At 49.8% G+C, this 127,027-nt stretch overlaps 4 protein-coding genes across 13 annotated transcripts; 1 reads left to right on the plus strand and 3 right to left on the minus strand.

The window, feature by feature from the left end:
• Positions 1–8,114: 8,114 nt before the first annotated feature.
• On the minus strand, positions 8,115–35,464 carry C8H1orf198 (chromosome 8 C1orf198 homolog). The gene is made up of 4 exons (XM_021170714.1): positions 34,949–35,464; positions 23,528–23,578; positions 11,468–11,992; positions 8,115–10,318 (listed from the first exon to the last, which is right to left on the minus strand). The coding sequence occupies exons 1-4, from the start codon at positions 35,282–35,284 to the stop codon at positions 10,262–10,264; spliced, it is 969 nt and encodes a 322-aa protein (XP_021026373.1). The 5' UTR covers positions 35,285–35,464; the 3' UTR covers positions 8,115–10,261.
• A 7,982-nt stretch (positions 35,465–43,446) lies between these two features.
• Positions 43,447–92,234, minus strand: Ttc13 (tetratricopeptide repeat domain 13). 8 transcript variants are annotated; one of them, XM_029480663.1, is made up of 23 exons: positions 91,983–92,209; positions 85,009–85,103; positions 83,459–83,534; positions 80,643–80,713; positions 70,574–70,639; positions 68,946–69,017; positions 66,604–66,720; positions 65,803–65,913; positions 61,590–61,672; positions 60,152–60,293; positions 59,826–60,000; positions 56,696–56,852; positions 55,961–56,091; positions 55,381–55,513; positions 54,254–54,346; positions 52,233–52,316; positions 51,289–51,373; positions 48,659–48,768; positions 47,594–47,729; positions 46,463–46,542; positions 45,747–45,825; positions 45,538–45,617; positions 43,447–44,323 (listed from the first exon to the last, which is right to left on the minus strand). In XM_029480663.1, the coding sequence occupies exons 1-23, from the start codon at positions 92,206–92,208 to the stop codon at positions 44,209–44,211; spliced, it is 2,517 nt and encodes an 838-aa protein (XP_029336523.1). In that variant the 5' UTR covers position 92,209; the 3' UTR covers positions 43,447–44,208. The 8 variants fall into 8 exon arrangements, with proteins under 8 accessions (XP_029336523.1, XP_021025918.1, XP_021025917.1 ...); XM_021170259.2 differs by having other exon boundaries at positions 48,659–48,765; positions 68,925–69,017; XM_021170258.2 differs by having other exon boundaries at positions 68,925–69,017.
• A 156-nt stretch (positions 92,235–92,390) lies between these two features.
• On the plus strand, positions 92,391–103,921 carry Arv1 (ARV1 homolog, fatty acid homeostasis modulator). Of its 3 annotated transcripts, none has more exons than XM_021170347.2 (6): positions 92,391–92,588; positions 95,269–95,388; positions 98,043–98,196; positions 100,563–100,787; positions 101,527–101,671; positions 103,549–103,918. In XM_021170347.2, exons 1-5 carry the CDS (start codon positions 92,430–92,432, stop codon positions 101,667–101,669), a joined length of 801 nt encoding a protein of 266 aa, XP_021026006.1. In that variant the 5' UTR covers positions 92,391–92,429; the 3' UTR covers positions 101,670–101,671; positions 103,549–103,918. The 3 variants fall into 3 exon arrangements, 2 of the variants coding, with proteins under 2 accessions (XP_021026006.1, XP_029336880.1); XR_003837438.1 differs by having other exon boundaries at positions 92,405–92,588; positions 98,083–98,196; positions 103,549–103,921; XM_029481020.1 differs by having other exon boundaries at positions 92,417–92,588; positions 103,526–103,919.
• A 6,064-nt stretch (positions 103,922–109,985) lies between these two features.
• On the minus strand, positions 109,986–121,338 carry Fam89a (family with sequence similarity 89 member A). The gene is made up of 2 exons (XM_021170639.2): positions 121,018–121,338; positions 109,986–111,032 (listed from the first exon to the last, which is right to left on the minus strand). Exons 1-2 carry the CDS (start codon positions 121,285–121,287, stop codon positions 110,775–110,777), a joined length of 528 nt encoding a protein of 175 aa, XP_021026298.1. The 5' UTR covers positions 121,288–121,338; the 3' UTR covers positions 109,986–110,774.
• Between the last annotated feature and the right edge of the window lie 5,689 nt (positions 121,339–127,027).

Below are 127,027 nucleotides of genomic sequence, written 5' to 3' on the forward strand. Positions count from 1 at the left end.
AAAAAAAAAAAAAAAAAAAAAAAAAAAAAAAGAAGACATTAGAACCTTGGTCTATTTGAATCCAAGTCCATGGTTTTCCTTCCCAGCTTCCAGTGTAAAATGCAAGCCCTCAACCCAGCTCTTCCCTGGTCTTGAGCTTGAGTCTTCCAATCTCTCCAAAAAGAACTTGCCTAAGGCCACAGACAGGGAATTGAATGGGCAGTTGTCAAGGCCCAGAGAGCAGTCAAATAGGATAAAATGGATTGGCTGGATGAAAACTAAATAACTGGCAGGTACTAACTGGCTTTGGGAGCTGGAGCATAGTGGCTGTGAAGATAGGTGCTTCACACTAGGGTATGCTAGGGCCTCCTCCCTGGGACCTGTGCTCCCTGGGGCTGTGCACAAGGTTCCTGGAGCTTCCGACTATGTAAGAGTAGCCCCCGTTTTAGCTCTGAGACCAGCCAATGGGACTCAGTGGAAGATGGAGGTTGCCTTGTTCTCCTTGGACACTGCCATGAGAACCTGCTCACCGGGTTGACTCTCCTTCCCCAGGGAACAGGAGAGGCATACAGGTCGTCACTGATGTTCCATGCCAGCTGACCAGACATATGAGCCACTCAGGAGGCTCAAAAGAGTCTTGTTGGGATCCTGAGCCCCTGACCAATGGACAGTGAGCTCAATATGCTGGCTTGTTTCTAGCTGTGGAATTCTGGTAGTGTTTTGTAAAGTGTTTTGAAGCAAGAGAAATGGATACATTGTTTGAATAGAAGATACTATTGTTTCAGTGTATCTGGGGAAAACCAGGGTGACAAAAAACAGGAGGGGGTGGGAAGGGGGAGGGAAGGGAGAAAAAGGTTGAAGGCTTTACCAGCCAGAGCAGGCTGTGTGCATCAATACTGTGTGGAGTTTATGGCCATCGTGGCAAGTTCTGGACCATCCTAGAGGGTTCTTTGACTTACCTGCTCCAGGAAACTATGGCCTCCAAGGCTCCAGATGGTTGCAGGGTATTAGCTCATAGCCTGAGAGTGGAATACAAAACTCACACCTCTCAGCCCACATGGCAATCCAGGAGGCTGGCCTGTTGGAAGCCAGTGAAGAGCTGGCTCTGGGTGGGGTGAGAACAGGATAGCTTAAGTCTAGTGAGGAAACTGCCTGTCTAAGGTGGCTTGGCCTCCGCTTAGGAAGAAGCTCACTGGCCCGTAGGTTCTGCAAGTGTCCCATGATGAGCTCTGGGGCAGAGATCTCACAATTCCCACTTCCCCCCACCCAATTCCAGACCCTAGCCTTTCTCCATTTGTTAACACATTCTGTGGCTTGGATCTCCCCTGAACAAGAGGTCTAGAGGGAGCCTGGTCTGGTGGCACCAGCCTATCATTCCTGCTACTCAGGAGACTAGTAGGGGGATCACTAACTCAAAGCCAGCCTGGAAACTTAGAGAGGGAAACGTAGAGGGCTGGCCTAATGCTGCTTGTATTCTAACGCTGCGTGTGGACCCCCAAGACCTGGAGTCTGCACGCATGCCCTGGGATCCGGCCCCCAAGTTAATTCTGATTGGTGAATAAAGATGCCAACAGCTAGTAGCTGGGCAGAAGAGACATAGGTAGGGTTAATATTTGGTGGCCTTTGAAGAAGCAGAGAGAAGCCACCATAGAAGAAGAACATGCAGGAGAGGAGAAGGAGAGACGCCATGGGTTAGCTGAGCCATAAAAATGTGTCCATGTGGGCTGGCCAAATGAAGCTTAGAGCAGCCCAGATGAAACATAGTAAGTAATAACTTGAATTATCCATAGGAAGGCAGATTCTAACAGCGTGGAGGGTAGGCAGCTGCCCAGCTGTTGTGCTGCCTAAGGCATATTTAAAAATATAAAGGTTGTGCTTGTGCTTTTTATCCGAGACTCAAGGATCTAAGGTGGGGAAGAAACCCCAAGTCAGGACTTTTAATACTTCTTACTACAGACCTTGTATCGAAGTTAGAACTGAAGAGAGTTCTGGAAATGCAGCTCAGCTGCAGAGCACTTGCCTCGTGTGCTCTAGGTCTAACACCTGGTGCCCAGTGCTACCCAAACCAACCAAGAAAAGGCTACCCAAACCCAAGCTTCATGTCAGGGCCCCGGTCATGGGCTCTCCACTGTGGCCACCTTGAAAAATCTTTCTCTGCTTTTCACTAGGGTGTGGGATATGTGTGTATGGGTGTGGGGAGTGGGTGTGTCTGTGTGAGTATGTGGAGGTAAGAAGAGGGTACCAGGTATCTTCTGTCAATATCTGTGTTATTGTTATCCAACTTGAGGGTGACAACCAGTGCCCCCAAGTTAGGCCTAGCCACCCATCCTCATAAGCCAGTTAAAAGAGCCAAAAGTGGAGAGTAGGATAAAAAAAAAAAAGAGTATTGAATGTGGCCACATTGAGAACAGAGTCAAAGACCCATCAAACCACAGCCCTAAGGCCAACTTCGTGGTCTTGAAGTGAGATCAAAGTTTAAATAGAGGGCTAAGGACATGCACATCTAAATAGTCCTGCCCACCACCGATCCATCACTGCCTAGATAGCAATCTCATTCTGTAAGGTGGTCTGATGATCTTTAGAACTGGGTGAAATCTCTTTCTGGGAGACAAGCTCCCCTCCCCCCTCCAGATGGTGCCTTCTCTGCCAGCTGATCTACATTATTGCCTTGAGACTCGGATCCTTAGGCTTGCAAAGTAAATACTTTCACCCACTAAGTTACCTCTCCAAACCCACTTCTCGTTATCATGTGTCTCTTCAATTGGTCTATTGAGGACAGGTGGCTGAGCTGGCTTCGTAGGGCACAGATTGATTGACCTTGACAATCCCCATAACATTTTGATCCATCTCGGCGGATGCTACCCAGGGCCTGGCTGTCACAAGTCTTCTCAAGCTCTAGGTCACCAGCTTGCCTGTCTCCACGGGGACCTTTGACGTGGTTAAGGACAGAGCAGTGCTCACCCTGCCTGTCCTGCATCATGGCTAAGAGGGAAGCAAGCCAAAGAGGGACAGCTGTAACCCATATGTCTGCAAAGTACTGTGTGCTCCCTGAGCCACTGGACCAGACACGTTAGCCCCATTAGAATCATCTCTGGCTTCGGGGATCTTTGAGCAGAGCCAGCTGGCAGGGTGTCCACAGCCTCCTGTTTCTAGGTGCATCTGGTCCAGTTTTGACACCAGTAAGAGGTGACTGCTGCCAGGCGCCCGGGGCCTTGTTACTTACTGGGGTCGAAAAAGGCCACAGTTTTTTTTTTTTTTTTGTTGTTGTTGTTGTTTTGGTTTGGTTTGGTTTTTTTTTTTTTTATGTTGTTCCCCCCACCCCCACCCCGGATACTTAGGGATGGTTTGTCAGTTTTCCCTACAAAATCTTCTCTTTCTCTGCTCTTCAGCACAGGGTAGAAATTCAGGAATGGGCTGTTTGAGGCCAGGAAATTCAGCTTCCCACGCTGGGTGAGTTGGCTGGCATCTTTCTCTGAGGGTGGAGCCCTTGTAATTCTGGGTCCTCCTTACTTAAACAGGTCTTCCTGTTACTAGGTTTAGCAGGCCCAAAAGGCAGGATCAGCTACCATCCTCGGTTGCCAAGGGCTTAGGCAAGTCATAGTGAAAAGCATCTAAATGTAATCACCGTGGCCACGCTGGAGGAAGAGGAAGAAATAAAGGAGTTCCCGTGGCCAGGTCTATCTTTGGAATACTGATGTGAGGTTTAAGTTTAAAGCAAGGCCAAGAGCTAAGTCGTCTTCATCAAGGTGTGGTCCAGCTCATCACCGACCCATCCCGGATGGTCTCAGCTCCAGTCTCCTGCAAGGTGGTCTGACAGTTTATCAGAATGGTGTGAAATCTGCCTTAGAGACAAGCTCCCGCTCTGACTGGCACCAAGCTTCAGTTTTTCCCTCTGCTCAGCGTCAGACTCCTCTGTGTGTGTGTGTGTGTGTGTGTGTGTGTGTGTGTGTGATAATTCCAATTCCTTGGCATCTATTGCTTCAATAGTCTGATAGAAAAAGGATCAGAGTGGGTTGTGGGGCACAATTGTCTCTGAAATATCTGTGTTCTTGCCAGAAGCAGTAAAGAAACCCTTTGAGAACTGGGTCCCATCCTCTGGGAACTGTGACAGGTAAGAACTCACAGGCCCTTTCATAGAACTCAGGTTCTCTGACAGCCCTGGGCGTTGTAGGAGGCCCTGCCCCTGTCCCTTGAGTTGCAGAGGATGGGCTGCCATCCAGGACCAGCCCTCAGACCCCAGTACCGAGGAGTCCTTTCTCGGCACACTGCTTCTGTTGCTTGCCTCGTGCAGTCTTCTGGGCCTGGTGACCTGGTGACTCTGCCCTACAGGGACTGTGCTCCACTCCGCTTCTCCCTCTAAGAGCCTAGCCAGGCCTGGCCTCACCCTGCCTGCTTCAGGACTCACTCCAGGGGGAGGCAGCTCAGGGTCCGCTGAGGCCTGGATGCAGCGGGAGAACTAGCAGCTGTGGCTTCCACCACAGAGAACAGCATTGATGGACAGTGTGTCTTAGACGGGCTGACTGGTCCCTAGGAGGTTCCAAAGTAAACAATGGCACATTTTTCCAGTTGAAACGGAACCACCAGAGCTGGGTCAGCAGGGGAACTGAGAAAGGCATTTTCCTCCGCCATGGACTTCACCCCTCTGAGTGGGACTCTCGTGTCCTAACACCTTCTTAGGAGTGGTGGCTTGCCTCTCCATCACACACCACATTGCTCTGAGCATCCATGTGAGCAAGAGGAGTCCAGGTGCCTCTGTTCTCCTCCCATGGAAGTGGGGATGCTTCTTCTTGGCCCTTCCTGCCTCCTGCTGTGGCCGTGGCCCAGTGAATCTCTTCCACACGGGGAGGATGGGAACTCCTGAGACAGCCTTCAACAACAAGTCTGGAGAGAGAGGTACCCCAATGGAGGAGTTAGAGAAAGGACTGAAGGAGCTGAAGGGGTTTGCAACCCTGTAGGAAGAACAATATCAACCCACTAGACCCCCACAAAGCTTCCAGGACTAAATCACCAACCAAAGAGTACACACAGAGGGACCCATGGCTCCAGCCACATGTGTAGCAGAGGATGGCCTTGTTGGGCATCAATGGGAGGAGAGGCCCTTGGTCCTGTGAAGGCTCAATGCCCCAGTGTAGGAGAATGTCAGGGTGAGGAGGCAGGAGTGGGTGGGGGAGCACCCTCATAAAAGCAGGGGGAGGGGGAATGGGATAGGGAGTTTCCAGGGGAGGGGGAACACAGAAAAGGATAACATTTGAAATGTAAATAAAGAAACTATCCAATTAGAGAGAGAGAGAGAGAGAACGAGCGAGCATGTGGAGCACCATTTGAGACCCCAGCCCAGGAGCTCACATTCCAGTGGATGAACAGGCAAAGGGGCTTCTTGTCACAACCAGAGAGCAACCCTGTCAGGTAACATGGACTCGGTCATTCTTAACCCAGAACAGACACTGCCGCCAGCTGGTTTGGGTTAAAAAAACCAATCTAGAAAATTCAAAAATAGATGCGTGAGTCACCAATGATGTTTGGAGGCCGAGAGCAGTTTGCTGAGAAGAGACCCAGCTGGCTGGTGACAGGGTCCTGGCAGGTTTTGTCCAGCTATGCCCTCAACGGCAATCTGTGCTTCTCACTTGTGTTGGCTGCGAAAGGCGCTGCTGCGGTGATGCCGAACGTGACTCTGAAGGGTAGCAGCATGGAGGTCACAGAGTCCCAAGGCAAGAAGGGCTCCTGGGATCCTGATGTCAGAATGTCTCAACACCAGGCCACTCAGGTTGTCGTGAGTCCTGGTGTGTGTCGGCCCCGTGCCTGCCTTTTGGTTTCATTTCTCTGCATGGTATCCCTGTCACATGTCACAGAGTTACTGTTTCAGACGACAGTAAGGAGCCCAGGGAAGGGAAGCTGAGTGATGTCCAGGTGACTTAACAAGAAGCAGTACTTGAGACCAAAACTCTTAACCCCCATGTCACCCAGTGAGGATAGAAACCAGGGCCTGAAGAGGGTTTTGGTGAGCGCTGGGGTTCCAGAAAGCAGAGGTTCATAGTGTGGCATATTCTCCCAAGTGGCATGGCAGAGTGACAGAGCCAGATCTCAAGAGCCAGGTCACTGATCCAAGGGGAAGCAGAGGCAAGCATTCCAGAAACACAGACCCATGGAGTCCATTGATCACAGAATGTCAAGTCAGCTCTGGCTGCTTCAATGCAGGGGAGGCTGGCACTGTGGTTCCCAGAGAGATGGGCAGCTCGGCTTACTTCCGGGGAGCCACGGAGCCTTTCCATTTTATAAGTCTGTGGCAAGCACAAAAGCCAAGCAGAGCTGGGGTTCTGGGGCAGAAGGGCACACTCTCCCACGAACCCCTCCAGCTGCCTGAGGGCCAAGTGGGGCTTCTCTACACTGTACCCATCCCCCATTCTACTGCTTTAAGGCACCAGCATCTCTTTAGGAGGAGCCAGTAGGCTTGGGGGTGAGGGTGGGGGATTTGAGGGTGAAACCTAATATCCCTCAATAGAGTGCTTGCTTGAGAAGCCAGAGAACAGGATGGCAGGAGAGGCAACCCACTGCAGGAAGCCTGCAGTCAAGGAGGCCTACAGAAGGCAGGCAGACAGTAGGGTCTGAAATGGGATCAGATAGGTAAAGTTAACAAGACCTAGTGAGAGGCAGGTGAGACCCTGGACGTGGAAGTGAGGGCTATCATATTCCATTTGAAGTAAGAGCTGTATTTTACATCGATGAAAAGTGACATCTGGCCAGCCGGCAATGGCAGACACCCTTCATCTTGGCACTTGGGAGGCAGAGGCAGGTGGATCTCTGAGCTGAAGGTTCCATAGCCCAGCCTGGTCTATAGATCAAGCTCCACAACAGCCTGAGCTACACAGAGAAACCTTGTCTCAGAGGGGTAAAAAAAAAAAGTGACATCTGGAAAGTCCCCATCTACACTTGGCAACTTATCACGCTGTGCCAACAAGCAGGATCAGACTCATTAACTAGGCCAGATATTGATTTCTTCCAAAACAAAAATTCACCCGGACTGTACTCACTCGGCAGGGGGCAGGCATGGAGGAATTCAGCACTTGTTCTGGGTCCACTGCATTCTCTTTGAGTCTTTCTGTAGCTCGTGTCATCTGAGGGCCCTCTGAAAGGGCTCAGTGACAGATGGGGACACGTTTGTTCTCATATGGTGAGAGGCAATGTGTATCTATACATTGCCAGTAGCTCAGCGTGTGCACACTGCTCGTGAATGGTTTGCTGCTCTGAGTTGAACCCGAGTGCTGCCTTGAGAGGAAAGCCAGGCTCACCGACTGCGGCAGTGTGCAAACCCAGTGGCGTTTGCATGGAGACAATAATTAGGACCAACGAGAGGACAATTAGGCAGGAGATGCAATAAGAGGAGCTCCTGCACATGAGCTCCGAGTCGTGGTCAACAGGTGAAACTCAGCCTAAGCAATTGATGGCCTTCGTTTCCAGCCTCTCCGACACCTCCTGGCACCCTGCCTTCTCAGATCCCTGGCTCTCTGGACAAAGCTCAGCTTCAAGATTCATCCCTGCCTCTGCCCACAGAGATCTGTGGTGAGGGGCAGCATGAAGTCTGGTGTTCTGGTTACAGCTCTAGGACAGAGTCATCCGTCTGCTGGGCAGGTGCACTGAGCCATCATCACCTCCACTCGCTGCAGAAGGGATGGTGTGGACTCTGGCAGGCCGCCTGCCACCCACCGGTGTGAGTCCTCCAATCATGACACTCGTCACAAAGCAGTGTTGCTGTGTGCCATGACCCATACAGGTCTAGAACACAGTGGAAGCGAGGTATGAAGTCGTGTTAAAGGGCCGAACTGAGGTCCCAGTTGCCACTCCCTTCTGATGCACGTGAGCTTGGGTGGAGCTAGAATATAGAGGGAGAGGCTGACTTGGAGACTTCAGTGGTGGAGCCCCTAGAGAACCCACCACATTGAGAAAGGGTTAGTATTGGTAAGTCATCCAATAAACTCACTGGCTCACTAAGTAGAATTGGACGGACTCCTCTCTTTGGTCTATGAGTGACCTATCTAGGGTGAGCAAATATTTCTTTGCAGCTTAGAAACATAGCTTGGCATTCAACTGCCAGTACCCTGACCCCCTCCCTAAACAGCAGAAAATGAGACAGATCTGACTCTCATTTTTAAAATGGCTTTATTAAAGGCTAGAGTATAAAATGGGACCAAATTACAAGCTGTCAGTAAGAATTTACCATTTCGAAAGTAGGTGTCAAAGGAGAGGGCGGAGTGAAGGATGGAAGGCCACTCCCACACTGGCCCAAGGAGGAGCGCACCTGGCCAGGAGGCCGACTCCACTGCTCCTGACAGGATCCGATCCAACCCAGAGGGCTGGGATTCAGGGACAAACCAGACACGCAGAGCCTGGGTTCCTGAGAGCTTCTGTTGGACACAGCCACCAAGAGCAGGACGTAGAGCCCTGGAGCTGCCTCCCAGAGGTGCTGAGCCCGGGCATGTGGCAGAGCCCAGCATCATACAGCGGCTGCAGCCAAAGAATGTGCTTCAGAGAAGAATAATGAACATACTTCATCATGATGTATGGAGGAAGGGAAAATGATAGATACAGTTCTGATTTCCTGGTCAATGACACAAGTTCCCTGGGGGAGACCAAGAAACCAGTGTGGAATGGACTCCACCCAGGCACAAGGACAATTCCCAGGTCAGGCGGGTCCTATAGGATCCCTCCTAGACTCCCCATCTGCGACTTCCCACCTGCTCTTCAGAGGATTCCTTGGGACACACCACTGCAAGAGTCACCCATGGGACCAGTCACAGAGGCTGCCTATACTCAGCTCATACTCCTGCTACACCAATGCTATGGAGCGTTGACCCATGGGGAGGGAAAACATTGTTGCACAGGCTTCAATTCTTCCTCTATATCAACTCCCCTACAAACAGTGCGGAAAGATGACTCCATCAAAATTTGCTAGAGGAAGGCAAACCCCAGCACCACCAGGTACTGGGACTGAGGGAGGTTTGGGACACAAGCTAATTGGCAGGTATCACATCACTATTGGCTAAGTATACAGCTTTGGCATGTCTTCCTAGAGGAAGGGAGAATGGCCAGGGTGAGGGTGGGGTTGCCACATGCTTTACCTTGGAGCTACATAGAATATTCCAGAGGCTACTTCAGACATTAAGGAGGCTACAGCTTGCAGTACTGAAACCAGGCTCTCGGAGGAGTGCTCGTGGAGATTAAGGCTTCGGGTGAGGAGAACGGAGTGATAGCAAAGGGTAGACCACGCCACCCCGAGCTCACAGATTTGCTTGGCATCCTGTAGGTGCATGGAGGGTCCAGAGGCCATGGCAGGGCAGTGAGGACAGAGGGCATCAAACTCTGGGTGAGGCACACACTCCTCACCCAGCCTTGTTGCTGTGAGCTCTTGGGGCTGCAAGGGGAAGCTTCCGGGAACCGCCAGGAATGCGGTCAGGTCTGGGGGCGTGTCCTGCACGATACAGCCAGACCAGACTGGGGTGAAGGATGCTCAAGCCTGGGAGGTTCTACCTCAGTGAATCAGAAGAGCCCTGATGTCTAGCACAGCTGTCAACACCCCGTCTCCTACAGTGGTCAGGACTGGGACGCTAGCGGGACGGTCTTAATAACTTCCCAAAGGAATCTCCTACAGAGCCAAGGAACGCGATGCAGCTCTATATACAACAACAGGAACTGGATACAACAGGCAGCTAGCTGCTTTTGAAGGGCGACCAGAGCTCTGGGTAAGTCACCAGGACGGCTCAGAGGGCACCTGCCACCCGCCCGCAGTCTGCTTCCTATGCATTTGGGAGGGAAAGGATGCGTAATGCTTAACCTGGCTTCCATGAAGGAAGGGTACCGGGTGAGCACACTTTTTAAGGACGAGTCTTCCACAGTGACAGCCAACAGCCCATATCCACCCAGGGAGCCCTCAACGGGGAGTGACGAGAAAGAGTCACTTTGGCGACCTTTTGTGACTTGGTCAGGGAACCTCGCTGGAGGGAAGGTGGGATGGAGCTGGGAACAGGAGTTTCATTTACAAGGCTTACTGGGTTCCTAGTGTTTAAAAATCCCAAGTGTAAAACTTGTTATCAAATCATTGAAAATAGCATATTTATCTATTCGGTTTTACCCAAAACAGGGAAAACCTGGCAACATTTCCTAGTTTCCAAAAAGACTAAGAAAGGAGTAGAGAAAACAGGAAAATACGCAGGCAGTGCTGCCTTCTCCTCTGAACACCACGGTGGGCCACGCGGGACGGGCTCCTGGCTGTGTTTCTGGGTAGCACCATTTACCAGTTGTCCAGAAAATCAAAGCCTGTCTTCAAGAGGACATTACTGGAGCTGATCTGCAGAGCAACAAAGGGAGACAAAATAAGATGCAGGCAACTGTTTCAGCCACACACACACAACCTAAACATGGCACTTCGTTTACAATGACTCAGATGAAAGCAGCTACTTCTGCCTCAGGGGCCCCGACCTCAATTTACCTCAGTGCTACAGACCAGAAAGCTGCACAAAATCCTGCCAACCCCAGCCCCTTAGAGTCCAGGGAGCTCCGCGTGCTGTTCCCAGAAGCATTCAGGGAGCAGAGAGCAGCCTGGTTCTCTATGAGCACTCTCCTGCTGCTGAACAGCATTACGAAGCGGAGAGACACGTATGCCGGCCGGTGTCCGCTTCTCCCTTGGTGTGGCCAGGCCCACTGTACACTGGGCTGGACTGGAGGGATGGAAGCTTAGCAGGGACAGGCGTGTGCAGGTAGGGTCTTGGTCGGCGGTGAGTGTGCAGGCAAAGAACACACACCCAGGAACAGCTTCAGAGAAACTGGTTCAGTTTAACAGGCAGGGGTCGGGGGTCGGGGAGTGGGGGTGGAGTAGAAAGGGATATTTGTGCCACTGGAGAAGTGGCCAGGGTCTCTAGGGGAAAGGTTTGTGGGGCCGTCTACAACTGACGAGGACAGGGGTGTTGGAAGTTGCTTCACCTACATACTCAGGGGCTGGGGGGCGGGGGGCGGGGGAACCTTATAAGGTCAAACAAGGAGTGAAGCCTGATAGCTGTCAGGGCAGTAAATTATTAGGGTTGATGGTGGGGGAGCTGACTTTCTGGCACCAGATTGGAAGGAGGGGAGATCGTCAATTCCTGCTATCCTGACTTTGAGGTTTCTGGGGTTAAAGCTGTCTCAGCCCTTCCTCTGTGTCCCTGAGCCATTATGGTCCAACACCTATCTTTGTCCTAGAACTAACCAAATAGGCTAAGCTGTCTGGCCAGCTAGCACAGGGCTCTACCTGTCTTTGGCTCCCCGGGATTGGGAATTATAATTAGCACCGCACCGTGCCCAGATTCTTATTCTTAACACGGGCGCTGGAAATTGAACTCAGAGGAGGGGAAGAAGACCATGGGGACATCGGTGCTGTCCCATCCTGTGGGCTCCTCTTGGTCATCCATGAAAGACCCCCCTCTCCCAACCCTTCTGTTGTGAATTTGGCAACATCACCCACCTGAGCAAGTGCAGACTCTGAGAACAGAGCATCATCATCTTCGTCCTGCTGGACGGCAGGAGGCGGTGGCTTCTCTGGGGACTCCGTGGGGGTAGCCTTGAGCAGCAAGCTGGCAGGGGCTTGCACCGGCTGGGGCACCTCTTGCTCTGCGCTCACACTGGGGAGGGTTTGCTGTTCCTGTGGCACAGGCTTGGCCTCCCTGTCTTTCGTGGTGGGCTCTTGGCGGTAGCAAGCTGGCAGAACCTTTTCCCCCTTCTCCATGGACTTGATCTGGCTGGGTGTCAGGGACTGGAACTCAGCCTCAGGCCCCTCCCTGGAGCGCTCCGCATTGATCTTCCAGAAGGATGCTTCTTCCTCTTTTCGAGACGGTCCCAGGGCATCCAAGCTAGAGGATCTGCTGCTCTGGGCAGGTTTGGAACCCTGTGTGCCCTGAGGAGCCTTGGCCAGGGACCTGGCATCACTGGTCACAGTGGCAGCGCTGGGCTCCTGGATGGATAAGGAGGAGATGCTGAATTCCATCTGACTCTGGGAGAGACAGAAAAGAGAGACAGATGAGAGCAAGTCTTGGAATGCCCTGGGACAGACATCCGGCTCACACACGTTCTTCCTCATATACGTAGATGTTGTAACAATGTAAGCTGATTATCGGTTGATCCCAAGTGATTATTTTCACAGTAGTTCTTACTACCTACCCCAAACACTTTAGGAGTTATGAGGCCAAGCCCCGTCACGACAAAACCTGAACAGCTCTAAGACCAGAATCATAACAATGGCCAAGGGCCCCTGTTGACTCTGAGAGCACGAGGCTGGGCCCACCACAGCTCTGGCCTTTCCTGACAGGGTACTGCAGGCCAGTGAGGTAGAGCTTCTGGGGTCCTTAAGATATCAGAGTCCTGTTACCCACAGCAAACACTCAGAGTGAAGGGAAGCTCTGTGAGCAAAGCCTGTATCTCATATCTGAGCATACAGGTTGACCACTTTCCTGACCTGCATTCCGTCAACCACGACGGCCTTTGAAACGCTGCTGCCGAGTGTTTCTGACAGAAATCATTACCAAGGATCCTGAGCCTCCCATCAAAGAAGAGCTAACTGTGGGTGATGTCTTCCCCTGCTCTGGGGAACTCGCCATTTGCCATCTCAAAATCAGTCCTGAAAAGTTCACTTCCCATACGTCAGCACCGTTATACCACTTTCTTGTAAAAGTAAAATAAATGATATTGTATAAAGCTGGGAAAGTAGAGGAAAGCTCAGAAAAATATCAGTCATAACCCCTTCCCCCATAACTTCATTTTTGTGCCATATTCTCATACATATTAGTTAGGTGTGGTCTTGTCAGGTCTGTAACATGGGTGTCACTTCTTCAGTGCAGCCTGAGCATCATCCAGGTTTTCACAACTTCTGTGTATGTGTGTGTATGCATGTGCACATGTGTATATATATATATATATATATATATATATATATGTGTGTGTGTGTGTGTGTGTGTGTGTGTGTATGAGACAAAACTTCAAGTATGTCCCTCAGAAGCCAGTGTTGTATAGTAAATTCCTCTGGGAAGGAATCTTCTTGAGACTCAGGAAGTAAACAACTCAATAGCTTTAAGAAATCCCTGAAACTGACCAAATTCACTAGGCTCCTCCCTCACAAGCCTATATAAGCAGTGAGGATTGCTGAGAGATGCTATTGAACAAGTAAACATGACTGAGCTAAATGGAAGATATGTACTGTGCTCCAGGTTTCCAGCTTTGGTGAGCTGTCACTCATGCTGGGGTGGGTTTTTGCAGCTGTCACTGAGTCATTTCTGCTCCTATAAGTGACCTCCCCATCCATATTCCTGCAAATCACCCCCAATAAAACACACAGTTCACCAAGTTGGACTTTGGCGGTATCCTTCCTTTGGTCCGCGCTTGGTTCCTTATTTGGGGTGAACAGACCTTTGTTCACATTTCCCCAAGAATAATAGTCTATAATAGCTTTCTTGTTCTTTGATACAGGGTCTCTCTCACTGGTCAGACACTCACTAAGAGGCTAAGCTGGATGGCCTGCAATCCCCAGGTTCTGTCTGTCTCTATGCGGGCAGCACTGGGAAAACAAGTGCTTGTCAGCATGGCAGGCCTCATACTTGCAGGGAGAGAATCTACCGACATCTTCCTGGTCCTGCAACACTACTTTTAGGGGCTGTGGACATGTCATTCGGTAGCATTACCTTAAGGGACTGTGATCACATCTCTCCGTAGCTCTACTTTTAGAGGCTGGGATTTTAGTCCAGACCAAGAGACTCCAAGGCCTGGGTACAGGGCTGAAAATCAGAGGCCACCAAGGACAGAGAGCATGGAAATGGTAGGGTCCTGTCCATCACACGACCTGCATGTATTCATTCATAATCGGTTTCAACTTTACAGGTTTTTGTTTGGTTGGTTTTTGTTTTGTGTTTTTTGAGACTGGGTCTGATAGCCCAATGTAGCGTCAAACTCTACGTTGCTGAGGCTTCCCTTGAACTTTGGATCCCCCAGCCTCTACCTCTTGAATCATGAGATTACAGGCATGTGCCAACACTCTCTCCGCCTCGGCTCATTTCTGAGTATAGCATTCTGAACACTCCCCATATTCCCTAGTAGGACACAAAGACACGCGCGGCACAGACAGGCATAACAGTTTCTTTAAGTAAGCAACCCGCTAAAAATAGTGTGGAAGTGGCCCAGGACTCAGGGATGGGGTTGACTTTGATCTGGAAACTGTGGAGGAAAGCTCACAAACCAAAAGCAGGTTGACACACCCAGGCGTTTTTTGTTTGTTTGTTTGTTTGTTTGTTCCCCCCCACACTGAGATCTGGGATCTTTGCTTAGAGGACTGTGGATTGCAAAGCCAAGTGTTGATGGACGGGCGGGCAGCAAGATTCTGAGGAGAGAACCAGGACTGGAGTCTGAGGTTGTGCCACTGCCTAAATGACATCTGCTCCCATCATCTTCGGGGTTGGAGGGTGACCAGGTGAACTTGGACGGGGTGTGATGCCAGGTGGAGGTAACTACCTGCTTTGGGAACTTTGGAGGCAAACACAAGAAAACATGGTGGTGCAAGCCACCTTCAATTCCAGCACTCAGGAGGCAGAGGCAAACATATCTCTCTGTGAATTGGAGGCCAGCCTGGTCCCTGTATGAGTTCTAAGACAGCCAGAGCTACATAATAGAGAGACCTTGTCTCGGAAAAAAAATAGTAAAGAGAAGAAAAGAGAAAGGGCAGGTACAGTGCACTCAAGAGGTAGAGACAAAAGGATTGAAGTGGGTTTAGCACTAATCTGGGCTACATAGAAGTTACCAGGCCAACAAGCCACAGCAACACCCTGTACCCCCCCAAAAAAAAACGGCAAGAAGGGGGGGGCACTAGGGAGAGGAGGAGGAAGAGGAGGAGGAGGAAAGGAGAGGAGGAGGAAGGGGAGGAGGGAGAAGGGATAGGAGGCAGCAGATCCTAACCCATCTGCCCCCTCGCTTTCCTTGTGCTCTCTCGATCCTTAACTTTGCACATAAAGTGTGACTAGTCTCCTCTAACAAGCCCATCTCCTCCTCCTTGCTGTGAAGGACCTTTTGCTCCCCCATAAGAAGAGAAGGTATTCAAATACTATCTGGCAGCTGGTCGGGAGGAGGGAAAAAGTGGTTCCCTGTCCCTGTCTATGTTGGTTCAGCTGATGAACCAAAGAATGGGCTCAACAAGGTCACGAGTGAGCCCAAGTTCCCCATTCTGGGGGTTTCCATCATGGCTTGCTGGAAACTGACTCTACAGCTGTCTCTCACAGCTACTGACACAACCTGATAATTCCAGGCTCACAGAAGATGAAGAGGGCAGAGCTTTGGCAGACCCAGGCCCCCCAGACCCTGTGAAAGCTTATGGAACAGGGTGGTGGCTGGACAACAGAACCCATGGGAAGCATCACAGATTCAGCCCTGGGCCAGAGGAAGTGCCCAGAGCTGTACCCATAGCCCCGCTTCCCTATTCCAGGCTCAGTCTGCCCACAGGTCCACCTAGAGGAAACAGGCACTAAATCCCCAGGGTGCTGAGCAAGGTAAGAAAGAGCCCAGCTTCTGGTGGAAGGCCTCAGGCTGACTACAACCACACCCACACCTCAACTCCTGACACAGAAGTTAGCTGACTTCACACCACAGACTTGGGGAGAACGGTACAGAAGTCTCAGTTGACCGAACACGTGTTAAGTATGTGGCACCATGGGAAACTCTCCACGGAAATGACGTGAGGAACGGATTCACTATTCCTTTCTCATTACAGAAGAGCTACCATGGTAGCTCACCCGACTTTTCCAGACAGCACTGGTTTTGAAGGCCAGACCAGGCCACTTCCCCTGAGGCCCACATAGGCCAAGGTGGAAAACAGGAAGAACATACGTGCCACGGACAAGCTTTTCCTAACATGTCTTCTTCAGGAATGGGAAGGAGGTATGGCCTGTTTTCAGTGCCCAGGCTGCTGAGCCAGCCCTGCAGAAGGACCCTACATAGACGATACCTGGGAGGGACAGAGGCCACTAGCTCATGGTCATGGCATGGGCTGCAGGAAGAGATTCGGGGCTCAACTGACTGCCTTCTGTGATTTTGGAGGCAGAAACAGAAGAGGAAGACAAGAATCTGCTCAGCCTCTGGCAGTACCCACCTGCTCTCCACGCCCAGGGCTCCTGACTTCCCTACAACCTGATCAGTCAGCCCATGTGGGGAACCGGGGACTCAGCTGGATCTATCCATTCTAAAAACAGCAAGACCACGACAGAGCCCAGTGTCTATTTTTATGACCCACTCACTGGAGAAGAATGTGTGATATTCAGCAAAGGGGGGGGGGTGCATGCCGCTAAAAAGGACTGTTTGGCTTGGCAGCTGCTGGCAAAGCTAAACTCAAGACAAAGGCTGCGGGCATACAGTCGGAATCTGAACAACTCCCCAGCAGCCCGCCATACGCTAAGCATGTGTTCCTCTCTCCTGTCCTCCAAGGAGAAGGGGGAGGAGAGTGCCTTGAAAGCTTTAAGAATCGCAAAATTAGCAAAGGGACACCTTAGAGGAATGAGCCAGCCCCAGCACGCAGCCTGAGACACAGCTGGGCAGTGCCTTGAATCCATCCACCTCACCTCCAAGGCACTTGTCCAGAGTAGGAGCAGAATCACACATGCCCCTTCTTTAGAAGCCCTGAGGTGGGCAAATACTCACCTGCCAGTCAGGCTCCAGGGCAGCAAAAACTCAGTGTCATCATAAGACCCAGGAAGTGGCAGGCAGGGAGGAGCCAAGGCTTATGTAGAAGTCAATGCTATGGACAGAAGTCTTAGCCCTCAGGCGTGTGACAAGGACACAGACATAGACAAGTCCCTCAAGAGAATGGGTAGTATTGTGTTGGGAGCACAACTTAGGCAGAGAACTTCCCTGCTCGTCTTCCCCTGCCTTGGCTACTCCTTTCGAATGGATGGACGTTCCGAGATGCCATACCACATGCCCAGCGCAGCCCCCACATGAGTGTGACTGGGACAGTCAGAAATGGTAGGGCTAGAAATAAGATATATACAGCAGCTGCAGTTGGGGTAGAGGTCTTCAAGAAAAGGTGGGTGAAATCCAGCAAGGTAAGGAAGGAGAGACCGGGATGCAGCGAGAGGGCCGAGGGTTTCAGAGAGACCTCTAGGATAAGGTGTTCCGGGGGCAGCATGAACCAAAGGAACTTCATAATATTCTAACACAAGGAAAACATGGAAGGGTCTAGGGCAGAAAGCCACAAGCCGAGGTCTAAGTTTCTGGGGGTGGGGGGGTGTTTTAGGACAGCTCAGAGGGAAAGAGAGTGGGGCAAGGGAGGAAGGATCCCTGCCAACCATCAAGCAGAGGAAGAGGACTTTGTGAGGAAGAAACATGGGCCCCAGCCGTGTAGGAGTTGTGATGGGACTGAGTGCGGCCTATGGGGCCCCTCAAAACCTGACAATGAGGAGGTGCATGGGAGGCCATGGCTTAAACCAAGCAGCCCCTTCGTCCTCCACAGGCAGTGACACCTATGAGCCACAGCCATTCTCCAGCCAGGTGGTTGTGTGACTGCTCACTGAAGGCGGGATCAGGAAGGAGAAGTTCAGATGAGCATGTGAGTTGTAGGGGAGGGCCTGGTCTGGAGGATGGAGGATGGGGGATGGGAGATGGGGGATGGCGGATGGAGAATGGAGGATGTCCTGGCGTGTGGAAGGATGAGCACTGAGCACACACGGGTGCTTCTTCCTCTGGGGCAAGGCCTGGAAATCAATCATCTCCCCCCCATCCTCTTTGGGACCTCAGACAGGAAGCTAAACATTAGTAAAGTCAGAGACAGAAGCTAGACAGCTTGGGAGGAGAAGGACCTTGGGGATGGAGTCCCAAGGGTATCCTTGCTTGCCCAGCCTCCCCACACATTCTCCAACATGTCTGCAACCCAGGAGGCCTGGGAATGCAAGGAATCTTTTCCATTCCTTCCTCTCTCCTAGTCTGGGGCCTTCTGGGTGCTGGGGGTTTTCCTCTGGAAACATAGGATGCTAAAAGAAAAGTGCAGTGACCCTATGGGCCCCTCCTCACCCACCCCATCCCCCAGCCTGCCTGACAAACTGACAGAGGAATAGAAGAGACCTTAGTGGTGACCGTATCCCTGGGAGGTAGCGGGGGCTGGAGTTATGTCAGAGTAGGGGGACGTGTCTTGCATAATGGAAAATTTGGATATGTTCATTTGCTTGACCTAATTACCCTACAACATATGCAAATAGCAAAACATCTTGTGCTCCATAGACACACGAAACTGTGTAATCACACGACAGTATGGGAGACAGTCAGTGGAGGATACACGGCCACTTGAGGGTACTAAATGCCACAGAGCTAGCTGCTCACTCAAAAGTGGCTGCTAACAGGGTGCTGAAGGGGTGGCTTGGCAGTTAAGAGTGTGGACTGCTCTTTTCAGAGATTCCAAGCTCCATCCCCAGGACCCACGACTGGTGGCTCACAACAGTTTGTAACTCCAGCTCCATGGGGTTCAGTACCTTCCGGCCACTCTAGGCACCTGCTCACATGTGGAATAAGCCATACACATACACATGTAAACATTTTTTAAAGCAGTTAATTGGGGCGGGAGGGCTGTCTCAATCGGCAAAGTGCTTGGCCTGTGAGCAGATACCGAAGTTTGATCCCAGAACTCATGTTTAAAGAAAGCAAACACTGGAGCTGAAGAGATGTCTGCCACGCTGAGTAAGAGAGCACACTGCTCTTCCAGGGGACCGACCCAAGTCTGGTTGCCAGCACCCACACTGGGGAGCCGGTAACTGCCTGTCACTCTGATTCCAGGGGATCTAAGAAGCTCTTCTGGACTCTGTAGGTATCTGTATTCACACTCACGTGTGCGTACAGACTGAAATACACACACACACACACAATTAGAAATAATACTGAAAAACAGAACAGGAAGTTGGCTGAAGTGTACGTGCGTGTTACCCCAGCGCCAGGGAAGGAGAGACGGTGGATCCAAAGGGCCACTGGCAGCCTTGAACCTGCAAGTTCCAAGCCACCAAGAGACCTTGTTTCTGGAGAGATGGCTCGGTGGTTTAGAGCACTGACTGATCTTCCAGAGGTCTTGAGTTCAATTCCCAGCAACCACATGGTGGCTCACAACCATCTGTAATGGGATCTGATGCCCTCCTCTGCTGTGTCTGAAGAGAGCGACAGTGTACTCACATACATAAAATACATAAGTAAATCTTAAGTAAAATAAAATAGATTAAATAAAAGCCGGTGCCACCACAGCGTGGGGCACACAGAAACCAGTAGAGATCCAGCCCAACAGGTGGAAGGAGAGAACCAACTCCCCTGACTCCCTGCAGTTCTCCTCTGATCTCTACATGTGCACACATGCACATGGGGGGGGGGGCAACCTTGTCTCAAAAACGAGGTGAATGGGACCTGAGTACCAAACTTGAGTTTATCTGCCGGGCTCCATATGCACGAATACACACATGCACTCACATGCCTGTACACACATGCACTTGGCAACACACACATACACACACACACACACACACACACACACACACACACACACACGACAGCACACCCACATACACACATTCATTTGCCAGCACTCACACATGTGCATGCACATCCATACACATACTCTTGACAGTACATACACATATGCATAAGTGCACACATACACGTATATGCATGCACATCCATTTGGAACACACACACATACACCAGTAAGTGGGCTGGAGGCACAGCTCAGTGGCAGAGCTCAGCATGTGTGAATCCCCTGGTTCAATGCCGAGCCCCCCCCCCCCCCGAAAGCTAAGCTAGCAAATTTTACATTGTGTGCACTTCATCAGAATCAATACAAACTATAGACTGGAGATACAACCCAGCAGTAAGCTCACCTAGTATTTGTGAGGCCCTAAGTCCAGTCCTAGGTCTTGCAAAAACAAGCAGGCTAGGAGTGGTGGCCCAGGACCAGGGAGGCTGCAGCAGGATGGTTGCTGGGAGTCTAAGACTAGTCTGAGCTATATGAAAACTATGCCTTAGAAAAAGAAAGAAAAATAAATAAATAAATAAATAAATAAACAAACAAACAGGAAGGGAGGGAGGGAGGGAGGGAGGAAGGAAGGAAGGAAGGAAGGAAGGAAGGAAGGAAGGAAGGAAGGAAGGAAGGAAGGAAGGAAGGAAGGAAGGAAGGGCTGTTGAGAGACCTCAGAGGAAACTTAGTGACTTGCGGCCAAGCCTAACACTGAGTTTAATACCCAGAACTTACACCATGGAAGGAGAGAACCATGTCTCCCCGATTGTCACCTGATCTCCACATACAAAAGCCATGGTGTGTAGACACACCAAACAAACAAATAAATATATGTGAAAAAAAAAAAGAAATCAAAGGTCAGTAGATGATGCAGCTAAAATAGGAAGAAATGCCACAGAATTGACAGTGGAGAGAGAATCGCCCTAGGGGTCAAACTTGCATTAAACATACTGCAAACACTGTGGGGGGCCTCTTGCCCCACCCCTTCCTCACCCTCTCCCCTCTCACCCTCCACTCCCACCTCCTCCCATCCCTTTCCCCTGTCCCCTCCCCCTCCCCTCTCATCCTCTCACTTCCTCCTCCCACCCCCTCCACTTCCACCCCTCCCCTCATCCCTCCCCCCCTACTCCCCCACCCCCACTCTAGCATGCTAGACAGTTACCAGGCAGGCCCAGGAACAAAGCAGGTTCACTGCTGAGCTGTTCCCATCCTACCAAGAGGCCTCAGGGACACTCACAATCCAAATGTGTCACTGCCACACTGTGCTGGAAACCTGGGCTGGCTCACTGTGGCTAGCACCACCCATGTATGTGACTGAGGCTCTCCTGAGGTGTTAGGTGGCAGGGATCAATCCTAGAAGGGCCACCAAGAACATCCCTTCTGAGCCCTGCTCTTACCCACAGCATCACAGGCTGAATGGTGCTCACTGGGCCACCAGCCTTGGCAAAGTGCTTGGATGGATGACAGCTGACAAAGTGAGGTCACCATCCTTAAGGGTCTGCAGACCATGGGGTCTGGTCTCCCATCATGCACTCAGAGACCAGGGCCCAACCATCACTAAAGCCATTGCCTATGTGCAGCTATTGATCGAAGTCCCAGATCATCTTTAAGTCCCTGTAAAGGTTTGTATATGCTCGGCTCAAGGGGTGGCACTATTAGAAGGTATTACCCTATTGAAGTAGGTGTGGCCTTGTTGGAGTAAGTGTGTCACTGTGGGTGTGGGCTTTAAGACCCTCATCCTAGCTGCCTGGAAGCCAGTCTTCTGCTAGATGCCTTCAACAAGAGGTGGAACTCTCAGCTCCTCCTGCACCCTGCCTGCCTGGATGCTGCCATGCTCCTATCTTGATGATACTGGACTGAACCTCTGAACCTGTAAGCCAGCCCCAATTAAATGTTGTCCTTATAAGGGTTGTCTTAGTCACGGTGTCTGTTCTCAGCAGTAAACCCCTAACTAAGACAGTCCCTAAGAGGATCACAGCCCAACTGGTAGAAGCAGAGGTGAAGGTCCTCTGAGGTTCTGGCTGAGAAGGAGCAAGTAGGGAGGCTTTCTGCAACTCTAAAATGACTGAGGAGTAGAAGGGCCAGCCGTTCATGTCTCCATACACATTACATACCCCGCTCTGCCTCCAGAAACTTTCGGGTTAGAAGGAAGGAGGTGAGGACAGAGACAACATCCAGGCAACCCAGGTCTGCTCCCCGCTGACCACCTCCATCCCCAACCTGCTGTGCAGATCTGTGCAGCTGTCCTACTACTTTGTGGGTTCTTCTTTCTTCCACCTTTCACCCCCTTTCTTCCTCTCTTTCAACCCCCTAACACTAGGTAAGAGGGGGAAAAAAGATAGAAAAGGAAAGGAAAGAGATCCCTGAAAAAAAACTCAGGGGTTGGTAAGGGGGCAATGTTATTATTAGACTACTTCCTGCTGACTAGGGGAGTGGGGTTCCATGGGGTAGGTTTGATCTTCACCATCAGGGTATCTAATTATTTCTTCTTCTCCTCCTCCTCCTCCTCCTGCTTTTTTCTTCTTTGCAAATGACTAAACTGCAACCACCACCACCACCACCAAACAACGAACAACCCACCCTGCGTCTCAGAGCCCTAGTATTCATACACCCTCTGAAAAGTCCCCAGAATTCCAAGAGTTGCACTCTTTGCCACTGTCTGCAGCTGGCAAAACCACACCCCTGCTCGAGTACAAGGTGAATCATAGCCAGTTGCCGTGGACAATCTGAAGCAGCTCCATATCCTACACCTGGGACTAAAACAAAAGCACTTTCTATATTTCTGTGTTTTTCAAAGAAACTAAAATTCCAAAGTTATCACTACAGATCTGAGCTCTCCACTCTTCTACAGCAGAAATCTAGAAAGCCCTACAGGGGCTGGGCACGGTGACACACACCTGCGAGCCCAGCACTGAGGAAGTGGAGGCAGAGGGATATTAGCTTGAGGCTAGCCTTGGCTACATGCTGAGTCTCGGTCTCCAAGACCTGTGATACAGAAGTCAGTTTCTTTAGGATATTTGTGAACTATAAGGTGGTGTCTGGGGCCTGGAAGAACCCATATTTGTTCTGTGAACATGTTCATGGGAATGGAACACGTTTGAGGGACTGGCCTGTGTCCTCAAATGTGAGAACAGCCTCAAATGTCACACATCAGTGTCAAGACTATCTCACCCCCCCTTAGGTCAGGCACTGAGAATGATACGCAGTCTGTGGCACAGGGTGGTGCAGCCGTCCCTGTCCTCCAAGCCCTTGTGGATCCAAAGACTTGGTCTGGAGGAGAGGTTTCTCAAGGACCCTAGGATTCCATCAATGTTCCCTGACCTTTAGCCTCTCTCTTCACAGGTCCCCTGGGCGCCAGAGTCAGCCAGGGCAAGGGGCTGTGATTAGAACCAGTTAGGGAAGAATGAAAACCTAAGAAACAAGGCTTTCGAACTATCTGTGTTTGGAAGCCTGTTAAGACACACAGTCGTGTCTTCTGCTGCAACACCAAAACCATGTTGAAAGATGTAGTTAGAAAATGGTGAGCCTTTCACCTCTCCTTGGCTTTAGGACACTTGCTACTTTGTGGTTTTGCTGCCTGCTAAGGCTCTTCTCCTGGACAATGGGGGAGGGGGGGCGATGGAACATACCTGTGTTGTATATGTGTACACGCACATAAACCAACCAGAGTCACCTTATCAGGGCCTCTGAGCTGCCTCAAGGGCCATCCACCACCAGTGTGCCAAACACTGGTGCTAAAGTATGGAGAAGAAATCCCCTGACAGGGCAGCTCCAGAAGCTGGAGTTTACCAGGGAACCCATGGGCCTCAGAGATACCATGGGACATTGTGGGACTGACAGACCTACACAGAGATTCAGTCCCCCAAACTCCTTTGCCCTACCAACACGGGCTGCCAATTGTAGCCCAGCATTAAGAACCATACACACCTTTTGCACCCATCAAACATTGAAAGAAAATGTACAGATACTCATATATTTTCAAAATCAACAAATACATCTAAATTTAACTCAACTTACCCTCGTCTCCCAGGAGAATGGGGCCGAGTGTTCATCTTGCCAAGTTATGTCCTGAAATAAAAATTCAAGAATCAGACTGAGGCCCAAACTCCAACAACCCGGTATAGACATCCACCCAGGGCTGGGAGGGACCCACATGCAGGACAATCTGAACTGTACCAAAGTGGACATCTCAGTGTTTGACAAGGCCAACCCTGGAAACCGTGCAGCCCCAGCTGCCGGAGCCTCCTGCCAAAATGGCATCTTAGTGAACACCAGGGAGACCTCAGCCGACTTATCCCAGGACAGGAGCTTCAGAAGATGGAATGGGCACTATTCTCGAGTCTCAGTGTCACCAGGGCCAGCTGTGTGGTCTAGGGTGAGGACACAGCCTTCTGAACCTGTTGTCTTGCTTCAGCAAGGAGCTTACACACCCTTTTAAGTCTGGCAGCCTGCGTAGAGAACGCGCCCACTGGCCACGTGAGAGGCCTCTGCTGGCCACATGAAAGGCCCGGTAACAGAATCAATGCACGAAGCGCCGAGGTAATGCAAGTGTCTAAACATAACACTGCTGAGGTTGCTCCTGATTCAGCTTACACGGTGCAGCACAACTCTCCCGAGCAGTCGCTGGACTCCGACCCTGAGTGCGCAAGTCCTGTTTGCCAGACTGACAGAAAGAGCTTGAGGCTCCTCTCCAACCCTACAGAGCCTGTTTGTGCCTGGCTGCTACGGGTGGAAAGCGCCATGGCCTAAACCATGGAGCATCCCGGGTAATATGGAAAGTAGAACAAAATACTTTTGTCTTTTTTTTTTCTAAGACAGTGTTGCATGTATCACAGTCCGTCTTCAAACTCACTATATGTCCAGGTATAGGCTTGAACTCCCAAGCTTCCTGTTTCTACTTTCCAAGAACCTGAGATGACAGGTATACACTATGCCTGGTTTATGTACTTTTGGGGAATTGCATTGCATGCTAGGCAAGCACTTTACCAACAGGCTTATGTCTACAACCCCCAATAGAATATATAAACGGAGAGTGACACTATGTTCATATCTCACTGTCCCCAAACAACTCCAGGTGATTTGTATCATTCCATGGAATACCCAATAAATTATGTCCCTTGTCACCTAGCAGCCAGGTCACCTGGCTCCAACCTCCAGAGAGAGGGCTATTGTGTCCATAGCTCCTTCTTCAGATGCTGACAGAGCCCTGCCCAGACTGGCCTCACATATGGCAGGAACTCCTGAAGAATGCTTGCAAATGCATCAGGATCTAGGCTGCAAGCCAGCTTTCCCTAGGCACACGCCTGCTGAGCTGAGGAGAAGCTGAGGTCCAGTAAAGAGCTATAGTAACAAAGACACGGTGGCTCTGGGTGGTTGACAGCCTGGAATTCCTAAGAATGGGGGAACGAGGAAACCAAGCTCCACAAGGCACAGGAACACAGGAAGCCTTTTCCCTGGCCCATCACCAGAGGTGGAGAAGCCCAAGTCCCATAGCTGTGAGCTCAGAACCTCTGCACAAGCTAGGTCCTCACACACCCCACCCAATTTACACAGCTCCCCCATTCCTGCTCCCAGAGCATCCCAATGTGGGAAGTGGAGCCCTGGGTCTTCTGGGATGGAGGTACCAAGAATAAAGCTGCCCCAGTGAAAGTCCCTTACCCTGGGGCATGAATAGTTGGTGTCTGTACAGTAAGGGCTCTGTGGTTCCTGGAGCTAAGGGCTGGGCACAGCAGCAGGGGCTGCAAGCTTGTGCTCTGGTCCTTGCCTCCAGTGGGTATGCAGAGTGTCCGGGGACTGCACACTAACACTGGAGAAAGCCTGTTCGCTTGGATACATGTTATACCAAGACCACGTCACAGACAGTCTATCCCCAGACCTGTGTATGCTGCAGCAGTAAATGGGGCCAGGCATTAAGAGAGCCAAAAGGCACCTCAGCTACGCAGCTGATACAGCCCACCATAAATAGCCACTGGTCCCGCACAGTGGTAATTCCCATTTGGCAACATCCGTTGGGGATCTTGGCTCCAGAACTGACTTCCACTGCTTTTTGATAAAATATTTTCACAATGTCTGGAGTTACAGACATTGTGAGCCACCCTACCTACATGGGTACTGGGAACCAAACTCAGGTCCTCTGCAAGAGTAGTAAGCGCTCTTAACCACTAAGCCATCCGTCTCTCCAGCCCGCTTGGGCTATTTTGCACTACACAGTCGTCAGGAAAAACTTCTTAAAATGAGAACAGGGTCACTGCATTCCACTTTGGCATTTCGGCTAAGTACCAGTTACTTCCAGCGTCTAAATTCTGCCCCTCCAAAAATGGCCACGGCTATCCGGAGGAATGTGAATCAATGGCTGGGAGCCACAGCTGCGGCTGGGGCATGTCCTCATCTCTGGGGGCCGCTGGGGATGGAGACAGTGAGTGAGGTGACCCAGAAGTCTCGGAGATCCTAGGCTCCTGAGACAGGATGCACTGCTCTCAGAGGTAGTAAGGCTGAAAGTGTTACCTCAGTGGGAAGGGAAGCAGGTCAGTAGGACAGATGCTGTTTACTCTCTGTGACTGCAGGAGAGGTGAAGGGGATTGTCTGGCTAACACACGCCTCCACTGAGGCCACCAGCCCAAGCCACGCTAGTGGACAGAGGACGATCACAAGGGTAGGAGCTGGACCCACTCATGTGTCACCTCCCCCGACTTCTAATGAGCTCCTTAAGGTCAGTCCCTCTGAATCTATGAAGATAAGTCAGAGGCTCTGGCTGTGGGAGGCAACTGCCCGAAGGACGCCAGGAAGCGAAAGTCAGGGCAGTGCTTGGTGGGGTCGGAGCCCCAGTGGTCGCTTCCTGGAATTCCATGGGGGTCACAGACCGCAAGAGGTCACTGATAGGTCTACATGCTTTTGTTTGCTTCAGCAAGAAATGTAAGAGGCAGATTCCTTGGATTTCTGTACTTTTGAGCTCATAAAAAATAATAAAGCACTTAGCAAAAATAAATCTGCCGGACAAAAATGTGGCAGTGACAACGCCTCAGCCATAGACGGTGCTGGCACCAGGGCAGGCTACCAGCAACAAGGCAGGCTCCCAGGCCGAGGTCACAAATGGCAGCAGAGTCTCAAAGTAGCAGTTCCTGCTCCCACACACAGAAACAAACTCACACCCACACAAAGACACACTCCCATACAGATATGTTCTCACACATAGATACACTCCTATATACACACACACACTCCCACACATAGATACACTCTCATACAGACATACACATAAACACTCCCACACACAGATACACTCTCATACACAGACGTACAAACATAGAAACAGACACTCTCATACATACTCCGACACACAGACATACACATACACACTTCCACACATAGATACACTCTCACACAGAGACATACACTCATATAGACACACCCCTATACACAGACACTCTCACACTCAGACATACACACCTAGACATGCTCAGATACTCAGACACTTGCACGCAGAGATATATCTGTATAAACACACAAGCATACACATACTCACAGATACACACATATACATAGATACACTTACACAGACACATATGTGGTCACAGAAACACACACAGAGATACTCTATACAGACACATATATGGTCACAGATACACACACAAACACACATTCAGACATATATGGATACCCCACACACATATAAAGTGCTTCTTCTATTTCCACAGTAACCAGGAGGCAACCAAAATATGGGCAGGTGAAGGCCTGTGGTGAGGTTTCATTTCACTCTGGGGCTGCTTGGTAAGCCCTCTGCCTGCCTCCCAGGCTCCCAGACCTGAAACAGCAAAAGCACGCATGCGCGCGCGCACACACACACACACACACACACACGCACGCACATGCAAGTGCATGTCCCTCAGACCGCAGGACAACACAGATGGCCTTCACTCTGGCCAACCGTTACCCTCATAGTCAGAATCCTGCTTGAAAGGGACAAATACACCGAAGTCTAACTGGCCCTCTGTGGAAGACAGCACAAGACTATGCTTACCAAGTCAGAATAATCAAAGCAGAGCAGAAGCCATAAGAGACAGACCTATGAGGACACAGAAGCACCGAAAATGACCGAAAGCCCTGGAAGGCAGCCATCAGGAGCTGGTCCTCAAAGCAGAGACAAGAGCTTCAGAGAGAAGCACTCAAACTAGCCTGACCACCACTGCCACAGGTACATCTACTCTGCCTGTAAACTCCAGACATAATACGCCTCTGAAGAGAAGCAGTGTTACTGTGTGTGTGATACAGATATACATCTCTAAGTGTAATAAGCCAGACACAAGAATAAACACAGTTTTTATGGTGACATCCACATGCAGTACAGGAATATGAAAAATCACAGTGACAGAAAGAAAGCAGGCGCTGGAGTGGGGTTGGGGGATGGGCAGTTGTTAACCTGTACTGTTTTATTGCTTAATGGATACAAAGTTTCATTTCAAAGAAACACAACCAGCTGTGCAGGACAGCGAGTGGCTGGGGCTGACAATCTGAATTCAACCTTCCAGAGCAGGTAAAGGTGGAAGGAAGAGGACCGACTCCACAAAGCTTCCCATGACTTCTATATGTGGCATGCATGCTCACATACATACATTATGCATATCCACAATAAAAATTATAAATTAAACAAACAAAACATGGCTGGGGCCAAGCCTTTAATCCTAGCACTCAGGAAGCAGAGGCAGTGGCATGGCTCACATTTGTAACCTCAGCACTCAGGAAGCAGAGGCCAGAGGACCAGAAGTGTGGGGCTCTCCTCAGCTACAGTGAACCCAAGGATTACCTGGGAATCGTGAGACACCATCTTTCATTATTTCATTTGCTTTTTGAGACAGGGTCTCTCAATATAGACCTGGCTATCTTGGAATTTGCTCGTAGACCAAGCTGGCCTTAAACTCACAGAGATCCACCTGCTTCTGCCTCCCAAGTGCTAGGATCACCACTACCGGACCAGAGATCCTGTCTTAAAAAGGAAAAAGGACTGGCTGGGACGACAAGTTCTGGTTATGTGCATTACATCACAATAAAAAGGTCCTGGAAAGACAGTGCGGAACTAAGGGTGCTAGTCACTGACTGGGAGCTGACAGCCGGGCAGATTGCAGTCTGGGATTCCAAGTCTCCTGGGAAACAGATCAGAGATAGTATGACCAGGCGTGTAAAGCCTTCTTGTGTGCAAAGGTCCTCTACGAATGTCCCAGCCTCCTGTGGGCTCCTCTCTAACTCGGGGGCGCTCCTCAGCCCTGGAAGGGCGTCTTTGTTCTTCCTGGCATTTGAAGATTACACACTAACCACTGCAAAGCATGTTTAATCACAATGTTTCAGAGCTTCACTCCCTACTGCCTGCCCGCTGTACACACCCTGACCACAAAGTAGACTCCAATGTGCAGTTTAACTATCATGTTCTGTAAGGACTGTCCACTGCCCAAAAGGGAGTACCCCAACTAGTAAGTCCCAGAAATAGGGCCTGTTTCCCTGGGGACTCAGAAGCAGGGTCTGAAGTCACAAGGTGCCCTGGGGACCACAAATGGTCACTATGCCTCTAAAGCCCAGGATCAGGGAAGCATCTATGGGACATGTGATGGCACTGTGGCTAAGAGAGAGCCTGAGAGAGTAAGATCTGACAGCAGAGCGGAACAGAAAACTTGCCTGTGTTGACAGCGGTCACCCTTGGGTTAATACTGGGTGGCCAGGACACTCAAAGACTCAGAGTGCAAAGACACCAGAGACTGACTCCTGACTCAGCTACAGGTACACAAAGAACAGATCATAGCTCATTCAGGCCCAGCAATTAAAACACTGGCTCCTTTTCCAGAGGACCTGGGTTCAACCTCAGCATCCTCATACTGGCTCACATCTGTAAGTCCAGCTCAAGGGAGTCCAACACCCTTTTGAGGACTCTGTGGGCATGAGGCACACACATGCAGACAAAACATATAAAAATAAAATTAGAAAAAACAAAAACAAAAAAAGTATTATAAAACCAACAGGAATTGAGGACTAGTGAGATGGCTCAGTGAGTAAAAACTTGCCAAACTAACCTGGTCAACCTGAGGTCAATGGGCTAGTCTGGTCAACCTGAGGTCAATGGGCTAGCCTGGTCAACCTGAGGTCAATGCCCAGAGACCACATAAAGGTGTAATGGGAGCAGTGACTCCAAGGTTGTTCTCTGACTTCCACACATGTACTGCAACACGTAAGCATGCCCTGTGTATGAGCACACTTTCTTGGGGACACACACTATAATAATTAATTTAAAAGAAAAGGAACAGGAGTGAGGCTGGGGATGTAAGTGACTCAGTGGTAGAGTTTGCCTGGCATATACAAGGCCCCACGTTTAATCTTCAGCATCATAAATAAAGGAGTAAGTAAAGGGATGGAGGAAGGAAGTGATCATCCTCTCTGACAGGTGCAGTGCTAAGCCCCGCCAAGCCCAGCATGGTGGCACAGGTCTATAGTCCAAGCTACTCTGGAGGACGAGGCAGGAGGATTCTAAATCCAAGCCCTGCTTTGAGTTAACCTGGGCAGCCTAGCAAGACCTTGTCTCAAAACACACTCAGAAAAGGAAAGGGCTGGGCTGTAGCTTGGTGGTAGAGCACTTGCAGGAAGCTCTGGGCTGACTCTCCAGCACAGAAAAAAATAAAAAGGATGGGAGCTTCAAAAGAACCATTAAAATATGCCCTTAAAAAAACCCCGACTGCCTCTCTGTGGCCACTGCCCACACACTTTGAGAAGTGGCACTGCACTGAGGCTTGCTGTGTAGTTATCTCTGCTGAAGTAAGGGTTCATAACTGGGAGCACAGAGCTGCAGTTCCAAAGACAGAAGGAAAGCCCTAGTGACTTAGCTTGGGACACATGCCACAAGAGATACAAGTTCAGAAACATGGGTCTGGCCAGGGCTAGGGTCATAGAACACAGAATAGACTGGGAGGAGGGGGCAAGGGTCTAAGGATGAGCAGGAATGCCACCTGCACGCTTTTGTTACTTATTTTGATAACTTCGTTACAAGAAATGGCTACATTCTTCCAGCACTATGGGACCCTCTTAGTCAGGGTGTGATTCCTGTCAATCAAAAGATGACTCTGTCATGGCCAATGTGCTTCTGGCCCTCCCTAAATGACCCAAACTGATCCTTTCGTCTCTGCAAAACCAGTTTCTAGGCTGCTACTGGGTCACCTCCCATGGAGGCTGGCAATGGAGACACCCAGGAGGAGAGCCACGTCTGCTGGCTCAGCTCCGGGCACCAAGCCAAGCGCTATCAGGCTGGGTAGCCATCAATCTGCAAGGGGAACAGGAGGGACAGGCCCAGGCCCTCCCTCCCTTACAGCCTGTGCAGTTGCATCTGGACAGATCTCAGTCCTAGCCTGGCAACCCATCACAGGGCCCAGAGGAACACAGGACGCCAAATATACCTTGTCCTCATTTCTAAAATACACTGGATATGCCAGACTGGAAGGAATGGTGATTCGCACATTCCACCTTTATTAAACGTCAAGTAAAAAATCCTGGAAAATCAACTCTCTAATCCCCACCCCACAAAAAAAGACTCAGCTGGGGACATAACTCAGTGGAGAGTATGTTTGCTATAAAAGCGTGAGGACCTAGTTCACTCCCCAGTACTCAGGTAAAAAGGAGGGCACGGTATATGCCTATAGTCCCAGCACTGGGGAGATAGAGACAGGATCCCTGGGGTTCACTGGCTAGCTAGCCTAGCTGAACTGGTGAACCGACAGCTAGACAGAGACTCATCCCAAAAACAAGGTGGATAGGTACAGAGAAACACCCTAGATTTGGCTTCTGTATGAGTGTGTTAATGTAAACACACAGAGAGAGAGAGAGAGACAGAGAGACAGAGAGACAGACAGACAGACAGACAGACAGACAGAGACAAACAGACAGACAGACAGACTGTAAAAAGAGTAAAAAGAAATAATTTTTTTGTTGAAGTGGGAGAGGAAAGAAAGCCAAAGCCAGCCCTCTCATGTCCCAAGTTAAGCATCTGGCCACACTCACCCAATAGAAAGAAGAATTCCAGGATTTAGGAGGGGTCTTAAGCAGAGAGGGCTAAAAGCACTAGGAAGGCCTGGGGCTCCTACAGGAGGGTTGTGTGGGAGGCAGCTGATCTGCTGAATTGCTGGTGAGGTTTGGAGCTATCTGGCTCCAGGGTCTTAAAAATCTAGCCTCCAGAATCCAGGTCAAGGGCTATGGAGCTGGCTGACCTACACCATCACTCCTGCTCAGCCCCACCTACTTCATGGAGAGGTGGCAGAGGCAAGCAGATTCCACAGAAACAAGATACACCACCGTAGGAGCTCCCAGCATCCCTGCAAGGGTCTGTTTAGACCTAAGAAAATGGCAGCCTTTGGAAACCCAGAACGCAACAATGTACTCAGATCCTGCTGGGTGTGGCAAGGAGTTGGGGCTGGGGACAGGAAATAGATGCAACAGATTCCTGAAAATTCAGATTTCCGAGTTTGCTGGTTTGTTTCCTAGGTTAACAGTAGAGTATACGGGTGATCCCTTCTCAATTGAACTTTTCATCTCCCAGAGAAAGCCATCCCCAGAACTTTATTGCTGGAAGAAGAAGCCTTCCAGAGAAGGAAGAGGCTGCCAGGCTGATAAAAGCATCTATAGAAAGGGCATGCCTTAATGTTCTCAAGAAAATTCGCAAGGCAGAGAGGACATCCCCAGGGCCCTTGCCTGTTGCAAACCATTGATTCCACATTATGCCAGAGTGGTACCCTGCTGCTGACATGGCCAAACTTAAACCTGGGCCCTGGGGCTCCAAGCCCTCTTCTTTGCTGCTGCAGGGAAGAAGTGGAGGGATTCAGGCAACACTGAAGTCTGGGAAGGAGGCTATCAGCCTTGTATAAAGCCGAGTTCTGCGCACATCTCCACTAAAATCAGTTCATACAGCAGGGAAAGCTAACGGGGAAGGGGAGACACGTAGCACCCTAACCCAGGAAGCCCAGGGAAACAGTTGATTCCCAAAGTAGCTAAAAATGTTGACAGTCCCTCCTTTGCTTCAACATTAAAAGCAGGGGACCAGGTTAAATTATCAAGGCAAGAAGGGGATCTGAGTCCTGCCCAGGTCATCTAGCTTTGTGGCGATCAGGGTAAACACACATACACACATACATACACACACACACACACACACACACACACACACACACACANACACACAGGTGCCAGGTTGCTTCATCTGTCCTATGCACACAGGCAAAGGAACCCCTGAATATATCGAGGGTCACCAAGATCTGTGACATCAGTCTGTAATTAGGACCCTATTTGTTCCTGAAAGACCTAAGAATGACTGGATGATACTAAAAACAATGATAGTAGATGACAGAGAAAAAAAGACTAGATATTGTCTGTGAGGGGCACAAAAGTTTACTGGCAATGAAAGGCAGCATCCTTTGGGGCAGTAGAGAGGGCTGAGGAGCCCTGGCAACATATAAGTGGGGATGGACGGATGGAAATGCCCTACTCAATTGAGTTTCAAGTTTTTTGTTCAAATCTGGGGTCACCTATTTGGGTGTCAAATTACCTAGCTGGGAGTCACACACCTACACTATACCCCCATGTCAGCCCCTATAGCCAGACATAGGTCCTCTTACAAGAATGATCTCTGGGGTGTTAACAATGAGACCACTCCCTGACTTTGGTCTGATGCCAACCTCTCCCTAAGACTAGTGGGGTTTGGTGGTCCCTATGTGGTTAAGCCTCTCACTACTGCAGAAAGAAGCGTACTCCCTGCCTGGTGTCCTACCCACCCTAAGACTCAAAGCTGGTTGCTCGGACTTCAGAGGTGTGCTTTCTGCCCATTTGGCATTGCTGTGATTCAGGTTGGGTGCTCCTGAAAGACACGTGGATTCGCTCCTCACAAAGTTTCATTTGGTGCAAATGTTTGTGTGAGTGTAGGTCAGAGGTCAACCTTAGGCGTTTTCGCTTAAGACCATGTTAACTTTGTTTTTGGAGGACAGGATGGTTCATTAGTCTGGAACTTGCTCCCCAGGGATCTGCCTATATCTGCCTCCCAGGAATCACAAGCATGTGCCTCCCTCTGCTTCCTGGTTGCTAGAGATCCTCACACATGCACGGCAAAGTCTTTACCTACGGAACTATCTCCCCAGCCCCTATTTGCTTTAAACCACACCACACCAGTCCACGAATGCAGACTGACCCCAAATGAGAAACTGGGTGAAAAGAAAACTGGTCACATCCCTCCTTATCAATGACGCTGGCTCCAACATGGCTTGGCTTTTTGATAAACTCAGGGCCAGTGACATCCAGTCTCCAGCATCTGTTAAGTACAGACAGGGCTGCTTCCTCTCAGATTTATTTACCTAAGACACTGCCAAAGAGGAACTGCCTGCCTACTCATCACCCAGATCCAAGCACAAACTCCGTCCACGTCTTTATGGAGGTGCATATTTTTCACAATGAAATGCCTCAGCTCCAGGAATATATTTTAAGACTTATATTTTCATCTCCCACCACACCCTTGTTTTTCCTGGCAAAGCACTCAAGAGTTTCAGATGGGATGGGGAGCAGAAGGCAGTGTTGGCGGATAGCTAGCTCTCTGCCTTCACAATTCCCTGGCAGGAAAGTGGGTTCGTGACCACAAGCGTTCTGTAGTAACAAATACTGACGGATACCTGGCCTGAAAAAACCTGATTGAAATCTCATCCTTAACTGGTATTCCCTCCGCCTGACACAACTTCTCCAACAGAAAAACAACAACAACAACAACAACAATAACAACAACAACAACAAAACTCTCCTAGCTTCTCCTCCCTGAGCTTCTCCTCCCTGCCTCCACCCAAATGGACGTTCAGAACTCTAGCTGCTACCGATTTTGTCCTCCAAAACAAAGTTGAGTCCCTGAGGTACCAAGTCCATACTCTTGGTGGCACAAAGAGCTTCAGGGAAACCATCTCTTTGTAAACCACCAGGTTTCTGAGTAGCGCAGACTCCTGGGCCTCAAGAGCAAGGTCAGCCGGGAGCAATTCTAAGTAGTTTTTCTCTTCCCCCAGTGTCTAGAGCCCAGGCTAGATAATCAGGCTTGCTGGAGGCATCTAAACTTACTCTGTGTTTGGGTGGGAACCGGGGCTCACATGTCAAACCCAAACACACACCAGGGACATACCCCAGGGCAGCGGTACCTGGCAGTCCCACCTTCCCCACTGAGGTCCTTATACTTAACACATGCCGGCCACCGAGTGTCTGGTGATCAGGAACTATAGACATTATTCCTGTTTCACATCAGAAAACTGAGGCTGTACGTCGTACACTCATCCAGGCTCGCTGGTTTCCTCTCTACTGTTCCCACTTTGTCTTTAAAGGTCCCTTCTCCGGGAGATTTCTGAACTCCCCCTCGCCGCCCACTCCGCCCTGGGTGGCCCGTCCCGCCGCACCCACCTCGTCGCCGAAGCGCACCAGCTTCTGGCCCGTGGGCCCGCGCAGGCCAGGGAAGCGAGCCGGGTCCCGCACGTCCCCCGCGTCGGCGGCGGCCGCCGGGGCGCGCGGCCCCACCAGGCAGCGGTCGATAATTTCGTCCTGCTGCGCGGGCGGCAGCCGCGCCCACTCGGGCCCGTACTTCTCCCGGATCTTCTCCTTGTCCTGCATGATCTTCCTGGCCATGGGGCTCAGCGATGAGAAGTAGGTGAAGCGCTTCCGCTCCCGGTCGTCCAGCGGCCGGTTCCCGCTCATGACGGCCGAACGCGAGGCCGCGATCGCCGCCGCCATCGACGCCATACCCGGCCCGCGCGTCCCGGTCGGAGCGCCGCCTCCTGGTCCGCCCGCGCCCCGCCCCGGGGCTCCGCCTCCGTCTCCTCCCGGAGCGCTGTCCCTACCCCACCCGCTGAGCCCTCCTCCTCCGCCCCTGGCTGAGCACCGCCCCCAGACCTTCCCGGGACACCCTTCGTACAGGCCGCCTACGCCCCATCTGGTACTGGTCGGGACCACGAATCGTCCCTGAGCCGGGTCGGCACTTGAAGCCCCGCCTCCATCTGGAGCCCCGCCCCCACTGGAGCCCCGCCCCCGAGCTCCTCCTGTCATGGCCCTTCAATTTCTCCTCCGTAGGACGCTTTCCGGGACCCTAGGGCATCTCTGGGGCTGCTACAGAGTCCCCTATACAAGAGCCGCCGCGATTGGAGATGACCACAGGGGTTAACTCAGGGCGAAGACCGCCATGGCGCCACGTGGCACTGATGACAAAGGAAACTTCCTCCTGCACGTGCCCAACCTGGCTTTCAATCATCCTCTCTCTGCGCTCTCAGGCATTCATTGCATTTTCAGGTTTGCGCTCTGTTCGCTGGGCGATCCACCACACTGAGCCGGGGGCCAGGCTAGGGCACTGACCCACCAGTTGTCAACCAGGAGGTTGGATTCGCGCCCCTGGCCGTCTTACAAAAAAACTTCTTCTAAGCCTGGCATGGAAGCATCAACGTGTAATACTGGTTTGGCCTAGGTGGGAGACTCATGGCAAATTCAAGGCCAGCCTGGGTTATATGCTACCATTATCCCCACAGAAAGAAAGACCCCTGCTAAAAGCATGCAGTGTGAGTGAAGAACCCCCTTTCAGAAGAGCTACACACCAAGGCCTCTTCAAACCCTCAAAGCCCTTGCTTTCTGATGCTTGCCACTGTGAGGCACACAGTGTACACACACAGACACACACACCACTGTCAATTAAATCTCAGGACTCTGTCTTTAAAAATCACTCTTAAAAAAAAATAATAAATCCTAAGCAGGAATTAAAGAACTCTGGTCAGCAGCAGACGCTGGTCGGCGTAAGGAGCCTGTATTCCATCAGTTTAAGTGAGGAGACAACCCAAAAGCTCAAACTTCCAAAAATGGCCAAGCTAATCCTGGAATCTCAGAAATCACAAGAACTCCGGGAGGTTTGCTGACTACAAACAAACTGAAGAGGATGGAAAGTTCCCACAGGGAAGCAGATGTATCCCCAAAGGGGTCAGGCTTGCGGCTGAGACCACACGATTAAAGTTTAAGACAGGGCTGTGGGATGTTTGTGGCCCCATCCCACTCCCTGATTTTCACAAGACTAACAGGTCTCAGGTAAGCATGATGCCCTATTCTGAAAAGCAACTAAATACCAACCGTGGCTTAGTTGTCTCTAAAGTAGCCCTTGCCTAACACTAAAGGCAAGTGCAGAAATAACTTGAATTCCCTGATATAAATGGAATGTCACAAATGTGTCAGGCTCCGTAATAAAATATATCACCACTGTCTTAGTTATGGTTTCCATTGCTACAACAAAACACCATGAGCAAAAAGCAAGTTGTGGAGTAGAGGGTTCATTCAGTTTACACTTCCCAATTGCTGTTCATCACCAAAGGAAGTCAGGATAGGAACTCACACAAGGCAGGAACTTGGAGGCAGGAGCTGATGCAGAGGCCATGGTGGGGTGCTGCTTACTGGCTTGCTTTTCCTGGCTTGCTCAGCTTGCTTTCTTATAGAACCCAGGACCACCAGCCCAGGGATGGCACCACCCACCATGGGCTGGGCTCTCCCCCACTTGATCACTAATTGAGAAAATGCCTCATAGCTGGTTCTCATGGAGGCATTCCCTCAAACAGGGCTCCTCTGGCTCTGATGACTCTAGCTTGTGTCAAGTTGACACATAGAGCCAGCCAGTATAACCACCAAGACTGTTATCAGGTACTGGGGATGTGGCTCAGTTTATAAAGTGCTTGGGTAGCATGCACAAAGATGAGTTCCATTCCAGGTACCCTGAAATCCAAGCATGGTTCACAGATGAAATCCCAGTACTTCTGTGAGGCTGAGGCAAGAGGATCAGATGTTCAAATCCATTCTCAGCTACCTAGTCCGTTCAAAGCTAGCCTACATTACATAACAGTTTGTCTCCAAATGTGTGTGTGTGTGTGTGTGTGTGTGTGTGTGTGTGTGCGCGCGCCACAAAATAGGCATGGTGGTTCATACCAGTGATCCTTACTTTGGGAAGGCTGAGGCAGGAGGATTACCATGCATTTGAAACAAAACTGAACTGTACAGCAAGTTCCAGGCCAGCCTGGCCTATAGTATAAGATTATGACTCAAAATAAATAAATAAACACATTGAAGAAAGGAGAAAAGCAAAACCATGCGATGCCAGCTGAGTCTTTCAGGATGAGAAGGTGTAAGCCACAAACTTGGGGTGCTGCCTTTCTGGTATTGTGAGCAGCTATTTAAACGGGACTGTAACAAGTTTTCTTCACAAGTTCAGTACACTGGCCCTAAGCTCCTGGTTTATCTCTGCTACCCACTTTTAATAACATAGACGATGCTTGAAGAAGTGTTCCTGAACTGCGAGTGCTCAGCTACGGATGAATCACCTGTATTAACCTTCCCCATTTGAGGCTCAGGGAACACTGAAGAAGTGGAGGCAGAGACACTGTGAAGACACAAATGGATGACAGAGAGAGAGAGACAGAGAGAGAGAGAGAGAGAGAGAGAGAGAGAGAGAGAGAGAGAGAGAGCTGCAAAATGACCCAGTGGCTGCACTGGTGAACTCAGCAGTTGCAATTACCTGCACAAGACCTACAGGAGATCAGGCCAGTCAAAATGGCAGCAGGAATGGGGTAGGGGTGGGGACTGAGGCCTCAAGGCCTTCTGTTTGAAAGACCCACTAGCAGTTAGTGGTTGGGGAGAGGGTACAGTCACTGTCCTTTAGGGGCATGCTCCTGTAGGTTGGCCACACTACTGGGTAATCTCCCACACTTTCTCCTATGGACGGCACTACCTAGATACAGTTAGGAAGACACAAAGGAGGCAGGGAGACAGGAGAAAAGCAATAGTGAATGGATATTATTATAGGTGGTGTGAATTATGAAAAAATTAAAAGCAGATTAAAATATTTTCAAAATAAAAAAGAAAGAAGTGTGCTTGTATTTTTATTTAACCTCCACATGCTCACCTTGAAACTTTGGTTTCAAGAGACTCAGCTTCACACTATCGTCACAGCAGATGAGGGGCTGGCCAGAGAGGTGGTCCTATGGTTAAGAACACCGGCTGCTCTTGCAGAGGACCTGAGTTTGGTTCCCAGCACCCATATGGCAGCTCACAAACTGTCTGTAACTTTAGTTCTAAGGGGTCTGACACACTCTTACAACCTCTGTGGGCACTGCGTGCATGTGGTACATTTATATACATACAGGCAAACACTCAAACACATAAAAATAAGCAAATCCTTTTTGTAAAGCAGCTAAAAACAATAAGTGCTGTTGAAAGAAAGGAAGAAAGAAAGAAAAGGAGGAGAGAAAGAAAGAAAGAAAGAAAGAAAGAAAGAAAGGAAGGAAGGAAGGAAGGAAGGAAGGAAGAAAGAAAGAAAGGAAGAAAGATAAAGAGAAGGAAAGAAAGAAGGAAAGAACAAAAGGAAGGAAGATGTAACCTCCCCTCCTCAGCCTAAAATTTGGCTGATCAGGTTTGACTGTTAGCGCTAGGAGAGCATCAGGGGTGGAGCCTGCCACCCTATTGGTCAGACTGGTGTCTTGGTTCCATCCTTTCTCGCACCTCCTAGTTCCCTCTTTTCTTCCAGATTCCAAGATGCCTCCCAGGCTAGAACCCAGATATGTGGGCTGCTGGCCAGCCTCAACAGAAGGAAGGAAGGAAGGAAGGAAGGAAGGAAGGAAGGAAGGAAGGAAGGAAGGAAGGAAGGAAGGAAGGAAGGAAGAACACTTTGTTTCTGGTGCAAATAAAACTTATTGCCAGGGAAGTTTCTATAGTACTGTAAGTCTGAAGGCAGCTGTAACCCCAGCTGCTCCGTAGGCTGAGGTCTGAACTGGAAGTTCAGGGCTGCTTATGCTGCACAGTATGCGAGGGCTAGAAAGGAGGAAGAGGGAGACCTTGCTTTCCCCCAAGTTCTCACTTCCAAGTGCTGTGCTTGGCTATACCACTGTCTGAGCCCAGCAGTGTGTTTTACTCTTCCAGGTCAGGGTGAGAACAGGCATGGACTCACACAGCTGGTGTGTGGAGGACTCTGGGCCTTTAGGAGCTGGGTCACGGAGGGAGATGGGTCACGGAGGGTTGGTTTTCAAGCGTTACAGGCTGAGCCATTCCATCCTTCCTCTGGTTCTTGTTCCATCAAGGTGTGAACAAGGAGCCTCACTCTTCAAGTGCTGTGCATTCTCGGCCGTGATGGGTTGCACTTCAAAATGTGGGCACCAAACAGTGCTGTCAGTTACATGGTCATGGTATTGAGCAAAGGAACTGAGATGACATACAGGCCAGAGAAATGGGATGGATAGCTAATGGATGCAGGCTGGTAAGAGGCTGTTGCTACAGTAGTGCGGTGTGGGGTGGGTGGGACAGACACGCAGCCCCCGCAGTGTGCACTGCTGATCCAGGGCCAGCACAGACAGGCACGGTGCCGTTCTGCTCATGTGAGCTGCAGGATTCCTAGCACTGGGATTTTTACATCTCAGGCTTCATCTCCTTTGTCTGTTTGGACTTCGAAGAGGAGGGTTTCACTGTGTAGCTAGGATCCTCCTCCTTAGCTTCTTGATTGCTAGGATTTCAGGGTTTACCACCATACCCAGCTGGAATTTCCTTTTTGACATGGTCTTGCTGTGTATTTACTGCCCATGAACTAAGCGTGCAGACGACGGTTAACACACTGCGGCAGACATACATCATCGCGGTTGAGAGCTTCACTGTTGAGAGCTTCCCAAAAGTCCTGTGCTGCTGCCGGTCCACTGTCCTAGGACCACACGGGGAACCAGGGTCCTAAAAGCTTCATCCCCAGCCCCGAGCTTCCAGCAGCCCTGGAAGACGCATGAGGTGCCTTAGAGCAGTTTGCTCCCATTTTCTGGGTGCCCTCCATGATTAACCCGGGGGACACTAACTATAGAGGACAGAGCTCATGCTGACAGCTTTCAGGGATACTTAAAGCCAGTTTCTGCACTGCACCTGAGTTGTGTCACCAACTTCGTGGTCCAAGAACTGAGTTGGTGGAATGGCACAGGATACTTCACCTCTGGCATCTAGCCCTCACCTAAGTGCTGAAGGGCCGGACAACACGCCTCTTACTATCTCCTTGAAGCTGCTTCTCCATCATCGAATCAGGCTGTTCTTGCCAGCCTGAACTAAGGCAATCTGCCCTGCCAGTGATACCCATGTATGTATCCTTCGCCACTAGGAAGATCCGTGGAGAGAGGCAGGGCCTGGAATATTCTCTTCTATCTTGCTGCCCAGTGGAAGATGTACCACCCATGTATAAGGTGCTCCCTCAGCCATACCTGCATTTCTAGGTGAATGTATTCTGCCACCAGTGCTGGCGAAGGACATGGCATTTCCCTTTGGAGTCTGAGGCCTGAGTAATTTTGCTAATGTAGAATAGGACGGTTCTTTAGGCTGCAGGCATCTAAGGCAGCTTGCAGGGAGGCAGCAAGCACACGGCCCTGATGCTCTCAACTAAATGCATTTTAGAAGCAAATGTTGGGCCCCTCCTCTCTGGACCAGCTCTTCCCTGGAAAGGAAGAGGTGGAGATCTTCCAATAGCTACTAGTTCACATTTTCCCTGGGGTGTATGTGTGTGTGGGGGGGGGAATGCACAGACCTACAGGAGATCTGAGTATCTTCAGACTCGGACAGATTCAATTCATCTGTCATCTGATGCATGAGTTCCAATCAGCTGTTGGCGTAACAGCTGGGCACTCTGGCCTGTCAACAAAGCAAAATTAAGCAATCAAGTCTGACTGGTCCGCAGGGCACAGGCCACCCTCCTCAGCAGTATTCAAAGTGGACGTTCCTGGGCAGCTGTGGGCCTCTCTGGGTTGCTGCCAAGTGACAGCTGGGCAGCCTCTATGGCTCAGAGAATAGGGAGATACCTTCCCCAAGCCACGGGACTAAGAAGTCTAAGTGGAGATGGGTCCAGTCAGGACTGCTCAGGGCCATGGGCTGGGAGGGGCATCCCTTGCCTGCAGTCTTACTGATCCACACCACACACCTCCCTCAGACGGACTCTGTCTTCCTGCACCTACTGAACTTGCTGGTTTTCTCTGGAGGCGGCTTTTAAAGTTGGAACACAGAAACCATGTGTGTATGCCTATGTATACATGCATATATATATATATATATGAGACAGGATCTCACAGTGTAGCCAAAACTGACCTAGAAGCATATATACAGCTCATGTTGTCCCAAATTTGGAGCAATCCTCCTGCTTTGGCCTCCTGATGGCTGGGATAATAGGCTTATGCTAACCACAACTAGTGCTTCCTTTTCTTTCTTCCTGGAAGGGTCAGATATTCCACAGTGGCCTTGAACTCACGACAGAGCTGAGGATGACCTTGAACTCCCTGTCCTGAATCTGAGATGACTGGTACCCCGTGTTATTCTGACTTCTAAAATAGATTTTTTTTTCCTTTTTTTTTTTTTTTTTACTCCTATGGTCTACGTGTACATGAGGAGCTGTACCTGAGACAGCATTTCTCACCAAACCTGGAGCAGTTAGCTTCCTGCTACCTGGCAGCGAGCGAGCGAGCGAGCGCCAGCAATCTTTGCTTCCTTGCCCCAGAGACTGGGTTTAGAGGTGATTCCAGCCATGTTCCTTTTGTGTGTTAAGGGACTTGAGGTCCTCGTGCTACTGCAGCAGGTACTTTGTCCGTAAGGCTGTCCCGCCAGTCCCTTTGGGTGAAGTTCTAAGAAAGAGATTCATGTTGGGGAACTAAAAACAGGCCCACTACTGTGCCACCCATGTGGATGATTTCTCAGATAGATCCCCAAGCTGATGAGAGGACCACAGAAATGAATTCCCTGGCTGGAGAGATGGCCCAGTGGTTAAGAGCACTGACTGCTCTTCCAGAGGTCCTGAGTTCAATTCCCAGTAACCACATGGTGGCTCACGGCCATCTGTAATGGGATCTGATGCCCTCTTCTGGTGTGTCTGAAGATAACTACAGTGTGCTCATATAAATATAATAAATACATAAATCTTAAAAAAAGGAAAAAAGAAACAAATTCCCAATGTTCTTCCTAGGACAAGAGCTGTCAAGGACAGGCCTCACTGCACCGTAGGATGAAACCTTGGCTACCAAACAGAACTGCCCAAGAGGTTTTCTTGAGCCCTGGGGAAATTTGGCCCATATATTCAGGGTTCTGCTTCTGAAACATCTATTCACATCAGCTGCGTGGGCAGAAATTGGGATAGTAACCGCAGTAATTTGGAGTCAATGGACGGGTGAGCAGCCTCACCCGGCGTCTCAGCTTCCTTCCATCATGACAATTTGCTGATAATGGAAGGAAAAGTCTGAGGAAACCCAAGGTCTATGACTTAAGCAAAATGGAAGTTTAAAAGAGGTGGAGCCGGGAGTGTGAAGCAACCCAAGCAGCACATGGAGGTAGTGTTCAGGACAGCACTAAGCACTGAGTTGAGGCAGTGAGAGCTTGTGAGTCCCCTCCTCAGCTCCCAGCGAGTCCCCTGGTAGGAACCCTCCAGCGCTATCCTGCAGCCCGTTGGCCGTGGTAGGGAGTCAGAGAGCTCTCAGGGTATGGGCTTCTGCTTGGGAAACAGTGCAGTCATACTGAAAAAGGCAGATGAGGGGTGTACTCTGGCTACAGAATGGGTTCTGCTGACTTCTCAGTCCGACTCCCTCCGGTCACTTTGGGGAAGCCACTGCTGTGGCAAAGACAGATGGTGGGGGAGGGTCCCGAGGCCCACAGTGACGCTCAGGGATCAAGAGACACACAGTACAGGCTACAAGTGCCAATGCTGCCCTGCTCTCACCGAAGTCCTGCTCTCACCGAAGTTCAGGGCAGAATTGAGGTTTGAGGCCGAGTGGCTCAGTGTTTCCCAGCATGTGAGAAGCCTGGGTTCCACCTCCAGCCTCTGAACGGGAACATAAATAAAACACAGTGGCGAAAGGCCACAATGACGATAGCAAAACGACCAAACTGACCACGGTTTGAAACTGCAGCCTTTAATGGACCTTATTCCTCCATCTTCCACCTTGTCTGAGGAAACAAGAAATGTTCTAAACGCTCTTACACCTGAAAGCAAAACTAGCTCACACACAAACACAACGTAATCCAGTGCCCGAACATGGCGACTTTCAGAAATCACCTCGACTTATTTTTTCCAACAAAGAAAAGAAAAACATGGTTCAGTGATTGGCAAATACTGTCTGTCATCTGGCCAGTGCTTCTTGTCACAAGCCATGGAACCGTGGGTGCTGGGGTCCTTCCACAGTTCTGGGGGGGGGGGGGCTGGAGGGCCCACATGTGGGGGCATGGCAGTAACGAGGCACCCCACAGAGGGGCACAGGAAGGAGGTCTGAGGAACACCCACACCTCTGACAGTGAAGACAAGCCCTGCTGGTTGTTGGCTTTCTTCATCTTAATTATTAATTTTTGGTTTCTGAAGTAAACATTTTTTTGCTCTAAGGAAGGAGCAGTATACCTTAACACATGGGAACCAACAGGCTGCCACTAATACACATACTTCCCTTCCTGGTCAAGTAGCTTTTCCCCAAAAAACCCGTTTTCATGATTTCTGTTACAATTCAGAAAAAGTAAAGAAAATGTTTTCAAGTATTCAATTCCTATCAAAAATTGGTATCAAAAGTAATAAAGGACCTAATTCCATAATAATTCCATGTCTTAAAAAATAACTTAAGAAGTGAGAGGCCTGGCCCTTCATGTGTATAAATCCTCTGATCTGGCTAGAGTTTCTTTAGACACCGTGGGGTGGAATCCGTGTTGAGCACCTCGATCATGGACCTCAGAGTCGGGAACGTCTCTGATACTGATGGCAGGGTCTTGTAGGAAGGGGAAATACTGGAAGAGAAACACAGGGAAACTGTGACTATTAGCAATGCCTTATGGGGACCCATAGCCTGAGTAGATGCAACCAAAAAGGCAGAGGGCACAGCAGACCCTTCTGTAGCACCGACCTCATGTCCTGAGCTGCCTGAAAGCTCAGCCAGGACTCTGGGGAAAGAAATAATACTTTCATGTGCACTGGGCTCCATGTCACACAGCTCATATCCTGCTGTGGCTACCTCATATGCTGAGCCTGACTCTGAGGATGCTGGCTCAGGCCTGGCCCTGCCCCTCCTGATTCTGTCACTTGTCTAAGCCTGTTTCCCATCTGCAACAGTAGATTAAATCCTTAGCTCAGAATTCCCATGATCCTTGAGAAACATTGCTTACCAGGTTTGCCATGAACCATAACTGTGCAACATGTGGCTGTGTGGTTTGTGGAAAGGAAGCAGGAGCTCCACCTTGTGACCACATCAACAAACCATGTGTAAATGAGTAACCTCAAAAACAGGCTCTGGGACAAGCTAAGCAATGTGTACGACAGACGCGTATTTCTCAGTTTTAAACACAGCTCAAGTGGCCCTCTAGGTGACACAGTGGCTGGTGTCATGTAGGCAAGAAGGGATGTGGAATAAGTCACACAGTGTCTCCCTTAAGCTTGTTTGTACTCATTGCCCAGCATTTCTGGAGGTACAGCTCTAAGGCACCTTGCTGGATTCTGGCACAAGGTGACAATGTGGGTGGCGGGTATGTGTGTGTGCGCGTGTGTGTGCGTGCATGTGTGTGTGTGTTTGTGTGTGTGTGCGCGCGCATGTGTGTATGTGTTAGCCCTAGGTTGACACTGAGACTCTTCCTTGACTCCTCTCCACTGTATTTATTGCTGAGCTCAGAGTTCACAGGTACAGGCTAGCTGAGCTGGCCACCTTGGTCTTGGGACCCTGTCTGCATTCTATCCGACCTGTGACCTACCACAACCACCAGAATGTTATTGGGCTCGGGTTATCTGTACTTGGGTCCTCCAGATGGGCTTTATCCGCTGAGCTCTCTCTCCATCTCTCTCACCACTCATTTTTACCTGTAGTAAAATGTCTCCACCTTAAAACCAGGGTGCGGAGCAGCCCATGAAATGAGCACATCCCTCAGAGGTGGGGGGCGCCTCTGCCCTTGTGGAGCTAGGACCTCGCCCGTGCCTTCCCCTGCAAGCCCGCTCCAACCACAGCCATGGTTACCTCTTCAAGTTCATCCAGCTTTTTGCTATTTTGCTGAAGGCCTCTGAGCCAGGGGCTGTCATGGCTTCAAAGTCGACTAACTGGAAAAGAGGAGACACAGGACGTGATAAAAGGAAGGAAATGGTGTGGGGTCTAGCTCGCATGCGGTCCACAGCCAGAAGCCCAGGGTGAGGTGCAGCCATGCCTGTGCCTCCGCCAGCCCAGCATACCTTCCCTTTGGGGATCTTCCCAGCCACTTCTTTGCCACTGGCCATCAGCGCTCCCACAATGACTGAATACGCAATGACACTGTCAAGACAGGACAGACTTCAGCCAGCCCTGGCCTATGGCTATCATGCTAACCTCCCTGCGGGCGTCCATCATGAAAAAGAATCTTACATAGGAATTCTTTGGACTAAAACCTTAAATGTTTAGTTAACAGAAGAACTTTGTTGTGTTTATTTTGAAAATATTTCTACTTTCCTACATAAAAAGCATAAGGAACTTGAGGGTCCTTGTCCACAGGAGCATCTGCGCTCTGAGGGAAGGCGGGTTTCCACCGGGTTGCTCCCTGCTGCTTTCTCTGCTTCAGAGAGGAGCACATGAGGCCTCTCCTCTTGGCCTGACCTTAAATCCCCTTCATGGTTGGCCACGGATGTGATCTTTCTATTTTTCATTTTGTTTCCTCGAGACAGGGCCTCACTGTGTAGACTAGGCCAGCATCAAACTCAGAGACCCACCTGCCTGTCTCCTCAGGGTTACCATTAAAGGCACATGCCACTATACCCAACAAAAACAGGACTTTGGGGCAGAGGGTGGATTTTAGAAGAAACAATGGGAACTTCTTGTGATCTGTAGTGGGCTTTAGAGGCTGTGCCTGTGACACAAACATAAGCCACAGCAACAGTTTCGATCTGAAACGGTCATAGGCCGGGACATCACTTACCTAGATCCTCGAGACAGGGGCATTAAATTATAAAAGTAATAAACTAAGGACAAGATTAAGTTGCAGACAGCGTCAGCCTCCTAGGAGAAAGGACAGAGATTCATGAACTTCAGCCCCATGTCAGGAACTCGCGCTGCAGGAGATTCTGACCAGCTGCTTCCCTCTCTCAGGGCTGGCGTGCTTAGTTCGACACAGGCCGAGGATGTCAAGGAAGTGTAGAGGCTTCTGGGAGCCAGCAGACTCCACGGTCTGAGAGGAATACCTCCCTCCTGCTAGGAGCCACTTCTTGTCTCGGCAGGCAAGGGGAGAGAAGTCAGAGACCAAAGAACTCCCAGCTCCTGCGTTCTCTCACTGCCTGGAGCCAGCGTGCATGTGCAGCAGCTGTTTGGAAGGATGTGGCTGCAGGCAGGAGGCGGAGAGTACGGTGGTGCTAAGCTAACTTTCTTTCCCACGTCTGATTCAGCCCAGGACAACCAGTCCATGGAGGGCACTGCCCACTTTCGGGTGGGTCTCCCTTCCTCAGTTAAACCTTTCTAGAAATACTCTCATAGATACAGCCAGAGGTGCACCCTCGGTGACTCTAAGTCCCTTCAAGGCGCCAGTCACAATCACAGTTTTCCAGTAAGCAGCAATTCTAATGAGGGAACTTAGAGACCATGCTCACAGTGGCCGACCTGGACAAACCTCTTCGGACCACAAACTTGCACTGACGCACCGCAGAGAGAACAATATGTACTGTGTCACCCCATTGCTGTGGTTGTTAAACCCTGAGAATGTTTTTGCTCCAAGGAGTATTAGAAAGGAGGCTGAGACATTTACAATTGATTTCAGGCATAAGACATACAGCCTCAGTGAAACAGGGAAAACTGTGTGGGGGGGGTTGGGGGGGGCGGGGGGAGCATTTGCCAAAGAAATTGCAGGACTGGGGTGTGGCTCAGCAGTGAAGCATCTGCCTAGCACATTGGAGTTCTTAGTCCCATCCTCAGCAATACATACGCACACACACACATGTACATGTGCACACACACTCACAAACACACACCAGGTTCCATCCTCAGCAACACACACACACACACACACACACACACACACACACACCAGGAACAGAAAATAAAACAAAGCCAAACCTACCCCGAATTCTGCCGAGAGGGTCAGTACTTTGCCCTTCGCTGTCAGGTCTTTATAAAGTGCATCTATTTCAGCGTGATACAGCTGTGTCCTCTCTTCTGTGGTTTGAGTTTCCACAGAAAATAGGATATTGCCGACCCTGAAACACAATCACTGCTGTCAAAGGCGTAGATTAAATAATCCAAACAGAAACTGGAGAAGTGGTGTGCGTGTGTTGTGTGTGTGCTCACGGTGGCTGCCCGGAGTGCTCTGAGCCCTGTTGTCACTTTCCCAGCCACTCTGCCCAGGCAGGAGCAGAAGGTGTGGGAGGCTCATGAACACTGCTACTACCATGTCTTGTGCTTATGTTTTTGCATGCAGCACTGCTGTGGTTCTGTGAGGATAAACTCACACAGCATAGATTTATCATGACGCCATCTGCAGAACCTCCTGGTTCTCAGAACATTAGCTGGAGGAAGAGGTGAGACCAGGCTTGGGGACATAAAGGGAAGAAGTGGGGTAAAGCTGAAAGTTTCATGGGAGAAGTAGCCTGAATGTGGGTCTATCCTATTTAAATTCAGCAGGACACACACACACACACACATACAGAGAGAGAGAGAGAGAGAGAGAGAGAGAAAGAGGGGGGGCTTGTGGGAAGAGAGTTTAGTGGGAATAACTGGGGGGATAAGAAGGACTAAAAGTCACTACAGACATGAATGAAACTATCAAAGAAGAAATGATCGTAAAATGCTTCTCAGTTGGCGGCTGTTGAGAGCAATGATGGCTAGAGCCTCAGATGTGCAAACTTTCCACGAAGACATTGACACCCTCCCATGACCCAGCAATCTGCAATGCGTGAACGGCAGCCCTGGGCCCGCATGGACCCATTTTCCTGCTGTTGGACAAGCTCTCCGGAGCCTCTGAGCACCAGGCAGAGGTGCTGTGGGAATTCAAATGGGTTGTGTGCACTTAGCCAGGAAGGATGGTGCCCCAGGCATATACTGAGTGCACACATGGCCCAGACACGGCTCACATGGACACCCCTCCACTGGCTGCCACCAGCCCCACGTCACACTGGAGCGAACATACTTGTCTCCTGTGATGGTGATGGTGAAGCCGTCATATTCCTTCCCTTGATCTTTGAGGCTGGGGACTTTGGTGTTCACGGTGAACCCGTCCTTTGTTTTGGTATTAAACTGCTTTCGAGGGAAAATAAAAATCCATATTAACTGCAGTTCTCACACTGTAACATGGTTCTGTCATGCAGCACTACACACATGTTGGGCTGCATTCTCAGCTCCCCTGGGCTACATATCACCCATATGCTACGGGCTGGACATGTCTACTTCTAATCCGTCCTGAACCTTGACTTAGCCCTGGGTTTGTCTGAGGCATTCAAACTGAGAGACCATGTGCTCTCTCTTGGTAGGCAGTGGCTAAGAACACTTCTCTTTTCTTTAGATGCAACACAGGCCCTAAGTGCCTCACATCCCACAAACCTACAGAGCAGCAGAGGCCCCAGCAGAAAGCTGCAGGCGCCCTACAGCCAAGATCTGGCTCAGTGCAGCAGCTGCTCTGAGGTTGGTTCTCCTCCCAGCGCAGCAGGCAGCAGCCTTGCCAGCCAGGAGCAGCAATGCCAGCTCCTGCAACCTGAAAAAGCACTGTGTCCTGCAAGTGCTCCCCAGAGCCGCAGGCCGAGGGGTGCTCAGTGGTTCCTCTCCAGCTGCGTTTTAGGTTCACAGACTCTAACCTGGCAGACCACAGGTTGTGAGGGAACCTCCTCAGAGCCGGCCAGGGTGTCTCCTAGGAACACAGCTTCAGATGCCAGCTCTGAGTTAAAACCTGCGACACTCTGCCTTTATTCTAGAACAATGCCCTCCAACTCTGGCTGGGATGGATGGAGCTGGAATAGGGCAGGCAGTGACAGACAAAGGCCTCTGGGCTCTGGCGGGAGGGCTTCTCCTGCAGCAGGCCACAGGAGCGCTGGCTGGAGGCCCACAGCAGGGTGCAGCTGGGCAGGACTGACTACCAGGGCTTTCAGCTGAATTGAGGGAGAAGCGCCTTTCTTCAGGGACTGGCTCTCAGAAGACAAGTGCAGGTGCTTCCCGTATGCCCACTGAATCCTTGCCACAAACAGACCAGGTATGAACGCACAGTCCCAGGAAAAGGAACAAACCTGGCCAAGCTGCTGGGCCAGGAAGTGGCAGAGTGGAGGGCTGAGGGCAGGCCTCTGACTCTGGTCCATGCTCCTGGCTAACGATCTATCTGTTGGGGCCTAAGTGCTTTTCTAAGTCTCCAGTGGCACGCCATATTTTTCAGAGGAAGAAGCAAGCTACAAGTTTCCCATATGCTTTGAGAGCACAGAGACCAACACATCCATAATCCGGCTGAAGCCAGTCTGAAGCTGGAAACGCTCCCATCTAAAGGACAGGCTCCTACAGACGACACAGCAGGGCAGTGCTGCCACCCTCTGGCTAGGTGTTGTGAATGCACCTTGGCACACTGCTTTCCTTTCCACCATCTGTGTAAGCAGATTTCGTCTTCCACCTGGTCTTACTAGATTTTAGTGACTGAAATTCACAGAGGCTGACCCACCGCAGTGCCTGTCTCCTGTCCGTAGTGTGTCCTGCCGCCTGTCATGGAGGAGCTGCCGGGATACTGAAGGTCAGCACCACACAGGTGATGTTTTCTTCCGACAAATCTGCCATTACCGTGTCATGCAAGACTTCTGGCTAGTTTTGTCTCCTTCTGTGATCTTTCCTTTGGACTGACATCTTTCTTTGGTTCTGACTTTCTATGTCAAAGCCGCACCTCAGTTCCATTCTCAGAGCGCATTTCAGATAGAAACGGACGACAAGACTTATGCTGTTGCTGCTGCACAGTGCTGGGAGTCAGACACGGGCCTACTGTGTACCAGGAGAGGGTACTCCCTCTCCGTGACTCCCAGTGAGGCACCTCTGGGAGCAAATGGAGATGAAGGAGCTCAGAGCAACTTCCCACCACCAAGGCCACAGCTGTCTCAGCTCACAGTTAACTCTGAGCAACCCCTGCTACGGCACAGACTTTCACTGGAGATGTGGCCACACAACAAGGGCTCCCCCGCCCCTGCCTCAGCTACCTCCTCTTCTGCAGCTGCTGGCCTCCACACCCCTATCCTATGGGACAACAAACAACGCCCACAGGAATCTGGGGGAAATGGGGTTCTCCAACTCTCCTTTTAGGAATCCATCTAACTACAGCTGCTGTGGCTTTTGGGCAGCCGAGGAGGACTGGACTGTGGCCACAGGCCCAGCTTGAGTTTATTTATTTTCAAGTCCTTTGTTTCCTGAATTGACTGCTTCTCGAAAGTCGGTTCTGGTTGAGTCTGGTTCCAGCGCTGTACTTGATCTGGGTTACAGCTTACAGTGTGCTAATGTGGGGTCTCAGATGCTATACTTTGTAAGTTTCGAGACAGCGCAACAATCACACATGTGCTTTGGTTTTCTCTTATACAATTCCTCCTGAGATATATTTTAAATTTAAGTGTATGTGTGTTTGTATGTCTGCACACCCTACATGCCCGGTGCCTGCAAAGGGCAGAAGAAGTCAGATGCCCTGGCACAGGAGGTCACCACGTGAGTGCTGGGAATCGAACCCGGGTCCTTGGGATGACAAAGGCAGGGCTCTTCAGTACCAAGTCACTGCTCCAGCCCCACCTGAGATGCTCATGGCAAACTTACCTTCATAATTGGAAGGAGGTCTTCCACTTTGTGTACCTTCTCCAGAGCTTCTCTGACTTCCAATAAGCCCTTTGGATTATTTGCTCTTGAAGAGAGGGGGAAGGGCAGAGTGAGGTTAATGCAGAATAAGATACGCAGATCCATTCACATCTTAAGTCACTGCTCCTAAGGACAAGCAGCTCAATGCTGCAGGCCTGTATATTCCAAGGCTTCTCGCTGACAGGGTCATCCACCCAAATCAAGAATACATGTGAGAAAACCGTGTTACTGACTTCCTATCCACCTGCTCCGCATCCCCTAAGCAGCGAGCATTGGCCTGGGGCTGACACAATGCACGGGAGGCCCATGTGTGGGTCCTGTATAAATGTCATACCATCTAACGCAAAGGCCCTGAGCATGAAGAGGTCTTGGGAATCTGTCGCCAGATACTGAGGATAGACAGCATCCCACACTGGGCAACAAACAGCAGGAGTCAATGCAAGCCAACAGGTGTGGGGCTGCAGAGGCACGTGCGGTGAATCAGGAAATGCAGCAGGCCAATGCGCAGGTGCGGGGGTCTTACTGGGCCCTTGACTGTCCTGTTCCAACTCTGCACTGGCAAGCGTGTGGTTTCACTTCTAAAGCTGCTCGGATCTAAGCACCCTGCTGGGGGGGGGGGAGCACACGGTTCTCACGCTCAGCTGGTGACTCCACTTCAAAACTCAACGGAAGCTCCGTAGGCAATCGGGAGTGTCACCGTGCTGAGTGTCCTGAGTGTCGGGCTGAAAGCACTGCCAAGGCCAGCACTGTGAAGCCATTACTCTGGCGGAAGCAGGCTTTTAATTAAACTTCCGGTCTAGTTCGTTTGGTCTGCCTGTGGTTCAGTTTTCAAATCTCACGGATAGACCACACATGAAACGCATGGGACCAATGCGTCACAGCAAAGGGGAGAACTGGAGGCTTACCCGTGATAAACAAGAATTCTATCTTTAATAAAATGAAGTATTTTCTCAAAATATTCCAGATATCTCATATTGATCACTTGACCCCTGTAAGGTAAAAGTGATAAAATTAACCATCATTTTCCAAAGGCGTGTGAACATCAGTTAGTTCCAAAAACAAAGAGCAGGGACAAATATGGGGAAGTGTAAGAGAGGGGCTTGCTCTGTCACTGTGGGAGAAGCGACTCCCATTTCAGCAGAAAGCTTGGGCTCTTGGAGTCTGTCCTGGCAGAAAGTGTCCAGAAAAGACGTAGCTCCTGACAGGCCACAGAGGAAGGAAAACCCTCAGCTTCAGTGAAGTTCAGACCTGATGGCGACCACCATGAGTGTCGTGCCTGGTTCTCTGGGTTCGCGCCTGCCTATTGAATGTGCCGGCTCTCTGTGCGCCTGCGTATTGGACATGCCTGGCACTTGTGTGCGCCTGCGTAAAGATACACCAGGCTATGGATATGCCAAGCTCTCTGTACACGGCAGGCTCTCTGTGTGCACGCCTGCCTGTCTGAGGGTGCCTCTCGGGCTTTTTAGCAGTCTTCCTTCCCTCTACCCTCTGGAGACACTATACTCCTCACATGCCCATTCCCTGTTTTTTGGTTGGTTTGTTTTTTTTCTTCCCCTCTCTTGAAGGCGTTCACGTCTAGCAACAGCTGAGTCTAAGTCCGTCTACCCTAGGAAACACCACTCCCTGTTTCTGACAGCTCCCTCACATCAAGGTCGTGATGCAAGGAGGACTTCTCTCCCTGAAAGGGCACTTCAGTTTCCAGCTTCTCGCTTTTTCTCCTACTACTCTTAGACTGACTGGGACAACCGTGGCCTCAGCTAGAAGCAGAATAATGGGTGCCTCTGATGCTTTTCTGTCAGCCACCTCAGAGTGTCTGCGGCTCTCTGCTAACCCCTGCAGGGGTCTGCGTCTCTACACTTGCTCCCCGCCTGCTGCCCCCTCACAAATCTGTTCATTCATCTATTGCTACAGCGACCTTCGTTATGTCCGTCTGTCCTTGCCGTTCTTCGGCTCACCACCCAGTCTCAGTTCCTGAGACTTCCTGGGACGCAGTGGCTGGCAGCTACAAGGGATGTGTCACAGCTTCCTAGTCAGGAGGAATTCAGCAGTGGGTTGGTGCACGGCCCACCGTCTCTCTGAGACAGTTCAGGTTTGGCCCCTGGATACACCGGGTGTCCCTTACTTCTCTGCACTCCATCAAATCATGACATGGGTCTGTGACTCAAGTACCATTCAGCAAGAACATAAGCAGGTACACAGTGGCTTCAGTTACAGCACGTGACCAAAACTAGGGAAAAGTGCCACACATCATTCCGTGGGGAACTGAAAGGAGCCAGTTACAAAGGGAAAATAAACACAATTCCTAGAAATTAAAAAGGTTAAGTCTAAAAAAGACTTTTATACTAAAACCTAAATTTAAATGTCACATGTTAGATGGAGCAACAGTTTCTTGACTGTTGGCTCCTAGAGCTAGAAATACCACATCCGCCAAATTCATCTAAAGTCATGTTCACTAAATGGCAGGCAAACACTTCGAGCATCCCTGAAGTGGGCTCTTCAGGATGGGTTTACGCCTGTTGTCAGGGTAGCTAAGCCCATAAAGGATGGAAGGGCAGGCATCCACCCAGTGCCTGACTGCAGGGCTCAGGATAAGACAGAAGCTCCCATCAGGGAGCGACCTCCCTGGTGGTCCTGGCCACAGCAGGCCCATGAGCAATCTAAGGCAAATACGGAATTCTCCATCTGATCGCTTTCTTTGCTGTTTGACGACTTCTTGAAAATTGACACCCTCCATCCTTCGAGAGTCCACCCTTGAGCGGGCAGGGCTCTACCTGTGCAGGTGCACGGCAAGCACTGTGTGCAGGTGGACCAGCAGGAAAGATACTTGTGGGTGCAGAGCTACCCGGGATGTTCCCCACCAAGGCCATCAGGGCCCCTCACACTGCTCCACTCCTAGCAAACAGGAAGGAAGCACCCAGGCTCCTACCTGATTAGGTTGATGTGGTTATTGAATCCTCTGCTGAGACTTGGCGCTGGCATCTGATCCAGCCACAGCACAGGCTGGTCCGGATCAGCGATCCTGTGAAGCAGAGCTCATGAGGAGTGCTGCGGCCTTACCCACAGCTTCCGGGATAAAGCAAGGATGGGGCTCTGTAAAAGTGAGGGAGGAGCCCGACTGGCTCCGACTTGTGAAAAAAGAGCACACAGGCCATCCCAGTGCACAGTGTGGCCACATCAGGTGAGAGGCCAGCAAAGGCTGGTGAGCTATAACAGTTCGTCTAAACTGTCAACTTGGTGGGATGTTAGAGTCAACCAAGGAAACACAGCTGTAATGGTGGTTCCAGAGAGGGCTAACTGGTGGCTTAGAAATCTGGCAACCCTCGCTTTTATTTCCTGAGCAGGAGTTGAGTATGTCCTGAAGAATAAAGGCAACAGTGATTTATGGCAAGCTTTAGGGGGAAATAACTCAGTATCTTAACTTATAAGGTGTGCGGCAACAGGTGACGCGCAGACAGCCTGGTTTCCAGTCCAGGCTAGATCTTGAACCCCGGGACCCGGTAGTGACCCTGGCTCCTGTCGGAGTTACCGCCCCCATAACCCCCACAGGAGAGGCGTGGCTATCAGTCACATAGGAATAGCACCAAGCCTTCCCACATGCAAATAAGGTTTCCCCCAAACTCTCGGTCCAAGCCAATGAGAAGTGCCTGCTCTCAAACCCTGAATCACCCCCAGAACTGTATATAAAGCCATGTAGGGAATTAAAGGTATGCGAGAACTATTCCTTTGAGTCTTTTGTTCCAAGAGCTGTATGTAACACTTGGGAAGAGATCTTCTCTCCTGAAGAGCCAACCGAGGCCCCACCGCACTCCTCACTGGATTGTCAGCTTTCCGCTGGCCCAGCCTGACCCGACTCAGTTCAGAGAGGGTGAGAGTTACACTCACTTCCCTTCGCTGGAGCCTTCCCACCCCGCCTGGACAGCGATCTCGTGGAAAGCCTCGGGTACCCAGGCCCACAATAGGGTTTAATTTGGTAAGCAAAGAGGGACTGAAACCTCTCGCTGAGGGAGACATGGTCTGAGAGAACTTGCCCACTGCTGTGTGCCCATGGGTTACCTTCTCCACTTCACGGCAATGTCGAACATGTCCCTCCACTGCAGCAGCCTCGTTTTTCCATTCATGCGAACCTTTGAGTTGGTCCAGGTACGATGTACGGCCTGCATGACTTCCAGTGCTGCCAGGCCCATGGCTAAAGGGAGGACACACCAAGACAGCTCGTCAGAACCCTTTCCAAGGGGCCAAATCTCACCTTTCCTCTCAAGCCTGGGGGACCCCATAAAGAACAGGACACAGCTGGTAGGACTGAGCTTCCGATGACACGGTTCACATTAAGGAGAGCCACTGCTACCCAGCACGGCTTCCTACCGAAGCAGGCGGAGCCTCGAGTCCCTCCTCTCCCCTGTAAGAAGGAAAGCTGCCTTGGCCTGACTGGCAGTGAGGGATTGAGAGCCATGCTCTGTATCTGCACATCGGTAAGAGCCGACCGAACTGGAAGAACTCACTGAACTATCCTACACACCCGTGCTCTGGTCCTGTGGGAAGCTGAGTGCAGTAAACAACAATTTCTAAGAGGAAGACGACGTGGCCGAGAGACCCTGTTCCTGGGCTACGATTCCACTTCAAGTTTTCAGAATACCTCTGTGTATCCTCTTGTTGGGCAGGAACCCCGGTGTTTCGTACTGCATCAGCGAGCCCAGGCGGTCAGCTACACAGATCAGCTCCTGGACTTCAGCCTTGTAGCCCTCGAAATTCTGATGTAACACATCCCTGCAGGAAATATCAGGAACAAGATAAGGACTTGTGTGGCACACCTGCAGGGCAGCACACCTGCACTATCGCCCCACTGGAGCTCAACTAAGACACACACAGGACCAGGCACAGCCAGCTTCACATCCCACCACACAACTGCACAGAAGAAGCAACCACCCTTCGCAAGTCATGTGGCCTGTTTGCTACCACATGCAAGCCAGCACACCACTACATAGCATATGTAGGGCTCCAAGGCCCCCATTAGCATTTGTTCTATAAACTTCTCCAGACGCACGGTGTGCAGTGCCTGACTATGTCTTATAACTGAGAGTATAAAGGTGCCCAACATGTGTGCAGAAGTGACACAGGCAAGAAAGTGTCAAGGTGCTGTATGAACTACGAGAAGTAGCTGGTGACATACAAACTGCAACAGGAACATGGGCAAGAAGTCGTTTATTGATCAAGAAATACAAGCACTCAGGAGGCTGAGGCAGTGGGATTATAAGATTAAGTCACCTTGGAATGAATGCACAGAGGCCCAATCCTCCCACACACATGCAAAAGCAAAAGGAGCCTCCAGTTGGGTTGTGGCTGGCCACGCCCCCCACGGCACAGCACTTACCTGATGTGAGGCTGCAGGCCGGGCTGCTCTTCATAGCCGTCTATAAGGAAAGGCAGGTTCTTGGCCCAGTGGTCCTTGAAGCTGCCCGGTAGATCCGAGTCAACGTTATATTCCGTCAGAGGGGTATCAAGGTGTGCGTGCAGATATCGAGAATACTCTGTAGACAGGAAAGGAGCTGCCAAACCCAGACACTGCTAACGAAGCCCTTACTAGAGTGGGTCACCACATGGACGCTTTGAACCACATTGTCCTTAACTGCAGGAATTCTCAAAGACAGCTTCTGGACTACAGAAACCTGCTAGTGACAAGAACCGAGTGTACAACAGCCAGCGTGGGTCTGCTCTGATTACATGTTAACCTTTCCATGAATGAAGCCAAAGAGCTTGTCTCTCTGTCTTAGAGCCTGACACCCAAGGGAAGCATCAGCCCGAGCCTGGGATCTGTCAGCTCTGACGGAGCAAACGTGTGTGCGAGCTCGCCACGGCCTGACTGACAGGCGTGTTTGCCCCTCAGGCTGTCATTCCCAGTGCCAGCTCTGCTGAGCCAGAGAAGAGTAAGGGACAAACTGTCTGAACGATGGCCCTCTGGGCTGCTGATACTTGACTCAGTTATTAGGAACTTCAGGATGTTTGGAATAACGCGTGCATATCAGTCTATTTCCAACTATCAAGTCGATGAAGTCCAAACTCTGATCAAGACTGGATAATAATGAGCACTCAAACTGAGATGTCCTGTGATTGCAAAACACACCCCAGGGACTAAAGACCGAGAGCAAAAAAAAAAAAAAAAAGATTTTCACTACTTTAAAAATGTGCATGTGTGTATGTATGAGTGTGTATGTCTGTAAATGTGTATGTATATGCACATGTATATGTGTGTGCACGTGTGACTGTGTATGTGTATCTGAATGTGGATATATACCTAACAGTGTAGGTGCCTTTGGAAGACAGAGATGCTGGATCCTCCTGAAGCTGGCCACAGTGGCTCTAAACTGCCACGTGTGGTTGCTGGGAACCACACTCAGGTCCCCTGGAAGAGCAGCTTTTCCCTAGACCTAAGCCATAACATTTCTCAGAACAGTCATGGTGGCTCACGCATGCAAGCTCAGCACTCAGAAGGCTGAGACAGGAGGATCCTCCACAGAGACAGCGCTAGGCCAGCAGGGCCTACAAGATGCAATGCTATTTAAAAAGGTAAGAAGACAAAACAAACAAAAACCCTAAGAGTTTCCTAGTAATTATATGCTGAATTAAAACTTTAATTTGTTATTAGATTAGGTAAAACATATTTTTACCAAGTTACATCCACCTGCTTGTTTTTACATTTCTTTTAGATGTTTTCTCCATTTTTATTTGGGGAACTGCGTGTGTGTGTGTGTGTGTGTGTGTGTGTGTGTAAGTCTGAGGACAGACTGCAGAACTTTCTTTCCACCATGTGGGTCCTAGGGACGGAACTCAGCTGGACAGAGTTGGTGGCCAGTGTCTTTACTCGCTGACCCATCTTGCGTGTTGTGTACGTCTCTCTCTTAACGAGGCGTTTCCTAACTTAAATCTGCAAGCATGACTTGCTTCATTTTTTTCTGTTTTGGAATACTTTCAAAGGCTAATGAGAACAAAGGCAAATGTGGGTATGCAGACAACAACACCTTCCCAAGTCAGCGGGGAGGATATATGTGCGCATATGCTGGAGGACACACGTTTATATGCTGGTTAATATAAGTATGCACTGGCTGGTCTTTGTCTGTGTGACACAAACCTACATGTGTCGTGGAAGAGGAAATCTTAACTGAGAAAATGTCTCAATAATACCAGTCTGTAGGCAAGTATGTACAGTACTGACTAATGATGGATGTGGGAGAGCCCCACCCACTGTGGGTGGTACCATTCCTGGGATGATGATCCTGAGGTGTGTCAGAAAGCAGGCTGTGTGAGCCATGAGGAGCAAGCTAGTGAACATCATTCTCCACAGCTTCTGCTTCAATTCCTGCCTCCAGGTGCCTGCCCTGACTTCCTTCAGTGATGGACAGGGCTGACGAACTGAGCAGAACAAACCCTTCCTCAACAAGCTGCTTTCAGCCATGGTGGCTCTAACACCGCAATGCAAACCCTAAGACTAAGGCAATGTGTATGCGTGCTGGAAGAGGTGTGTGTGTGTGGACACTGATGTGCGTGTGTGTGCATGTGTGTGTGTGTATACAGTAAAGCAGGTATGTGTGAGGTATGTTTATGTATGCATAGGAGATATGTGTGTACATATGAAGGTTTGTGTGTGTGTGTGTAAATAGGAATTGTTTCTGTATGCGTGCATGTGTATAGGGAAATATGGTGTGTGTATAGGAAGATGTGTGTGTACATGTGCCTGTGTATGCATGAGATGTATGTGTACATATTAAGAGAGTTTGTGTATATAAGATGTGTGTACCCAGGAAGTTATGTGTGTATAGGAAAGTGCATCTGTATACATAAGATGTATGTGTGCACAGGAAGGTGTGGGTATATATAGGAAGATGTGTGTACATATGAAGACAATGTGTGTGTACAAAGGAAGATGTGTGTGCACACATAAGGTGTGCATGTGTACATAGGAAGAAGTGTGTGTCTGAGTGCGTATATTGGAAGATGTGTGAGGATGCTTTGGAAGGTACGAATATGTGCACTCTTGAAGATGTATATGGAGAAAAAGCAAGTCTGTGACTAATTCAAGAACTGCTTCCTTTCTAACTGGACTGGGTCTTTCTGACACAGGAGGATGTGACATAACAGAACGAGGGGCCAGAGATGCCAGGTCACTAACTCTAAACAATGAAACCTCCATGAAAGGCCCTTTCTTGTCCTTCAGTGAACTGAGAGGGCTTAAATCACGCTTTCAACAATGAATCTCACATCCAACTAGAAGTGTGCTTTTTACTCAGGCCAAGCTTCTCTGAGTTTTACCAGCCCCATAGGTAAGGTAGCAAGAACATCAGGCATCTCAGTCTCGGAGGCACCGAGGACCCTGGTCCTAAACCCCCAGCAGCAAGAGACGCTAGGGACAGGATGCTCACCCCCAACTCTGCCACCTCCCAGGAGCAGCAGGACGCCACAGCACTGAGCACGGATGGATGCGGAACAGTCCGCCACTGTCTGCTTACCTCGTAGGTACTTGACCCTCAGGTACTCTGGGCTGGCCTTCTGGCCTGGAAGAGGATCATTCAGCATAACTTTGGTTTGTGCTTTAATCCCTTCATAAAACTGCCCCATGGCCACATGGCTCAGCCCCTTCATGTACTGGCACACTTCGTTGTACGGTTCCAGTTGCAGGCAGCGCTGTAGTTTAGGACAAACGGCAGAGTTAGCGGCACGCGGGTCAGGACTGCTGCTCCGTCTACCCAGAGGCGCTCCTTCCAGGTTCGTTAGTGCCACTGAACTGAGGAACAAGCAGAATCCAGGGGTGGCTCTGCCTGCTGCCAAGGCTCACCTTGAAGTTCTTCAGGGCCTCCTGCAGGCTTCCGTGGTGGTAGAGCATCATCCCCCGGAGCTGCAGGGTCTGCACGTGGTTCTGGTTGAGCAGCAGGGCCTTCTGGAAGCTCTCAGTGGCTGCTTCAAAGTTGCCCAGTTCTCTGAGGATTGAACAACCGTGGTGAGCCCTGTGCGAGCCGGTCAGCCATGGAAGTCCCGGAGAGCAGTGCTGGGAGCTCGTGAGACGTGAGGGAGGGCGTGTCTCTGGCTACCTGAACACCTCACACACAGCCACAGTCTTCACACCACTCACTTAGTATGTGAAGAATCTAACACACTACAGGAAGTTCATGTGCTTCGATTTCTCTAGGAAAAATGAACTTACTGATTTCTAAAACCAAGTGTGTATTCAAACTCCTCCCCTAGTTCGTTAACAAGCGTCAACCCCGAGAATGGCACTGGGTGAACACTCTTCCCAATCTAGGGAAAAGTCCGTGGACCATGATCACAGAAAGTGTCAAACCCATAGGATTACAACTGTATCCCTCGGTCTCTGAAGTCAACTCAGCAAACAGCTAGTAAGTAAATCATCATGCAGCTTGAAATTTTGAAGGAAAGAAAAAAAAGAGAATACTTCAGACATTAAATTCTTCCAGAATGGAAACGACTGCTACCAACCAATTTCCTTTTTACATATTAAGCTTTTCCCAAAGGATAGAAACAGTCCGTATACCAATTTACTATGAATGAGAAATATTTTTTAAAGGCACAATGCATACTTCCATCTACATAATCACTTTAGATGGTTGCTTCCAACCTACTTTCAATATATATTCCTGTACTGGCCAGTTTTGTGTCAACTTGACACAGCTGGAGTTATCACAGAGAAAGGAGCTTCAGTTGAGGAAATGCCTCCATGAGATACAACTGTAAGGCATTTTCTCAATTAGTGATCAAGGGGGAAAGGCCCCTTGTGGGTGGGGCCATCTCTGGGCTGGTAGTCTTGGGTTCTGTAAGAGAGCAGGCTGAGCGAGCCAGGGGAAGCAAGCCAGTAAAGAACACCCCTCCATGGCTTCTGCATCAGCTCCTGCTTGCTGACCTGCTTGAGTTCCAGTCCTGACTTCCTTTGGTGATGAACAGCAGTATGGAAGTGTAAGCCGAATAAACCCTTTCCTCCCCAACTTGCTTCTTGGTCATGATGTTTGTGCAGGAATAGAAACCCTGACTAAGACAATTCCTGACAATTCTGTAGAGCGGGAGGATAAATAAATACCACCCAGCATCCGTGTGCCAGGCACAACACCAGTCTGTAGGGACTGACACCCTCTGAGAGTCTGAGCTGTGCAACCCGACACAGACCAGGGGTCCTGACATGGGGCTCCCTCACATGCTTTCAAAACCTAAAGTGGACATCTATTCTGAGAGGCACTCCCCTGTCTCAGCCCACTGTCACTCACCTGTAGGCCTGTCCCAGACTTTTATATGCATCGATAAAGTCAACTTTCTGTTTCAGAGCTTCTTTGAAGGCCTCAATGGCTTCCTGTGGAAAGTACGCAGAAGATGAGCCCGTTCACATAACGCCACCTGCATTCCTACAGGGTTACACATATGCTACGCCTGTCTCTGCAAGAATCATCTTAGATAAGACTGAGAAGGAGGCAGGCAGTGACCTGTGGGGAGGCTCTGACCCTAACAGTAAACAAATGTACGTCTGTAAGACAGTTCAGCAGGACCTGAGGGCTAATGATGTCATCTTCATAACAACACCATTTCTTCCATCCATAATAGTCTAATGGACCAAGGAAACTCAACAGCTCTATGAGCTTATTCAAAATTAGCCTGCTGTACTTAAACTGAGTCAAAAAAAAAAAAAAAAAGGGTTTCTGGGTTGGTAGGGATTCCTTGGATCTAACAGTGCAAGAAAACAGCCCACACGAGGCTAAAGCAGTGGGCTCAGTGGGCTCAGTGCAGCAGTGATACGTGGCTGAGGCCCTGTGCTGTGGGCTCTGAGAGGAATCTAGGACACATTGCACCCACCCAAATCCTCATGTGAGAGGTGCCTCTGAAGGGTACCACTCTGTTCATGGTTAGTCACTGCACCTGCACACGTGGACCCACTGCACCTGACTGGAACCACTGCACCTGCACACATGGACCCACTGCATCTTACTGCACCTGCACATGTGGACCCACTGCACCTGAACATGTGAATCCACTGTACCTGCACACATGGACCCACTGCACCTGCACACGTGGACCCACTACACCTGACTGCACCTGCACACGTGGACCCACTGCATCTGCACTTTTGCAAGACATTACTGCTACTGTAATAAAAAGTATAAACACATCACACTTTCCCAAGCACAGGACAAATGGTGTTAAGCAGCTACTGCAACTTGAAGAAAAAGACCTGACTTGAGACAACACCACTTCTGTCCAACTAGGTGTTGGTGGGAGAGAATGGCCGCCGCCACCACATGCCTTGCACATGGTAGGCACTCAATAAGAATTTGATGACTTGCAAGGCTTTTGCCTCTGCATCCAGGCTCCATGTAGACAGAGGGGCGGCATGGCCAGAGGGGTTGGTTTCAGACTCCTCTGAAGCAATGGTGGGAAAGGACAGCTGAAGGGCTCTTATAACACCGAATGTAGTTACTCAGGTGGCCTAGTCTGAATCTTTTAGAACTTTTATAATACTTCAAGTCAACAAACACCTATTGAGTGCCTACTGTATACCAGAGCCAGTGTGAGGTATTGAGGGGTGGGTACAAGGTGAGCAAATCATTATCTCTGTCCTCTAAGAACACTCAGTCTAGTCAGAATAGGAAGCTGATTAGGTAATGGGTTATTAGCATAAATGTTATAAGCTAAAGCAGAGATAGGAGTGAGGCTCTGGGAATAAGAAGGAGAGCTCCCTAGTCTAAGGACTGAGCAGCAGTGTAAGGAGACAGCACAGTGCTGTACTGTGCACAACTCAGACAAAGGAGTGCTGGGAAATCAGAACAACAGCGCACAAGGGTGTGAGTGGAGAAAGACAAAGAACCTAGTTGCCTCCTGCCCAGGCATCCCAGGGCCCTGGGGAAAGGGTGGTAACTATGGCAGTGCAGCAGCGGGGGGGGGGGGGGGGGGGGGGGGGGGGGGGGGGAGCGCTGAGCAGGGAGGCTGGGTCAGTGGGCATCTGGGCAAGAGATGATGAAAGGTCAAGGTGAGCGTCCCTGAGGAGAGAAAGACGGGTCAGATTCAGAGACATTTCTGAAGGCAGACAGGATCTGGTGGCAGTAGGCGAGGAAGGCAAGTGTAGTGGCCACTGTAGGAAGGGCAGGAGGGCAGCAGGGAGGGGGCTGGGGCGTGTTAAGCCTGCAGTGTCTGTGGACATCCAGGGGAGATGCCCAGCAGGCATCTGCTGCCCACTCCACTTACAGCATGCGTGGACGCCACAGTTCTTCAGAGTCTGATTCTCTTCAGCTCTTAAGAGTCTTTGGTTTCAGGTTCCTGCCTAAGCTCTGCTCAGCTCTCTACCTCACTCTGCCAAAGAGGGACATAGCAGAATCAAGATTTTAAGCCATTGGGAACCAGAGCCGAGCTCACGCGAGGCAACCTCTAGGTATGTACACTGCTTCAGAACCACTGGCTTGGTCAATGCCATCACTTCCACTCCACCATCACCATCCTCACCGCTCACCGGGCGGCCATCACTGGGCTGCTCCCAACAGCTCAAGGTGAAGAGCTTAAAATGTACTTAAGGCATGGACTAAATGAATGAAAAGTTCTTGCTGCCATGTGCCAAGGGTCGATCCACCACACTGTACAGTTGTGTGACATGCCTGGCCAGGTATGGTGCGCTCATGGGAAATCAGCATACGAGAAAGCTGAGGCAGGAGAGTTTCAAAGTGAAGACTGGCTCAAGCTGCAGTCAAATCCTTTCTTTGACAAATTATAAAAATAAATAAAAGGTTATAAGATGTTACTATCTTCCCATGAAAGGTTCTTGTAAAATTAAAAAGTCACTTACTTAATTAATTTCTAGACTGTCATTGGCCTGAACAGATCCACTTTACAGTATAATATGAGTTCAAGCCCACTGCTGAGTCTAATGCTGTGTGTCTGCAGATACCAGGGGTCATTCTTTTGGTACATAATTCACATAACCTGCATCTACACCTCACGAGGATGCTAGTGGGACAAGAGGGATTAGGTACAACCCTGTGACCGGCTTGGACAGATAAACCACCACAAAGTGCTCTCGTCACTTGGCTCACTGTCCCATGTGTGTTGGTTGACTCAGCATGACAGGAGGGACCCAGTGACCTGGGAAGGCCCACTTATTGAGGGACTTCGAATGCTCAGTCAAAGCAGTGGAGATCTGGATAAAGCAAACCAAGTCTCACTCTTTGAGCCTGTTTCGGAAGCCTGCCCCGTGACTGTGCCCAGCTCCGTCTCACGGACAGTGCATTTGCTGGTATATGCTGTCCTCTGAGAAGCACTCATACTATGGACAGGACGATCTTTTCCATGGGCCCTGAGGCTGCCTCTGTGCATCATGGTGGCCAAACCTTTTCACTTCCAGAGGCTGCGAGGAAAGATACAGAACGAACGGGAGCTGCCAAGTGGGAGGCGCAGCCCAGTGTGAGTCCTGGACCCTGGCAAGCAGCCCCATGCTCACGGGGAAGCCTTTCTCTCAGACATCCTGGGCACTTGGACATGATGTGAAGAATATATAAAGAACTGGCAAATTCTTTGTCTTTTGGTTTTCACTTTGACGCGAGTTCTTAAAAAGCATGCATAAAACATAGATTAAATTTTTCCTGATAAAATTATTGTAATACTTTTCTCATGGGATGCTACCAGACTCTGGGAGTGGGGGAGGGGGGACTTTGGGAAGAGGCAGAAGGTTGGGTCTACTTTATGGATAGGCAAGGAGCCAAAAGAGCTCAGCTACGTGTCTAGCAGGTGGTTAGGGCTCAGAGTAAAGGCACGGGCTCTTTCAGGCTTCTCTGGATGGCCTGTGACGGCTGTCACAGGTGGCTGTCACAGGTGCTGTCACTACCTCACACTGTGTAGGAAAGGAACTGATAATGAACCCCAAGTGTTTCAGAGCTGCGCATGGCCAGATGCAAAGACGAGCAGCTAGCAGACAGACAGGACATGCGTGCACAGGACAGTGTGCAAAGCAGAACTACCTGTGTGGTGAGACACTCATTCTTCTTGCTTAAGACACTCCCCATCCTGGGCTGTGAATTTAGTTAGCCTTCAACACTGGGCTCAAGGCCACTATCTCTGCCCAGGATGGCTTTAATCATATAGTGTGGTCTCCAACAAGCAACTGGCTATGCGTAACTCTCAGGCCGGCCTACCTTCCATCCTGTGGCTTGGATTACCTTGTACTAGGGCACCAGGAGTACCCGTGGCCTTGTTGGCACTGGGGCTCAGGCAGGGGAGGTAGCAAGTCTGTGATCCCTGGCTACTGGCACAGCCTGTGGCACAGCAGGGATCCCCACAGAGACACAAGCATGTGGAATGGAGTGCCCAGGAAGAAGCAACACACACACACACAGTGCTAAGAAACCAGTGACATCATTTTGAGATGCATCGGATCAATTCCTCTAAGTCCCCCTCCCCACAAGCGAAGCGGGCACAGCAGCGCAGGCGCAGGCAGCGCGGCTTCACCTTCAGAAGTCCTCTGTGAAAGAAAGTTAGGCCTTTGTACAGCATGGCTGTGGGCTGGTTTCTGTTCAGCTCCAAGGACTGCTGAAAGTCCTCGTGGGCTGTCGCGTAGTCCTATGGAAAGGAGGAGGAGAGATAAGATTGTCTTTGTTAGAATCTGGAATGTTCTCTGCTGTGGATGGACAGTGGGTCCTGGGCCCTTCCTGGCCTTGAAGGAAATGCCACGGCGAAGGGGTCCAGCCAAACTAGTACTTCTCGCCCTGCTAACCGCTAAGTGGTGTTCATAGAGTCCTAATGTTAGGCCTTCAATCTCAGCCTTTCCAGGACCAACCAGACCACCTTTTCCACACTAGACACTTCTGAAATGAACAGGCGGTAGTGCAGCCACACTGTGCGTTAAGCTGAGGCTCTGGTCTATACGTGCACTGTTAAAGTACACCGATGGTCCAGGAGCCACTGTCATAGAAACAGACTCTTGCTAGATTCAGGCCACCTAAAAAGAAGGGTCTGCAGGCCTGACAGGTTCAGACTGAGAACCGGATGAATTCAAGTTGTACTTCCAAGTACAAGTTACAAACCAAAGTGTAACCTTTCCGTGCCAGTCTAGAAGTGGCTGCTGCTGACAGCCCAGTCGTGAAACCATGACTGGCACTTATTATTCTCTGTTGCATTTAATTTCTGCCAAAGCCGGTGCTCTCGCAGCTGCCTTGTAACACTGACATTAACCTGAGCCCTCCTAGCAAGGAGTGGCTGCTGAGATGACGGGAGAAGTGAGGTGTGGACCAATCTTTACAGGGCAATCACCTCAGATATGAAGTACAAGGTCCCCCGGTGTCGGTACAGCCGTGCAGAGGGCTGAAGCTGAATAGCTTTAGTGAGATCATTTACGGCTTCATTAATTCGTCCCAGAGGGGACAGAATCTAGAAATCCAAAACATGCAATCAGGAAAAGTCCTCAGGACCAGCCCTACACTGTCCGCATTTTAACTTTCCCACTCCATCGAGCTGCACACCACTCGCAAAGCTCGCTGTAGCAGGCTGCGAGCCACGGCCTCATGCACGCACAGGTAGATAGATGCTCAGAAGAGCCACTAGCTCTGTTTCGCAAGGGGAGATGGGGATGTGGCTCAAGCAGCCGCCTCGCTACTGACTTCCCCCTAGGTGTACCAGATTCTTGAAATAAGAACCCTTTGCTTATGCTACGGCCAATTTTTAAGTAAAACACTGGCACACGCACATTCGACCGCTAGGACAGACAGACTCGTCCCTGGCAGTCACAGTCCCTGTGGGAGGTGAGAGCTAAAGGACATGTCCTAGGATCCCAGGTGCCTTGTCAGCCCCAAGCAAGCTCTTCGGCCACACTCAGCAGCATCTCAGGGAAATTGACTGCCTGTTTGAGAAGCCCCCTAGAGCCACCACTGAGTCACTGTGGTCCAGACAGCACGGTAACATCAATGGGAGCCCAGCACCCACAAGGAAGTCACCAAGAGAAGAAACCCCCAGTGGGCCCATGTCCATGCACCTGACCCCAAGCTACCATCCTTCCAGTAGGTCTCTGTCCAGCATGCTCTAGGGAAGGGCATGTTCACCCTGTGTCACTAACTGGCCACCTGCTCTGCAAGAGCCCAGCACAGACTCAGGTGGGCCCAGCCCAAACATTAGCAATTGCTTCCAAAGCAGGAGATGGACACATGGCCCTGATCTCATCCCAGGAAGGGGTGGGGCTACCACTTGGAATGACAACCACCCATCTCTGCTTATTGACCTCCTAGGTAAAAACTATCATATCTTGGCACAACTGTCAATATCAAAAGTAATGGGTTGATATACTTTTATAAATACAGATTTTTTTTGTATTATTTGCATTTGTATTTGCAAGAGCAAAGCGTTCTTCAAATTACCTCTAAGGCAGACAAAGGCAGGCTGCAATTTAGCGCTGAAGATCACAGCGATCTTCTGCAGTGATGGCTGTAACTGTGGTAAATATTGCTATGTATCATTTAGATAATAGAAAACTACTGTTCTAACCACCAATCTCAGATGAGCAATTAGCTTTTTCTTAGATATGCAAATATTTAAAACCTGCAAGTCTTAGATGAGCTCCTAGTTTATCAGAATCATTTCAGACATCCCCAGAGTCCTGAGAGAAACACCAGCAAGCCCATCCAGAGCTGGTGAGACACAGTGGCCAGCCCAACCACCATTCAAGAGCCCCTTGCTGTGGGGACAATACTACAGCCATCTAGTCCAATGGTAAGACCCAAGATGGACAGGAAAGGAACTAAAGCACTGAGAAAGATTAGATTAAAACCAAGTCCCCGGCAGAACATAAAATTCTTAGAGACCGAGATCTCAACTGCTACAATGAGAGGATGAGACCTCTAGACGGAGTCTCGGGCAACCGAGCACTGTGCTCCTGTACTTGCTATATTTCCTGGGGGAGAAAGGGTAGAAGAAGTCAACCCGTATCAAAAAGCCAGCTGCATTCGGACCAACCACACGAGCACGTGTGACCCGACAGCCTACAAGTACTGTAAGAACGTGGATTTAAAGCCACAAAGGGAGTCCTGTCACTCTCCCGCTCCTGCCGTCCGAAAGCCTCACCCCCACGGGCCTGGCATACTTGCCCAGCTTCTGGTGTCCACTTGGCAGATGCTACGGGCACTCCCCCAGGCCTGTCTCCACCTTGAGATCTACAGCAAACCTCCCGGCTCCAGGTGCCTACGGAGGCAAGTCCTCCGCCCAGGAACTGCACATGAGCACGCTCTGTTCATTTGCTTACTCTCCCTCCTCCCTTCCAGACCAGCGGACCGCCGCTTCCAAGAGCTACGCATTTCTGGCTCTCCAACCCATTAGCCACTTTGGTTAAACTGTGTCGCTTATACGGTGTACGGTATCTCTTTAATGAGTGTCCTCGGGAGAAGCAGACAACAGGACCACACTTTCACACTCAGCACCGTTCTCACTCCGAGGCCACCTGGTCACCGCCACCATGCTCGCAGGGCCTCGGGAACCCAGTTCAGTGTAAGGGAGCATTGCAAGTTACAATGGTGATAATGTAATACCAGCTTCCAAGTTTCAGCTAATTCAGTAAGAGAGAGAGAGAGAGAAAAAACCACACTCACTTCAGCTCGCTGCTCAAATACCTCTGGACGGTCAGGTTCCAAGGCAATTACTCGGCTCAGTTCAAACAAAGCAAGCTCAGCGTTCTTAATGTCCTTGAAAAGGTATTAGCTTAGTATGAGACACTGCTGCACGGACAGCGGCAAGATCTTCTGAGACACTGGCGGTGTAGTCGCCAGAGGAGAGGCTGCTTGGAGATGAACACAACTTGGGGTCTGCACCGGTGCCCGGCTGCCAGGTCTGCTCAGGGGTCACACCCAAGTCTCCCCACCCCATAGGGTGGCAAGCTGAACCTGGACGCTTACCACCAGCTCACAGAGGGCAGATAGTATCTGAATGTAACCTAGATCAGCTGGGGGTGGAGGGAGGCACCACGTGGGTGCCAACCTGGGAAACGGCACCCACCAGTTTTCTGTCAAAGAGGGACAGAAAAATGCCAAGTGTTGACCGACCAAAACCATGAACCCGGGACCTATTTGACCAGCCTAGCTAAGTTCTCTTCAGCATGCATAGGCTGATTTTATGCTTTAAAATGCACGCTTAAGCCTCCGCTAAAGACAAGTTACATGTTGAGCAACAAAATTTAGATAGATGGGGACAGTAAGCACCAGTTATCTGAGGTGACATATGACCGAAATAGTCTTGAACCCTCAATACCATGGTTACCAAGGCTGAGTTCATCTGGGTCCCCTGTGTCTCAGAAGGGTATGGTTATAACTGTTATATCAATTTTCTCCAAGCCAGTACCGACTTAGCAGAATTTTTATACTTTAATAAATTTTAATTAAAATATTTAATAAAATGTTAAAGACTGATATTTTTAATGCAAATGTCACAAAAATTATAGTTCCCCTCTGAGTACTATCTCATATGACTGTCTTTAGTTGAGAATCACAGGAGGGTTTGTGTACAGCACTCTCCGCGTGCTGATCTTAAGGGCACCGCCAACTCACTGAAGGATCTTGGGTCAGCGCTCTTACGTACTAATGAACGGGGCTCACCACCCGCTTCACGGCCTTTCTCAGGGGAATAAAGGGAACAACTTAATCGTGGCTACAAAGACTTTTCCCTATCTGCAAAATGCCTAAAATGTAGCAAATAAAAATAAATGTCTCAGCTAGGCCTGGTGGCCCACCCCTTGGATCCCAGCACTTGGGAGGCAGAGGCAGGTGGATCTCTGTGATTTTGAGGCCAGCCTGGTCTTCAGAGTAAGTTCCAGGACAGCCATGGATACGTGGAAAATCTCAAAAAAAAAAAAAAAAAAAAAAAAAAAAAAAAAAAACAAAATAAGTAAATAATAATAAAAGTCAGATAGATTAAAAAAAATGTTCTTTCATCCCACCTGCTGCATTGTAAAAGGACCCCAGGCTGGAGGGTCCCACTGTGACAACATATCCTTATCTCAGCATGGTCAGGGAGTGTTCTGAGAACACAGATCTCTGGCTTTTCCTGTGGCCGGCCCATCACTGACTTAGAAGACACAGGGCAGCCTGGTCCCCCACCTTCTAGCCATGGCACCTGGGGTGACGAACCACCCTGCTTTGTCATCTGTGCCCTGGCAGAGCCGACTAAACGAGAAGCAGTTCAGACAAAGGCTTGGGTGCGGCAAGCCATGTGGGCGCGGTGGCAAGCGTGACCAGTACATACTCACATGTAGTCCCTTCTTTCCATAGGCTATCCCTCGGCCATAAATTGCACTAACCAGATCAGGCTCCTCCTAGTCAGACCAAAACAGAAACACGTCAAAAACTAGAAACAAACAAAACAAAACAAGAGTCAGTTTCTGCTTAAAGCTAATTAATACTTCAAGAGGCAGCTCTGTATCTTTACGCTACTGTGACCCTAGGTGACACTGGCGTCTCAGACCTGAAACCTGTCACCACAAAAGCTCACTGAGGAAATGTGCTCAGGAAGACTTATCTGCCCTGGAAGGAAAGAGGGGAGGGACCTAGCACTGCCGAGCTATCTCACTGCACACTCGGCCTCCTCAGCCTCTCTGTGACTGGCACAGCAGCAACCACATCGCACAGAGGACCTGGGAGCTCAGGGATCGGGGAGGTGGGAGCAGGTGAACCTGGGCTGCCATGGCTTAGCCTGATGAGGCAGAGTCCCCTCAGCCACAGGGAGGGCAGCAATGCACTCCAGAATGTGCTGAGGAGTCATGGGGATAAGATATCTGACTCGGTAGCCCTCTCTCCCATTCTTCCACTACTACCTGCAGTCCCTCCACAGAGGCCCTGCCGCCACACTAGAGGTGTGATCTCTCCTCTGGGTGGGTGAAAGGAATACCAGCTTAAGCTGAGCCTCTGCCTCAGCCATCTCCTTTCTGGATGCTTTGCTACAAGGTCCTGGTCCAACTTGAAGAGCTGCACAGAACCACCCTGGGCTGGGCCCGTCACAGGGGACTACACTGCTCAGCCTTTGACCCGAGGCCTATGTCTACCCACACTACTGACAAGAGCACGTCCACACCCGTGCTGGAAAACGCAGACAAGTGAAGGGGAAGACACTATGCACTCAATTCTTAGAGCTGCTTACACAGGATGACGACCTGTGGTCCAGGGGCGGAGACAGCAAGCTGGCACACTATGCAAAAAAGTCACAGAGACTCAACCCCAATAACTGCCCTGCTGGCTTCTCCTGAGGCCACTGGAGACACAACAAGGTCAGGCCTGTGATCCGAGCACTGGGGAGGACAGGCAGGAGAAGAGTGAGTTTGAGGCTAACCTGGGCTTTATGGTCAGGACCTACCCCAAAACGATGGCAACCCAAAAGATCTGCAGAGAGAGGCAACAAGGACAGGCCAGACTCTGGTGAACTGTGGCAGAAACCTGCTTGGGTCCCTCCTGGCTTCTTAACCTGTTGTCTGTAATCACTGTGTACCCACATGAAGATTGTGTATCTGCTAAGGAGGAAGAAGGCCAGGTGACAGGGTCACAGGGGAGTGCAGGTTCTGATGACATCTTAGAGCAATCGCTGTCCCTAGCAGGTGACTACAGGCACTGTGTGCACAGGAGAAACTCCAGAATAGCAGAGACACTTCTGACAGAGGTGAAAGCCACACATGACCCCATGTTCCTGAGAGCATGTGTTCCTTTTGGTTATTTAAAACAAACATCTGTGTAGTCATCCACAGACAGAAGACACATTGTAAGCAAGACATACTACAGGAAACTAAGAAGAACCACGCCTTTCCTGTGAATAATGAACCCCATGCTCAAACAGGAAGGAAGAGCAGGTGCTGCTGAGGGCACACAGGTGTGGAAGGGAACTGCCGTGGTGCAGGAGGAGGAGAAAGGCCAGAGGACCAAAAGGAAAACTGCCTGCCTGTGTCAGCAGAGATTTTAGTCCAGAGGCGACGTGAGAACAGAACAATAGTTTGGCCGGGAGAGGGTCTGGACACTGCTCACCTCGGTCTCGCAGGAGCACCGGGCTCCTTGCACTTGGGCTCAAAGCTAAGACAACATCTCAGTGGACACCAGGCTGGGGCTCAGATTTGGTATGGCTCAAATGTACCAAACAAACAGCTCTTCTGCAATGAACAGTTTACTGTAGGTGACCATAAACAGAGTCAGAAACAGGCGGAAAACAGTTACTCTATGGATGTGACCAACTTCACCTGATGCTGAAGTTGGTCACCTGGTTCTCAGTGACACACACACACATTACACCACACACACACAAAATGACCACCATGCCTCCTCTTGAAGAATCCGTCTGGCTCGCCTTTATGCTCTATTCACCGGGTTTCTACAGCTGCCTCCCTGTCTTCTACATTCTTCTCTGTGCCTAGATGTCTGGGTGTCCCACTCACCTGTGCTGTCGCCCAGCCCCACAATATTGTACCTCACACTGCCACCAGGATGCATAAGAGCCCACCACAGTATGTGACACATGTATGCGCATGCAGGCATACGTGTGCACATCACACATGGGGACCAGGGAAGAATCAGTGGGTCAGGCACCCGTGCTGTCTGCACGTGCTCAGTCACTGAGAGCTGCAGCAGCGAGGCCACGCTGTGGAGCCCCACAGAAACTGAGGCCTCTCTCTGACCTCATTGCTCACCCTGCCCCTTCTCCCTTCCACACTTCCACTCCATGCTCAGAAAACCAGAACTACTTCCCGGCCATTTCCCAGGAACTAGTCTGGCCAAGAGTGACACTGTATGCTCCTAGTCCCCGTCCCCAAAGAGGTCTTTCATGCCAGGACCTTTCCTGCCTCTCTCCAGAACCTTGTAGCGAGGCATGGTCTCTCTTCCTCCACTACAGTGTGCTGTGTGGGCAGCAGCCACTCCGCCAACTTGGGGCCTGTTCTTGGGGAGTCAGGTTTCACGCTAGTGGACCATGCATAGCTGCAGCACTCCTGCTGTGCGTTAGGAAGAGCAAGCAAAGCCAACACGGAAGGAGAAGGATTCTTGCCAAAGGATCACACACACAGAGGAGCAAAGTGAGTGAGCAGAGTGCAGGCAGATCCCCAACGGAGGAGAGAGTTCCTGTCCAGCGGAGGCCAGTGCAGGAGGTGGGGGGTGGGAAAGGGCCCAGATCAGCACCCAGGCAGAGGGCAGGCAGGCTGAGAGGCAGACACCTCCGTGCATGCAGGGCTTGGTGGTGGAGGAACAGGTAAGGAAGGGACCACATTGTTCCAGGGTGCAACTGGAATTAATAGCAAAATTAGCCAAACAACCCCACACGTCCCTGGCAAAGGAGAATCCTTGCGTGTGGCTAGAACAGAGCACACAGGCAGAGGGATCCGGACCTCGGGAGCAGAGCTGGTGATGGTGTGGGTAGGGAGTGGGTGTGTGGAGTGTGAACTCGTGAACTAACTGGAAGGGCACGTGGAACTGGGAGACTGGAGGGGGTCCATGTGACAAAGGTGGGATTCAGAAGAAAAATGTAGCTTCTGAGTAAGGAAGCCTTTCAGATGGAAGTCAGGCATGGCGAGGCACTTGGAGGTGCAGGGAGATGGATCAAGGTCAACCTTGGTTACATTACAAGTTCAAAGACAGCCTGGAATACTTGGAACCCTGTTGCAAAATGCAAAACTAACAAACCACCTAGAAAAGGAAATAAGTAAAGCCAGCATGATGGCTTCTGTCTGTATCCCCAGCACGTGGGAAGCTGGGGCAGGAGGATTTCTTCATGGGGGGGGGGGGAACTAAAGAAAACAAATAAAAGAGAAAGGGGAAGAAAATGGAACAGCAAGTTTGGCGGGTCTGAGAGCATAGTGAGGGCCAGTGGCCATCCCTGGCACTTCCCTCCCCTTCAGTACACCAGACAGCCTGAAACCACAGGAAGACAACACTTGAGTGTTCCTATAGTGATAGTGTTACATAACCTATATATGTTAATTTGTAAGTCTAGCACATTTTAGCTGGGCATGGTGCTCTAGCCTGCAATCCTGGCACCAAGGTGGCTGAGGCAAGAGGCTTCCATGGCCAACCTGGACTACACAGTGAGAATTGGCCTCAAAAATCAAGCAAGCAAACAGGCAGAGGGATGGAGGGGATCTGGCTTCAGTATCCCATCATATTTTACACTTGAATATCTGTCACTCAGGGGGACCTAGTGTCTTCAGAGCATGTCTTCTCACACATGCCCAGACCCTAGTGCACATCAAGTCTTACTACAGGTCAGGTTTATTTATCAATAAACACAGGACAGCTAGAGAAAGCTCAGAGTGGGTTAGCGACATCAGGCTGAGCTAGCGAGAGTGGAGTGTGGGTGAAAGGAAATGGGGCCAGCTGAGGGTAAACTAAAGCAGACAGAGCTCTGACTGTGGATGCCTCTCAGGAAATGGTTCCTGGGAGCTTCCAGCTACCACGGCACAAACACTTTTTAGTCATAAAATACTTTAAACCTTAAAAAAAAAAAAAAAAAAAAAAAAAAAAAGCTGCTTAAAAGCTTGTGAATGTTGAATGGTGAATTTAAGTGCTAATTAAAATAAGAAAAAAAGCAAAGGAGAAGGAGAAGAAATTGAATACAGGCACACATTCAGCCCCCATTCAGTCCCCACTCCCTGGCTTAATTCCTTCACACTACAGCCATCCCTGTGAGCATCCATGCAGCACTTAGGGCTCCTCTGGTCCACTGAGCCTTTTAGAAAATACTTTGTAGCAACACGGAAGGACAGATGATAATTGATACTTTGTAGCAACACAGAAGGACAGATGATAATTGTACTGTTGGATTTGGAGTCTAGTGTTGCAACTCCTAATTTTAAGTACAGATTTTATTAATTCTAAAAATAGGTATAACTTTATATACTCATATTGTCTATCTTTAACTTTAACTGTTAATAAGACAAGGCTTTATTTAGGTAATGTAGTAGTAACTTTTCTTAAAAACATCCAATAATTAAGTTAAATTAAAAATACAAAAACAACAACAAAAACACATTATCTCTAAAAATGAGTTGAGATTAGAGCCTCAAGGTTTGAAACTACTGAGCAAATATGACCAGCTTCGTCCTGCTTTTCAACAGGCTCGTCAGCATTTTAAGTGAGCTCAGTGACAACTAAGCACAGCCCTGACGTCCCTTAGTTTTTGCAGCTGCAGCATCTTGGGGTCTGGCCACTGCAACAGGGAACAGCTGCTCAGACAAGGAAGTCCACATGTTACTCTCATGCTATAGTGACAGAAGGAGTGACTTTCAATTTTACCCATGAGGGGCTAGAGACCCTGCCCAGAGTTAAGGGCTCTCTCTGGTTGTTCTTACAGAACCACCTAGATGGTAGTTCCCAGCACCTATATGAGGTGGGTTACAACCATCTACGGCCCTCTTCTGGCCTCCTTGGGCACTAGGCACCCACTGCACTTGGGTGCAGGCACGTACAAGGAAGTCCTCACATAAACACATATAATGAAATAATCTTCTTAAAAGCAGAGGTGAATCTTTTTTCAACCAGGAGGCTGACTTCTAGACCCGAAACTCACCATGTTCAGAATGCACAGAGACTCGCTTCGGCACGTGAGAGATGCAGCGTGGGTTAACTGTTTATAAAAATGTTACAGACACCACAGGGTGTCTTCACCTCTGTGGATGGAAGGTAAGAAGCGAAGCTGAGCTAAGTATTCAGGTCAGATCCACACAGAGGTCAAATGACCACACAAAACCGTCCAGGTACCCACTCTGCTGGCCCTCCCAGAGCCAAAGGGGCACAGGGAGTGGGCAAAGGCTCGGCATTCAAGACCGCCACTGTAGTGCACAGCCGCACATGGAAGGCATTCCAGAACACTGGTGTTCGGTCAGCCTAGCTCAAAGTAAAGTCAGCATTTCAGTCCACGGTCGGGGTCCACATAGAATTCCAGTGCTATGTGAGCCAGAAGTACTGACTGCCACAAGTTCAAGGCCAGTACAGGTTACCAAGTAAGACACTGACGCAAATGGATGAACAGATAGATAAATCAGCAATCTGCAGTGCAGACTGACATTTACAAAGCCTGCTTACTGAGACTGGTTGGACATGGTGGCCCACACCTGTAATCCTAGTACCCGGGAAGCTGGGACAGGATCAAGAGCCTGAGGCTACTCGAGGCCACATAGTAAGACGTCTTTTTTTTTTTTTTTTTTCTTTTTTGAGACAGGGTTTCTCTGTGTAGTCCTGGCTGTCCTGGAACTCACTCCATAGACCAGGCTGGCCTCGAACTCAGAAATGCGCCTACCTCTGCCTCCCAAGTGCTGGGATTAAAGGCGTGCGCCACCACGCCCGGCGTAAGACATCTTAAGAAAAACAAAAAAGATGAAAGAAAAGAAAAACAACAGGTAACTATGTCCAACTAGAGTCACAAGACACAAAGAGGACACTTTTACTTGACAGACAGCGGGATAAAGACACAAATGAGGATCATGGGAACGCCTCAGGTTCATACACTGTTGACACAGAGCAGATGAATGTGAAGATGGGGCTTTGTAACTGTGGAGATTGGAGTAGGGTGAGCCCCCTTAGACTCCGGTGTTTGAATGCTTTGCCCATGGGGAGTGGCACTGTTAGGGCTTTGTTTGAATAGGTGTGGCCTTGTTGAAGGAAGTGTGTCTCTGTGGGGTGGACTTTGAGGTCTGAGGTGCTCAAGCCAGGCCTACTGTAGCAGTCTCCTTCTGCTGCCTGCAGATCAAGATGTACAACTTAGCTACTCTCCTGCATCATCCCTGTCTGCACACCACCAGGCTTCTCACGACAGTAACGGACTAAGCTTCTGAACCAGTAAGTCGGTCTCAACGAAACGCTTCCCTTTATGAGAGCTGCCTTAGTCTTGGTGCCTCTTTACAGCAACAGAAACCACGAGACAACAACCAGGCTCTCTGGAACTCAATCTTCACACCATATAGCATCTATTCCATACAGCACCTTTACAACATCCAAACCCCTGTGGTGACCCTTGTCACTTCCCATAAGTGGAATCAGATGTTGCTGCTCTGGGCTGTAGTGCACAGTTGTCTAATAGGTCTGCTAAGAAAAGCCCAAGTCTCTGTGAGGATAACTATCACAGCGTGAGTTACTTAGAATGGCCACCAGCTTTAAAACAACTACTGCACATCTGATTCCACAGGAGGGCCCTATGAGTAGCAGCAGGCAGAGCTGGTCAGCACCACCATTAGCAGGACCTTAGAAACGCTTAGCCAGTTACAATTTAGAGAGGGCAAAGAGCCCAAGCAGCAACAGGAGTTCTTGAGAAGTTCAAGGTTCTGAAATTCTGGATAGGAAAAGGGATCATAGGATAAAAATCAGTTCCACTACACGGAGAAAGCTGACCACTGCATTTGCCAATATAAAGAAAGCAAGAGCAAACTGATTTAAAGAGCAAATACACTTGCAACACTCAGCCTGAAGAGACTGGCTGGTGCAAAAACCCACCCATGTAAAGAAAGTTCTGGTTAAGTGGGCTTGGCAGCATACTCTACACCTGCTGCTGCCTACTTGTCCCGAGTCACAGCTGACAGGGCATCAGAAGGAAGTGACAAGGAACTCTTAAACACAAGCCTAATATGGGAAAGCTTTGACAGAAAAGACTGAAGTTTTCATTACATCTTTTGGGTAGATGGTAGCATTTGTTACTGAATCTTTGAGTTTTCTACTTAGAATAACAACCACATGCTAAGAAGAAAAGGGACAGACTTTCACTCTGTCCCCACCTAAATGCGCACAGAGCCTGTATAACCAACCATATGCTAAGAAGAAAAGTGACAAAAAGTCACAAGCCTAACCTGGACACTTTCACTCTGTCCCCACCTAACTGTGCATAGATCCTGTATTTCTCACTGTGTGGAGAAGGCTGAGAGCATGAGGGGACTAGGGGTGGGCAGGGAGCAGCTCTCTCCTGCCCTAACTCAAAATGCATTATGGAGGACCTCCTGGTCCTCCCTTCCTTTTTTGAGCTGACTTGCAGTCTACACTGGCTGCATCTTAACCTAATGGGAACACTGTATTGCTACTACAGTGTAGCACACTAATGGAAACATTGTATCACTACTTCAGTGTCTCACTAGCTGTCTCAGACTAGTGGGAGGGAACATTGTATCACTACTCCAACGCCTGACTGGCTTTCTCAGCCTAATAGAAACATTGTATCATTATTTCAGTGTCTCACTGGCTAACCTCAGACCTATGCAAACAGTGTCCTTGAAGAGAGACATTCCAGATCGAACACCACAGTGTTCTACATCTCTGCAGACTGGCTCAAACACTAACACAAACTCTGTAGCACGTGCATTTAGATCATAAAACACAGACATAAAACATAATCAGTATCAGATTTAGGGATTAAATGAATTTAGAGTGCTAGAAATGACATTTTTATTTTAATGTTTTAGTACTATCATCAACTACAATAATAACTAAAAAGAAAAAGATGAACTAAATGATTATATATCTGCAGGCTGTTGGTACCTCAAAAGGCATGATTTTTGCTCACAGAAATGCCTTAAGTTGCTGGAGTGAAGCACATGCCTTTAATCCCAGTACTACCCAGTCAGCATAATTGCTGATGGGTTATCATTAGATAAGATGCTGTCCTGGTGGCCAGAGTTGGGGTCAAAAGTGAACTGGGCCACTAGAAAGGAAGAAGTCCCAAAGAACAGGCTCAAGAATCTCTCCCTCAGGCTGGAGATATGGCTCAGGTTAAGAGCACTGACTGCTCTTCCAGAGGTCCTGAGTTCAAATCCCAGCAACACCTCAGGTGCCGTCTACACAGGGGCTTGTGCTGTCAGTTTTACTCTCCATTTGTATATAGAACTGCAATTTGAAACCTATTTAAACATCTATCTTTGCATTTCAAATTCCACTGAAAAACAAAGCCTGTATCACCACCCACACACAGACTTAAGGACCTGAAAGTAATGAGCAAAACATATCTCATCAATTTTCTGAGAATACAGACTTATCAACATCATACAGCCACAAGGTTTTGTGTGTGTGTGTGTGTGTGTGTGTTTGTTTTTAACACAAGCAGAGCTCAAGTTTCAAAATTAATATTTTAAAATTTCATCTTCATGTCTAGGGGCCTGGAGAGATGGCTAGCAGTTAAGAGCATTGGCTGCTCTTCTGGAGGTCCTGAGTTCAATTCCCAGCATCCACATGGTGGCTCAATACTATCTAAGAAGAGCTCTGATGCCCTTCTGGAATGCAGGTGTACATACAGATAGAGCACTCATTAAAAAAACAAACAAAACCACGTTAAGTAAATAAAAATTTTAAAACATGAAGTATTTCTGTTAGAGTGTGAGCCACTTGTTGGCCTCTAAGCAGCAATGACATCTGAGTGCTGAGTACTCTATGCACTAAATATGAGATACAAGGTTCTTCATGGGATGTTCACCTAAACTGAAAGAGAACACATCTCTAGGGGTGGTTGCTGTGATTCACACATGCCAGGAAGCTGAAGAACTGGGGGAAGCACAAGCAGGTGTGGACATAGAAGCCTCTAACTGCAGAGTGCAGGCTTTCTCCTGCAGAGCACTGGTCAGACCCATCAACCTCTGACAAATTCCTACAGACAGCGCAAGGGGACAATGTTGCAAGAGGTCAGCACTGAGCAGGACTCTTCCCCAGCACACACAGGTGACTTATACAAGATTCTCTCCTGCCCTTTCTCTCTGTGTGCATGTGTGCAGGCTGTACATCTGTAACCAGGGCTGGCCTGGAACTCACAATACTCCTATCTCAGCCTCCCGAGTGCTGGGTTTACCACCACCAGGGGTATGCAACCACGTAGGCTCTTTTCTCTTAACTAGTCTTCAAATACCGTCTGCAATTAGGCAGTCTCACAATTCCCTGCTAAAGTGAGAGGCAGATCCAAAAGCAGGAATCAGGTTACCCTCAAGTCCTGTCCCAGAGGTTAGAATTTCACACCCTTAGTGTCCATCTCCCACAGAGGGCCTGTGTCTCAGAGAAAGTCTATGTCTCATGGAGGGTCCATGTCCCACAGAGGTTTTGTGGCAGAGGATGTGACCTGCAGCTAGCTACTTCAACCTTGCAGAGAAAGGCCACCTCTGCTACATGACGGTGCAGACGGTGTGGGCAGTGACTCAAGCAGCAGTCATTCCCTTTATCCCCCCCGTGGAGTGGAGTGATCCTTCGAGGTCTGGCACTAAGGAGCAATGGGTCAGTGCTCCCTTCTTCCACTCCTGCAGCCCTACACCATGCTTCACTGCGGCCCTGCAGACGTGTGGGCTCACCTTGCATCACAGCAAGCACTCACAATCACACGGCCAAGGAGAACATTACCTGGAGCATTGTGGAAAAGTGTCTTATGGCTTCATCGTAGAGACCGCTGCCGACCAGGACGTAAGCAATCGCTGTGAGACAAACAGAAAAATATCGGAGAAAGGAAGGCAAGCAGGAGGGCTGTATAGTCGGTGAGTCGGCTTCTGCCTTGTCTGAGGATGCAGCTCTGAGAAAGGGGTGCCATTAAAGAACTTAGAAGCAAACACACAAGATGGCATGGGTGCCCCCCCCACACACACACACATCTGCTTTCCAGCGCTGGCTAAGTGGCCTGCAGACTGCATGGAGACTAGAATGCCAGCACAAGGGCATACCTCCTAGCTCTTCTCAGGCACCGGAAGAGCCCCAGACCCTTAGGAATGGAAGGCTCCTATTCTCTGAGAGGCTGCTAGGAGGATGGTCCAATTATCCAATTATGCCCTCCACTCGCAGACAAGGAGATGAAGCACCCGTGGTGGCTGAGGGCTGCCTGACAAGGGTGCCACTGAGTGTGGCCCTGAAAGTAGACCCAGGCTCCAGAACCACGCTTCCCAGATGCCACACAGGACACAAGGCCAGCTTTCTGAACCTAAGATGACAAACACTGCTTGATGGCTAAAACAGGCTCAGTTCTGCCTGGCTGTATGGAGATGGGGACCCCAGAAACCTCTTCAAACTCTCTGGCTCTTGCTTAATTAGCCAGGGGTAAGTTTTCTTAAGGATCCCTCTCAGATATGTTTTTAGGATTCCCTATTTTCCCATAACTGGTACTATCTACTAATCAAAAAAGTGAGTTTTAAAACAGAACAGAGGGCTGAGATGCAGCTCAGAGGTTAAGAGCACTGACTGCTCTTGCGTAGAACATAGATGTAGGCCTCAGCACCCACATGATGGCTCACAGCTGTCTGTAACTCTAGTTCCAGGGGATCTAACGCCCTCTTCTGACCTCCAAGGTCACATACACAGTGCACATACATACATGCAGGCAAAACACTCATTCTCATAAAATAAATATATATATATTATATATTCTTTAATTCTTTAAAAAATAAAATGGAAAAAATTTTATTTATTTCAGGGAAAACTTTGGTTTGGAACATAGATCTGTCTGGGCCCTGGCTACCAAATGTCCCTCAAAAGAGAACAAATAGGGCCCCAATTTTGCCATACCTACCCACAACTTCAAAGAATACTAATCTATATCTCACTCAAACATAAATAGTTAGTGGGGTATAAATTTTACTGTGGAAACTCGGGGATATATATTTAAAAAACAAAACAACAAAACAAAGCCAAAAAAAAACCCTGGAATAGCTACAATTCCAGCAGAGATCTCCACAGACAGCAACTTGTCTCTGAGCACTGCCTCTGCCCGTCACACAGAAGAACCGACTCAGCTTAGCTCAGCTTCCTGGGTTGTTCCTAAGCATGCACAAGGCAGGCTCATACCAAGGTGTGTGTGTGGTTTTTGGTTTTGTTTTGTTTTTGTTTTTATTCTGACTGCATGTATATCTGCAACACACACATGCCTCGTGCTTGTGGAGGCCAGAAGGTGGTGTCAGATCCCCTGGAACTGGAGTTACAGACAGCTATGGGGTGCTGGCGATAGAACCTACGTCCTCTAGAAGAGCAGTCGGTTCTCCGAGCCATCTCTCCAGCCCCCATACCAGAGCTTGAGTCCCATTTACTAAATGGACATTCAGCTGAAAGAAGCCAACCACTCCACAAAGATCAGCCTGACTGACGCCTTAAAGGACAGTTAGTTCTCAAAGCTACCCCAAAGAAAAGCACGAGGAGGGGGTGGCACTTTGAAAAGGTGGCAGTGTTCCGCAGTGACAAAGCTAAGGAAAGTTCTCAGCACAGGAGGACTGAGCTACCATGGCAAGGGAACAGACGGCCACAATAAGGATGAAATGACAATCAGATGGGAGATCCCTTTGGGTGCTTCCTGCAGCCACATTCAGGAGCTTGGGTCCGCCTGCTCTGCATGGCCCTGGCTTGCTGTGGGTCCACTCTTCACGTGTGAGCTCACTAGGCAATGGGGAGTAAGTATCTCAACACACGTTAAATGCTGGGAACCCCACCTGCTTTAAAGCATGCCAGGAATGGACAGACCAGGACGCTCCTCTGTAGACCCGATGAACGTGATGAACGCGACTGTTTCTACCCATGACGCTGTTCTGGGTCTTCTCTGTAGACCCAATGAATGTGATGAATGTGATTGATGAAGGTGACCGTTCCCACCCACGACACTGCTCTGGGTCGCCTTCCTTTCACCTCCTTGCTGTTCATGATGACAGCGCACGGCTCTTCTAGCACAGCGCGGCTGGTCTTACTTTTCATTTCCATAGAAACCCAGGGCTGGACTAGTCCTTATGGACCACTGTACAAAAGTCTTCTCTTCCTTCCTGTCTGCCTTCCTTCCTTTCCTCTGCTTGTGCCAGGGCCTCCTGTGTCCCAGGCTGTCTCCTATTTAGCCAAGGATGACCACGAACTTTTGATCCTCCTCTTTCCACTTCCCAAACGCTGGGATTATACCACATCTAAGTTTACATGTGCTGGGTGGTGGTGGGGGTGAACCCAGGGCCTCCTACATATAAGGCAAGCATTCCACCACCTGACACACATGTCCAGGCCCCACCCAAATCTTTTGTCATGATGTACTCCACACAAATCTCAGGAAGGCCTGGTAAGCCTGACTGGCAGTGCTAGTCTCCTAGTTCTCCCTCCCATCTGGTTTCCTATTCTGTATCTGATCACGGCTCTGGGCAGGTGTTGTAGGGTGCTCCCATGGCTCTGGGCAGGTGTCATGGGGTGCTCCCAGACTAGAGTCTCACCTAATTCTTCATTGGTGCTGTCGTTGTCAGTAGCAAACGGGAATCTCTTCTGCTCTGCAATAGACTTGGCCTGGCTCTGAAAACAGACAGACATCATTAGCATCTAACAAACGATGCAAGCCCCCACATGAGAAGCCTGTGTGTGACGATGCTGGAGCTGTGTTTGAGCTCTATGGAAGCAGAATGTATGTGCCACTGTCTGCTGACTTAGCTTCACGAACGTGGTTTGTGGGTGAATACTCAGTTAGGTCCCCTATCACCAGCACGTCCGTTTCCAAGAGCATCTTCTCTCTTCTGTGGGGATTAGTCCTTCTGGCTACTCTGGGGCCCCTGAGTTTGTGCATGCTCTTTTGTGCCCTTGATTATGTTGAGAAGATCAGTCCTTCCGCATGGCTTGAACACAGAATACCAGGTAAAGCGTACATTCCAGACTCCACAGCTACAAGATGAACATAAAAGAATCTGGCCAAGAAACAAGGCAAGTTACTAAAGGTTCCCCCAGTAATGCACACAGCCATGTGGTGCGAGGTATAAGCCTGGCCCTAGGCAGACATGGAGACCATGTGTGACAGGGCACAGGAAGTAAGCTGCCTCAGAAGCAAGGACTTTCTTAAAGGCGGCCTCTTGTAATATAGTGCTTGATGACCCAGAACTCTATGGAGCCCAGGTTGGCCTTGAACTCAAGGCCATCCTACCACCCTCATGGTCCAACTCTTACGTGTTATCTTCAGCCACCATACAGACAGTTCTAATGGGTTCTCGAGATAAATCACATTTTGGCATACAAATAGCTGCCATGTTTCTAGAGGCTCTGCCAGCCAACCCCAAATGATGATACAGGTGGCCCACAGCATTAAAACCATGGGGCCTGACAAGATGGCTCAGTGGGTAAAGGTGCCAATGTTGACTTCCTGAGTTCAAGCCACAGAGCACACAAGAGAACCGATTCCCCTACATTGTCCTCTGACTCACACACATGCACCCTGGCATATGTGTACACATACAAGTAAGTAATTAAATAAATGTAAAAAATGTTATTAAAACAATCAATTCCAAGCTGGAGTTGCCACAGACACATTTCAAACTCCTAGGCACATATGTAGGAAAATCTACATCAGAAAGGACTAAAGATCTGATACCCAGACAAATCTAGAAGATGGGATCTAGAGTCAGCTCCAAATCTAAGCTTGTCTTTTCTTACAGCACAGACCCTGGTGGAACACATAACTAAGTAGCTGAGTGATTCCCTGAGACCAATGAACCATACTGCTGACCACAGTGAACAGACCACTGTGTTCAATAGGGCTTCAGGACCTTCTTGTCCTAGATCTCAGTGCTCTGCTTGCCTCTAGAGCCAAGAGCAAGCTAGCGCAGATCCAAGCACACAGAGGACGAGGGTGCTGCCCCCTGAGGTGGCAATCCCAGCATCCTGGCAATGCTTCACGGTTGGGCTCTTAGGCAAACCTGGGTCACAGAGGAATTCGCAGTGGTAAGGCCACGGGTGGGGACCTGGCCAGTGCTCAGCACGTGCAGAGTGGAGGGACACATACCAGAATCTTTTCAGTGTTGAGAGAGAGCAGCGAGTCACAGGGCGCCGAGCCTCTCAGTTCGCAGTCAGACTCGTGGAAGTTCAAAAATGACGACTCTGCAAAGCAAACATTCTGCGTCACTCACTCACCTCAGAGAATTTAAGGGCCATTAAGCCGAAATCCTAAGATGCTCACAGAACCAAACCAAAGGTAAGTTAAATTTCAGAGGCCTTTACAACTCCAGCTGGGTGGTGCTTGCTCTACAGGATGCAAGTGCCCTGCTACCTGTCACAAACAACGGCAGAGCTTCTTGACTGGAGACTAGGGTCGGGAGGAGTCATGACTATTCTGAAAGAGTGGGCAGAGCTGACAGCATCTACAATCCAGATGCCAGTGGCTATGGAGCAGCTAAGCTAAATACCTCTTAGTATGGCAAAATCTACCTTAGGCTTAGCACATACCTGCTCACATGTACACATACCCCCACTCACATACACATGCAAAGCCTCGCCAGATCTAACACCACAATCCATGTACTAAGGGTCCAGAGTCCAAAATATATAAATAAATGGGTCCTGCAACTCAAAGGGAAAAAAGACGGATTACAAAGGAGCAAAGGGCCTTGGTGGGTAACTTCCTAAAGATATACAAAAGCTACTGAACACAAGAAAGGGCTACCATTGTTATTAGAGGAACCCACAGGACAGCTGTGAGAAATTGGAAACTTTGGACATTGGTGGAAGGACTGTACAGTGATTCAGCCACTGCAGAAAATGTGTTGGCAATTCCTCAGGCCATACATAGAACCACCAATATGACCCAGCAACTCCATCTGTGAATATATCATGAACTGAATATGGGAACTCAAACAAATGCTGTACACGGTTCGCCGGAGAGGTATTCATAATACCCAAAAGGCGGATAACTGCCCAAGTATTCACGGCAGATAAGCTGAGAGAGATAGGCATGATGGATTGATTATCCCTCCACAGAAATGAAGTGCTCGAACACACAACATGGAAAAGGTCTCATGCGTGAGGCTCAGCCACAGAATCAGGATGGGAAAGGTCACAGAGTACACAACTCCCAGAGGGCCACATGGGTAACTATGGAGACAGAAGGACAAGTGGCTTCTCCAGAGTTGAGGGACTGAGTAGACTGGAAATGCCCCGCATCAGTGGTTCTTAACCTTAAGTCAAAACCCCTTTGGAGGTCAGATACCCTTTCATAGGGGTTGCCTAAGACCACCGGGAAACACAGAAATTTACACTACGATTTGTAACAAAAATTGTAGTTATGAAGTATCAACAAGATAATTCTATGGCTGGGAGTCACCACAACATGGAGAACTGCATTATAGGGTCATGGCATTAGGAAGGTTGAGGACCACTGGCATATGGGGTAAGGACCATCCCAGAGAGAGACAGAGATGTTCGAAGGAGCTGAAGAGCACAGAAAATGTACAACAGCCAGGGTTTCTCCAAAACAGTTGCTTCCATGTTGTTGTGAGATCCTCACCCCCAGCAGCTGTCTTAAAAGTGCCACAGTGATTAAAGGGCACCCCGCCTTGTCCTGGGAACCACGAGGCAAAGTACCGAGTGCTGAGCAGTTATCTAGGTCCCCGAGGGCCACACCCAGAGGGACAAAGGCAAGGATACCACCAGACCTTGAGGACATTAGATCGCAGTCTGCACTGGATCATAACTGACAGCTCGCTAGGGCTAAGGGCACCTGTCACCAAGCCCAGTGACCTGAATTCAGTCCCCGAAACCCACGTGGTGGAGGGAGAACTCATTCCTGCCAAGCTAGCCTTTGACCTCCATACTTGTGCTGTGACACAGGCACACGTGTGTGCGTGTGCACAAGTGCATGAGTGCGCACAGAGTAACAGACAACAAACAGATAAATAAATGTAAAAAATACTTTTTAAAGGAGGCTTGGAAGGCCAGGCAGGGGGAAGCATGCCGTTAATCCCAGCACTTAAAAGACAGAGTGGGAAACTCTCTGTGAGTTCCAGATTAAGACTCAGCTTGGCAGTGAGCTGTGAGCCAAGGCTGAGTGCCCCATCCCCCACCACACTGCCTCTGCAGATTCTAACTGCAATAATGCACTTCTCCCAGTTTTAAATGGCCTCCGCCGTGGACATGGCTCACTGCGGATACGGCACCGTGGACACTGTCCCATCCCTTCTTCTGCACTGAGACAGTATTTTACTAAGCTGTGATCTTACTAAAATCAAGAACCAACACAGGTAAGAGGAAAAGACTTGAATTTACCTTAGACAACTACCCGCTTGCGGGCACAGTCTGCATCTCGCTCGCAAGGGCACACACCTGTTCCAGTGATTTGCAGATTTCACCAAACTCCTTTCTCTAAAGCCAAATAGCTGTTCCTCCCCGCCTCTCCTGGGTAGGCTCCCGGCTGAACTTACGGTGTTTTCAGAGGAGGAGGGTTATGTCCCGTTGTGCTAGTCCCCTGACTGCTGTGGAGGCAATGCCGGCTGGCTGGCTCAGAGCTCGAGCACCTCAGTGGCTGCTGATGCTGGGCGTGGCCTGTAGTGCCTTTACTTCTGTGCCCTATTCTTTATGGTGGGGAGAACCACAACCAAGAACAGCTAGGGACATCTCGGCTTGCAGAAAATAATGGTCCCCTGGCACGTGTTGAGTGTTATTTAAAAAAAACAAAAACAAAAACAAAACATTTACTGCTATGTGTATGTGGGTTATGTAAAATATATATGTATATATGTATATGTATGTATGTATGTATGTGTATATATATATATATTGCTGCAAGTGTAAGAACATGCCACAGTGTGCAAGTGGACGTCTCAGAACAACTTGTGGGAACCCGTTCTCTTCACCACATGGGTCCCAGGTTTTTAACGCAGGTCATCAGGCTGTGGAAACTACCTTTACCCACTGAGCCATCTCATTGGCCTGGGATGTATATCGCTTATCTGAAGGGTCTGGACTAGAAGTCTTTTGGATTGAGGTTTGTTTGTTTAATTGATTTTAAAAGATTTATGTGTACAAGTGTTTGGCTTGAATTTGCTTCTGTGCACCACTTGTGTGTCTAGTACCCTCAGAAGACTGAGGGCATCTTTACCCACTAGGCCATGTCACTGGCTCAATCCTGGGATTATTTATCCTAACACATTTAACATGTTTAAGGCTCTAAGTCATTATTCAGACAGAGTGCAACATTCAACTTAGATTGTACAAAAGTTACCAAATGGACGGAGGTACCTCACTGAAAACTACCATGAAGACATCACGTACAGGACTGTCACCTAGAAGCAAACGAGTCTTGTCACTTCACATAAGGGCTGAAACGTGGCTCTCTGGGTAAAGTCCTTGCACAGCCAGCGAGGAGCTCCAGCGGTGTGGTGGCACACACCCGTGATCTCAGCATTTCGGGAAGCAGAGGCAGAAGGATCAGAAGCTCAAAGGCATAGAGAGCTAGAGACCAGTCTGGGATAGGCGACAGAACACCGCAAAAGGAAAAGAAGCCTCACCTTAGGTCATCGATCCTCTTACTGCAGAGGAGGAGAACCCAAAGGCGTGTTGGAAGTTACCAGAAATGCGTGTGGTTGATTACTAAGATGTAGCTTCAGACATCTGCAAAGAAACAGGCGGCGTTCTGCTTGAATGACACACCATGTAGGCGTTCTGCTTGAATGACACACCATGTAGGCGTTCTGCTTGACACACCATGTAGTTTTGTAGAAAGAGCAGAAAACCTGAATTCTTTAGTCGGAGGACAAGTTCCAAATGATACAGTCCATACTTTGCTAGATACATAAAAGGGAAGGGTCAGAGATGTATCTGGGATCTATTCAAAGTTACTCTCTCCAGAGCTCCTCTGTCAGCACAGCCAGTCTTCGCTCACTGCCTTGCACAACATTGGCAACATGGGACTCCACCCCCCACCCCACCCCCCACACACACACTGCCCAGCGTCACTCCTCTAGTCAGGTGTCCTGGGTCTGCTTGCCCTACACCAAACTCAGCTCCCTGCAAGGGACTCAGTCAGGTCATTAAGGTGCAGCACACTCATCCACGCCTGGTACACACACAGCTTTCCTATGGCTACACAGTCCAAACCACTAGGATCAGTGACACATTTTAATACACATGTAAACTCTGAAATCCTAAGTGTTATTTAAAAAGACAAGTTTTGGGGCTGGTGGCTTAGTGGTTAAGAGCACCGGCTGCTCTTCCAGAGGTCCTGAGTTTAATCCCCAGCAATCACATGGTGGTTCAGTACTATCTATAAAAGGGAATCTGATGACCTCTTTTGGCATACAGGTGTACTTGCAGAGCACTTGTTAAAAAAAAATAAAATTAATTAAAAATAAATAAATAAGCAAAACTACTTACTTCAAGCCTGTGGTAGTGGGACACACCTTTAGTTCCAGCACTCAGGAGGCAGAGGCATTCGAGGCCAGCCTGGTCTACAAAGTGAGTTCCAGGACAGCCAGGGCTCTACAGAGAAGCCCTGTCTCAAAAAACCAAAAACCAAAACCAAAACCAAAAAAAAAAAAAAAAAACAAATATAACTTTCAGTAAGTTTAAGATGTAGGACTTATTATATTAAGGCTTACTGAAATTATGCTGATATGCAAAAAAACTACTGAGAATATAACCCAAAATCAAATCAATCCCAAATCTGGATTCTTTCGAGGGAAAGCTTGCTTAGCTTTTGACTTCAGTTTCCTCCTGGGAAAATGGCAATGAACACTAACTAGTTCAGAGTTGACAAAAGGCACAGAGCGTTTCATATTGTGTAATGGGACTGGGGAAGAGAATTGTGAAAAGACTCCACTCGGTATTTCCTCCCACACTTACAAATTAAAAATAGGGCCACAGGAATAAGAAAAAAAAAAAAAAACCAAATTTTTATTTTGAAAATAAGTTTCTCAGGTTTTGAGGCACATGCCTTTATTCTCAGCACTCAAGAGACTGAGGCAGGAGGACTGTCACCAACTCAAGGGCACCCTGAACTACATAGTGAGTTCCAGCTTAGGCTAACTTAAATTAGTGTAAGCCAGTCTCAAACAAAATAAAGCAAAAGAAACAAAGAAGAGAAAAGAAAAAAAAAGAAAAGAAAAAAGGAAAGCAAGAACAAATAATATAGCAGGGAGTTTCTTCTCCTTAAAGAGTAGGATTATGGGCTGGTGAGATGGCTCAGTGGGTAAGAGCACCCGACTGCTCTTCCGAATGGTCCAGAGTTCAAATCCCAGCAACCACATGGTGGCTCACAACCATCCGTAATGATATCTGATGCCCTCTTCTGGAGTGTCTGAAGACAGCTACAGTGTACTTACATATAATAAAANAAANNTTTAAAAAAAAAAAAAAAAAAAAAAGAATAGGATTATTCTCTCAGGTCTGAAGCAGGCCCAGGCGTTCAGACCCAAGTTTGGTTCCTAGCACTCACAATCACCTGTAACTCCAGCTTCAGGTGATCAGATGCCCTCTTTGGCCTCTACGGCCACCCGCACGCACCTACCGCCCTCCACAAAGACGAAACTATAAGTAAATCATATTTTAAGAAAAAAAAAAAAAAAAAACTTCTCATGGGAAAATAGGATCGAAAACATTATAAATTACTTTCAGTAAGAAACATAAAACTATACTAGAAGACAAAATATCACTATGGACCGGGAGGCATGTAAGCCTAGGTCAGAGACACATAGCATCCTTGCAGGTTGGCCAGGTTCACGCTGTTCCCTGGGACCAGCAGGGCCAGCCATTGCTGACAGACACCTCCAGCCTGATCCGCTTGCTCTCACTGGAACCATTTTCTCCTCCACCATAGGGGGTGCTGCAGCGTGAGACTGAGCCTGAGCAAGTTTGCTGCACACTGAGACCCAAGCGGACATCCACTCCTCAGCAACTGGCACCTGAGAACAACGCTGCAGCTCTTTGCCCCAAGTCTAGAGTCTGGCTTGATGTGGGCAGGCAAGAAAGTGACCATGGTATTCCAAAGGTGCCCTCGTGGTGAGGTCAGACCTGTCTGATTTGGGAGACCTGATAGGTTCTGGATATCTAGAGCAGACCACTGTGTTGGTGGTATGAGGGCTGTAAATACTGATGAGAATAGCCCCTCAGTTACGACACTCTTACTTGCCTGTCCTGAGTGTGTCCCCACAATCTAGGACAGGTGCCTGAGGTAAGCGTCACAGAGTCCAACTTCCATGTAATCGTCCAGGATTGGGACAAACAGAAGAGAGAGAGAGGCATTTCCTACTAAGAGCCCTTGGCGGTTAAGACAAAATCTGTCTGTAAAGTTGAGCATGGAAGCTCACACTTGTAAGCCCAACTTGGAGGGTTTGTAGAAAGCCATTCCAAGAAGTCAGATGGTGCTCAAAGGAAGTCAGATTGCACTAATCTTGAGACTGCATCTCAGCTAAGAAACTAGGTAGTGTCTGGGCAGGCATACAGTGCTGAACATTGGTGGGATGTCTTAAAAGGCATCATCAGCCAGCTGCTACTAGGTATGGAAGACCCAGACCTTCCCCACGGCAAGTCGGAGGGTCACCCACTGAGGGGAAGGGAGAGTGGAGAGGGTACCGATGGGTAAAAACGCCCACTGTACAACTCAAAACAGAAAGAGCATGTGCTTTTTGCCCAGAGTCTGACCAATGAATGAGCCTGAGCAGCTGGAATGCACGCAGGAATCAGGCCTGAAGCTCTCTCTCTACCGTTGGGGGTACATCTGAGGAGCACGGGTCAGTGCTCATGTCACCCCGCAAATCCAACCTGCTTGCACCTCTCAGGATTGGATTCCTGGGGTGGGGATCGAGCAAATCACCTACCGGAGCAAGCAGAAAGAAGTCTGACTTCCTGGCCCATGCACGCCAGCAGCCACCCTCCAGGCAGGTCCTTATCCCCGCCGCCCGCCTGAGCCCATCCCCGGTGTCCCCACTTCCCAGATGCTTCCACGCTGGGCAGGGGCGGCCCAGGGAGAAGGCGGCTCGGCCCACTCACCGCACTCCGGGTACTGGTCCGCCCAGTCCCCCGACTGCGGACAGCCGCCGCCCGCCGGGGCCTCCTGCTGCTGCCGGTGCTGAAGCTCCTGCTTCAGCAAGGACAGCGGAGAGTAGTGCTCGGTGGCCCGCGCGCAGGCCAGCGCCCCCAGCAGCAGGAGCAGCGGCCGCACCACCGCAGCACCCAAGCTGCCCCAGCAGCCGCAGCCGCAGCCGGCAGGTGCCATCTTCCCGCACGGCGCAGGCGCGGCCCTGCTCTGCCCGCCGCGGGCAGGTGGGCGCGGCGCGCGGCCGCAGTGCCCGCTGGGAGTTGTAGTCCTCGCCCTGTTAGCCTCAAGCATTCATTCAGCGCTTGGACTACAAGTCCCAGTAAGCCCTTGGGTGCCCCTCCCAAGGCCAGTCCAGGCGTCTTCCGCCAGCGGCCGGAAGCAGGAGCCCTAGAGTGGCCATGGGGACCGGCGGGCGTAGGGGGACGCGGTCCGGGAAAGGCATGGAAGGCGCATCGGCGACTTCTTCCTCTTGCCTGTATCGTTGTATCGAGTGCAACCGAGAGGCTCAGGAGCTGTACCGGGACTACAGCCACGGCGTGCTCAAGATAACCATCTGCGTGAGCGCGCCCGGGCGAGGGGGCGGGGCGCGGTTAGGAAGGCGGATCCGAACATACTGTGGTCCCGGGCGAGGTCTGGGAGGTTGAGCACGTGGGGGAGGAGTGGTCCTTGTGTTGGTGTGAAAGAGAAAGCAAGGATGTGCTTGAAGACTGCCTAGGCCATAGATGTTCTAAGACTTGTGGCACCCAGGAGTGCTGGCGCGTTTCTATGACTCCAGCACTCCACTCGCTTGCCAGGCAGGAGGAGGATCACGAGTTGGAGGCCAGCCTCGGTTGCCTAGAGAGAGAGAGACTGTCTCAAACGAATAAACGAGTGATGGAGAGAGATGTGATTCACGAAGGAAATAGGAATTGTAGCAGGAAGCGTGTCATTCTCATGTTGAGCCTGAGGAGATGGAAGCAGTGTTTGAGGTCCGGTACTGTAGAGAGTTCTTAGAAGAAAACTGTGTCTTATCGGGGTACTTGTCAACTTAATAGTAAATAATACAACAATTTAACCGAAATGGAAAACATTTACCACGGCCAGGGATGTTGCTGGCCATGTAGGGCAGCCTTAGATTCCGGCTCCAGCACCACGCCTGTAATCTCTGCAATTGGGAGATGGAGGCAGGAGGTCCAGAACAGAAAGAGAGGGAGGGAGAGAATGAATGTCTCTCTGTGTGTTTCCTCTTTATACTCTTAAGTGAAGGCAGGAGGAAGCAGTGGAGAGAGTTCTGGTGGGAAAGCACCCGTTGATCCATCAGGTCCACTGATGGAGGAAGTCAATGTGCTCCCTATGTGAGGATGGATGGACACAGGGTAGTAGAAGGAGGTTCTTTGGCTAGAGGTCACTGCCTCTCATTGTAACAGTCTTCAGATGGCAAGATGGCATGCTGTCTTAGCCTTCTAAACTGTCAGGTCCCTGGGGTTAGAGGATTGTGAGTGGCTCCGGGTGATTAGCTTCTTGGAGCCCATGAAGTTCTGGGGAAGGAGAGCTCTTGTCCTTCTGGCTAATAAGTGATCCGAAGGAATAGGAGGAGTTTTGTGTTTCCTGACGCTGGTCTTTCCCCTCCTGCTTCCAAATTTGTCTGCCTCCCTGTTCTGACATTTGGGATGCTGTCCAGAAGCGGGATTTAGCTAGCTTTTAAAAGACAGAGAGGGACTTGCCATTTTAACAGTTTCTCTTGGCACTAATGTTGCATCTCTGGGCTTGAGCCTCATGCATGGGGGAAAGAGATATAAACTCCACATCCGTGCAGAGAAAGGGGATCTGGGAAGACCCTCTGTCCTGGGCTCGATATCTGAAGAGTGCTTGCTCTTAACTCACAGGTAATTGAAAAAAACGTTAGCCTCTATGCCTCCATTTTGACAGAGAGATTGACTTTTTTTTTTTTTTTTTTTAAGTTTTTCGAGACAGAGTTTCTCTGTGTAGCCCTGGCTGTCCTGGAACTCACTCTGTAGACCAGGCTGGCCTTGAAGTCAGAAATCCACCTGCCTCTGCCTCCCAAGTGCTGGGATTAAAGGCGTGCGCCACCACTGCCCAGCTAGAGATTGGCATTTGAGAGGGTAGCACAACTACCAGTTCGCCTGGTAACTGGAGAGGCATGGTATTCCTCACAGTGGTGTCTTCCTGGGGACAGGAGTCTGCTTTGTTATGTTGTACAGGGTTACAATTCTCCGATGCACTTGGCTTTTTCTAGGTTTGCTGTAACTAAAAGGTGATCCTGGTCTGCCTGTGATTTCTGTTCCTGTTATCCTGTCAGCCTTTCAGAGTGTTCACTTGGAATGGAAGCCACTCTTTTTTTTTTTCAGTGAATGGTAGCATTGGTGCAACTTTGAAACTGATACTGTTTCCATGTCCACGGGTTGTCTAACAACCTGTGATTTGACTTAACCCAGTTCTAATTCTTCCCCTCACAGTAGAGGAGTTTGAGAGGAAGTCATTTGGAAGCTGGGGGAGTCTTGATTTGGGTGTCATAGACCCAGGCTGCACAACCCAAGGCTGTGCACACAGTGTAGCACTCTCTGCTGTGTCTGTGGTAGCAGAGAAAGAGCATTTTCTTTCCAAGTTCTTGATCTCATTGGAGAAAAGGCCAGGCTTAGGGTTGCTAACACTGCACCCTGATCTTTGCCCTCCTGGAGTTCTCAGAAGCTAGGACAGGAATTTTGTTGAACACTTATCTCCAGATCCACAGCCACAGTCTATACCACAGCCTGTCAGCCGAAGTGTGTTAGAGAGACTAACTTTTAAGAAGTTGTAAAAACTGAAAGTGGAATTGAAAGTAATGCCTTCTGAAACACTTTTGTGCCTGGAGTGGGTCTTTAAGTCAAATTTCTGTCTGACTTCTGTCTTGTGTGATTTGAGGCAGGGTCTCCTTATTCAGCCCCTGCTGGCTCAGCATTTTCCTACCTCTGTGTCTTACATGCTGGGGTTACAGTTACATGTTACCACATCTGGCTCTCTTTGTAGGTTCTTGAGTATAAATGTAAAATATTAGTATTTCTAGCTAGAAACTTATATTTAGTCATCATGAAACCACTTCTTGCATGGGTGAACGTTTTTGATCTGAGGATTTTAAATAACTGCCTAGACACCTTGTTGTTGGGAAAGTCCAAAGCAGTCTTTAATTTTTAAGTCCTTTAAAATTTCATAATGTGTTCATTTGTTTGCTCTAATGTTATTTTGTATTTTTTTCCCCAGAAATCCTGCCAGAAACCAGTAGACAAATACATCGAATACGACCCTGTTATTATCTTGATTAATGCCATTTTATGCAAAACTCAGGCCTACAGGCATATTCTTTTCAACACTAAAATAAATGTAAGTTATGGTATTTTAAATGTTTAAAACTATGTGTGAGTGTGTTGAAGGAGGAAGGTGTATTCCCTGTTGCAGGTGCTTATGACAGCTGGAGCTGGTCACAGGCAGCTGTGCAGCTCCTGTCTTCTGTAAAAAGCGATATGTCCTCATAACTGCCAAGCCTTCTTTCCAACCTCGGCTTTAAATTTCTTTAATGTTACCTGATGCTTTTACATTTAAAAGAAATAACCGTTTCAAACAGAATTAGGGAATATATAACAATTCTGAGAACTCTTTTTCCTCTCTCATGTCTGCAAGTTTTCTAGAAGAAATGGATACAAACGTAAAAGAATGTGCAGTGCTTAGTTTCAGGGTGCAGTCACAGAGAGAGGCCTGCAGCATAGTCTGGATGCCTCTAGCGGATCACCTCTTAAACTGGTGACTTTGAGCAGAAGAAAGCTAACCGTAGCTAGTTAGCTAGATGTATAGTGGCTTACCTCACTCTCTGACCTACTGCCGGAGAAGCAGCAGCTTTGGTGTGGCTCACAGTTTGAGTCCATTGCAATGGGAGAGCCATGCTCATGAGAGGGCGAGACTGCTTAAGGGAGAAGCGCCAGGGCTTCTCCTCCTTTCCCAACCAGAGACCCCCAAACCAAAGGAACAGCACTGCCCACATCCACCCTTCCCTCCTAGGCCAGTCCTGTTTGCAAACACCCCTAAGACAAATTGGATGTGTACATTATCAGTGCAATAGGTGGTTTTATTGTTTTGTTTTGTTTTTCCAACAGCTAGTATTTTGTTCAGATAAGCAGTCTCATTACAAGTGGTCCAAAAAACAGTCAAATAAGATCTCAAATAAAATCAGATGTTAAAGATTGATTTTAAGATGCCAGAGCCAACGAACAGTGCCGTGTTTGCCTATGAGCTCTCCGACATGAAATGACGTTCACACCCCTGGCCACCAAACCATTCAGCATAGCTTCCCTAACTAAGCTTTTTGAAGCTACCAGCTTTAATACTTTGAATTATTTTTTTCACCCTGAATAGGGAGCTGTAGGAAGTTGGGAGAACCAGCTCAACATGTGGCCAGTCAAGGATCCAAGTAAATAATGGCCTCAGTCACCAGTGTCGAGGCCCTCCATCACGTCTAAGGTGGAAGGCCTGACTCTCCAACACCAGTGTCGAGGCCCTCCATCATGTCTAAGGTGGAAGGCCTGACTCTCCAAGCCACTTGGGCAGAATGTCACCCTAGGTGCTAATTAATTTGACAATCAGAATCCAACACAGAATAGGAAACAATTGTACCCAGATCTAGGAGGCAAACCTTAAGAGAAGACTGTTCTCTGCCGTTAAGAGAATGCAGGAAATGAGTAATAAGTCAGAAAGGTACTAACATTTAAGGTTGGATTTTTCAAATTTGCACTTTTCATACTGAACCTTAAATGGCTTAATAGTTTGGGTTGAATTGACAGGTGAATGCAAGATATCACGTTAAATTTGAAACTTGGACAAGCAGTGAAATTTGTCTAACATTCAGTCTGTCCTAATTACTGCATGGGATATACTTAAAACAAATTATTTGTTGTGAATCTAAAACTTCAAAATTTAACTGGGTATATTCTTTTATTTGCTTAATTTGGCCTCCTTCATTTGTCAGAACTCGACAGTGCAGTGGTCTGCCCCTCGATTAAGGCCTTTTAAGTGACCAGCGTGTTGATTTTCAAGCTTGCTTACATACTGAAAATTTCCTGGGTGGGGTGAGGGAGGCCTCCCCAGATCTCAGTATCTCTGTGAGGGACATTGGAGAACACCCTTCCCAGATGTTTCCAGAGTGCAGCCAGAGGACCTGTGTGCCCACCAGCTGAGGAGCCTCAGAACTTGAGACGGGGTCAGGTCCGGTGGGGTTCACAAACATCCCAAACATACATCCCCACTGTTGGTACTGAGAGAGCTCAGTTTGCAGGAAAGGTGGTCCGGATGGGGAAACTGGTAAATAAAACATTTAAGATCTTAAGAGCTTCTGATTATTTTCACTGTTAATAGTTTGTTTGTTTGTTTGCTTGCTTTTCTTTCAGCCCAGAGGCTGCTGCTTTTTTTTAAATTTCTATTCAATAGTTTATGTGGTGTGCTAAAATCTTTAGATTAGCTAGGTGTGGTGGTACACACCTTTAATTCCAACACTTTAAGAGGGAGGCCAACCTGGTCTACAAAATGAGTTAGTTCGGAGACAGTCAGGGTTACACAGGGAAAACCAAACACACACAATGAAACAGTGTTCTGAAACAGTTCTGACTATTTCCACCTGTATAAGTCACATGAATGTGACTGTCTGGCTGTGTGTGTGTGGGGAGGGGGGGTTGAAAATATTCCTGGTGTGGGTAGATGTGTGTGTGCACGCTAGGGTCTATTCACTGCTAGTTGAGAACTTGTAACTTAGACGAAGAATGTAATTAGCCAGTTAATAGCATTGGAAATCCACATGGGTCATTCTCAGCACAACCACTGAGTGTCATGTGGTGCACAATTAAAGTACGTGGAAGGCTGAGGCAGGAGGCCTGTCTGGAGTTCCAGACCAGCCTCGTACCCTCCACCTGCTTAGCTGCGGTATGCCTCTTGGCATGCCCTCAGCTCACGGCTTCCTTACCTGACCCAGTGACACTGTCTTTGACTGTCAGATCCATGGGAAACTCTGCATGTTTTGTTTGCTTTGTGAAGCATACCTGCGGTGGTGGCAGCTGCAGGACTCGAGCCAGAGTCCAGCCCCCGATGACGTGATCCGGTACGCCAAGGAGTGGGACTTCTACAGGATGTTTGTGATCGCTTCTTTCGGTAAGCAGATGCTGAGCAGTCCCTGTTTAGCTAACCATCGGGTCGCTGTTCTGATCAAAGCTAAGACCTGGTGAGACAACTAGTAATACAGGAATAAACACCATACTTCAGCTCAGCCACTACCCTGCCGTGCGAGTTTGTCTGAATGGCCTGATAGGTTATTTCCCTGCCTGTGAAATGAGCCAATTCGAACCAGATTAGATTATATGAAAGGTAGGTTTATTGGGAAGTTGCTCTCCAGTGAGTTCACCAGCTCCAAAGGATTGAGGCCAGGGGAGTCGCCATGGATTGGGGGTCTGATGGTGGAGAGAGAAGGGAAGAGGAAGAGAGAAGGGGAGCTAGGGCACAGAAGGAAAGAAGAGAGCAACCCAAATGCCCAGATTACATAGGGAGCTGTAAAGTTCAAGGTTGCGGCAGGGTATGCCAGGTAGGAATTGAGGGATTGCTGGGAGGAGCTGGCCGGGTCTGCCTTGATAAGTCCCTTGTCCTGGGTATGAAACTTACCATCACCTTGCTTTGTCTCGTGTATGAGAGAGAGAGGTAGCAATGGCACGCTTGTCGGACTAGGACACTTTGTAAAGCTCTCACTGTCCATCAGTCCTCTCATTGGAAATGTTAGTGGTTGCCTAGTGTTCCCAGTGCAGTGGGCTGACTGTGGTGTCTGACAGTCAGTCTGCTGCTTGTGGAACTGCAGGGAGAGAGAGGCAGGCTGCTCCCCGGATTTACCTGCGTTTGGAGGCACCATTCATTGCAATTACAACCCACAGCTTTTCCTCTAGGGTCCGAACTGCATTGAATTAATTTATGTGCCAACTTTGTTTCTAATTTCCAACCTTTTCTGCTTCAGAAGCGTTTTTTGCCTTAAGCCAGGCTGTGGCACACACCTGCACTCTCAGCTACTCTGGAGGCTGAAGCAGGATTGTTGGAATCCAGCAAGCTATGAGGCCAGTCTTAGCAAAGCAGTGAGACTCCACCTCAAAAACAAATTGAAATCAGCCCTTCCATTAATTACACAACAGCACTGCTTCAGGAATTCTCCTAGTGGGATGCCTTCCACACTATATTGTGGATCACAGCCTCTTTTGTCCCCTGTCTGCCACCATCCCTCACCTCCCTGGCATCACCCTACTTCTCAGAACTCCAAAGTATCCATGTCTGACTTAGTCTTTTCTCCTGACCTCTGGGCTCTTTGTCTACCTGCTGTTTACCAGTCCCTCTGCACAGCCAGTGATCTGTCATCTCCAAGCCTGGTCTTGCACTGCCTCTGCACACAGCTCCCACTGCAGGCACTCAGACCAAAGGCCTGGGTGTCCTGCTAAAGCCTTCTTGGAGCCCTCAGTTCAGTTGTTCATTCACTGTGCAGTGGTGCTGTCTTACCTAAACACTCCTCAGTGTTCGTGGGATGGGCCCTGGAGATGCATCAATGACAAAAGCCCTGATGTTCTCTCCCTCTAAGAGCCTAGGATGGAGGGGGCGTGACTTGTTCACTGGGTCTTAGGGCTGGTTTAATAACCATGATACACATCAGTCCGGAATGCACAGGATTTGTTACCATATACATCTTACAGGTACTAATACTGAGAAAATACTTGAGGGGACTGGAGAAGTAGCTCAGGGGTCAGGGCCTGAGTTTGGTTCCCAGAACCCACGCCGCATATCTCGGCTACCTGTGACTCCGCCTCTAGGGATCAGATGCCCTCCTCTGGCCTCCACACACACTGGCTCTCATATATCCACACACAGATAACTAAAATTAAAATAAACATTAAAAAAAAAAATACTCAGCTAGCTGGCGTAAGCCTTTAATCACAGCACTTGGGAGGCAGAGGCAAGCAGATCTCTGAGTTCCAGAACAGCCTGGTCTACATAGTGAATTCCAGGACAGCCAGGGCTATACAGAGAAACCCTGTCTCAAAAAAACTTAAAAAACAAAACAGAACAAACAAACAAAACCCCTTAAGCGTATCACTGAACCCAAGAGCGAAAACATAGTTTCAGGCTTTAAAGCAGATTATTCTCAGGATTGGTGGCTCACATCTATAACCTCAGATATAATCCCAGAACTTTAAGGTACAGTAAAGTCAGAAATTTGAGAGCAACCTGGGCATTGTAGCAAGGCAACAGCCCCCACCCGTGCCCAAAAAGAAAAAAAAACCTCTAAAACCTATTGAAAAATATTTTTTAAAGCCATGCCAGTGGGGTTTGACCTGAAGCCTGTGGGTGTGCGTGTACTTGGGTGTGAGAAAGAATGGTATTTTGTTCATGAGTTTCTTAGGACATCAGCTGTGTTCTGTGCTGGAGCTGGGAGTCTTAGGTTTCCGGGTTTAGACTGGGTGAGACGTCTGTGTTTCTCCTTTGCTCCATAGAACAAGCTGCCTTTCTTACTGGCATATTTGCTTTCCTGTGGGTACAGCAACCCATGATGGCAAAAAGAGCACCCGACTTTGTTCTGCTGCTGAAAGCGCTGTTGCTGTCCAGCTACGGGAAGCTCCTGCTAATCCCGGCCGTCATCTGGGAACATGACTACACACCTCTGTGTCTCAGGCTCATTAAAGTGTTTGTCCTGACCTCAAATTTCCAGGCAATCAGAGGTGAGTGTGTGCTTTCTTCTTTGACGTGTCAGCCTCCAGCCTTGACATGATGGCCCCAGGGCATCAGACTCGGTGGCTGTGACCCCTCCACAGACCATGCGTGTTGGTCCTGCATATGTCAGTGGCGCCCTACATACAGTAGTACATAGTTCGGCCATATGGTGCTGTGAGTTTTCAGAGCTCATGCATCCGCAGCATCTCTCCTGTAGGAGAGGCAGCACCTTTTGTTGCCCGTGCTTTATGAATGGCTGTGAGGAACAAATGCTTGTCCAGCGTTACAGGACTGGACAGTTGTCTGGGCAGGAGAGAATGCCAGGTGCCTGCCTCCCAGAGTAAAACAGTGTCTGCCTGCCAGATGAGTCTTGGGTTTTTTGGCACTACGAAACACTATGGAAAGCACTGCTGTCAGTGAAGCTGCTGCCTGGCCTTTTTTCCTGTTGGGCTCTTCCTTAAGCCTTCAGGTTGGATGGCTGGATGGTGGTGGTGTTCTGAGACAGCCTCCCTGTATAGCCAAGCTGTGTGAAGCTTCCAAGAGCTGGGGTTATAGGCAGGTGCCACCACACCCAGTTTTATTTTCTCTATTTCATGGGCCTCTTTGCTTGAAAAGAGCTTGATGCTTTGGTTAGGACCGTGTAGACTCTGAAGAGCAGCAGGGTGGGTTTCCTCTGGTTAGTTCTCGCCACCACGTGAGCAGCTCACAGGCCTGCCACGTCACGAGAGTTGCTGCTTTGTTTTCTAGTGACCCTGAACACGAACCGGAGGCTCTCCCTGTTGGTCGTGCTAAGTGGCTTACTGCTGGAGAGCATTGTGGTCTTCTTCTTGCAGAGGATGGAGTGGGATGTGAGCAGTGACTGTGCGCTCTACAAGTCTCAGGACTTCTGAAGGTACAGGAGTCACGTCATCCGCCCAACAGCAGACAAGGGGATGATCCCACACATGACTAGTTTCGTGGTTGGGCGGACTGTCACAGCATGGCACCTTCCTGGGCAGCTGCCCCACCAAGGAAAGTCTCCTCAGCATCTGTTAACTGCCTATGTATCCTGGGGAGCGATAGGCCTTGCGACCTCTTCCCCCATACTGAATGTTAGCAGGCCTGTCTCCACAAGGCTAATCACAGCTGCTGAGAGTTGAGGGCAGTGGCCTCGTCATTCTGGGGGTCATCGTTCCGGGGGCATCCCGTCACGCTGTGTGACTGGGTGGGCGCTGTCCATGCCTCTCCCCTCTCAGCCCTCCTTCAGGCTGCCGTCTCCAGGAGGACGGGGTGCCAGGCTCCCTGTTTCTTCACTTGCCTCCATTGCTGCTCCCCACCGGTCCTCACTGTCTAACCCTCTGTGGCCCTTGCTTGGCTACGGGATCTGACTATGTCCATCCATCCGTGGCTGCTTCCTTCTGTTTGTTCTCTCATTCACCCTCACCTCTTGTCACTCAGTCTCTTCCCCTCCAGACTCCCTCTGCTTCTCAGCCACACAGACTCTGAAGGAAGCTGCGGGTGGTCCTGTCATTCCTCTGTAACCTGCTTCCTGCCTTCCACCTGCTGTGTCTACACAAGGTTCAGGATTCTTGACTGGGAGCTCTCTGTCGGTCGTGTCATCTCAGCAGGACTCAGTGGCCTCTGAGAACACTTCTGTCTGAGGAGGGTGCGTCTCCTCAGCCACACTGCCTCCCTGTGCCCAGAGCTCAGTGCTACAGCTTCCCGCTGTTTGTTCTGCATCTGTCATTCATGGTGTTCCTTCCTTCTCTGCTGTGTGGAGCTCCCTCCTGTGCCTCCCTATCTGACCTGTGGGCTCCTTCCTCCACCTGAGGAAGCAGGATCCTAGGATGAAGAAATGCAGGAGGACCCACAGCAGGAGAGGGAGCCATACTCAGGCTCATGTCTTCTTCAGTATATCACCTTGGGTGGGGAGCGCTCCACTCCTCACATGCCCTGTGGTGTAGCCCTGTTTGCTGCTGTGCTGTGAGCCAGCCCAGCTTCCTTACTCCTGGGCCTTTGGAGGTGTGGCTGCTGGACCTGGCCTCCCTCCTCCGTGTACATGTATTGCTCCTCATTCTGGACGTTCCGTCTGAGCTGTTGCATCCCTGACTTCCCCTTTGTGGACCCCCCTTTCCATGCCCTGGGTCCACAGTGCGAAACTTCACAGAGCTGCTGAAGGTCTGTCAAAATGTTCCTGTTGGTGCTGGAATTCTAGCCCCACCCCCTTCCTTCCTTCACATGAAGGGGTGGGTGGGCCTGTTCTTCCCAGATCCCTCTCCTGGCCAGTGCTGGGTCCTGTCCCCCGCCTGACACTTGGTGTATGCAAGAGTATTGCCCTCCATCCGATATCCCCACACTCCAGCTGCTACTGGTTCCCTCCTATAGAAAGCTGCCACGTTCACTCCTGAGAAGGGCATCTCTCCACACTCCACCCTGGTGCTTCTACTCAGTTGGCACCTCAGTAGCAGCTGCCTTCCAAATTCCTACCGCAGGCTACCCAGGGCTGTGTTCCCTCTGTGCGTCTGTGTGTCTGGCTGTCTGCTGTAATTCATAGGAAAATCAACTCACCAGTCTTTAGAACCCACTGCAGAGCCAGTGGCCTGCTGTGTGATCTTGTGCTTTGTTCTGTCTTCTTAAAATTACACTGAGGAGAGACCCTGCCTCCCGCTCCCCTGTGTCCTCCATGGCTCCCAGCCAGCCTTGGAAGCAGGGCTTCTGTGGTGATCAGAACAGGCCCTACAAAGTAGTCTTGCTCTGTTGTCTACAGCTTTATTCTTCACTCTCTGGCAGGACCAGCTACCTCAAAAGAGAAGGCACAAAAGAACTCAAGGTCTCTGCTTTCTGTGAGTGAAGCCAAGACTGGGGATTTCTGAACGTACCCAGACACCCCCAGAAGATCTGAACCACCTATACCAAGGCTGCGTGCTCTCGGGCAGGCACCGTAGTTCCTTTATAGGAATAATGAGCTCCATCCATCCTTTCTGCTCTTTAGTTCTAAATAGTACACTGGTGGCTTTAACCCTGTATTTTGTGTTTTTCTGACAGAAGCACTTTGAAGTTATCTTTCAGAATAAATCAAGCTTTTTATACATTTCCAGTTCAGTAACTAAGATTGTCTTTTGAATTACCTCAGCCAGAAATAACCAAGATAATCATTGTAGTTCTCTCTGTAATGGTATGATAAAAACCCTACAGCTAGGGTACTTTATAAAAGAAAGTGTTCCATTCAGCCCATGGTTTCAGAGGGTTAGAGCCCTTGGTGGCCTGTAGAGAGCTCACATCTTGACCCACGAGCAGGAGACACAGTGAGCCCTGGGAGCCACAGGAGAATTTGAACCTCAAAGCCCACCCCAGGGCCACACCTCACCCAGCAAGGTCACTCCTTGTAATCCTTCCCAAACAGTTCCACCAGCTGGGACACAGCAGTTCAAATAGATGGGCCTAATACATGGTGGCTCGCTCCTTTTAAGCACTCTGTGAGTTCGAGGCCAGCCTAGTCTACAAAGCAAGGACAGCCAGGGCTACACAGAGAAACCCTGTCTTGCAAAACTTATATACATGTATTTCTATGGGACCCACTCTCATTTAAGCCATGAAAATCATAAAATCTCTGAATGCCACAGCCTAGAGATGAATTGAATCCCAGTTGAGCTGCTAGAGATGGATACAGCAGTAACATCGGCCTAACCCCTGTGCCCGTTTTAGATACGGTTTCACTGTCTCATCCATACCAGGCTTCCGAGGAGCTGAGAGTGGTACTCAAAGAAACTACACAAGAAATCAGCCAGCTGTGATGGTGCACACTGTAAGCCTGGCTTCTCTAAGCAGAAGCGTCTGGGCAGCACGGTGAGGTGGTTGTGCTAGGGAAAAGTCGGCGATCCACAGAAACACACACAGGAGCCCATCTGAAGCAACTCACAGCAGGGTCTTTATTCTGTTTGAGCTGACTCGGGGCCCCCAACGCACCACCATCATGCAGGACGTTTTTGGTGGTGGGGAAGCCCCGAATGTCTATCAGGGCAAAACTTTTTAGTAAGCAGCAAGCAGGGAATACAATTGCAGGGGATGCAAGCATCTAATTGGAAATCCGCTGGAGCCTTTAACATAATTGGCTGATGCTGGGACTCACTTAACTTCTGCTCCCCTCTGCATTGGTGGTCATTAGGCAAGGGGTGGGCTTGTAACCTCAGATGCAGGTTTGTTGGGGAAATGACCTGAGACGCTGGTCTTGTTGGGGGTGTAACCTGGAAACTGCTGTTGGGGATTAGCCTAGAGACTGGAGCTAGGCTCAGGTTCTGTTGGGGGGAACTTGGGACTAATGCTATATTAACCTATTAGTCTGCCTGAGTTCAAACTTAGGTCAGAGTCTCTAAAGTGGAGTCTGAATTTAAAAGATTTGGCATCTCAAGGTCAAGGCCAGTCGGCTTGGCTTAGCAGAAACTAAAAGGCTGGACGGTATAATGAGACTCTCGGCTGCTTTATTGGGTGTTTTACTGACCTCCCTTCTTCAGTCTTACACCCTGCCCCCAACACTAGGTAAGTAAGAAAGGCTAGAGGGGAAAGGGGGTGTCAACATCATTAGATTACTTCCTGCTGATTAGGGACATCAGGTTCCTTGGGGCAAAACTGATCTTCGCAGTCAGGGTATCTCCAAGCTGCAAACAGCAACAGCAGGCTCTTATCTTCAGCTGACACAATCACACCCCTGCCAGAGCATGAGACAAATCACAGTCAGCCGCTGTGGACAATCCAAAGCAGCCTCTATATTCCACAGCTGGGATTAAAACATTCACATAAGGCCGGGCGTGGTGGTGCACGCCTTTAATCCCAGCACTTGGGAGGCAGAGGCAGGTGGATTTATGAGTTCGAGGCCAGCCTGGTCTACAGAGTGAGTTCCAGGACAGCCAGGGCTACACAGAGAAACCCTGTCTCGAAAAAAAACCAAAAAAAAAAAAAAAAAAAAATCACATAAAATTTCGTGCTTTTAAAGAAACCAAAATTCTCACTAGAGGGTTGTAGCTTACTGTTGGACTCTTCCCTGGTGTGTGTGAGGTCTGTTGATCCAACCTCATCAACAGAACAGTCTTCTAGGGTTGTCCCATCACGTAAGAGTGAACAGTGGTTGGCCCCTCCAGCTACCAGTGAGCTGAGAGACTTTCCCCACGCAGACCCAGAGGCTGGTCCATGCATCCAATTACAGTTCCCAGAATTTTAACGGAAAGCCTTTGAACGATCGGTAACGTTGGCAAGTCCTAGTGAAAACGTACAGTGCACACCTGTTCTGTTGCTGTAATACGGTTGTTACTTCCATTTCACTCTGACCCGTAGTGTGTTTGGTTTGAATTTGTTGGCTGATTTTGTGTGTGTACATGTATTTGCAGTCCTGGGTTGAGCACAAGGACTTGAATGTAGTTTATTAAAACAGACATTTGGTGAGATGGCTCAGGGGGTAAAGCCCATGACACAGAGCCTGACCAGCCGCATTCGCTCCTCAAGGCTTCGTTTTGGAAGGAGAACCAGCTTCTGCAGGTTGTCCCCGGACACAGACACACACATACACACACATGCACACAGAGTATTAATTGAGAACAAGGAAATGCACAAGCACGACAGCCATGGTGGAAAGCCTGCCTCATGAGCACACTGATAAACAGGCTGAAGCCAGGTGTTGCACTCCCTGTAATTCTGGCACCCAGGAGGTGAGGCAGGAGGGTGGAGAATTTGAAATCACATTGGCCATATAGAATGGCCTTCTCAAAGGAGAAAACTTCAGTGCTGACAGCTGACTGCCCACTCAGGTTTTCAATGCCCAGAGAGCATGCTGCTTTAACTGCTGCAGACAGCACGCTCACGTCCCAGTGAGCAGGGACAAGTGGTCTGTGCCCTAGTATCTGAGCCCTTTGGGCCAAACTGGGGAGACAGTACAGTGCATGGGAGCCAAGAAGGGTATTTGTATATATTTGCAAGGTCAAATTGATCAGAAAGCTTAACAATAAGATTGAAACCACAAAATGGCTAATGGGAGTGTTTAGGATCACACAGGAGATGTGATGAGACTGAGTCCTCCTCTTCCTCCTCCTCTTCCTCCTCCTCCTCCTCCTCCTCCGTCTGATGGGCAGCCCCTGTGTATCTGTGTGCCTAGTGGCAGGTCTCTGGAGGTCCATATTTCCTTGTTAGGAAAGAGACTAGTTTACCAGCCTTCAGATACACTTGCAGGGAAGCGAGACCAGAAGTTTGTTAAGTAGAGCACTCGGATGACTAGAACCAGGCTTCAGTCTACATCTCTGAAGGAAGCATTGGTGAAGGGAAGAGAACATCCCAGGGACCCCACAGTGGTAACTGTCTGACTGCTGCACGGCCACAGACCTCATTATAAAGTGAGAGACCTACCGTAAAGAGAAACCCTTCCAGCTTAAAGCCAAATTAGCCCTGGCTTCTGCAGCATCACCAGAGAAGCGCACCAAAGCCAGAGCCTCAAGTATGACACAGGATCCCCTACCCCATGTCCTGTTGGGTGTGGCTCTTGGGATGAGCTGTCCAAGAAAGCATGGAAGTGCCTAATAGTCTACACCAGGGGCCTGCAGCTAGGAGGCTTAGAATGTGCTCAGTCCTGCACAGGGAAGGCAGGTAGAGCCTGGAGGTGGGTTTGTGTGTGCCCCAAGCTGTGCTCCTCCTGGAAGTGTGTCCCTACACACTGCTTTAGGGACAGCTGCTGTCTACACTCTCTGGCCTATCACTGGCCAGCATCACCATAGTCTCCATCCAATCAAGTGTCCCCCTCCCCTCCTGTGGGGACCACGAGTGGCATTACCCACCTAGGTAAGCTGTAGTTCAGTTCAAGGTTACTACTTGGCTCTTCAAGGTCCTCTCCACACAGGCTTCGGTTACAAAGTTCTGTAGCTCTACCTTTAGACAACTTTGGGGAGCTGTGGCCACCCACCAGGGCATCAGTGCTCACTGCCAAAGGGAGTAGGGCTCTCACCTGTGGGTGTATGGCAAGAAACTCTAAGCACCTCACCACTGAGCCGCATGGCCAGCTCTGAGGCCAGCAGTGTGGGGTGTACTCCATTCTGACCAAAAGGTTTCCACTGCCACCTGCTTCCTGCACTCTACAGGAGTCACCCAGTGAGAACACACTTGGCAGGAAACAGGCAGGCACCTGCTCTCCAGCCTGCTTACTGGATTTCAAATGGAGTCAAAGTCAGAGCTGCCTTGAGTATCTTAAAACAAGCAGAATCCCTTATCTTCCCCACTGTGGCTGTTTTCCAAAGTCTGGTTTCATTTAATCTGCCCAGCCTTTGTCCTGACTTGTGAACCCACCCACTTTAAAAAAAAAACTGCACTAAAAAGCCATTTTATTGTGTCATGTGAGTTTTTATTAGGCAGCTATTAGGGGAATAAAGGTGATTATGCATAGTACCAGGCTGATGGAGAAGTGCATGGTGGGACATGCCCTTACCTACCATCCTGTACCTCCCTCTGCAAGCACTCTCGCCCCTCCAGCAGTGGGTTGCATCGCTCACTAATAATATCCAGACTTGGGGGCCCGGAGAGAGGGCTCAGCAGTTAAGAGCATTGGCTGCTCTTTCAGAGAACTCAGGCTCCATTCCCAGCACCCACATGGCAGCTCACAGCTGTCTGTAACTCCACTTCCAAGGGATCAGATACCCTCACACTGACATACTTGTGGGTAAACACCAATGCACATAGAGTGGTTTTTTTTTTTAATCCAGATTTGGGGTGAGGCACTTCTGCTGGAGCTCTCCCCTCCCCACGTGACCTTAATGCAGTCAGATGTAAGAGCAGCAGACCCAAGGTTTATCTCAGTGAAGCAAGACAGCCTCGAAGCAGGGCCCTTCAGCTGACTAGATTTCCTGCTTTCTATTTCATGTCCCGCCTGAACCATCCTGTCACCGGCCAGTGGCAAGGCACTGACCCACTTCCCTTTGAGTACTGAGCAGAGTACCCCTCCACTGTCTAAGCTCCTTCCTTATAGCACAGACATGTTAACGCTCGGGCTGTTGTGTCCCTGAATGCTGCCTGTCCTAGTTTGCTCTGATAAAACACTGACCAAAAACAACCCGGAGGAGGAAAGTGTTTCTTTCTTCTTACACAGTCCATTCCATCATCAGGGAAAGCAAGGACCCTGCCTGGTAGATGGCTGTTCACTGGCTTGATCCTTCTGGGACCACCTGCCCAGGGGCAGCACAGCTTACTGTAGGCTGGGCCCTCCCACACCAATCATCATTCAAGAAGCAACCCCAGATAGGCCCACAGGTCAGTCTGGGGGAGGCAGTTCCTCAGCTGACTGAGTTGACTAACTAATGCCCTCCCCTGAGAGTCATCCGTCCCTCCCCACAAAGCTATCCCAGCTCAGTGGAGTGATGTCCCAGCTGCATCTGGCCTCCTGGCCTTGGAGGTGAGAGAGTGCATAGAGAGAGTGTGAGAGGTCAGCTTCAGGGGTGGTGGGGTGGGTCGAGGACCTTCATCTGCACAGCCATGGGAGGTCATCGGCCATCCTGGAGAGGGGCTATCTGAAGGCGTGGTTGTTTGGGGGTCACTAGTACTCCAGTAAGTAGCATGAATAAGCTTATTGGTTAGCCAGGTTGGACTTTTGGGTAATTGCCCCGTCTGAGTGAGTACATACTAGTCTGTCCCCAGGAAACGTTGAGACAGCTGTTTAATAGTTAAGTTGTACTTCCCACACCTGGCCTCAAGAGGGCACTGATGAGCAGACAACTCACTAAAGGAGGAGCAACTTGGCCTGTTCCAAGACACAAGGTGAAAGAAATCTTGCTGCAAATGTGGTCTGGTACCAATGAAATGACTGTCCAACCTTAACCGAGAAATAAATGTCTTAAAATTGACTTAATGTCAAAAAAGAAACCAAACCCTGACCTTTCGGTGTGTGTTGGATTGGGCCCACATTCAGGTTCTGAGTAACTGAACTCAATAAAATTCTTGTTTTGTTTTAGAAAGGAGCTAGCCCAGGATGGCCCTGAACTCTGTGTTGCCAAGGATGACCTCGAACTTACGATCCTCCAGCGCCCAACCTCAGCACTGGGATTACAGGCGTACAGCGCCATGCCCAGTGGATATGCTGCTAAGGTCAAACCTCAGGCCTCTGACACGCTAGGGACCTGCTGGACCCACTGAGCCACATCCCCAGACCTCCCATCAAAACGATACATGCCAAGAGCATTCTACACATGTTTAACCACAGAGGGTGAAATTCTCATAAAGCGTTTTAATAAATAATATTAAGGCTTCGGGTAAGTACTGCTTGGAAACAATGTTTTCCAGCACTGAAGTTACAATCAGAGTCTGTAACCACAAGCCACCATCTCACGGCAGGTGATACAAATACTAGGTTGTCCCAGTATATGTTTCCTCACCCCACCACCCACCCACCCTAGAATTGAATGTATATTCGTGCTTTTTTTTTTTTTTCTCTACCTATACCTGATGTCAGTTTTGGTAGTTGCAGAAAAGCAGTTGACCAGTGTGGCAGAATATTTCCTCCTTCTAGAAAGCTCTCAGGAGTTCCTGGAAAATCATTGATGCAGCTTTCAAATAAATGAGCAAAGGGGCTAACGGCTAAGCGGTGGCAAGAAGAGATGCAGACTGCCCTGCGGGTTCCGGGCAGGCAGACGCTGCTCTTCATATCCCACACGCCAGGGTGGCGTTCCTCAGCCAAAGAGGGCACAACACAGCTGTCACCTACAAAGAAGCCTGCTGAGCGCAGCCTCACCCGATGCCCGTGAAGGCTTTCCACACGGAACCCTTCAGTGAGAGCTTCCAGCAGGTGCTACTAATGGCATCTAGGATATTCTAACCTGCCTCTGGGTCACCCGTAAGACCCTGCAGCCAACTAAGCAGGCTGTCCCCTATGTCAGTGAACTCCACACCCACAAGTTAAACAAGTGGTGCATGTCCCCATTTGCCCACAGACTGTCCACCATGAAGAGGCTGAAACAGAGGCTGCCAGTCTGTGTTGACAGACCCCTCCAGAGGCACTAGATGGACTCCAGAATCCAGTCACTGCTGGAGAGGTGGGTAAGGGGTGACGGGTCCCTGGGAGAGCTGCGGTGCTGCCCGTCCTGCAGAGAGCCCTGCTCCTGGAAGTCCTCCTCATCGTCAAAGAAGCCATTCTCCAGCGCATAGGTGCAGTCCAGACTGGAGGCTGCCTGGCATGCTCCCTTGTACTCCTGAATGGACTCGTAGAGGCTGTACAGTTGGCAGAGCAAGGACATGTCCAGCTGTCGGAGGCCGACCTTGAGAGAAAGGAGAGGAAGTAGAATCCAAGTCAGTGCTGGGCTTTCATCTCTGTTGAACACCCAGCCTGAGTTCCACCTGGGCTCACACATTCCTTCCCTCAGAAAGGCTGAAGGTGGTATCGGTGGGATGCTCTGGAGTTCCAGGTAGACACATACTTCCACCATGTCATTCAATACCTCAGACGTGAGTGGGTGAGTCCACACCTGCAGCCCAGTGAGCCCAGCCTGAATTTGTTCTGGTGCTTCATAGACACACCCAGTGACGCACAGCAGTGCATGTTCTGGGTACCTCAGCTCCATTCATTGTGAATCCCAAGTCCCAAAGACATTGATGCTCCCCACGCCCAGACTCAGAGAAGACCCCTGGCAACCCTGGCAAGACCCCACATTCTGTTATTCCTAGGTGGCAGATTACCCCTGGCCAGAGAGAGACAGGGTCTCACAGCTACCCCGCTGTAGCAAACCCATCTGCTGCAGGGTTCTCCAGGCACGGCGGCGGAGTTCAGGCGCTCTCTCTCTCCTGACAGGGCCTAGTGTGGCCCCTCCCCAAGACAATGAACTACGAAGAAACCAATGACAGAGCCTCACACCACCTTCTGGAAAGGTCACAAAAGCAAGTGCCAGGGACAAGGAGCATGCACGGGGGAATGCTGTGCATTTGCAATCCATCTTTACCTCCCTCCATCCCTCCCTTCCTCCCTCCCTCCCTCCTGCCTGCCCTACGACAAAAAGCAGCCAGGACTAGAAAAGCACGGGTCCCATCAATCCCAAAGGAAGGGACGATGCACAGACTCACAGGGGAGCCTGCACACCCGAACTTTTAACAGGTCAAGAGTCACACGGAGAGCTTGAGAAAGCACCTCCTGCTTCCTGCTCAGCAGCTCCACAGTATGGTCAGACAAGATGAAAGGCCACCACCAAAACGGCCCAGGGAAAGAGAAAGACCCCAGTAGTCCCAGACCTGGGGTGCTAACCTGAGGCTCTAGGAGGGCAGCCCACCAATGCTATTTATGGGACTCCAATCAGAGGCAAACTTATTACACAGTCCCCAACCTCTCGGTGACTGCCCCACATACAGACAGACCTAATGTCACTTTCCTAACCTTGCCTTAGAGACCTGAAGGCAGCCCACACCCTATGGCCTAAGAAAGGCAGACAGTCAATGCAGACATGGTAGAACATGGCTGACATCTCCCAGTACCTGGGAAGCTGAGGCAGGGGGATTGTGAGTTTGAGGCCAGCCTGAGCTACATAGTGATAGCATCAGAAGACAAAACAGCGTGTAGGCTTTTCTCCTTAGGATGTCCTGGTCAAATCCTTCCCCCCACATGGCACCTGTGTTCCCAGATTCTATTGCAAATGTGAACACAACCCCTACAGCCTGAGGTTCTAAGTAATTCCTACACACCTGCCTGCTCTCAGATTCAACTTCACTAAAACGATACCTCCCAAGACTCTAACCTGTGTCTGCTTAAAATGTTCAAGAAGATGCTTATATGACCCGTGTCTCATTGGGTGAAAGACCTTAGTGCTCTGTTTCTCGTGTCAAGAACAGACCACAGAAAGACCAAGTAGTTGTGAGCAGATGCTGACATTCACCTCATGGGGTGACAAAAAAAGCTCCATGATTCTTAAACAGTTGGATGACAAGGTCATGACCCCATGTCACCCGGGATATATGGTGCCAGGTTTTTCAGAGTGAAGTCTTCCTGGTTACCCAGGGGCATGCCCAGGACAAGGATGACTCAGAACTGTCCTGTCATTGCATGTGACACTGGCCTAGAAGCAACTGACCCTCTAAGAGACACAGCATGGTCCCAACATACCTGTTACATGGCCGAACATGTGCCCAGTACATGGGCAGATTTCACCTAAGTACAATCGTGCATGATCACACCAGCCTCAGCTCCTGGGAGCAACTGTTCCAGGCACCAGACTAACTCCCTCCCACTAGGCAGAATTTCCCTGAACTACAGGAGGTGAGTGTGAGCGGCACTGACAGGTAGCCTTCAGCATGGCTGCTTCAGATGACTGAGTGAATACACAGGTCTGTCCTTGTCCCAATGTGGGGTCATGTCAAGAGTGGGAACCCTAGCCACAGCTAGGAACCCTCAGGTAATCCTGAGGCCATGGCTGGACAGGCAGTGCTGTGTGCTCACAGCACACCTGCATGGCTCCTGCCAAGTCATCAGAACCCATCTGCTTGAGGGCAGCACAGTAGGCCAGCCCAGGCTCCCCCAGAAGACCGTTTGCTAAGGGGTCTGGATAGAGATGAGGAGGGGTGTATGCCCTAGGACTGAACTACGGGACATAGTGAACTCACCTAAAGGCAAGGACAGCTTGCCCTTCTAGGAAAAAAAGTGTTAATGAACTGTCCCCATCCCTAAGTCACCCATCACCTGCCATCTCTCGACCCACCTACATGTCCCCAAGGGACACCTCTGCTCCTTCCAGCTACAGCAGGCTTCAGAACTGATAGCTTCCTTCTGGGGGCATTGTGAAAACTTGAGCCTTATTTCAACAAGTCAGTCTTCTCAGCCCTGTGGTTTCTCACCCTCTATTGTGACTTAACAAGACAATGTTAAGGGCTCGCTCAATCCCTGCTTGTCCTTCCTGTCTCCGCTCAGGCTGCCTGCTTCCTCTCTGCATTCTCTCCTCTCTTCCTTGTGCTCTTCCTTCTCAGGGCCCTGTAGTGCGGCCCTGCGCTGCTCTTCCCTCCAGAGTCTGCTTCCTTTCCTCAGGTCTAACAATAGGCTCCGTTGCAGGAATAGTCTCAGACAAGGGTCAAGGGTCACTAAAGTTCCAGAGACTCACTGAGGTTGGGGGAAGCTCTCATCACTAGGTGATGGGGCTTAAAGAACTAGACACTCTTCTTTCTTTAGACAGGCTCTCATGTAGCCCAGGCTGGCCAAAACTCACTAAGTAGCAGAGGATGACTTTGATCTCCTGTTTCTGCCTCCCAAGTACTGCGGGGACAGGTGCTCGCCTCCATCCTCTGTAGAGGAGACTCTTTAAAAGGAACCTCTTAGTAGCTAGGGAGATGCATGCCGTGCAAACAGGATGACCTCAGTGCATCCCCAAATCACACACGTATAAAAGCCACTCATAGCCAGACATGGTGGTGCACAGCTTTAGCTGGGGCAGGTGGATATCTATAAGTTCAAGGCCAGCATGATCTATATAGTGAATTTCAAGACATCCAGAGCTACATCATGAGACCCTGTCTCAATAAAACAAAAGTAAAAACCATAACAGACAACAAGCTAGGTGGAGGCTGGAGAGACAGACCAGCAGTTAGTAGCACTTGCTGCTCTTGTAGAAAACCAGTTTGGTTCTCAGCACCCATAGTTGTGAGTTGCTGGTCACAACTGCCCACAGCTCCAGGCTTCAATCACACCCCAACCCCAGGCCCCAAACCTGACGAAAGAGTGAAGCAGAAGTGAGAGGGGCCTGGAAGGAGAGCCTCCTATGGAGCCATGAGAGAGAGCTCAGCCACTGTGGAGGCCTGGGATGACCCCAGCTCTGCAGAGCTGTAAGAGCAAGCAAGCAGGCGGAGGTCTGACAGATGACCACCATGGATCCCCCACAGTCTGTAAAACACCACTGTGGAGGTTTTTAAGGAAACGAAGTTACAGGGCCAAAGGGCAAGTGCAGATTCGACTTCATGTGTATTGTGAAACCGTCCTCCAAAACCAAGGGACAGGCCTCTCTGCCCGCCAAGTGGGAGAGGCCCCACGGCTTTCCTCCTGTGACATCTTTGCTCATCTTTTAGGTACAGCCCAGTTTTATATCTGCAGTTGCAAAGGGTGTAGAGCTCGGCCGTTTTTCTTCGATAGTTATTTACTTTTATCACTAGCAGTATTTTCTTGTGTTTGTTGGAGGCCGGGCCTCACTGTGTGTCTCAGGCTAGCTTCAGACTCACAGAGAAACTTGTGCTTCAACTTTCAGGGCGATGGGATGACAGGTTGTGACAGCAGGCCTGGCTTACCAGTGTCACACCATGGTTTTTCTTATTTTGTTTTTGTTGTTTTGGTTTTTTGAGACAGGGTTTCTCTGTGTAGCCCTGGTTATCCTGGAGCTCACTCTGTAGACCAGGCTGGCCTCGAACTCAGAGAGATCCACCTGCCTCTGCCTCCTCACTGCTGGGATGAAAGGTGTGTGCTACCACACCCAGCCATTTCTAGTTGTAAGTATAACTGAGGGTCCTAAGGAACATCTGCATGTGTGTTTTCTACCTATAAACCTTTTCTTTTGGGGGGAGGAGTGTTGAGACAGGGTTTCTCTGTGTAGCCCTGGCTGTCCTGGAACTCACTCTTGTAGACCAGGCTGGCCACGAACTCAGAGAGATCCACCTGCCTCTGCCTCCCCACTGCTGGGATTAAAGGCATGCACCACCACTGCCCAGCATACCAATAGACTTAAGAAACCATACTCCCATGTACACCTAGGTCAATCCACCTACCTGCCTAGGAACTAAAAATCCTCTTTCCACACCTTCTCTTCAGTAGTTCTTTAGTCTCCTTCTGTCTGTCTGCTTCTGATCAGAACAGACCTGGTTCCTATAGATGACCTTGTACTATGGAGCTCTGGTCACAGGGCAGAGCTCTGCTGTATTGACCAAGGACACCACTTCCCAGCCCTTGTTCAAGACTCAGAATATACAGGCCTGCAAGACCAGGCAGCCCACCACTCCCGGGGCCAACGGAAGAAGTAAAGAAAGCAAATCATGGCCAGGGTGGGGCTGGCCCGATGGCTCAGTGGGTAAAGCTGCTTGCCAAGCCTGATGACCTGAGTTAGTCCCTGCGACCCACATTGCAGACGTAGAGAAGTGACTCCTGCAGTGTCCTTTGACCTGTAAAATGAACAAGCTTTAGGGAGTTTCTGTTGCCCTGGAAGGTGGACCTGGCCTCTGGCTCTTGAGTAATGAGGAGAACTGTCTCGGAGCTACATGTCTGCAGGACAGGGACCAGCACAGGAAGGGATGAAGCAATGAGTGACCTTTATGGAAACAAGTGGGCAGGAGACAATGATGTATGAAGGCTCGGCTCTCACTGGCCTCGGGCACGTATTCGACTGGCTGGCTTCCTGCTCTGTCTGCATCTGTGGTTTCTGCCACAGGATCGTGGAAGTGTGGAATCCACAGGAAGCTTCCTCCACACTCTGAGAGCAGAGTGAAACCTCAAAGCTCCCACCTGCTGCTCCTTGGGAGTAACCTGCAATGAGCTGCTCCCCCGGCAGCCCCTCCCCAGCCTTAGAGAGCCACAGTAATGCAGAGTGCAAGACCCCAGAACGAGGGTGGGTGTGGGAAGCACCGTCCCCCTGAGAGGCAGCAGTGAGTGACTAGGCTGCTGCTCTTAGGTGGCCTCCCACAGCAAATGGAAAGATGCTCAGTGTGCCAAAGCTGGGGCCCTCTGACGTCTATACGCAACACGAGCGGAGCGAGCACTTTAACTAACCGGGGAAGAAGCCCGTGCAAACTGGTGAGGCCCTTGGGAGTTCAGTCGGTAAACATGAGCCTGAGGTGCTCCACCGGCAGGTAAATGGGTCAGAGTCTAGCGGTCAGGGACGAAGTCTCACATTGCTGTAAAGACATCCATATCCACCAGTATCTCCCGACTTCCTATTTGCCCTTGGCCCTCTGCAGCAGTGTACGGATGCTCATCCAGTGAACATACGGAGTATCTCTCCTCCATTCTGATGAGAACATAACTGAGTGTGTATGTGTGTACGGGCATGTGTATGGGTGTGTGTGTGTGTGTGTGTGTGTGTTTGTGAGAGAGAGAGAAAGAGAGAGAGAGAGAGAGCGAGCCACATGCCTGTGTGCTTGCCAGAGGTCAGAAGTCAACATCAGTGTCTGTCTCCTCAGTTGCTTCTCCAGCTTATTCTCTGAGTCAGTCTCCCATTGAACCTGGAGCTGACTGACTTTTCTGTGAGTTCTGGGAATCCGAACTCAGTTCCTCATGCTTGCAGAGTGAGCCATTGCCCTGTATCCAAAGCTTTTATGAAAGACCTCTCACTCTGGGTACCATCGTGATGCACGCCTATAATCCCAGCACTTGGGAGGCAGAGGCCGCAAGTTCTCTGTCAGGCTCACCGACAGTGATAAACTTTGTCTCAAAAAAGAAAAGAAAAGAAAAAAAAGAAAAATTTCACAGGCATGGAGTTACTAGAACAGGAAGTAACATGGAGGAGCCACAACTCTGAGCTGAGTGCGGTGTTAGCCAACCATGGGACTGAACCTCCTTCAGCATGGGGTCCTGTCTGTTCTGCTGGGTGCAGCAGCTCCCCTAACTCATCATTACTGTCACTCCTTTGAAGTGACATCTGCACCCTCAGCTCTAACCAGCTCTCTTCTAGCCACCAAGTCTGCAATGCCTAACACCCTCCTCTCCTGGTGGGATGCCATGAGCCCCACAACAGTGACTCCCCCAACACCCATGATGCTGCAGGAAACTTCCTTTCGACCCATTTCAAGGTGTAAAATGGCACAGCTCTGCCACACAATCCATGCTCTGCAGTCACTGAAGACCCAAGATACATAGTGACAGGAACATGCATGTAGCACGTACCCTCCAAAATAGAGCTGCAGTATACACTGTGATGACCCGTGTATGTGTGTGTGTGTGTGTGTATGTGTGTGTATAGGTCAAGGGTGTGATGATCAGACGGGGTTTCGGAGCCCAGAAGACCCCCCCAAAAGGTTGTGATCTCAAGAGAGTTAAACTATGGGCAGCTGAGTTTTGAAAATTATATTTGGAATCTGGAGAGATGGCTCAAGCTTAACAACTCAAATTTGGTTCACAACACCCAGGTCAGATAGTTCACAACCACCTCAAACACCTCTCCTCCCAGTCCTTCTGGCCTCCAAGAGCATTTGCACACATGTGTGCATACTTCATACATGCATACACTCATGCATTTAATTAAAAATAGTAAAAAATAATAATAAGGGGGGGGGCTGGAGAGACAGCTCAGCAGATAAGAGCACTGACTACTCTTCCAAAGGTCCTGAGTTCAAATTCCAGCAACCACATGGTGGCTCACAATCATCTGTAATGAGATCTGACACCCTTTTCTGGTGTGTCTGAAGACAGCTACAGTGTACTTAGATATAACAATGAGTCTTTTTAAAAAGTAGTAAAAAAAATTTTTAAATAATTAAAAAAATAAGCTAAGCTGAGAGTAGTGGCAATGTCTTTAATCCCATTACTCAGAAGGCAGAGGTAGGTAGATTTCTGTGAGTTCCAAGCCAGCCAAGGGCTACACAGTGAAGCCCTGTCTCAAAAATAAATAAAGTTAAGATGAAGTACCTCTCCCATGAAGAAGGTACAACATGCGGTGACTAGTTCTAATTATCAACTTGACACAACCTAGGTCCCCTGAGAAGAGGGTCTGAAACACTGTCTAGATTAGGTTGGCCTGATGATGAAATATCTGTGGAGAATTGTCTTGAATGTCAATTGATGTGGGAATTAACACATAAGGACCCAGCCCACTGTGGGCGGGTACCATCCCCTAGGCAGAGGATCCCTGAGCTGTAGAGGAGGGCAGGGCCGAGCACTAGCACACAAACATGCTTGCATTCTCTCTGCTCGCAACTATGGGTCTGATTCGTTGCTTCAAGCTCTTGTGGCCTGGGCTTCCCTACACTGATACTGTAACCTGGAAGTGCAAGGTAAATAAATTCTTTTTTCCCTAAGTTGCTTTTTGAGGATACTTTATCCCGCCAACAGAGATACAACGAAAACACAAGAATTTAGACAATGTATAGAAACCACTTGGGTTTTGTTTGGCTTTTTTGAGATGGCATCTTGTTGTGTAACTCAGGGTCCCTTCAAACTTGAGCACAAGTACACACTACCATATCAGGACATGCATACAACCAGTCTATTTGCATACTTCAAACTGTTAGCAGTGACCATCTCTCTCTCTCTCTCTCTGTGCCAGCCTGTGATGTGGGGTGTGGCGTGCACAGAATTGAACCTGCACACAGGGCCTTGAATGATTAATAGTGACTGTCAACAGGGTCTTGAACCACCAAGGACATAAATGTCCAGGCGTTTCTGAGGCAGGTTCTAGATTGGATTAGCTGATGTAGAAGACCCGTCTTACCCATGTATCTTGCCATGGCCTCGGGTCCCAGACTGAAGAAAAAGGAGAAAATCAAGCTGACACCCTGCATTCGTCTCTGCATCCTGACTGCAGATGGACTGTCACTAGCTGCCCCATGTGCCTGACAACATTTCCTTACTAAGATGGACTGTGGCTGGCACTGTGAGCCAAAGTAAGGCTTCCCTTACATGGCTTTTGTCAAAGCAATGAGAAATAGAATTTACACAGGCCACATGCATGCTAGGCAGGCCTCTGTCACTGGGTGACAGGACCAGTCTTAGGACTGTGATTTTTGTTTTGTTCCTAAACATTTTCCATCAGTAGCCAATCAAACAAAAAACTTGGGTCATCTTTGATTCACTTCTTTATCAGCTTTGGGGACCCATTAGCAATCCTTGTGAGTTTGGGGGGGGGGGGGGTTCCCAGGTGCACCTTGGGCATTTTCCAGGCCTCCTATACTCATAGAACATCCCAGAGTTCCTGCTCTTGAGACCGGTGATCCGCAGATTTCCCACGGCTACAGGGCCACCTCCTAACCTCTGGTTCCTGTCAGTCAAGCCTGAGGCTGAGAGGCTCAGGTCACCACTCAGCTCAGCAGTCTCAGGGTTCTCTCCTGGTCACTTCCGGTCACTTCAGGCTTTCCCACCTCCCTGACTCTGCACCCCATAGAGAAGTCCCCACTGTATTGGGGGTCATGCACTCTTTCTGGGCTTTGTCCCTTGCTCTGGTACTTGTCACATTCTGTCCGGACATGAATTATATCCCCACCACAGATTTGACCTCCGGCCCTCAAATTAAATAGATCGACACAGACATTCTGCAGAAGGCTCTGGAATGAACGACTATTTTTAAGCGAGATGTGAGCTGTCTCGGAAACCTCACCATTCCCCCAGGACAATAAGTCTCTTGAACAGCTACCAGACAGACGGAAGAGCCTCGTGATGGTTTTCTGAGAGGGCCTGTCAGGGCCTGTAGCCAAACCCTACCTTTAACATTGTTATCAGGCAGAGTGACAGCAGCTCATTTCCTATAGCTGAGCTCCGGAGCTACCGCCCAAGGCATAATTATAAGGTTCTGTACCTTAGTCATAGCAGGAGGGACCTGGGAAATACCTTCGGGAATGTAGCTGGGCTCCCAAGCCTCCCTAGCGTGTTTATAAAGCAGAGCTTCACAACCAGGAGTCACCTTGCGCCTTGTGTCTTATGCAAGAAAAACAAAAAACAAAAAAACCTCAAACACTTGGGGGACCAGTCTCTTTATTTCACCCAGCCATTCATGATTAGTCTGTAAACACACTAAGTATGGATTTATCTAATCAAATGCAATTCGCTAGATGTATTAGGCTCAGGGTAGAAGATCTTAGTCTAGGGGAAAGAACTTGGCTGGGTGGGTTGGGTAGGTCTTTCCCCACCTGGCTAGCCACAGGAAGCAACCTGGGAAAGAGCTCCCTGCGGCCCAAATCTCTGCCCTGGCATCACCCTGAATCGTGCGTCCTGGTTCAGGAACACCTACTGCACTTCGCAGGAGGGAGAAAAAAAACTAAACCCATTGTTTGTGACCAGACATAAGGACTTCACCCGGCCGAGCACTGCTTCCGCGCCGGTAATCGGATTCCTGGAGGGCGGCCGGGGAGGGGTCCGGCCACCCATCTGTTGTTCACACTGACCCGCAGGCGCACAGGAAGCCTGTTCTCCTGAGACCCGGCAGGCGAACCTCGCCGCGCCCTGACCTGGCCCGGGAGAACCCCAGCATCTGAAGCTGCCCTGCCGGAGGTGATGTGAAGCCGTGGGAAGCCCAGAGAGGGAAGTCCGGGCTTTCAGGGACCAAAGGAGAGTGTCCCCCGACGGGACTCACGGCGCCTAGTCCTTACCATCTCCTTGCGCAACAGCGCCAGCGCGGCGTCCAGGTTGGGGGGCTTGGTCCGCATCCCGGCCGCCCGCGCCCCGCCGCCGCCCGCGCCCCCTCGGTTCAGCTCGTCCTGGATGCGCGACTTCTGCGCGTACAGGCGCTCCAGGTGCCGCCAGCCGCCCGCCGCGCCTCCCGCCGCCGAGTGCAGTAGCCCGCTCAGGCTTTTGGGTAGCGGTGGCAGCCCGTCCACGCGCAGCCCCCGGGCCATGCCGGCGGACCCGGTTCCGCTCATCTCGCTGGGGCGCCGACACACGCGCGCGCAGCTTAGCCTAGGTCCCTGGAGCCCGACGGGTCCCCACCCACTTCCCGCCCGCCCGAGTTCCGCCCGCTGCCCGGCCCCTTGGTCTCCGCCCCTCTCGGGACCCGCCCCCCTCCTCGGCTCCCTGCTGCTGCAGTAAGGCAACGCCCTGCAGGGCCCCCTGGCCTCCATCTCGACCTCCACTGATCTGCGCTCCGGACTAGCCCCCGGGGACACCTTAAGTCTTAGCTCTGTGAACCCTACGTGCAAGTCCCCTCCCTTTTTCGCCACACCACCAGCGGGTCTCCACTTCACTGTGTCCCACCTCCAGTCCTGTGCACCGCACCTCCAGCTGGTCACCTCCGCTATTCTCTCAGCCTCACCTGCAGCGTCAGGACCATCCTACCAGCCCTGCCCCCACCCATTCTGCACCCCTGGCCCCAGTGGTCTTCCTTCCTTCACTCCAAATGGGCTCTTACTCCCTTCTGGCTAGATGAGTTTGGTCTCTCTGGCTTCACTCTGACCAGCCACTGAAACCGCTTTTATCTACCAAGGGGTCCAGTCCCCGCACCGACCCACCCCGGGCTGCCTGCGCCCTAGCATGGGCGTGATGATCGCAGGTGCTGGCAGCAGCCAGAACGGCACACAGTACTCATTCACGAGGCCTCGCTTGCCTCCTCTGTGGGCTTCAAGGTTTCCCAGAACTTCAGCAGCCAAGGAGAGCGCCAGCCACACTTTGCTCACTCTTTTAAAGAAAGGAACCAACTTGTCTTTCAGCCCTATCAAAAACAGGGAATGAGGACTCTGCCCCACCTGGTGGAAAGAGAAAACCATCTCCTGCAAGTAGTGACTCAAACGCTCCATTCATGACATGTGCACACACGCGCGTGTGCACACACTAAAATAAGTAGGTGGAAAATTTTCAAGTGAAATCTCAGGAAGTTAGAGAAAGACGTTGAAACTCGGGACTTCACCAACTTCAGCACAACTGAGTAAAAGTACACCTTGAAGAGAAGAGAGATGGATCCGGGAGAGGATTCGCCCTTCCAGGAAGACTCAAACCTTAGCAAAAGGTAACCGGCTCAGATGAGGAATCAGAAGTCTGGCCAATAGCAGAGAAACCTAGAGTCAATATCTCAATATCGAGAACTTCAATGCCCATGGCTACTCAGTCTAACTAGAAAGGGACTGGATGACTCTGAATGAATCCAGCAGGAACATGTTTCAGGTGCTTCAGATACCTACTATAAAAGCGCATTCTTGCTTTGGGGTCTTTCTTCTGCTGTGCGTGGAACCCACCCCAAAGTCAATCTGTGAAGTTAGTGTTGAATCCAGCCAGTCAGTGAGATCCGAGGGGCACCCAGGAGACCACCTACCTACCTGCCCAGTAGTTTCCAGTAATCCAGTGTCTCACCTTCAGTAATTATCCAGCCACCTTCCCAAACCCTAGGCCATCCTTCATCATCCACCTGTTAAGCAATGGGGAGTCTGAGATTGTCTGTGTGGGAGGAAGGGAAGAAGGGAGGGGAGGGGAGGAAACAGACCTGCCTTTCACAACCTGGCCTGAATTCTCTTTATCACCTGCCACCTTACCACAGCCTCTCTAGGAGACCTACAGAAAGGTCAAGTAAGTTGACCGAGCAACAGGAAAAGCATTTGAATACATCTGAGGCACTGAAGTCACCTTAAAGTCTCTCCTTCCCAGGGAGACAGAAGCTGAAGGAAAGAGTATGGGACCAGCTAAAAACAGTCTGGGGCCCTTGGTGTGTGTGTGTGTGTGTGTGTGTGTNTATATATANATATATATATATATATATATATATATATATATATATATATACACACACATATATATATATACATATATATATATGTATATATTAAGCAAATAACACCCCGAGATGGGTAGAAATCTCCACAGAATTTATTCAGTTCTGATAAGGATTACATGAATCAACAGACACAATTATGCAACAGATATTTTGACACCCATGGGGAGTGTCAGTGTTGCTAGCCTGCTTCGTTTATTTATTATTTACATAGCCATGTCAGGGACTAAATACTGCTTTTATCTGCTGGAAAGCTTAGCCCTCCACCACTGAGCTATGCCGTCAAGCTGTGTCTGTCTGTGTGTGTGTGTGTGTGTGTGTGTGTGTGTGTGTGTACACACCAGTGACAGTTGTCTTCTGCTGTGTTTTATTTTTGTGTATGTGCACATGCGGGGGTCAGAGGACAGCTTTTAGGCCAGCCACTGTGTGGATCCCAGGGGTCAAACTAAGGTCATGAGGCTTGCCATGAAGCACCTTAGCCTCCATGACTTCTGAGACAAGAGCTCTCAGTACACCTGGATCTTAGCAATCAGCTGGACTGACTGGCCAGCAAGCTCCAGGGGTCCTTCTGTCTCTGTCTCCCCACTGCTGGTTTCTGGGTGCTGGAGAATCCAAACTCAGGTTCCCAGGCTCATGTGACAAGCACTTTACTGACTGGGCCTTCTTCCAGCTCTCCTCCTAGGGCCTGTTTTTAATGTTCATGCTTATCACAGGGAAAAGGGATTCAGACAACCTCAGAGAACCCTGGACGAGGCGGTCTTTGCTTTCATCTGCTACAGGCCGCCTCGGTCTGCCCGAGCTACTCTAACCAAATAAGTCAGGCTTGGTTATTTATTAACAACCAGGTTTACACTCCTGGTTCTGAGGCTGGGAATTCCAAGATCAAGGCATTTGAAGAGCCCATGCCTCACACAGTGTCACACAGAGGACCTTCTGTGTGTCCTCAGAGGGTGGAGGGGTGCTCCCTGGAGCCTCTTTCATGAAGACACTAATTCCATTCATGAGGTCCCACCCTCAGAGCTCAGTCACTCTCACCAGTCAGTCTATGCTGCCCAAGCACCAGAGCCATCTGCTCCCGAGGCCATCAGAGTAGCCATTCTCCTCTCAGAGCAGCAAGAGCACTTGTCCCTCCCCCACACACTCCAGGTCACAGAACCTTAAGCCCTCTAGCTGTCTGACAAGACACTGTTTGCTGTCTCTTTGCCCCCTTACTCTCCAGACACCGACAGCTCACAGTTATTTGCTGGGGAGGCGGGGTGTAAGAAAGACTCCAGCTGTATTTGACAGGTTCTGAGCAGGCTTCTTTCTGTACCTCACTGGGAACTGGCTGTTTTCAAAGCTTAAACCAGTTATGCTTGGTTCGATGCTTCACACTTCTGAACAAGAGTGAGCTTTAATCCAGGTGGAGTCCAGCCCCTTTCCAGGGACACTGTACAAAAGGACAGCAACCCTATGAAGGCCGTGAACTCACATGGCATTGGCACTCTCCCGTTTTGATTTTCAACATTTTCCTTTGCCTTGTTAAGTGCTAACCAGGCAGAGCGATTTAAACCCTTTGAGTGGGCAAAGCAATTTAAACCCTTTGTTTCATTCTGCTTTATTTGAGACATTGTAACCAAACCCACCTAGAACTCAGTATAGCTCAGGATAGCCTTGAACAGCCCCCTTAATAGTGCCTAACCCTGAACTTTGTCTATTTTATCTTATTTGACTTTTTTGAAACAAGGTGTCACAGTGCAGCCCTGGCTGTCCTGGAACTCTCCCTGTAGATCAGGCTGTCCTCAAACTCAGATCTTGACTGCCTCTGCCTCCTGAGAGCTGGGATTAAGGTGTGCACCACCACAGCTTTGATTTGTAACCTGTTTTCATAGCTGTCCTCTCTTGAATTCTTGTTCTCTGAATCAATGACTTACTCATCTACGGTGACAGTAAGGGACGGCAACACTGGCTGCGTATGCCCATGGTGGTGTGCGTCTGCTTCTCATTCCCTTGTCACAGTGTTCCTTAGGGTCTGTAAAATGATTCCCACCTGTACTTGATGAACCACATTGAGAGAGCAGGTATTTGGGGCCGTGGCACTTCCAAATTCATCGATCGAAATGATCAACAGGACCAGGTCAAGGACGGAACCATGTGCCAGGACCTCTGATCCACTGTGGCAGCAATCTGTCAACTCTCACTCTTACAGTATTGACTGTCACTCGACTGTGACAACAAGGCCTAAAGAAAAGTTCTAAAACACTGTACCATCCGAAGTGATGGTGACTAACCAGGAGACAGAGCTGAGCCCTGAGATGTGACTGGTCCCAGCAGGGATGCGCTGTCCATAACACACTGGTCAGCAAATAAGGGGCATAAGACACCTCACACCTTTTGATGTTAGTGGCATATTCAAAAACTGTTTGGATATTCTCAAAATATATTTTCATCTCATCTGCTTTTTTCCATTTTTAATTGTTTATTTTTAATTTATTTACATTCCAAATGAAGGCCTCCTTCTCCGTCTCCCCTCTCCAACCCCCCCATCCTATCCCCCTCCCCTTTACCTCTAAGGGGGTGCTCCCTTACCCACCCCCTCCTCACTGCTCTAGCATCCCCCTGTGCTGCAGCACTGAGCCTCCACAGGACCAAGGGCCTCCCTCCCACTGATGCCAGATAAGACAATTCTCTGCTACATATGTATCACGTATGGACCCCCCCCCCCCATGTATACTCAACTGCTTTGTTTTTTTTTTTAATGGGTTCAGTCTCTATTAGGGAGGGCTGGTAAGTCACGAAGGATCCACTTAGGAGCCAAAGCTGTGAATGGGAGGAGGGGAGCAGACTGCATTTAGAGAAGTGAGAATTACCCTTGGACTCCTGCGCCTATTTAGCTTCTACTTTTAAAATCCTGGATGCTCCAGGGGGCACAGCACTCCTGTAGGTGTCTCTGTCTGCCTCCCCTCTTGTGACTCTTGCAGGTCCCTAGCCCTCTGGACACAAGAAGGCTGAGGCTGGGGCAACTGAATTCCAGTTTAGAGGCAGCTTTGGTTGTGGACGTGGTCAGCCACCTCAGTGAAGTTGGAGATGATGTTGTATTGAATAAACTTTAAATAAGAAAACAAAATAAAATCCTGAATGCATTGAGTTGAGAGTCCCATACAAAATCAAAGTTATTCAGTTGACCAAGGCCAGCCTTTGAAAAGTCCCCTTACTGACTCACTCACTGTATTCAAAAGTGCTTTAGACGAGCGGCAGCGTTTTGCAGAAACTGAAAGTTTGCTGTTCCCCAGCAGGCTTCACCCACAGTTTCAATCAGGTTATGGGGGGAGACTCCCCAGACAGAAAGCAGAGCGAGGAGGGAAGTTCCCATCCACACTGGAGGCACACTGACGCTTCCAGCATTCATCTGCTGAGAATTCGCACATGGAGCAAATTGGGCTGTGAATAGAACTGGAAGACTGGGCAGAATTTATTCAGACACAGTAATCAGAGCCTCATGTGGCAAAGCAGAGGAAATGGTGCCCTGTGCAGTTCCACGGATTAGCCGGACTGGACTCTGCTGTCAATCCCCGGCCACAGCAAAGACCTGCGTGACTCGGCAAACAGGTCTCCGTCTTTTCTTCTCCCTAAAATCCCGTTAACCAGTGACCTGGCTAGTTTTATGTCGACTTGATACTAGAGTCATCAAAGAGGAGGAAACTTCAACAGAAAAAAATGCCTCGGGGCTGGAGAGATGGCTCAGCAGTCAAGAGCACTGGCTGCTCTTTCAGAGGATCCCTGGTTCAATTCCCAGCACCCACACAGCAGCTCACAGCTGTCTATAACTCCAGTTCCAGGGGATCTAATGCCCACCCCTGCACCAGTGCATCAAATAAAGTAATATAAATTGACACAGAGAGAGAGGGGGAGGGGGAGGGGAGGGA

Source organism: Mus caroli, chromosome 8, assembly GCF_900094665.2.
Source record: "Mus caroli chromosome 8, CAROLI_EIJ_v1.1, whole genome shotgun sequence".
NCBI classification, from domain to species: Eukaryota; Metazoa; Chordata; class Mammalia; order Rodentia; family Muridae; genus Mus; species Mus caroli.

Bases quoted from the DNA above. Each gene is read 5' to 3' on its own strand.
- C8H1orf198 (XM_021170714.1), bottom strand. From the start codon at position 35,284: ATGGCGTCGATGGCGGCGGCGATCGCGGCCTCGCGTTCGGCCGTCATG. The intron at 11,993-23,527 runs GTAAGTTGAGTT...TGTCTCTCCCAG, and splicing joins CATTCTCCTGGGAGACGAGG to AGTCAGATGGAATTCAGCAT. The intron at 10,319-11,467 runs GTGGGTGATGTT...GTTGCTCTGCAG, and splicing joins CAGAGTCTGCACTTGCTCAG to ATCAGCTCCAGTAATGTCCT.
- Ttc13 (XM_021170258.2), bottom strand. From the start codon at position 92,208: ATGGCACCTGCCGGCTGCGGCTGCGGCTGCTGGGGCAGCTTGGGTGCT. The intron at 66,721-68,924 runs GTGAGTGTGGTT...TTGGATTTCTAG, and splicing joins TATTTGAGCAGCGAGCTGAA to ATTCTGTCCCCTCTGGGACG. The intron at 60,001-60,151 runs GTGAGCCTTGGC...CCTAAACTACAG, and splicing joins AGGCCCTGAAGAACTTCAAG to CGCTGCCTGCAACTGGAACC.
- Arv1 (XM_021170347.2), top strand. From the start codon at position 92,430: ATGGGGACCGGCGGGCGTAGGGGGACGCGGTCCGGGAAAGGCATGGAA. The intron at 95,389-98,042 runs GTAAGTTATGGT...TTTGACTGTCAG, and splicing joins TTTTCAACACTAAAATAAAT to ATCCATGGGAAACTCTGCAT. The intron at 100,788-101,526 runs GTGAGTGTGTGC...TTTGTTTTCTAG, and splicing joins AAATTTCCAGGCAATCAGAG to TGACCCTGAACACGAACCGG.
- Fam89a (XM_021170639.2), bottom strand. From the start codon at position 121,287: ATGAGCGGAACCGGGTCCGCCGGCATGGCCCGGGGGCTGCGCGTGGAC. The intron at 111,033-121,017 runs GTAAGGACTAGG...CTTTCTCTCAAG, and splicing joins CGCTGTTGCGCAAGGAGATG to GTCGGCCTCCGACAGCTGGA.